Source organism: Lagenorhynchus albirostris, chromosome 19 (assembly GCF_949774975.1).
Source record: "Lagenorhynchus albirostris chromosome 19, mLagAlb1.1, whole genome shotgun sequence".
NCBI lineage: Eukaryota > Metazoa > Chordata > Mammalia > Artiodactyla > Delphinidae > Lagenorhynchus > Lagenorhynchus albirostris.
In genome coordinates, this window is record NC_083113.1 from 8,228,405 (window position 1) to 8,363,810 (window position 135,406).

General features: G+C 53.1%; 10 protein-coding genes and 1 long non-coding RNA gene across 36 annotated transcripts in view; 5 read left to right on the forward strand and 6 right to left on the reverse strand.

Moving 5' to 3' along the window:
* The first annotated feature begins 213 nt into the window (after window positions 1-213).
* On the forward strand, window positions 214-5,720 carry FUZ (fuzzy planar cell polarity protein). Of its 2 annotated transcripts, XR_009537247.1 has the most exons (12): window positions 214-513; window positions 773-894; window positions 1,173-1,257; window positions 1,479-1,547; window positions 1,770-1,874; window positions 1,988-2,093; window positions 2,698-2,895; window positions 3,042-3,137; window positions 3,483-3,589; window positions 3,683-3,747; window positions 3,829-3,903; window positions 5,014-5,150. XR_009537247.1 is itself a non-coding variant. In XM_060131923.1 (11 exons), the coding sequence occupies exons 1-11, from the start codon at window positions 403-405 to the stop codon at window positions 5,238-5,240; spliced, it is 1,260 nt and encodes a 419-aa protein (XP_059987906.1). In that variant the 5' UTR covers window positions 214-402; the 3' UTR covers window positions 5,241-5,720. The 2 variants fall into 2 exon arrangements, 1 of the variants encoding a protein (XP_059987906.1); XM_060131923.1 differs by lacking the exon at window positions 1,988-2,093 and having other exon boundaries at window positions 5,014-5,720.
* Window positions 5,282-59,359, reverse strand: AP2A1 (adaptor related protein complex 2 subunit alpha 1). Of its 4 annotated transcripts, XM_060131918.1 has the most exons (26): window positions 59,146-59,359; window positions 58,677-58,825; window positions 41,789-41,978; window positions 28,665-28,733; window positions 28,392-28,534; window positions 27,722-27,915; window positions 17,172-17,301; window positions 16,546-16,647; window positions 15,066-15,174; window positions 11,917-12,067; window positions 11,440-11,608; window positions 11,150-11,287; window positions 10,829-11,011; window positions 10,259-10,356; window positions 9,857-10,088; window positions 9,574-9,741; window positions 9,328-9,491; window positions 8,945-9,010; window positions 8,545-8,601; window positions 8,357-8,439; window positions 8,175-8,254; window positions 6,849-6,982; window positions 6,644-6,760; window positions 6,476-6,545; window positions 6,112-6,246; window positions 5,282-5,723 (listed from the first exon to the last, which is right to left on the reverse strand). In XM_060131918.1, the coding sequence occupies exons 2-26, from the start codon at window positions 58,794-58,796 to the stop codon at window positions 5,646-5,648; spliced, it is 3,180 nt and encodes a 1,059-aa protein (XP_059987901.1). In that variant the 5' UTR covers window positions 58,797-58,825; window positions 59,146-59,359; the 3' UTR covers window positions 5,282-5,645. The 4 variants fall into 4 exon arrangements, with proteins under 4 accessions (XP_059987901.1, XP_059987902.1, XP_059987903.1 ...); XM_060131919.1 differs by lacking the exon at window positions 8,945-9,010; XM_060131920.1 differs by lacking the exons at window positions 41,789-41,978; window positions 58,677-58,825; window positions 59,146-59,359 and adding an exon at window positions 41,211-41,429.
* On the forward strand, window positions 48,776-62,740 carry TSKS (testis specific serine kinase substrate). The gene is made up of 11 exons (XM_060131922.1): window positions 48,776-48,945; window positions 49,191-49,404; window positions 57,032-57,127; window positions 57,334-57,417; window positions 57,753-57,836; window positions 58,410-58,690; window positions 59,160-59,354; window positions 60,211-60,384; window positions 61,061-61,196; window positions 62,312-62,436; window positions 62,568-62,740. The coding sequence occupies exons 1-11, from the start codon at window positions 48,776-48,778 to the stop codon at window positions 62,722-62,724; spliced, it is 1,716 nt and encodes a 571-aa protein (XP_059987905.1). The 3' UTR covers window positions 62,725-62,740.
* Window positions 62,741-73,156: 10,416 nt separating this feature from the next.
* Window positions 73,157-73,962, forward strand: LOC132510134 (ferritin light chain-like). The gene is made up of 3 exons (XM_060131924.1): window positions 73,157-73,258; window positions 73,424-73,582; window positions 73,617-73,962. The coding sequence occupies exons 1-3, from the start codon at window positions 73,157-73,159 to the stop codon at window positions 73,848-73,850; spliced, it is 495 nt and encodes a 164-aa protein (XP_059987907.1). The 3' UTR covers window positions 73,851-73,962.
* A 2,721-nt stretch (window positions 73,963-76,683) lies between these two features.
* CPT1C (carnitine palmitoyltransferase 1C) lies at window positions 76,684-96,645 on the reverse strand. Of its 2 annotated transcripts, none has more exons than XM_060131713.1 (20): window positions 96,442-96,645; window positions 95,856-95,918; window positions 95,608-95,762; window positions 90,455-90,594; window positions 89,048-89,219; window positions 88,815-88,916; window positions 88,598-88,735; window positions 84,165-84,242; window positions 83,823-83,930; window positions 83,634-83,679; window positions 83,003-83,198; window positions 82,706-82,888; window positions 81,900-82,005; window positions 80,098-80,214; window positions 79,181-79,345; window positions 78,803-78,937; window positions 78,011-78,163; window positions 77,434-77,547; window positions 77,221-77,313; window positions 76,684-76,996 (listed from the first exon to the last, which is right to left on the reverse strand). In XM_060131713.1, the coding sequence occupies exons 3-20, from the start codon at window positions 95,746-95,748 to the stop codon at window positions 76,817-76,819; spliced, it is 2,367 nt and encodes a 788-aa protein (XP_059987696.1). In that variant the 5' UTR covers window positions 95,749-95,762; window positions 95,856-95,918; window positions 96,442-96,645; the 3' UTR covers window positions 76,684-76,816. The 2 variants fall into 2 exon arrangements, with proteins under 2 accessions (XP_059987696.1, XP_059987695.1); XM_060131712.1 differs by having other exon boundaries at window positions 83,634-83,718.
* Window positions 96,646-97,212: 567 nt separating this feature from the next.
* Window positions 97,213-99,229, reverse strand: ADM5 (adrenomedullin 5 (putative)). The gene is made up of 2 exons (XM_060131732.1): window positions 97,873-99,229; window positions 97,213-97,668 (listed from the first exon to the last, which is right to left on the reverse strand). Exons 1-2 carry the CDS (start codon window positions 97,941-97,943, stop codon window positions 97,413-97,415), a joined length of 327 nt encoding a protein of 108 aa, XP_059987715.1. The 5' UTR covers window positions 97,944-99,229; the 3' UTR covers window positions 97,213-97,412.
* A 641-nt stretch (window positions 99,230-99,870) lies between these two features.
* Window positions 99,871-110,492, reverse strand: PRMT1 (protein arginine methyltransferase 1). Of its 4 annotated transcripts, XM_060131721.1 has the most exons (11): window positions 110,364-110,449; window positions 108,080-108,133; window positions 107,417-107,518; window positions 106,497-106,652; window positions 106,292-106,355; window positions 104,104-104,246; window positions 103,114-103,201; window positions 102,913-103,028; window positions 101,874-102,024; window positions 101,445-101,566; window positions 99,871-100,096 (listed from the first exon to the last, which is right to left on the reverse strand). In XM_060131721.1, exons 1-11 carry the CDS (start codon window positions 110,397-110,399, stop codon window positions 100,013-100,015), a joined length of 1,116 nt encoding a protein of 371 aa, XP_059987704.1. In that variant the 5' UTR covers window positions 110,400-110,449; the 3' UTR covers window positions 99,871-100,012. The 4 variants fall into 4 exon arrangements, with proteins under 4 accessions (XP_059987704.1, XP_059987705.1, XP_059987707.1 ...); XM_060131722.1 differs by lacking the exon at window positions 108,080-108,133 and having other exon boundaries at window positions 110,364-110,492; XM_060131724.1 differs by lacking the exons at window positions 108,080-108,133; window positions 110,364-110,449 and adding an exon at window positions 107,767-107,785.
* A 6,104-nt stretch (window positions 110,493-116,596) lies between these two features.
* BCL2L12 (BCL2 like 12) lies at window positions 116,597-122,375 on the reverse strand. Of its 3 annotated transcripts, none has more exons than XM_060131728.1 (7): window positions 122,262-122,375; window positions 121,469-121,583; window positions 121,111-121,253; window positions 119,952-120,038; window positions 119,773-119,864; window positions 118,659-118,946; window positions 116,597-116,808 (listed from the first exon to the last, which is right to left on the reverse strand). In XM_060131728.1, the coding sequence occupies exons 2-7, from the start codon at window positions 121,573-121,575 to the stop codon at window positions 116,758-116,760; spliced, it is 768 nt and encodes a 255-aa protein (XP_059987711.1). In that variant the 5' UTR covers window positions 121,576-121,583; window positions 122,262-122,375; the 3' UTR covers window positions 116,597-116,757. The 3 variants fall into 3 exon arrangements, with proteins under 3 accessions (XP_059987711.1, XP_059987712.1, XP_059987713.1); XM_060131729.1 differs by having other exon boundaries at window positions 121,469-121,598; window positions 122,262-122,354; XM_060131730.1 differs by lacking the exon at window positions 118,659-118,946.
* A 62-nt stretch (window positions 122,376-122,437) lies between these two features.
* On the forward strand, window positions 122,438-128,156 carry IRF3 (interferon regulatory factor 3). Of its 6 annotated transcripts, none has more exons than XM_060131718.1 (8): window positions 122,438-123,349; window positions 123,436-123,628; window positions 124,444-124,615; window positions 124,702-124,772; window positions 125,409-125,595; window positions 125,706-126,086; window positions 126,973-127,088; window positions 127,716-128,156. In XM_060131718.1, exons 2-8 carry the CDS (start codon window positions 123,464-123,466, stop codon window positions 128,139-128,141), a joined length of 1,518 nt encoding a protein of 505 aa, XP_059987701.1. In that variant the 5' UTR covers window positions 122,438-123,349; window positions 123,436-123,463; the 3' UTR covers window positions 128,142-128,156. The 6 variants fall into 6 exon arrangements, with proteins under 6 accessions (XP_059987701.1, XP_059987697.1, XP_059987702.1 ...); XM_060131714.1 differs by having other exon boundaries at window positions 123,456-123,628; XM_060131719.1 differs by having other exon boundaries at window positions 122,438-122,692; window positions 123,456-123,628.
* Window positions 128,157-128,954: 798 nt separating this feature from the next.
* SCAF1 (SR-related CTD associated factor 1) overlaps window positions 128,955-135,406 on the reverse strand; it is a 23,273-nt gene continuing 16,821 nt past the window's right edge. For 10 of the 11 annotated variants that reach the window (XM_060131706.1, XM_060131701.1, XM_060131703.1 and 7 more), the window contains 5 exons: window positions 132,330-135,161; window positions 131,595-131,677; window positions 131,157-131,375; window positions 129,700-129,828; window positions 128,955-129,393 (listed from right to left, as the gene is read on the reverse strand). In XM_060131706.1, the coding sequence (XP_059987689.1) occupies window positions 129,202-129,393; window positions 129,700-129,828; window positions 131,157-131,375; window positions 131,595-131,677; window positions 132,330-135,161 (3,455 nt within the window). In that variant the 3' untranslated portion in view covers window positions 128,955-129,201. The remainder of the gene's footprint in view (window positions 129,394-129,699; window positions 129,829-131,156; window positions 131,376-131,594; window positions 131,678-132,329; window positions 135,162-135,406) is intronic. The other variant, XM_060131710.1, reaches the window with a different exon arrangement.
* The window catches only part of LOC132510038 (uncharacterized), a 7,052-nt gene continuing 1,058 nt past the window's right edge, over window positions 129,413-135,406 (forward strand). Inside the window, exon 1 of the long non-coding RNA XR_009537217.1 lies at window positions 129,413-131,865. This is a non-coding gene — a long non-coding RNA (uncharacterized LOC132510038). The remainder of the gene's footprint in view (window positions 131,866-135,406) is intronic.

A 135,406-nucleotide genomic window follows, 5' to 3' on the forward strand; every position in this document is an offset into this window, starting at 1 on the left:
TAGAATGTGAAACGTATTAGTTTACGTGATGGTTACTAGGCAACGCTTTGGCGCAGTCCCTACCTTCGAGTCGGGCTCTTCATTCTCTTAAATAGAGTCAAACCTCTCCAAGGAGCGACTAGGAAGCTTCGCAAATAAAGTTAGCCGCCATCTTTGTTAGGGGTATTGTGACTTCCGGCTGGGGCGGAAGAGAGCGTAACGGGGCTTGGGGGAGGTGCTGGAATAGGAGTTGATGAGGGTTTGAGTTGGATGAAGAAGGCGGGAATCCAGTCCTCTTCCAGTTAGCTCCCCATCTCGCCCTCTGTCGGCTTCGGACCGCAGCCTGACTTCGTGTGACTACCGGCATGCTCCAAGGCGGGCATTGACTGTCCCCACGGAGGGACTCGGAAGCGGGGGTTCCAAATGGGGGAGGAGGGGACCGAAGGCACCGTACATCTGCTGTGCCTCGCGGCATCCAGCGGGGTCCCTCTGTTTTGCAGGAGCAGCCGCGGCGGCGCCCCCGCCCGCCAACAGGTGGGGCCCCGGGCGCCTGGATCTCCGAAATGGAAGGGGTTTAGATGCTTGGACTCTGGGTCTTCAAGGGAGTAGGGGCTGGGGAAGTTTCAGAATTGAGTTTGGAGGGTCGAGGGTGCAATTGACCAGTGATCCTGGTTCCCCGAAGAGGAGGGGCCAGGAGATCTAGAGAGAGGAGGGGGTTGGGGACCTGAGTCATTGGTTCCAATAGAAGACGGGATTTGGGGGCTCCTGTCTAAAATCCCCAATCTTTCCCCAGCTCCCATTCTCTGTCATCGGCTCCCTCAATGGAGTCCATATGTTTGGGCAGAATCTCGAGGTGCAGCTGAGCTCTGCGAAGACGGAGGACACAACCGTGGTGTGGAAGAGCTTCCATGACAGGTCTCCAAGGGTAGCTTGGGGGCAGGGCCAGGGTGATAGCTCCTGTTGAAGACGACCCTGAGGCCATCCAGCTCTCTAACGCCAGCTGTTTACCTGGCTGTGGGATCTTTGACAAGTCAGTTACCCTTTCTGATCCCTGAGTTTCTCTGAATGAAAAGCAGGTTGTGCTCGGGCATGGATGTAGCTGGCATCCAGGATCAAGGGCAGACCTTACTCTCCTCCCTGCCTTGTTTCCTTGGCCTGGACTCATTCTTCCTTCTCACCTTCCTTTCTCACAGCATCACCCTCATTGTTCTGTCATCTGAGGAGGGCACCTCGGAGCTGAGGCTGGAGAGACTACTCCAGATGGTGTTTGGGGCCATGGTGAGACTCCCCAGCCCTCTTTTCCAATCCCAGGAATCTGAACTCTCAGCATCCCTCTCCCTCAGGACCCAGGAATCCTAGAACTCAGTCCCTCCTGCCTCGGACTAAGGAGTCCAGATCCCCAGTTTCCTCCTCCTGCAGACACAGGAGTCTGAGTCCCAGCCCCTCTTGTCTTATAATCAGTAATCCAGGTCCCCTGCTCTCCTATATGTTTCTTCTAGGTTCTTCTTGTGGGACTTGAAGAGCTGACCAATATCCGCAATGTAGAGAGACTGAAGAAGGAGCTGAGGGTGAGGCTGCAGGACGTGAGGATGGGAAGTTAGGATACCTGGTTACTGATATTTGGGAACTACAGTTCCCAGAAGCCCCCGGGGCAGCCTGACCCAGTGGGTTCAGGGGGCAGCTTGGTTGTCTGACACCCCTCAGCAAGGCCCAGTAGGGCCAGTTTTCTGAGGAGGAGGCAGCAGATCTGGGTACCACCTGGGTCCTAGGCTTCATTTTCCCTCTGCTAGGCCAGTTACCGCCTCATCGACAGCTTCCTTGGGGACTCAGAGCTCATCGGGGACCTGACCCAGTGTGTGGACTGTGTGGTTCCTCCAGAGGGGTCCCTGCTGCAGGTATTGGGAATGCCTTGTAAAGTCTTAAAACTGTCCCTCTGGCCCTGGCTCAGTCCCCATCCTCTTACCCTTGGACCATTGCCTCAACCTCTTCCTATCCTTTTGGCTTCTAGTCCAACCCCCGCCTTGACCCTGGAAGGATCTTTCTACACCGAGAGCTGCCCCTGCCCCTCCCCTGGTCACAGCCCGCCCGTGGCTTTCCATCACCCCCAGGACAAGGTCTCAGCCCCTCAGCCTGGTGTTGAGGACCTGAGGAATCTGACGCCCGCCAGCCTGCTCGCCCTAATCTCTACTAACTCCACAGTCCACCCTCTCCCAGCTGCCTCATGAGTCTCACAAATCCCCACAGCTTCCCAGCTTCCCTGCCCTGGCACATCCTGTTCCTTCTGCCTAGGAGATCTCTATCTCCCCTTCCTTAAATATTGCTCTGGATTCATCTGGCATGACTTGCCTTCCAGCATTGTGACTCTCGGCAGGTGACTTGACCTCTCTGAGCTTCAGTAGGTTGTAGATTGCGCCTACCTGGCCTATAATACAACGCGATAAACCGTAGCTGCTGCTGTTACAAGTATTAGCTTCTGTAGGACGTGTCAGGCTATGTAGCAATCACCCTACCTGTTTAATTTCGCACTGTGACTTGGGATGGTACCTGCATGTGAAGGTGAAGGAACTCAGGCCCAGGGAGGGTGGGACACATGAGCATGGCCACCAGGCAAGCTTTGAATTGTATGGCCGTCTCTTCCCACTCCTTACGCACCTGGGAAGTCACTGTCGGCCCTGCTCAGGTCTCCTGACCTGCAGCCGGCCTGCCTCCCTTACCCAGGAAGCCCTTTCTGGGTTCGCCGAGGCTGCGGGCACGGCCTTCGTCAGCCTGGTCGTGTCGGGCCGGGTGGTGGCAGCGACAGAGAGCTGGTGGCGGCTGGGGATGCCGGAAGCCGTGCTGCTCCCCTGGCTGGTGGGATCCCTGCCGCCGCAGGCCGCTCGCGACTATCCGGTGTACCTGCCTCACGGGAGTCCCACGGTGAGTGAGTGGATGGGGCGGGCAGGGGGAAGGTGGGGGCGGGGAGGAGCGCGCAAGGGGTGGTACCTGGAGGCTGTCTCGAGGAGGCGGGGCTTGCGATGAGAAGGGGAGGAGCTCCGGCCAGCCCACTCTGCGGGCTGCCTCAGGTGCCGCACCGGCTTCTGACCCTGACGCTCCTGCCGGGCTTGGAGCTGTGTCTGCTCTGCGGGCCGCGCCCTCCCCTCAGCCAGCTGGATGCACAGGTGAATCTGGGCTACGTCCCGCTCTTCCCCTATTTCACCCGCTACCCCCGGCCCTTCTCTGAGCACCCTGACCCGCGAGTGCGCTCTTTACGCTTGACTCGCCCTTGGTCCCGCCCCCGCCCCTCGTAGGCCCCGCCCCCTTCGGGCTGTGCTCCAATCACCGTCCCCGCAGCTCGGACCCTCTTTCCCTCTTACAGCGTCCTTCCAGGCCTCGCCCCTTCCCCGGTCCCCTCTGCCCTCTGCCCTTGTGTTCTCCTCCCCTGCCCTGGCCAACCCGCCTTCTCTTGGTATTCCCCCGACCTCACCCACCGGCCCCGCCTCTCTCGCTGGCCACGCCCCCTGCAGCTTCTGGAGCGCTGGTGGCAGCCACTGCTGGACCCGCTGCGGGCCTGCCTGCCGTTGGGATCCCGAGCGCTGCCCGCGGGCTTCCCCCTGCACACGGACATCCTTGGGTAGGGCTCAGACCGGGGAGTGGGTTGGAGGTGGGGAGTGGGTTGGGGGTCCTCATCCCCTCTTTTCTGGCCGTGACACCTCTTTTCCCACAGGCTGCTGCTCCTCCACCTGGAACTGAAACGTTGCCTCTTCACGGTGGAGCCCTCGGGGGATCAAGGTGACTGAGAGGAGGGCGGGGCCAGGAGGGGCGTGGGCTGGGGAGGGGCTCTCTATTACCCTGTCCCTCTTCCCCCTTCAGAACCCTCTTCTGAGCAGCGTCGGCGCCTCTTCCGCTCCTTCTACACCCTGGTCACCGCCACGCACTTTCCACCAGGTCAGCGGCGGGCACAGCTCCCCCTTTGCACAGGCTGGGACCCTTGAGTCCCAGCTCTCACAAGTTGATGGTGGGGAAACTGGTAGGAGAAGCCAGCTGCGAAGTGGGCGTGGCTATCTGTGAGGACTGGGCAGTGCACACTGACAGGAAGGCAAGAGAGGGGCAGGGAGGTCCCAATCGGTAGGTTTCAGGACCTCCTGGCTAATCCTAATAGCTAACACTGAGGCCTCATGTCCTGCCAAGTGCTTTTCTGCGTACTGACTCACTTCATCCTCATAGGTGAGGGCTATCTCCTGTTACGTCATCATTCCCATATTACGGATGAGGAAACAGGCTCAGCTAATAAGCAGCAGAGCCACGATTCAGCCAGGCAAGCCTGGCTCCCACATCCACACACTCCTGCTCTAGTGCTGCAAGTACATGCTTTGCCGATAGTCTTGGGTGGAGTAGGGGTGGTAGGTTCCACGGAGCCCAGGTCTGGAAGGAAAAGTTGTCACATTTGACCTGTGAGGCTCAGAGAGACAAAGGGGGCTGAGGAGCCAGGCACAGGATGGCGACTGGTGGCCCTGCAGTTGGGGCCACGGCGGTTGCTGCTGCTGCTGTCTGCTCAGAGCCCCACGCACGGGCTGCGGACCTAGAGTGACACTACCACCCCAGCGAAGACCCTGATGAGTATAACAACATGGTAAAAAGCTCCACCTGGAAGGGGCAGACGACTGTCCCTTCCGAGCTATGCGACTCCACCGCCCAACCTGCTTCCCACCTGTAAGTGGGGCAGGGTCCTCAGAAGGGTTACGGGAGGTCTTCCCTGGAGCCCAGCGCCCAGCACCTGGGAAACATCTCCTGCGTGTTTATGATCTGTATTGCTAAGCAGATTACCTAGGGCTGCACACGCAGTGTACCCATGAAAGTGGGGGGCTGAGGCTGGGTGGGAAGAGGGGGAGAAAGTCCGTGCGTGATCTTCTCAGGTCCTGACAGCTGGCTGGAGCTGTAAGGCTCTCCTCTGTCAGGAGTCAAACTTAGGCCCAGGATGGGGGTGGCCCCCGCAGGTTGGCATCCTAGTTGTCCAGGCCCCACTGGTCACCTTGGCCCTCCCTGTCCTTCCTTCAGAGGCGGGGCAGCCAGAAGAGAAGGCGGAGGAGGTGGTCCATCGGGCGCAGGTACCGAGAGCCTGCTACCTGGTGTCGGGGGCTGAGGGGCCGGGCACAGGATGGCGACTGGTGGCCCTGCAGCTAGGGCCACGGCGGTTGCTGCTGCTGCTGTCTGCTCAGAGCCCCACGCACGGGCTGCGGGGCCTAGCTACCCACACTCTGCATGCCCTCACCCCACTCCTCTGACCCCTGGGCGTGAGCGCCAGACACAGACAAGGACATGGGGCTGTTAGCGTCTCTCTGTTTATTCGCTCACAATAATACACAGCCCCTGGACAGGGAGGGGGCAGGAGGGGCTACGACAGGGTGGGGTGGGAGGGGAGGACATTCCCACTTCCCTGGCCCCTCTCCCCTCTGTGCTTCGGGGGGGAAAGGGAGGAAGGGGGCTCCCCCTTACCCCCCAGAATGTAAACAGCAGCAGATGAACAAAAATAAAAATACAAAAGGCTGGAGGAAGGTCCTAGGCACCCCCCGACCCCGGGGTCTTCCCTGTCACCAGCGGAGGTCCCCTCGCTGCCCCATCCACCACGGCTGCCTCAGTCCTGGTGGCTGCCCAGTGCCGGCCACATCCCCGGGGGCACAGTCCAGGGCTCAGAACTGCTGGGCCAGCAGCTCACAGAGGTGACGGGAGACGGGCTCCTTACTGGTGCGCAGGGTCAGCCGGTACATCTGGGGGGACGGGGGGACTCAGGGAGGAGGCAGAGAGGATGGAGAGCCCGGGGTGGGGGGTTGGGGGGAGGGGGATACAGGGCAGATAAATGATGAGAGGAGAGAAAAAGGATCAAGGGATCAGAAAGGTGATAGAAGGGCCAGGGAAGACAGAGGTAAAGGATGAAAGATAAAAAAGAGGCCACAAAGGGTGGAAGGGATATGGAGAGATGAAGTCAGGGAGGGAAAGGGAGAGGAAGACCAGAGGATGGAGACAGGAGGGAGGCAGGAGAGGGAGGAGACAGGGCCACAGAGCAGAGGCATGTGATTCAAAGAACACAGTGAGGCAGGAGGGGGCCGGGTGCAGAGAATGCACACGAAGCGGGGAGCCTCGCAGAGCACCACTCACCTGAGCCTGGGCATTGGGCTCCAGCCGGAGCAGACAGCCCACCTGCAGGGCTTTCGTCTGGATGATTCCAGCCCCCACGAAGTTCTCTGGGTTGGGGTCCACATTGTCCAGGAGAGCAGAGCCAAACCCCAGGAGCTGAGGAGGAAGGGGGGGAGCCGTCAGAGGGTGCCCGATCTCTGTTAGCTCCCAGACAGTGGCGCACCAGTTCCCCCAAACCCTTTGGAGTGGAAATTGGCCCCACTTTACAGATGGGAAAACAGAGGCTCAGAAGTGGAGCAGCCACTGCTCCCCAAATCCCAGAGTTGGAGAGAGAGGCAGGGCTGGGAAACTAGCCCCGGTGCTTCTCCTGTCTAGCCTGTCTCACCTTGGCCTTAGTGACCTCCGCGTCCATGGGGTGGTTGGCTTTGAAGATTTTCTGCGCCTCCTGTTGGGGCCTAGGGGCCGGGAAAGATTCAAGTCAGGGATCTGGAAGCCCCAGCCCCGCCCACCCTGAGGGCGGCTTTGGCTCCGTTCCCCCCGCCCCGCGGCTCACAGGCTCAGCTGCTTCCAACGCTGGAAGAAGTCCTGGGCCGCCATCTCCGTCGGCTGGAAGAACTTGTTGATGGTCACCGGGAGCTTCAGGGTGAGGGATTGGGGGGCGCCCCCGTACCTGGCGGGAGAGGAGGGAGGGCTCGGTCAGACCACACCCTCGCCCCGGAACCCCCGCCTACCCGGCAGCGCCCCGCCTCCTGACTCACCGGAAGCGCACGGACAGGAGGGGGGGCGTCAGGAAGTCCCGCAGACACTCGATGTTGAGCACCTGCTGTACCTGTGCCCCACCGTCCACCTGCGAGGCCACCCGCTTGGTCTGCACGGCCAGCTGTGCCCGCCCGTGGTCAAGGAAGCCAGAAACAGGAGCGGCCCGGGGGGCGGGGTGGTGGTGATGGGGAAGGGACTTGACCATCCACCTGATGGTTCAGAACTTTCCTGGAAGCCCCAGCCTGCCGGCCCTTCAGGGGCTCGGCGCTGCCGTCCAGGGCTCATCGTACAAGGCCTAGCTCCAAAGTCCTTCCTAAGCCAAACCTCTGACCTAGGTGCCTCCTCTGGCCTTCCATAGTGGGCTCAGCCACCTCCATTATGGTACAGGTCACACCATGGCTCTGAAGGCTGACCTGGGTTTGAATCCCAGCTCTTAGCACCTCGGTTACTATGCGCAAGTCACTTAACCTCTCTTAGCCTCATCTGCGAAATGGACGTAGTGTCCTCAGCAGTCAATGAAATCATCCAGCACAAGTACTTGTCAGTGCGTGTGGCACACGGTAGGTTCACCAAAATGGTGGCCTTTGTGTCAGCAACCCACTGGCAAGGACGGGGTCTTATGTCTCTCTCCCCCGGGCCCTGCCCAGCACAGAGCTGAGCCTACAGAAGGCCTCTGGAAATGCTGAATGAACCAAAGAACTGAAAAGGTCCTCAGTTTCAGGGTCTAACCACTCTAATTTCCAAGTTGTGCAAACTGAGGCCCAGAGAAGGGGGACAGGGGACTGACGACACTGCTCAAGCAGTTCCTTTATGCCAGCCACCCTTCCAGGGTCTTCGAACCACACTGATATTCAAAACAAAAGGAGGAGGAGGATCTACACTTCACAGAAGGGCTAGCAAGGCTCAGAGAGGCCAAGTGACTGGCCCAGGACACACAGGAGAAGGCCGTGGTTGGCAACAAGACCCCCAGGCCTGGCTTTCGAGGGCAGGAGGCACTGGAATCGGGTGTCTACCCCGATGGAAGATGAGGTCAGGACACGGGAGGGGCTTCACAGGGACCAACTGAGGCCCAGAGCAGCTGTGATTCCGGAAGTAACACCTCCTGCATCCCGATCACATCATGTCACTATCATCTCCTGTCCTGTTAAAGAGGCCCACCCCATCTTACAGATGACACTAAATCTCAGAGAAGTACCACGGGCTCAGGCTTTCAAGTAAGAGGGCCCAACAGGGGTCTGGACCTGGGTCCATCTCCTTCCCAGCTGCCAGGAAGGTGGACCTGGAGGGGCGGGGCTGGGCCAGGCCGACAGGATATGAGTCTGGAGGTCTCCAGGGTGGACCACGGTGGGAGAGAAGTTCTGGAACTGCACTGAAGTCTTGTTGCCATAGAAGAGATACATGCGCCCTGTGGGGGGTGAGGAGAGGTAGGGCTCCATCTGAGTTCCTTCCATGCCCTCCCGAAGCCAAGGTCTCCCTGAAACTTCACCCCATCGCCCCCTGGACTCACCCAAGTTCTGCCGGAACTCTGACTTGACTCCAATCTGCAGCAGCTGGTTCTCAAACAGGACCCCGTTGTTCCTGCACACGAACCTGGGTGGGGGCGGTGGGAGCTCAAGATGACGGGTGCTCGCCTGGCTCCTGCTCTGTGCTTCCCACTTGTCCCCACTGCCCTCCCCAACCTCACCCACGACTCACTTATTCAGCAGCTCATCGGCTTCCGGGATGGGCGGGCCAATGTCCTCAGGACCTGGGCTGCAGGTGGGAAAGGAGAGAGATGGGAAGGGGCTTGGGGGGCTAGAGGTAAAGGCCCAGAGCTAGTGGTGAGAGCTTGCAAGCCCTGAAGGAACAGAAGCCCAGAACCCATATACCCAGATTCCCCAAAGAGCCCCAGAATCAGACTGGCAATTGCCTCTAGTGGGAATAGGACCCCGGCAGGTACCGTCAGCACCCCCCTACCCTGTATCAGACGGCCTTGATTTCACTCCCTTCCAATTCCTTGCAGCTCATCAGGAGAGCTTGACGAGAGCTCCCAGTCCCCTAACCCTCCCTGGGGACACGGGAGTCTGCCCCCCAACCCCCTGAGGCCACCCCTTACTCAGCAGCTGGAGCTGGATCAGCCAGCAAAGCCATGGGGCTCTCAGGGGCAGGCGGCTCCAGCTCGCTGGGCCATCCAATCCCAGAGCAGACAAGAGAAGACAGGCGTGGCAGCAGCCAATCCCAGAGAGGCAGCAAGAGGGCAAAGAGAGAGGGAGTGGGGAGAAGGGAAGGAGAGAAGGAAGAGCAGGCTGAGACGTGATGACGGGAAAGGACAACACAGGGTGGCCAGGGTCAGCCGAGAGTCCAGAGTGGCCCAGAGGGAGGCAGGAGGCCGGGGGAGGTGGCAGCCAGGGCGACAGAGGCTCAGGGACAGGGAGGGAGGGGGGAGTTGGGAGGGGGCAGATGGAAAGGGGGCAGCCCTGGGCCCAAGGCGGGCGGTACCTGAGGAAGGCCTCCTCGGGGGTGGGCCCCAAGCTAGGCTGGGCGGCCGGGCCGTCGGAGAATACGTCCACCAGGAGGTTGCCCGCACCCGAGGGAGCTGGGGGTGCCGCTGGGGGAGGGGCTGCCCGCAGCCCCAGGAGGTCGGCGGAGGGTGAGGGCGTGGACTGCAGGGAATGCAGGCACAGGTGAAAAGAGAGGACGGCATGGCTGGGCCCAGCCCCGGCAGCCCAGCCCCACGGGACTCACCACGGTGCTGGGGGTGGGCTCCACACCCCCATTGATGTCGTGGCTGCTGGGCTCCCTCCGGCCATCATCCAGGGCACTGCCGGCCCCTGGCCCTTTCTTGCGTTTCAGCTTGGCCAGGATGGACGACTCTCGCTCGGGGAAGGGTGGCATCTCCTCCAGCACCGTGGCCTGCGGGGTCGGGGCAGGGGGGTTGGGGGGAAGGAGCAGGTCAGGGACGGGCGTCCCGGGGAGGAGGAGGGGACAGAGGTGCAGAGGAGGGGTGCGTGGGGACTGGGGCTCTGACCAGGACGTCCGTGCTGGCCACCGAGCTAAGGGTGAGGTACTCGACGGCGCGCTGCTGCAGCTCCACGTCGGCGTTGCGCAGCTGGGAGCCGGCCCGCAGGACACCCTGGATGGTGGCCTTGGTCTCCGGGAAGAGGTTGATGAACTTGATGTAGGTGGACAGCAGCAGGGCCCGGGTGGCCACGCTGCACAGGTGGAACTTGGAGTGCAGCAGGGAGAACTGCACTGGGGGGCTGCAGGGGGCGGGGCCGGGGGTGCGCGTCAGCAGGTGGCCAGCTCCACCACCCTCTCCCAGAAGCCCCCATGAGAGGTGCCGCCTCCCTCAGGGGGACCTTTCCGGGGACCGCAGGCGGACCCCAGGGCCCCAGACCCCTCAGGAGTTTGTGTGCGTTCACCCCCTCACCTGGAGCGAGGGTCCCCAGCAATCAGGTTCCCAAACTCCCCAAGGATGTAGCCGCCAACTTTCACCATGTTCTCATGGCAGGCGGGGGCCTGGAGCGCCTGGGGGGCGGGGACAGCGGTGAGTGGCACCATCCTGACTCAGGAGCGCTCAGCATGTGCCAGGTGCGGCGCTGAGCCCTCGACTCCTATTAACTGCAGAAGCCTCCTGACTCTGCTGTGGGTGGGTTTATAGATGGGGAAAGTGAGGCACAGAGCAGTTAAGTGACTGGCCGGAGCTCACAACAGGGAGTAAAACGAGGCAGAATGGGCCCTCTTTTCTGGGGCAGAGGGAGTGAGAAACTGCCGGGACCTGGGGACTGGTGGCTACACATTAGGCACCCCATGCCCTGCTGACCCTCATATATATGAGCCCGTGGAGGCCCGGGCCCTGTGTCCCTGGAAGGCCCCAGGAGGCCAAGGCCCCTCTGAGGAGGAGGAAGCAGGATGGAGGCCCAGGCCACCTGGCCCACCGCCCCAGCTGTCCTTGCTCTGCCTTGTGGCCCCTTTGTGGGGGTGAGACGGGGGTGCTGACCTCGAAGACGGTCTTGGCAGCGTAGCCCTGGACGTCGTCACGGTTGGTGACAATCTGTAGCACGCGGTACCACACCTCCTCGCTCACGTAGTCGCCCGCGATGCGGATGAGGTTGAGGATGGTGTCCACGTACCAGCTGTAGTCCACGGCGTACTTCTCAGCCAGGATGGCCACCTTTAGGACCTGCCAGCCAGGAGGGAGGTCGGGTGTGCGAGTGTGCCCACGGCGGGGAGGTGGGGTGTGCACTCACCCCATCTGGGCTCAGCGCATCCCGATCTGGAGACCCAGGAGCCTGGGCGTCCTGCCCCTGCCAGGACTCACGATCTCTTCGCGGATGGCGTAGTCGGCCGTCTCCAGGTACCGCAGCATCTCTGACACAATCTGCTTGGCATTGCTCCGGTCGCACATGGCATAGAGGAGGTCGGCCGCCCGCTGTCGCACGCTGACGTCCCGCTCCGTCTGAGGGAGGAGAGCAGGTAGGGTGTGTTCTAGGCTCCCTCCTGGCATGGGCCGGCCACCCCAGGGCCTCTGACCCCCAGAGCCTCTCTGAGGGAGCAGAGGAGACACAGGCCAGGTCAGTGTGGCCGGGGGCAGGCTCCCAAAGGTCACACCTTGAGGGCGTTGATGACGGTGTCAATGTGGGTCTTGACCGCCTCGTGGGAGAACTCGGAGCTGGCCAGTGTGCACATGCTCTCCAGGGCCAGGTAGCGCAGGTTGGTCTCCCGGTGCTGCAGGAACTGGCCTAGCTGGTTACAGGCCCGGACCAGGAGGTTGGGCTCACTGCCGGCAAAAGAGGAAGAGACCGGGGTGGGGGCAGGGAAGACACCCAAGATGACATGAGGAGATGGAGGACCGGGCCTCAGCTGATTCAGCTCTTAACTCCTGCCCTGGGTCCCCTGGGGACCCAGACACCTGGGCATCCAGCCCAAATACAGATATTCGGGAATTCCGCCCCTCAAGAGGGGCCCGGTGCCGATCTGGCAGGGCAGCGTTTCACACTCCCATCACCCTCCTAGCTAGCAGTCACATTCCCGGCCCTCAGCCCTCCCTTCCCAGGCCAGGCTCCCCGCCCCCCAGCAGGCAGGCACCTGTCGTAGTGGATGATGAGGCTGATGGTCTCAAAGAGGATGGCATTCTTGGCGTTGGAGTGCTGGACCTTCTTCGACTTGGGCGGCTCCTGGGCCTTGTTGAGCACGGTCTCCAGACACTCCACCAGCCGCCCCTTCACGGCCGCGTCCTCTGGGGAACCAGAGGGCACGCCCTGGGCTGAGCTCTCTGCCGGCCCGGCCCGCATGCCAGGGGCAGGGGCCACGCCATGGCTCCCATCCTCCAGAGGAAGAGTGCGAGCCCTGCAGCTTCAGGCTGGGGCCTCTACTCCCCCAAGTCCTTCCTGGGTTCCAGGTGACCAGGGGAGGCTGACAGAGGACATGACTCCAGACCTGAGCTCTCGTCCTGCTCCGTTCTAACTCTGCTGGGCCAGAGGCTCCACCCTTGGGAGCCCCTGTTTCCCCTCCCGCAGCACTCATGCACTTTAGGAGTCTCACAGAACAAAGAAAGCTGCGGGAACCTTCCCCAGAGACACGCCCAAACCCGGCTCTTCCCAAGGAGGGGTCTGAGTGCCTGAGACAGGTGCCATCTAGGAGCTCACACAAACCCCGGGAACTGCCATTCCCTCACCTGTGAGGCAACACCAAGTGGACAGAACAACTGTCAAGTGTTCTAGCAAAGAATGTTGTACCCAAATCTATCGGGAAATTCACAAGATGGAGAACCAGCTAAAGGACACAGGCAGCGATCAGCCCAATCCAAAACATGGGACACACCGCAACCCAAAACCTCCCCGTTTCTTCAAAAACTGGGAGTGGGGGTGGGGCTATTCCAGATGGAAAAAAAGAATGACAAAGACGTAATCAGTTAATTTGTGGTCCTAGGCTGTATTTTTTAAGCCATAAAAATAATGCTATGGACAATTAGGGCAGTTTGCTGCCTGGGTAGCTGATGACCCCAAGGTTATTCTAAATCTGCTTAGGCGTGATAAGAGCATTGCGGTTTTGTAGCGTTCTTGATTCTAAGAAACGTTTGCGGAAATATTTTGGGGTGAGGGGGAGTGTTATGATGTCTGCCACTTTTTTTTTTTAAATAAATTTATTTTTGGCTGTGTTGGGTCTTTGTTGGTGCACGCGGGCTTTCTCTAGTTGTGGTGAGCGGGGGCTACTCTTCATTGCAGTGACAGGCTTCTCATTGTGGTGGCTTCTCTTGTTGTGGAGCACGGGCTCTAGGCACACGGGCTTCAGTAGTTGTGGCACGTGGGCTCAGTAGTGTGGCTCGCTGGCTCTAGAGCACAGGCTCAGTAGTTGTGGCGCACCGGCCTAGTTGCTCCGCGGCCTGTGGGATCTTCCCAGACCAGGGTTCGAACCTGTGTCCCCTGCTTTGGCAGGAGGATTCTCAACCAATGAGCCACCAGGGAAGTCCCTGCCACTTACTTTCAAGTAATTCAGCAACTGGATGTCCGAGACAGTGAGGGAACAAGGGAGCAAATCCAGCAAAGTGGTAAAGCTCCGCTGAGTCTGGGTCAGGGGCATCTGGGTGTGGTCATTTTACTGTTCTCCCAAGTTATCCTTATGTCCAAAATTTTTCTTAACCAAAGGTTGCAGTGAAGGCCAATGTCATGGAATGAAGGGGGAATTCTTCGAGATTAAAAGAGACTTATGGGACTTCCCTGGTGGCACAGTGGATAGGACTCTGCGCTCCCAGTGCAGGCGGCCCGGGTTCGATCCCTGGTCAGGGATCCCACATGCATGCCACAACTAAGAGTTTGCATGCCACACCTAAGGAGCCCACTAGCTGCAACTAAGAAGCCCGCCTGCTGCAACTAGGGAGCCCACGTGCTGCCACTAAGGAGCCTGCCTGCTACAACTAAGACCTGGTGCAACTGAATAAAAAATAAATTACTTGGAAACAAATTGGAGCAGCCCCTCCCTGCCCAGCACTGGGTGGGGGTGGGGTGGGGGAATGGCTGCAATTCTCACAGGGCAGGGGATCAGAGTTGGTGAGGTACCTGCCCAGGGCACACCCCAAAATTATGAGGCGGGGCTTCTTGATGCAAGAGGGCTTAGGTTCTAGCTATGCCCTTCCTTACAGGATGAGAAAAGAGGCCCAGAGTGGGGACGAGGCTTCCCCAGGGCCTCATGACAAAATTCATCCCTGGCTTTCACCGGCTGGGAGGGACCTTGGGTGTCACCTACATCATACACTCCATTACAGTGTGTGCGTGTGTGCACGCACGCGCACGCTCGCACCCAGCTGGCTGTGAAGATTTGGGGCTACACACCAGCTCCCTGGCCCCCAGCAGGTGCTTAGCACCCTGGTTGAATCGAAGGGCACTGGTTTATCAAGCGCCTACTGTGTGCTAAGCACCTCAGCACAGGGTCCCTCAAAACTGCTCTGTGAGGTCAGACAGCCGAGGATACAGAAGCCCAGGGGGAGCCACGGCCCACGTGGTAGAGGGAAAGGGTTTAGAGCAGAGATTCAGGAGTCAGGCTCTGCTCTTCCTTCGCTGCCCTGGAAAGGCAATGTCTTCTCTCCAAGCCTCAGTTGCCCGGTGTGTCTATTTCAGGGACAGCTGCCCCTCGCCAGCTCTGCTGGGGGCACCTGGACACCCCGGTGCAGTACCAGCTCACTGCAGTACCCTCCGTCCACACCAGCGGTCATGACCATGAGCAACGAGGGCATGAAAACCCCTAGCAGAGCTATGCTAACTCCCACTGCATGGCCTGGAATTGCCCCTTGACCTGCTGGGTGACCTTGGGCAAGGCCCTCCCCTCTCCAAGCCCTGGTTTCCTCATCTGTAACAGATGCGATGACAGCCCCGACATTCCAGGGCTGGAGCATTCAGGGCTGGAGCGTGAGTCTGGTTTTGCAGGGACCCAGGCCCACAGCAGGGGAGTCAACAAACAAGCGATTTGTCCCATTGTCTGTGCTGAGCCGGGAGGATGCCCTGCTCTCTGCTGCCCACCCCCCCCAACCCGTCTCCAACAGCCTCATACAACATTCTCATCCGGGGCCTCCCAGCGTGGGCCCTGGGCTCAGCGCTGCCCCCACTGCAGCCTCGGAACAGGGGCTAGAGGCACCAGCGCAGCCTCAGAGGACTCCTGACACAGACCCCCAGCACCCGGCCCCGCTGCCCAGCCATGGGGTTGGAGGCCCCAGACCCCAGCCCGGGTGCGCTCGGCAGTACCTGGCGGGGGGTAGCACTGCAGCAGCCGCAGGAGCTTCACCGAGAGCCAGGGCGCCGGGACGAAGTAGTAGGTGTAGTCCTGGAGGTCGGTAGAGGCCGAGGAGACGATCTGGGGGCAGAGGAGGGGGGCGAGGCATGGGTGGGGGCACGGGGAGGGGTGGCTGTGACCTGACAGTTTTATGGTGCAGAAGCCTGAGGCTCAGGGAGGGTGGTGAGGAAGCCTCGGGCACACAGCGAGTGACTGGCTGGATCTGGGACTGGTCGGTTTTTCCAAGTAAAGCTGGCGTTGGGTGGGCAGGAAATCTCGGCCAACCCAATCCCCTTCTGTGAAGGGGACTCCAACTCTGCGCCTCACAATGCCCTGGGCTGCCTTCACTAGAACCTGGACCCCACGGCTCCCTGGAGAGTGCTTCCTTGTGGCCCTCCCCCAACACCCGAAGATACACAGGGGCAGGAACTGGGTCTGACCCATTCCTGGGTCCCCGGGCCTACTACAAGGTCAGACACGAGAAGGGATCAGGGAAGAGGTGGGGGAATTAGCAACTTTTTTTCCTCACGACAAACTCCTACGCCACCTTGAAAACCCCTCTCCAGGAAGCAAGCTCCATCCTGCTCTGAGCCGCCTCCATGACAGCAGGTGCCCCGCCCCCGCTGTTACTGTCTGTGTCTCCCCCACCAAGCCTGGCGCACGAGAGAATTCGGATGTGTGGTGAATGAATGAAAATACGAATGAGTAAGCTGGTGTGTTGTTCTCTTTGGTTGAGAACACAGGCCTCTCTTGACCTCCTCAGGAAACATTTATATTTATTCCAAGTCTCAACTCAGGCAAGGATCACCTCCACCAGGAAGCCTTCCCAGACTTCTAGGCTGGGTGAAGTGCCTCCTTTGGGGGGCCTGCAACGTCCTTGCTACCTCCACGACTGCACACACCGCCCCTTTTATGATAATCTGTGCCTGAGTTGGCCCTGCCGTACATCCCTCCCCTCAACAGGACAGGGAGGTCCTTGAGGGCAGGCTTGGGTCTGACTCATCCGTGTCCCCAAGTGTCAGCCTGCACAGAGATGGGCCCACAGGAGGCCTCAGGGCATGTTCCCAGGACAGGGGCGAAGGTGGTGAGAGGAGCAGAAGAGGGAAGGAAAAGCAGGAGAAGCAGGAAGAAGAAAGAGAGGGGGACGAGAGGGAGACAGACAGGAGAGCAACCTCACTTCCTGGGTGCTCATCGTGTGCCCGGCCCTGTGCTCTTTATACAGATTAATTCACAGCAGCTATGCTGTGAGGCAGGCACTGGAATAATCCCCTTTGAACACATGAGGCAAACGAGGCCCAGAGGGGTGAAGCCACTTGCCTAGGGCCACACAGCCAGGAAGTGACGGAGCTGGGATGAACCCAGCTCTGACCCTGAGTCCTTAACCACTGAGCTAGATGGTCTCTCTGGGAAAGTGAGGACCAGAGAGGTGCCCAGGGGACAGGCCACACCCACCCGGCTCAGGCGAGACACAGCCAGGGAGATGCATGTCTTGAAGTCATCCGGGTTCTTCTTGCAGAGACAAGTGATGAGGCTGACAGCGGCTGTGACCACGCCCTGTGGGGGCAGACGAGTGGCAGGTCAGGGCCCTCGGGGGAGGGTCAGACTGGGGACAAGTGTCCAGGCTGTGGTTCTGAGAGGAGAGGCGCAGGAGTACTTGGGGCTGGGGTGGCCTGAGGGGTGCGCTTGGGTTTGTACAGGTGTCCTGGTGGCTGTTTCACGGCTTGGGGACCATGAGGGACTGGAGCACTGTGGGTGGCGACAGAGGTCAGTGTCTCTGTGCTGGTTGGGCAGGCGATGGGGGAATCTCTGGGTGTCGGAAACAGAGGCTGGGATTTTTCTGAGGGGCTGGGTGAGTGACGGGTGTTGGGGACACTGGACAGGAACCCCGGGCATCCAGGTGGGTGTCAGTGACAGAAGTGGGGGGCCCTGGGCATTCAGGTAAGAATCAGGGCAGAGGAGGGGTCCCCAGGCATCCAGGTGGGAATCAGGGCAGAGGTGGGGGGCCCCAGGCATCAGGTGGCTGCCAAGGACGATGGGTCTTGGGTCCAGGGTCCCTGGGCACCAGGCAGGGGTCTCACCATGTGCTGGTCGTTGAGCAGGTGCACCACGCGGGCCGTCCACTCGCCCATGGGCACCAGGTCGGGTGAGGCCTTGTAGAGCCGCAGCAGGCACAGGGCTGCACTCTGCTTCACACTGTCCATGCTGTCCCTGCCGGGACACAACGTGGGGTGGGAGTGGGGGGTCAGCGTGACCACGGCCCTGCACACCTCCCCCTCCTCTCTCGCTCCTCCCAGGAAGGGTGTCCAACAAGAGGCGGAAAAAGCCCGGCAGACCCAGGAACCCATCTGGTGCTGCCCTCACTGCCCATCGGGCCTCAGTTTCTTCATCTGCAAAATGGGTTGCACCCCAGTAACCTCATAGGGTCATGGGCAGGGCCGAGCAAAATGCCAAGCGTGGCTCTGCACCTTCATTCAGTTACCGTCCACTTATTGAGCACCTACTGGGAACCAGGCACTGCTGTCGGCTCTGTGGACAGAATGGTGGACAAACTTGTCCAAAGTGTGTCCTCACAGGGACTTCCCTGGTTGTCCAGTGGTTAAGAATCCGCCTTCCAATGCAGGGTACACGGGTTCGATCCCTGCTCGGGGAACTAAGATCCCACAGGCTGCAGGGCAACTAAGCCCGCACGCTGCAACTACTGAGCCCACGTGCTCTGGAACCCACGTGCCACAACTAGAGAGAAGCCCTCGCGCCGCAACGAAGAGTCCGCGCACTGCGACGGAAGATCCCGCATACTGCAACTAAGCCTTGATGCAGCCAAAATAAATAAATAATCCACAGAGTATCAGATAAAGTTGTTCTTTCTTAAAAAAAACACCAAAAACAGTGTGTCCTCACAGAGCGTACATTCTCACCAGGGCAGCCGGCATCCTACAACAGATACTGTCCAGGTTCAGTGCTACAGAGCAAACTAGGGCAGGCACTCCGGGGATGCTATTTTGGGGTTTTGTTTTTGTTTTTTTAATTTTTTATTTTAATTAATTAATTTTTTGGCTGCGTTGGGTCTTCGTTGCTGCACGCGGGCTTTCTCTAGTTGTGGCGCGGGGGCTACTCTTCGTCGCGGTGCACGGGCTTCTCATTGCGGTGGCTTCTTTTCTTGCAGAGCACTGGCTCTAGGTGCGCGGGCTTCGGTAGTTGCAGCACATGGGCTCAGTAGTTGTGGCTCGAGGGCTCCAGAGCACAGGCTCAGTAGTTGTGGCGCACGGGCTTAGTTGCTCCGTGGCATGTGGGATCTTCCCAGACCAGGGCTCGAACCCGTGTCCCCTGCATTGGCAGGCGGATTCTTAACCACTGCACCACCAGGGAAGTCCCTGGGGACGCTATTTTGGATGAAGGTCTCACTAACAAGGCACCAGGTAAACAGAAAACTGAGAGAAATGACTAAAACTCTGCACAGAATGTTCCCAGCAGACAGAAGAGCCTGTGGAGGCCTCGAGGCAGGCAGGCCTGTGTGTGGAAGGAGCTTGGAGGAGTCTTGTGTGGCTGGAGGCAGGACAGAGCAGGGGCTGAGGGCCACACCGTGCGGGGCCTTGCAGGCCATGGTGAGGACTATGCTTTTACCCAGCGGGAGATGGAGCCGCTGCAGGTGACAAGCAGGGAAGCTATGATACTAAGGCGACAGCAGTAAAAGCTACCACCCAGGGCCCTTCCGACCTGCTCGGCCCTGGTACAGGCACTGGCTCATTCATTTTATCTCCACAACAAACCGAGAAAATAGGTACTACTATGGACCACTGTCCCCAGATCTGACTTGCTTTTTTTTTTTTTTTTTGCGGTACGCGGGCCTCTCCCAACCACTGCGCCACCAGGGAAGCCCTGACTTATGTTTTTAAAAGGTTCCTCTGCTGCTGTGTGGAGAAGAGACTGTGGGAGGCTGGGGCGGGGTCGGGGGGGGGAGGTGACAGCAATAGTCCAGGCAGGAGATGACAGGAGACGACAGTGCCTCAGACCCCGCTGCAGCCATGCAGGTGAGAAGTGGCTCTGTTCTGATACATTTTTACTATGAGGTGGTGGAGACAGAAGAGGGGACAAGGTGACCCTCAAGTTTCTGACGTGAGGGACCTGGCGAGTGGTGAGACCATTTGTTGTGTGGGGACCTGGGGCAAGATGGCTGGTGGGGCGCTGAATGAGACCCAAGTTTGATACTGAACAGATACGAAATTGACATGCTAATGAGACACCCAGTGTGGCCCTGGACCCACAGGGCTGTGTGGCCTCTGGCAAGCGCCCTTCCCTCTCTGAGCCTCCATAATGTCCTTCATAAAATGGGAACCCTACTCCCCTCTTCAGAGGAGAGGAAGCCTGTCAAACACTGTGGTGGGCTGAAGAAGGCCCCCCCCGACAGGTCCACATCCTAATGTCCAGACCCTGTGAATGTGTTCCCTTACATTCAAAGGGGACTTTGCAGATATGGGCTTCCCTGGTGGCGCAGTGGTTGAGAGTCCGCCTGCCGATGCAGGGAACACGGGTTCGTGCCCCGGTCTGGGAAGATCCCACATGCTGCGGAGCGGCTGGGCCCGTGAGCCATGGCCGCTGGGCCTGCGCGTCCGGAGCCTGTGCTCCGCAACGGGAAGAGGCCACAACGGTGAGAGGCCCGCGTACCGCAAAAAAACAAAAACAAATAAAAAAACAAAAACAAAGGGGACTTTGCAGATATGATGAAATCAGGGATCTTGAGATGATCCTGGATTACCCAGGTGAGCCCTAAATGTAATCACAAGGTCCTTAGAAGAGAGGAGGAGGAGGATCAGAGTTAGAGAGATGCAAGGCCAGATACAGAGATCAGAGAGAAGATGCTACCCTGCTGATTAAAGATGGAAGGGGCCATGAGCCATGGGATGCAGGCAGCCTCTAGAAGCTGGAAAAGACCTAGAAACACCTTGATTTTAGCCCAGTGAGCCGCACTGTGGACTTCTGACCTCCAGAACTGTGAGAGAATCAATGTGTGTTTTAAGCCCCTAACTTGTGGTCATGGGTTACAGTGGCCACAGGAAACTGAACAGACACTGGGTTAGCACAGAGCCTGGCAGCCAGCAGTGTCCCATCCAGAGGGCTGAGTTCATGGCCCGGTCAGTACCCAGGTCCCAGCATCACAAACAGTGTGAAGCATAACAGTTCTAGAAAGCACTCCCCGGTCTCTGGGGTCAGACACGCCTGCTTGGGGCGTGATCTGGGGATAAGGCATTGACCCTCTCTGACTGGCAATTTCCTCCTGGGGAAAATGAGGACCCCCACAGATTGGGGGATGAAGAAGTGAACCTGGGTATCGCGGCCTCAAGCACAGAATGGGTCCTAGGAGCTGTCTCGACCACCCAGACTGGGCCTTACAGTGACATTTCCCCAGAAAGGACTCAACAGAAGCACTGGGGAGGGTCCCAGGAAGGGTGGGTGAAACTGCAGGAGTCAAAGGCCAGGTGAAAAGATGTTTTCCTGGATGTGTAGGAGAAACATGAATTGCATGGACATGGTGGCTCCGTGTTCTCCCATCAGCTAGGCAGACTCGTGTGTGTCGGCCAGGCTGGGGAGACGGGAGCCTTCGGGTGCCGTGGCCACGGGTGGACACAGACACAGGCCATCAGAAAAGGAGCTGGGCTACCCCTGGTCAGGTAGCTGCTGTAAGGCATGCGGACCTAGACTAGCAATTCTGCTCCCAGACACCTGCCCTGGGGAAAGGCACACACACGTGCTCAAGGTCATGGCATAGGAAAGATCATATTAAAACCAGAAACCAGCAGAACGTCTGCCCACAGCGGAGCTCCATGAATGGTGGTCTTTCCACCATCATGATCATAGCTCACACCCCATGAGGCCTGCCTCTGGCCCAGGCTCTAAGAGCTTCTACATATTAACACGTTTAATCCTCAGCACAGCCCTCTGAGGAGGTGGACTCTATTATAATCTCCGCGACAGGTAAGGAAACGTCCAGGAGAATCCTAAATAAAAGAATAAGAGCGGGGACTTTCCTGGTGGTCCAGTGGTTGAGAATCCGTCTTCCAATACAGGGGACGCGGGTTCGATCCCTGGCCAGGGAACTAGGATCCTACATGCCGTGGGGCAACTGGGCCCGTGCAGCAACTACTGAGCCCACGCACCACAACTAGAGAGAAACCCGCGTGCTGCAACTAAGAAAGACCCTGCATGCCGCAACGAAGATCCCGCATGCTGCAACTAAGACCCAATGCAGCCAAATAAATTAAATAAATAAATATTTAAATATTTTTTAAAAAAGGAATAAGAGCGATTGATCAACTTGGTTAAGTTACACAGAGACTGTGATACTATGTAGGTAAAGCTGAAAGCTACATAATATAGGGGGGTGTGCCTGGGTGTAAAAGGACAGAACGTACATGGGAATAAGCACCATCAGACTCAGGGCACCGGGAGGAACGCCAGATGGAGAGATGATATGAGGGACCCGAAGGGAAATTCAACCGCAGCTGTTTTCTTTCTTTCTTTGTTTCTTTTTTTTTTTTGAAACAAGGCGTAATACCTTATGACCCAGCAATTTCATGCCCAGGCAGCTCCGCAACAGAACCGAAAACAGAGTTCACACAAATGCATGCATTATTCATCACAGCCGAAAGGTGGAAACTTGGTGACGAACAGAGAAATAAATTGTGGTCCATCCATACAGTGGAATGTTATTATTGGCTCATAAAAAAGGAATGAAGCCCTGACACATACTACAACAGGGATGAACCTCAAAAACATTATGCCAAGAGAAAAGAAGCCGGACCCAAGGGCCGCATACTGTGTGATTCCATTTATCTGAAATGTCCAGAACAGGCAAATCTTTAGAGACACAGAGCATATTAGAGATGGCCTGGGGCTGGGAAGAGAGGGTCTGGGGAATGACTGCTGATGGGCACAGGGCTTCTTTTTTGGGTGATGGAAATGTTCTGCAATTAGATAGTGGGGATGCTTGAACAACGCTGTGAATGGACTGAAGACCACCGAACTGTATACTTTAAAGTGCTTAAAATGGTGACCTTTATGTTATGTGAATTTTACCTCAAATTAAAAAAAAAAAAAACTACCTAAGAAAACAGTAACCCAGAGTTCCCTGGTGGTCTGGTGGTTAGGATTCTGGGCTTTCACTGCCATGGCCCAGGTTCAGTACCCGGCCAGGGAATATCCACAAGCCACGCGGTGCAGCCCAAACCAGAACAAAACAAAAAATCAAAAACATAAAAACAGTTCCTCTGTGCCCCAGTCACTGTCAAGGTCAAGTTTCCAGTGCTGAGAGCCCAGCCTATATAGTCAGACAAGCCCAGCATGGCCTGTGACTTTGGCAGGGCCCTGCTCTTGTGTGAAACGGGGACATCACCTGTGCTCATATATGTTTGTCACACTGGCTTCTTTCTCAGCCCTCAGAGGTGCCAAGTTCTCCCCAATCAGGGTAACTGGCCACCTGACTCACCCAAGCCAATGCCAGCTGCCTGTCCTGATCTTAAAGAAACTGTCAGCGGCATTCACCATGGCGGACCACTCCCTCCTCCGCGAAAGTTTCTTCTCCAAGCTCCAAGCCACAGCCCATTCTGCATTTTCCTCCCTCTCCCTGGCCAGACTTCCACACGCTGGATCACCCCAGCCTTTGGTCTCTTCTCTTCTCTGGTCACATCCTGCCTGAGGGACCTCATCCGGCCGTGGCTTTCATTACCATCCACCCTGCGCTGTCCCATCTGGTGGCCCCCAGCGACACGAAGCTACCGAGCACTTGAATGGAGTGAGTCCAGACTGAGATGCCATGTGTGTAAATTACACAGTGGTTTCAAAGACAACGCAAAAAATATTGGATAATGTGTGTGTTGATCCAATGTCAAAATGATTCTGGATGGATCAGGTGAGATTAAAATATTAAAATTAGATGGGGAATTCCCCTGGCGGTCCAGCGGTTAGGACCCTGAGCTTCCACTGCAGGGGGCACAGGTTCGATGCCTGGTGGGGAAACTAAGATCCCGCGTGCCGCACGGTGCAACCAAAAATTAAAAAAAAAAAAAAATGAAATTAGTTTTACTTTTTTTTTTTAAATTAATTAACTTATTTATTTTTGGCTGCACTGGGTCTTCCTCGCTGCACGCGGGCTTTTCTCTGGTTGCATTGAGCAGGGGCTACTCTTTGTTGCGGTTGGCGGGCTTCTCATTGCAGTGGCTTCTCTCGTTGTGGAGCACGGGCTCTAGGCGTGCAGGCTTCAGTATTTGTGGCGCACAGGCTCAGTAGTTGTGGCTCACGGGCTCTAGAGCACGGGCTCAGTAGTTGTGGTGCACGGGGTTAGTTGCTCTGCAGCATGTGGGATCTTCCCGGACCAGGGCTCGAACCCGTGTCCCCTGCATTGGCAGGCAGATTCTTAACCACTGCACCACCAGGGAAGTCCCTACTTAATTGTTTTGACTTTGTCTACTAGGCATCTCAGATTTAACATGGACAAACCCAGCTCTGGATCCTCCCCCTCCTTCACTTGGTTCTCCCCCACTCCCTCCTTCATCATTCATCCACCTGTTCAACTTCACTCCTCTCTCTCTCTTACACCATATACAATCAGTACTGTCGTCTTTCCTTCCAAAACATACAGCTCTAGTAACTATTTTCTGCAACAACCCTGGTCCCAGCCACCGTCAGCTCTGCCCAGGACGGCAACAGACATCTCAATGGTCTCCCTGCTACCACGCTTGGCGCCCCCGACAGTCTCTAGGCTACTTGAATCTAAGGATCATGTTCTTTCATTGGTTCTGGTATATTCTTAGCCATAATCTGTTCAAACACTGTGTCATGTTATGAGTCTCTCCCTTCTCTCTTTCTAGAACTCTAAAGAGTGCTGTTAGATTTTATCTCCCTTGACTCTTAACCTCTCTTTTGAATTTTTCCATCTCTTTGTTTCTCTGGGCTGCATTCTGATTAATTTCTCCAGTTCTTCTGCCTATTTACAATCCTTGCTTTGGTTCTGTCTACTCTGCTGCTAAACTAGACCACTTAATTTTTTTTTAAAATCTAAATGTTGTCCATTTCTTTTTAAAAAATGCTTACACTTCGTTCCATTTTTAAATGGTTCTCTTTTTTCTTGAAACATATTAAGCATACTCATCTTACATTCTGTATGAAAACTCCAATCCAACTGTTATTTTCCATTTTCTTTCTGCTGGTTCTCCCTCATGGTGCCTTGCATCTTGTGCTTAGTGATTTTCGACTGTGAGCTACTCATGTAACTTGGAGCTTCATCTGTGGAAATCATTGAGGCCTATGGTGAAAGTGGGTTGCTCCCAAAAAGATCTGTTTGCTTCTGTCAGGCACTGGGGTACTAGCAGGTTGTGTCACTTAAGCTGAAGTTTGGTTTAAGTTTCTATGGATGACCCAGGAAGGGGAAAATAGGACTGAACACCAGTGTGTGGGCTGTTCCATGCCAAAGTTCAAAAAGGATACTTTTGCTTATAGACCTTAAGGGGATTTATTTCTAGGTCACCCTCACTTTGAAGTGTAGTCTCTGGAGCCCTTGCTTGAACCAGCTTGTCTTCTGCTCCCAGAGGCTATAGGGCCCCAAAACCAATACCTAAGTTCATCCAGGTCAGCAAATGCTCCAAGCAAAATCCAGCTTAGGCACTCTGCTCATCTCCCTGGGTGTCAGGCCCCTCTTGGCTTGTGGCCTGTGTGTCTCCTTATTTTCTTGCTAGCTCATGAATACACTGAAGAATATTTCCTTTCCTCTTTTAACCCACATTGATAACTGCGTTTTGGGGAGACCCTCAGGCAGGAATCTAGCCCACAAGCTGCCAGAAATACAAGTCCTACCTTCTCCCACACCAGGTTCGTGACCTTTTAAAAATACAGAGGCTTCATAAATAAATAAATGAATAAATAATAAAGTAGCCAGAAAAAAACAGGGGCAGGCTTCCCTGGTGGTGCAGTGGTTGAGAATCTGCCTGCCAATGCAGGGGACACGGGTTCGAGCCCTGGTCTGGGAAGACCCCACATGCCGCAGAGCAACTAGGCCCGTGAGCCACAACTACTGAGTCTGTGCGTCGAGCTTGTGCTCCGCAACAAGAGAGGCCACGACGGTGAGAGGCCCGCGCACTGCGATGAAGAGTGGCCCCCACTCGCCGCAACTAGAGAAAGCCCATGCACAGAAACAAAGACCCAACACAGCCATAAATAAATAAATAAATAAATAAAATTTTAAAACATTAAAAAAAAACAAAAACAGGGGCTTCCCTGGTGGCGCAGTGGTTAAGAATCCGCCTGCCAATGCAGGGGGCACGGGTTCGAGCCGTGGTCCGGGAAGATCTCACATGCCGCGGAGTAACTAAGCCCGTGCGCCACAACTACTGAGCCTGCACTCTAGAGCCCATGAGCCACAACTACTGAAGCCCACGTGCCTAGAGCCCATGCTCTGCAACGAGAGAAGCCACCACAATGAGAAGCCCAAGCCCTGCAATGAAGAGTAGTCCTCACTCACCGCAACTAGAGAAAGCCCATGTGCAGCAACAAAAACCCAATGCAGCCAAAAATTAAAAATAAATAAATAAAAATTAAAAAGATAAAATAAAAAAACAAAGCCAAGCATGTCATTTATCTGCTCAAAACACACCTACTGCCTCCCAATTTCAATTAGAATAAATCCATACTCCCCTTATTCTCTCACTTGTTCACCACAGTCAAGCCAGAGACACTATCTCTTGGTTCCTTGAATGTACAAAGCTCATGCCTACCTCAGGACCTTTGTACGTGCTGCTCCTTTTGCTTGGAGCACTACTCCAACCTTTTTTTTTTTTTTAACATCTTTATTGGAGTATAATTGCTCTACATTGTTGTGTTAGTTGCTGCTGTGTAACAAAGTGAATCAGCTATGCGTATACATATATCCCCATATCCCCTCCCTCTTGCGTCTCCCTCCCACCCTCCCCATCCCACCTTTCTAGATGGTCACAAAGCACCGAGCTGATCTCCCTATGCTATGCAGCTATTTCCCACTAGCTATCTATTTTACATTTGGTAGTCTATATATGTCAGTGCCACTCTCTCACTTCGTCCCAGCTTACCCTTCCCCCTCCCCGTGTCCTCAAAGTCCATTCTCTGCACCTGCATCTTTGTTCCTGTCCCGTCCCTAGGTTCTTCAGAACCATTTTTTTTTGATTCCATACATATGTGTTTTCATACGGTATTTGTTTTTCTCTTTCTGACTTACTTCACTCTGTATGACAGACTCTAGGTCCATCCACCTCACTAAAAATAACTCAATTTCGTTTCTTTTTATGGCTGAGTAATATTCCATTGTATATATGTGCCACATCTTCTTTATCCATTCATCTGTTGATGGACACTTAGGTTGCTTCCATATCCTGGCTATTGTAAATAGTGCTGCAATGAACATTATGGTACATGACTCTTATTGAATTATGTTTTTTTCAGGGTATATGCCCAGGAGTGGGATTGCTGGGTCGTATAGTAGTTTTATTTTTAGTTTTTTAAGGAACTGCCATACTGTTGTCCACAGTGGCTGTACCAATTTACATTCCCACCAACAGCGCAAGAGGGTTGGTTCCCTTTTCTCCACACCCTCTTCGGCACTTATTGTTTGTAGATTTTTTGGTGACTGGCCATTCTGACTGGTGTGAGGAGATACCTTCCAACATTTCTGAATGACTGTCTTCTCATCATTCCAGTCTCAAATTACATGTCACCTTTTGCAGAGACCCTCCCTGATGAGTCTGACTTAAGCAACCTTCCCCACCATCTCTGCTGCCCCCCACTACCCTGTTTTGTTTTCTTCAGAGGAACTGTCACTATCCGAACTCAACTCACTTCTTTGCCTATGTGTTTGCTCTTTGGATTCCCCCCGAGATGTAAGCTCCCCGTGGATGGGCATGACCGTCTCCGCTGCTCCCTCCTGCCTTCCCATGCCCGGAACAGTGCCCGGCACATTGCAGGTGCTCAAGAAGTGTTTGCTGAGCAACCTCCTGCTTCAGAAAGGTCACACAGGCTGATCCACCACCCTTCACGCCTTTCCCTGTTCCACAGCCAACTCCTCCTACTCACCCAGGTCTCAGCCTTATCCCACTTCCTCTGAGAAGCCCTCCCTGATCCCCCAGGCTAGGTCAGGCATGCCTACTACATGCCCTATGGGCTTCTGCACCCCACAGCATGGTTCTGAGAGAAAATATATGTTTCATCCTGGGAGGAGGATGACCATGTCCGTTTCTGGTCATGGCTACATCCCCAGCAATCAGCATGGTGCCCCGCACATATACGCTCAACAGATGTTTGTTGAATGAATGAATGGAGAAGAGGCAGAAGCTCTGGAGGGCTGTCACCGACATAACTTAAGGTTATTACCTCTTCTTTACTAGATGTTAAAGGTCGATCAGATAGACATCCCACTGGCTTTGCTGGGAAGCTGCCTTACACTGTCGAGTCACTTTGGTGAGATGACAAGAGACAACCATGGGGCTGCCACCGGAATCACGGTGGTGCCAAGCCTGGCTGGGAGACCTTGGGCAGGTGACAGAGCCTCTCTGACCCTCAAACTGGGTTGGGTCTTGTCTACCCCATCCCCCCACCTGGGTCCCCAACGCCTCACCCAGCCACCAAGATGCGAGGGATGTCAGCGGCAAAGGCCTCGCCCATCTCACGGCTGCCCACGTTGGCGATGCAGTGCAGGGCCAGGCACATGAAGGTGGGGTTGCGGCTGGCCAGGTCGTTCTTGATGGCGTTGTTGATGAGCCGGATCAGCTCCGAGTTGGAGTTCACCAGCACCGAGATGAACAGGTAACCCTAGGTTGCAGAGGGAGGTGGTGGGCTTGGAGCATAATGGTTAACTGGCCCTAGATCCCAACCCTCAACCCTGGAGTCTGCACTTCCGGCCCCTCCTCCCTCAGCCCCAGGAGTCCAGGTCCTAGGCCTCTCCCCTCTCAGACCCAGGAGTCCCCGCCCCCAACCCCTCCTCCCTCAGACCCAGGAGTCCAGGCCCCCGGCCCCTCCTCCTTCAGACACAGGATCCAGGCCCCCGGCCCCTCCCACCTCAGACCCAGGAGTCCAGGCCCCCGGCCCCTCCTCCCTCAGACCCAGGATCCAGGCCCCCGGCCCCTCCCACCTCAGACCCAGGATCCAGGCCCCCGGCCCCTCCCACCTCAGACCCAGGATCCAGGCCCCCGGCCCCTCCTCCTTCAGACCCAGGATCCAGGCCCCCGGCCCCTCCCACCTCAGACCCAGGAGTCCAGGCCCCCAGCCCTCTCCCCACTCAGACTCACTATCTGCTTCTCCGTGTACTTGTTGGAGCTCAGCAGGTTCACGGCCTCCATGTGCCCAAAGTCGATGTCGTGGCCGAGCAGGAAAATGAAGAGCAGTTTACACACATACTTTTTCTTGCTGTAGCCGTCCAAGGCTTTGTCCCCTGGGGCCAGAGGAAGGAAGAAAGGGGAGGTAAAAATGAGGAAGGATCAAACCTACAAGTCCCAGGTATCCCAGCCCCAGCGCACAGCCCGCTCCTCCCACAGACCCAGGAGCCTGGGCCCCCAGCATACCCTTGAACTTGGAGCGGATGTTGGCCAGTTCCTTGTTGATTCTCTTAATCTCCGCCTCCTTGCTCTTACCTGGAAGGGAGAAGGCAGGACAGGTCAGGAGAGTCCCAGAGAGTTGAGCCGCCTGCCCTCACTTTGCTGGGCAAGGTCCTTCCGGCTGGAAGGGCAGACTCTCCCCACCCTGGGGCTCCAGGCCCAGGGGGCTGAGGCAAGGCCTGGGCCCTGTCTCTAGCTGGGAGCTTCCGGGAGGTGGGAACCTTGGCTCTTTGGTCCCTACCACCCAGAGGAGGAGCCCAGCACACACTTTGGGGCACTCCCTGCCTCCCTCCCTCCTCCAGCTCCTGTCCCACCCATGGCTCCAGTTACCACTGCACCAGCCCCCAGCTGAAATATGCCCCTGGCAGGAAATATGTAATGAATTAATAAATGCAGAGATAGGCTGCCTTCGAGCTGGCCCCCTGGACCCTCACTCTGACCACACCCCCAGAGCTCAGTGTCTCCTGAAAACTGCTGGGCCTGCACCTTCCCAATTCCAGCCAGTTGCCAGGCATTGGGTCCTGAGCTCCCGGCTCCCCACCTCCGCCTGCCCAGCCAGATCACTGTGGCAGCCTCCTTTCTGGCATCCTTGCTTCCCACTGGGGGGATTCTACCCCGTGGCTACCAAGCCCTCTGGCCCTGCCCTGGCCACCCCACCAGTGTCACCCCTCACCATCTTGCTGTGTGTCCCCACCTCGCAGGCCTCTGTCAGTTCCAGGGACAATTCACACTCCTTCCCACCTCCAGGGCCTTTGCACGTGCTGTGCCCTCCACCTGCCCATCTATCCAGTTTTCTTCTCATCACTTGGGTCTCAGGTCTTGTCACCTCCTCCACGAGGCCTTTCTTGGTCAATTCTCTATTTATTTATTATTGTTATTTTTTGGCCATGCCGCACGGCTTGTGGGATCTTAGTTCCCCAACCAGATATCGAACCGGGGGCCGTGGCAGTGCAAGTGCAGAGTCCTAACCACTGGACTGCCAGGAAATTCCCTCTTGGCCAGTTCTTTAAAGTCAGTGCCTTCTTCTTCTGTTTCCATCATTTAAAAAAAATGTCCTGGGACTTCCCTGGTGGTCCAGCGGTTAAGACTCTGGGCTCCCGGGCTTCCCTGGTGGCACAGTGGTTAAGAATCCACCTGACAATGCAGGGGACATGGGTTCGATCCCTGGTCCGGGAAGATCCCACATGCCGCGGAGCAACTAAGCCTGTGTGCCACAACTACTGAGCCTGCGCCCTAGAGCCTGCAAGCCACAACTACTGAGCCTGAGTGCCTACAGCCCGTTCTCCACAACAAGAGAGGCCACTGCCATGAGAAGCCCCTGCTCACCGCAACTAGAGAAAGCCCACGCACAGAAATGAAGACCCCAATGCAGCCAAAAATAAAATAAATTTCTAAAAAATAAATTTAAAAAAGAAAAGAAAAAAAAGACTCCGTGCTCCCAATGCAGGGCGCCCGGGTTTCATCCCTGGTAAGGGAACTAGACCCCGCATGCCCCAACTAAAGACCCAGTGCAGCCAAATAAATAAATATTAAAAAAAAAAAAAAGTCTTCCCTGGCTCATTTCACACCATGTAACTATTTTATTTACCTTTACTGTCAAACCTCGGCTCCCCCTTCAGATTATAAGCATCACAGGGGAGCTTCTAGAACAGTGCCCAGCATATAGCAGGTGCTTAATAAATGTCTGGTCATCTGAATGGTGGAGCCTGTTCTGACCCATGGCTGTGTCATCAGGCAACTGGGAGGTTCAAATGAATGAGTGAATGAAGGAGAAAGCGAGGGTATGTGCTCTCTTTCTCTTTAGAAATCCTGCCTCACCACCTACTCCCAACTTCCGGGGAAGCTCCCATAAGCCTCACTTCAGCTATCACCTCCTCTAGGAAGCCCCTTCTGATTAGCACCTCCTGATCAGTTCCAAATAGACGCTAGAGCTGCCGTGTCCAATACGGCAGCCATCAGCCAGGTGGCTCTCAAGCACCTAAAACGTTGCTGCTCCCAACTGAGATGGGCAGTAAGTGGCAAAGACACACGGGATTTAGAAGATTGAGTGTGGAAAAAAAAAAAAAGAAATGTAGGGACTTCCCTGGTGGCACAGTGGTTAAGACTTTGTGCTCCCAATGCAGGGGGCCTGGGTTCAATCCCTGGTCAGGGAACTAGATCCCACATGCATGCCACAACTATGGAGCCTGCCTGCCGCAAGTAAGACCCAGCACAACCTAATTAATTAATTAAAAAAAAGAAATGTAAACTATCTCATTACAAAGTTAAAAATATAATTAATTAGTTGTTTAAAATTTTTTTAATCAAAAAAATTTTTAAATACTGAATACATGTTGAAATGAGAATATTTAGTTGCCCGCATGCCACAACTAAAAAGATCCCACGTGCCACAACTAAGACTTGGGGCAGCCAAAATAAAATAAATAAATAAATATTTAAAAAAGAATATTGGGGGTATATCAGATTATACAAACATATTATTAAAATTAATTTGGCCCATTCCGTTCTACTTTCTACTAACAAAAAAGTGGTTCCTGAAGAAGTTAAAAACCACACATGCGGCTTGCACTCTGGGTAACGCTGCTCTTGGGCCTTTCCTGGGCTCCCACACTGCCCGGGTCACCTCCCTCAACGCTGCTGTGCGTGTCTGGGTCTGCTGCTGTCCCCAGACCACACCAGAGCCCCGAGGGTAGGGCCAGCATCTGCCACTTTTCTGGGTAGTGACCCCACGTTCCACAGGCTTACTGAGTGCCTGAGCTCAGGAAAGGCATGAAGATGTGAAAGAAAAAGGGGCTGAAGAGGTACAGAGTGACCCACTCCCAGGCCTCAGGGAGGGTGGGAGGTCTCTGGGAGCCAGGCGATGAAGGGCCAGTACCTCAGTGATGAGGCTGAATTGGCCTGTGTGGCCCAGAGGCTATCTGATGCTTCATTTATTAATTACACGTTTCCTAAGCCCTGTGGGCCAGGCCTGAGTGGGGCGACGCTGGGCACCCAGGGCCCACGCAGATCTGGCACTTTTGATCCTCCCCCAGGGACTCCTGGCTTGGTGGGGCGCAGGCAGCGGGGCCCTGTCCCCACACCTGAGCGAGATGGGCACGATTGGAGGTCACCCAGACACCCCCGGGGGCCTTGCTGGTGGCTGCCAAGAATAGGGGACATTTGAGGAGGGCCGTGAAAGATGAGGAGGGTTCAGGCGCAGTTCACCAGCGAGAACTAAGCCAGAACCACGTCACACTGTTGAGGTGTGCCCACCGGAGGGTGGCCAGGGGGTCAGGACAGCACCTCCCTCTGGGGGCAGGGCAGGGGCGGTGACCAGCACGGCAGCTCCTCAGAACTGGTGCGCAGGTTCCGTTCTCCTCCTAACCTGAGGATAACCACACAATTGCTCTAATCAGTTGCCTTAAAGCTATTCTGTAGGGACGAGAAAAAACAACCAAACAGCTTTTATAAATGGACCATATAGCACACGGTGGCTGCCTAACTTTTACCACAGATAGACGGGTATCTGAACGGCAATTAAATTACTGAGCCTAGAGCTCTCTCTGGCCTTCGTTTACCTCTATTAAAAGCTTCAAGAAGCAGGCAAAACTAACCTATGGTGTTGGATGACTGAGCAGTGGGGAGGGGGGTGCCAGGGAGCTAGGGATGTTGTTTCTGACCCTGGGGGCCAGTTACGCAGCTGTGTTCAGTTGGGGAAAATTCATCAGATTTTGATGATGAATTCATCAAAATTCATCACTTCTGATCTGTGAGCTTTTTTTAATAGATACACTATATATGTATATGTGAATATACAAGTTAATATATTTGTATACAAATATATATTAATATATGTGTATAGTGAAGTATATCAATGATGTAGAAGAGAATACAAAACAGATATGGCCAATTTAAAGAATATGCAGGAATTCCCTGGCGGTTCAGTGGTTAGGACGCGGCACTTTGGCTCTGGTTCGATCCCTGGTGACAGAACTAAGATCCTGCAAGCCGCGGGGTGTGGCCAAAAAAAAACAAAAATTCAAAGATAACATAAGCACATGACAGAGAATATGGAAAAGAAAAATAATGGCCATAGTTCATAAATTTTGGCTAATTTGAAGTGTTCTTCAATACACCTCTTTATAGCTAAATGATAACACTATGTAATTTGTTTTTAGAATAAAGTCCTGGAAATAAAGTTCTTAGAGCAACGAGTATGCCCATTTGCAAATTTTTCTGATATATGAAGGCAAATGGCTCTCCCATAATGAACCAGTTTATATTCCACCATCATGGTATGAGAATCTGTTTCCTAATTAAAGAATTTATGATAGCTGAGTGAATTATCCCGTAATTTATTTAATTATTATGGTATAGTTGGACATTTCGCTCATTTAATAAAAAAATATTATTAGTGCCTGCTATGTGTAAAAATTAAAAATAAATTCTTAGGGCTTCCCTGGTGGTGCAGTGGTTAAGAATCCGCCTGCCAGTGCAGGGGACACAGGGTTCGAGTCCTGGTCTGGGAAGAGCCCACATGCTGTGAAGCAATGAATCCGGCGTACCACAACTACTGAGCCTGCGCTCTAGAGCCCGCGAGCCACAACTACTTAAGCCCGCGCACCTAAAGCCCCTGCTCCACAACAAGAGAAGCCACCGGAAGGAGAAGCCCGTGCACCGCAAAGGAGAGTAGGCCTCTGCTCGCCGCAACTAGAGAAAGCCCGTGCGCAGCACCAAAGACCCAACGCAGCCATAAATAAATAAAATTTAAAGTAAGGAATATTCAAAGAATATATGTTTGTGTGTGTATATGTTTTTTCCTTAGTCTTTAAACTGTCCACGTCTATTTGATATTGTCTTCTGCACCACCAATATACTTCGCTACAAAAAAGAATTCACAGAAAGAACAAAGCATCAGGTCTCCAAAAGAGAATGCTCTGTGGCCCTAGAGGAAATGCATCCCAGCAGAGCACATAACCTCTGCAAATATCTAGAGCCTGGGTGCCCAGAGACAGCACCTGGGCGCTGCTGAGGGTAACGCATGGGAGAAAGGGGCTGAAGGCAGCTGTGACAGAACTGGGCTCATGGAAGAAACTTTCCATCACTCGGCCAGCCTGCGACAGGAGGATGAGCTCCCCGTCACAAGAGGCATGCAAGCATTTCAGGGTGTTTTAAAGAGATTCCTTTATCTTCAAACATTCCCTGGGCCAAGCTCAAGGATGAGTCACACCTGCTCTGCCCTGGGGATGCTCCTTGATTGGAGAGGCTGACAGGGACAATGGGGAAAACTTTCACAGAGACAAACACAGTGGGGGCTGGGATGCTGGAATCAGATGGGGGGAGGAAGGCTTCCTGGTACCCAGTTCCTGAGACTTTTTTTTTTTTTGGCCAGCTCCTGGGATTTTTTTTTGTTTTTTTTTTCCTTTTTGGCCACGCTGCAGCATGTGGGATCTTAGTTCCCTAACAGCGACAGAACCCATGCCCCCTGCAGTGGAAGCATGCATGAAGCCCTAACCACTGGACCGCCAGGGAATTCCCCGCTCCTGGGATTTCAGGCTCAAAAGACGAGGCTGAAATGAACCAAGCAGAAATAAGGGGAGGTGTGCTCTGGGCACGAGGACCAGCTTGTGCAAAGGCCTGGGGGCCAGCACAGCAGGCGGGGACAGACTGTGCAACCTCTTGGCTTTTCTGAGGGTGCTGGGGAGCCATGGGAGGGCAGGGGGTCCCATTCTGCCTGCAGCTGTTGCTGTGAGGGCCGTGCAGGTGGAAAAGAGGCCACCCCCTTGCTACAGGCCAGGGCAGGTTACTGCTGACGGCTCCAGAAGGACCTTGGGGCTTCTGGGTAGGGGAAATAAGCCTCCCTAAGCATTTAACCTGGGGCATCGGGGTGGGGCTGTCACTGCCACAAAAGGCCTCCTAACGAACCTGGACTACCATGCGCTTATGGCGGTAACCCAGGCACTGGCTGGCACCTCACTGCAAGACCCTTCATTGCCTTCCAGACAACTGTTTACAATACAAAGCAACAAAAGTTTCTCTCTACTAGGATGTGCTCCGATGTCTCCCACACAAGTCCCAACAGCCCTGAGTCCTCAAAGAGGGCTCTGGGAGATGATGCTTGTTGACTCTGGACCCCTATAAAGTTCAGAACATGTTGGCCCACGCGGTCCACCACCGGAGCCACTGGCTACATGTGGCCACTGGACATTTGAAAATTGGCTGGTGCTACGAAGGGACTGAATTCCTAATTTTATTTAATTGCAATAAGTTAAAAATTAAAAACCAATCCTCCACTCAGTCACTGGAAAAGTATGTCTGGAACGACTTGGACCCTTTGTGAATCTTCTTTTTTAACCGTAAGTTTTATGAACTCTTAAGACAGAGAAAATATTTCCAAAGAAACTGTAGCCTCCGAGTTGAGAAAGGAACATAAACTGACTTGTTAATCATTGAAAAAATATCGATTACACATTCAGATAATATTTGGGGCATACTGGGGTAAAGGAAATAAATCATATTAAAGTTAATTTCCCTGGTTTTACTTTTTTAATGTGACTACGGAAAATTTAAATGTACATATGTGGATGGACCTAGAGATTATCATATTAAGTGAAGTAACAAATATCATATGAGAAAGACAAATATCATATGATATCACTTATCTGTGGAATATAAAAAAAGGATACAAATAAACTGACTTACAAAACAGAAATAGACTCACGGACACAGAAAATAAACTTATGTTTACCAAAGGGGAAACTGCAGGGGTGGGGGGGAGGGGGGGAGATAAATTTGGAGTTTGAGATTAACATACACACACTACTATACATAAGAGATAAACAAGGATCTACTGTATAGCACAGGGAAATATACTCAATATCTTGTAATAACCTCAAATGGAAAAGAACCTGAAAAAGGATATATATACATACGTATATGTATTTAATATATATACGTATAACTGAATCACTTTGCTGTATACTTGAAACTAACATAACATGGTAAATTAACTACACCTCAATTTTTAAAAGATGTACGTATGTGGATCGCCGCATGACAACCCTGGGTTAGACGTTATCAAAATTGTCAACATCTCTTGAGAGAAAATATTCTCCTTGAGCAACCAAGTCACACCCTGTCATTCCCTTACTTGAAAGTAGCTGCAAAGACCTCCCTGAGCTGCCGCCTAACATATTAAGGGGGCACATGTTGCTCTGTAAGCCCTCGGCTTCTGGCTGGGAATGCCAGCTCCCCAAGGGCAGGGGTGGGTGGCTGCGTCCCGTGTAGCATCCTGACACAGGGTCCAGAGCAGTCCTGACGCGGGGGAGGTGCTGAATGTGACTGTGGACCGAGGTCACTAGATGACACACAGGTAGAGAGGGACGGAGCTCAGGCCTGGATCTGTCTGTTGCCAGCATCTGGATGCCACTCACAACCTAAAGCCAGTTCCTTTAAGTGCCCTGAGCAGGGGTGTGGGGGGAGGGGTGCTGTCCCCAACGGCACACTGATGTTGGAGCACCACCAAAGTGGGACTCATTCCTTCTGCTCTCTCCACAGCGGCCAGAGGGATTCTGTGAAAAGCTGAGTCAAACCCTGTCCCTTCTCTGCACTGAATCTCTCCCTGGCTTCCATCTGGCTCAGTGTAAAAACAAGTCGTCACTGGATCCACTAGTTCCCTCTCTGACCACAACTCCCACCCTCTCCCCGCATTCCTCCTATACCTCAAGCACAGTCCTGCCTCAGGGCCTTTGCATAGGCTGTCTGTGCTGCCAAAAATGTCTTCTCCCAGATTCTGCAGGCCAATTCACCCACCAAATTTTTCTTTGCTCCAATGTCACCTGCTCAGTGAGAGATGCTCCGAGCAGCCTATATGAGAGCGCCATCCCTACACCCCGACACCCCTTCCCTGCTTTATTTCCTCCCAACACTCACTGCTACCTGTCTGAACACCTGAACACTACCTATTTACCTGTATATTGGTCCATTTCCCCGCTAGAATGTGAGCACCATTGGAAGGGGACTTTTGCTCACCGTTTTCGTCTCATCACCTAGAAAGTGTCTAGCACTCAATCAGTGCTCAGTAAAGATTGATTTGTCCACTCATTCATTCAATCAGCAAACACCTCCCAAGGACTCTTGCGGGCCAGGCCCTGCAGAAGGTGGAAGTGGGGACCCGGGGAGGGATCAGACCAGGGCTTGCACTCCAGGGGCTGAGGGAGATGCCACAAACAGAATGGGTCACAGTTTGCAGTGGGATGTGCCCTCATGGAGAGCTCGGGGCACTGTGGCAGCCCAGCAACCCCCTTTCCATTCATTCACTCACACTGTCCTTGGGCTTGGGGGGAGCTGGGCCCTAGAGAGGAGGCAACCCCAGCTCCTGCCTTAGGGAGCTCCCAGTCAGATAAGCGTCTGGGAGGCTGACTCCCCTCCAGACAGGACAGGACTACGCCCTCAGGCTGGGCCCAGCCTCACCTCTCCCTTTCTTATCTGCAGAATTTACCCTTCCTGGCTCTCCTTCTCAAAGCCTGCCTTTCATCTCCTTCTAGTTCCTTCCCCCTGAATTCCACTATGCCCTTCAGATCCTCCAGCAGGATGGCTCCACACTCCTCGCTGTCCTCCACCTGCTCAGCTCTGAGCACGGCCTCATCCATGTCCCTCATTCCTTCTTTTGCCCTCACTCCAGCTTGAAGCCCTCTCCGGCGCTCTCGGGACAAACACCAGCCTGGCCTCTGCCCACCTCCCCAGTGTCAGATCCCATCCCTCTCTGTACCAGCCACATAGGCCTTAGCACAGAGTCTCGACGGGGCCTCAGGACCTTTGCACTTGCTGTTCCTCTGCCTTCACAGCTCTTTTCCCCTTCCCTTGGCCTGGCTAACCCCTCCCCATTGTCTGGGCAACGCAAGCAGACAGAGGCCGCGTTCTCTCATCATTGTGGCCCTCTACCTCACTGGACTTAGGACAGCTACAGTTTTTTTCCGCTTTAAAAAAAACTTGATGCAAACAAGAAAGGAGCCAGGATAGGGCTTTTAAACAAGCAGATCTAATTTTGAAAGTATATTTCAGGTAATTTTCTGAGGGGCAACAAAACATACCTCCCTGAATGCCTTGTAATATATTTAGATTTGATTTTAGGTTTCTTCCTCAATTTAGGTAAAGAAAATAAAATTAATATATCATCTAACAGTGGCATATATGAAACAGATAAACCACCAGGATTTGCACAGGAAACTATATTCAACATCCTGTAATAAACCATGATGGAAAAGAATATGAGAAAAAAATATATATATATATATGTATAACAGAATCACTTTGCTGTACACCTGAAACTAACACAATATTGTAAATCAACTATACTTCAATTTAAAAAAAAAACTGAGACACAATTCACATACCACAGAGCTCACCATTTGACAGTGCGATTCTGTAGTCTTTAGCAGATCCAGTGTTGTTCAGCTATCACCACCATCTAATTCCAGAACATTCTCATTACCCCCCAAAGAAACCCTGTTCTCATTAGCAGTCATTCCACATTCCACCACCCCCTAGCCCTAGGCAACCACTCAACTACTTTCTGTTTCTCTGGATTTGCCTACGCTGGACACCTCACAGAAATGGAATCCTACAATATGTAGCCTTTTGTGTCTGTCTTCTTTCACCTAAAATGATGTTTTCGAGCTTCATCCGTGCTGTAGCCTCTACGGTACTTCATTCCTTTTTAATGGCTGAATACTATTCCATCGTGTGGGTGTCCACATTGTGTTTTGCCATCCATCCGCTGGCAGACATTTGGGTTTGTTTCCGCTCTTTGGTTATCTATCATGAACGATGCTGTATGAACACCCATATACAAGTGCTTGGGAGATGGACAGCTGCGATTTTTATGCAGCACCTGTCTCCCTCAGGGGCTGGGAGTTTCATGGGGGTACAGAAAAGTCTGTCCTATTTACCACTGTTTCTCCAGTGCCCATGATAAGGCTTGAAACATACCAGCCATTCAACCTACACTTGATGAGAAAACCAAGGACAAGGGGAAGCCCTGATTCTCCAGCCCTGGTTCATTTGGCTAAACTACTTCCACTGCCCCCAAGTCAGAGTCTCCCCTCCGTCCTCTGGCTTCCCTCTGGCGTCCTGCAGTGACACCCACTCGTTTTCTCTTTCCTGTCCTGCCCCCATCATCCAATCCCTTTGCAGATCCTGATCCTTCAAAATCTATCTCCAACCAAACACTTCTCATCATTTCCTTCTCACCCCAGTCGAACCAACACCGTCTCTCACTGGGATGCCTGCAACGGCCCTCTAATTCCTTCCCTGTTTCTGTTCGGACCTCCTTGGGTCTGTTCTCTTCCCAGCAGCCAGAGGAACTATTTTAATACATCAATCAGCTCCTGTCCCTCCTATGCTCAAAACCTTCCCGCTGCTCTAGCTTCGCTCAGAGAAAGGCCAAAGTGCTCCTAGTGGCCCACGAAGCCCTGTCCCCTCTCTGTCCTTATCTCCCACCGCTCTCCCTCCCTCCCTCTCGGCCCCAGCCACACAAGCCCCTCGCATTTATCTGAACCCACACCAAGCATGCTACAACCTCAGGACCTTTGAATGCACCATTCTCCTGCCTGGACCCCTCATTCCTCCAAAGTCTGCAGGGCTCGATCCCTCTCAATCCTGGTCCCTCCCCTCCCCCGCTTGCCTGCCTTATTTTTCTTCACAGCACTAGACACCGTCTGACCCTGCGGTTCTCTGTGTTTACTTGTTAACCTCCCTCCTGGCATGGGTGCTCCCAGGGGCAGGAATTTTTGTTCACTGTTATAGCCCCAGTCCCCGGGACAGTGTCTGGCACACTGGAGTGATCAAAAAGCTTTTTGTCAAATGAATAAACGAATGAACGAACCTTCAGAGACAGGATGTTCTGATCAATGGGAGTCGGCCGACAAGAAAAGGGGGCCTCCAAGAGGTTGAATGACTTGCCAAGGGTCGCAAGGTAGGTGTCAGAGGCAATGCACACTTGCTGCTAACAGCTGGCCCCCGCAACCCACAGATCCTCAAAGCTCCACCCCTTTCATAACAGACTTAACCTCTCTCCGCCACTTGAGACCCAACAGTTTCCACCCCTCTTGCTCGCTGAGCACCTACTACATGCCAGATCCTCCCATCCCTACTAAATTCTAAAACCATCACTGGGCACCCAGCAGAGGCCGCTCCTCAGACCCAGCCAAATAACAAGAACAGTAGCCAAGCTACCTAGTGCCTGGAGTGTGTGAAAGGCCTCACCCACATTCGGTATCATAACAACCCCATCAGGAAGGTGTGATCAGCAGTCCCTCCTGACAGATGAGGAAACTGAGAGGCGAAGTCTCTCATTCAAGGTCACACGGCTGGGGAGTGAGAGCGCTCACACTCAAACCCCAGTCTGGCTGACCCCAAAGCCCATGCGGACACAGCCTGTGAAGCTTTTGGCAGCTCAAAACACCAACACCCGCTCGCAGGAGCCGGGAGCTGACTTGGCGCCAGGCCTCCCACAGTCACGACCATTCTTCCTGCTGGTGATGGCTGTCCCCATGTTGATGTGGTCAGATGGGAGAGCGCTCCAGATTCAGGGCTGTCCTGCTCCCTGACCTATGACCCCTCCCTGGGGCCAGGCTTCCCCCACCCCCCAGCTTTCCAGATCTCTTCCCCACAAATCCCTAAGGCCCCCTGGCCCCTTCTTTGAGATCTGGGCTCTCCCCATTCTGGCACATACCCCAAGACCCCGCGTTATAATGTCCTCTCCTTTGCAGGCCCCCCAGCTCGCTATTCCAGGTTCTCCCAAGACTCTCCACCTGCAGCGCCTCTCCTCTGTGCTCCTCCCAGTACCCCCTCTAGCCCCTTCTCCACTGCCCTCCATGTCTCCTAAGCAATCCTCCATCCTGGAGCCCCTCTATCCCTCACCAGGGGCCCACTACAGGCCCCCACCTTTCCGTCTCTCCTCCCCAAACCCCTGGGACTTTCTGTCATTCTCAAGTCCTCTCTATGAACTAGCTGGGAGCCTCGGTGACCTACCTAGTCCCTTCCCCTCTATGACACCCCCTCACCCAGGCCCTCAAGCCCAGTCCCTTTAGGCTTCCTGTGTTTCACGTCCTCCCAGTCCTCTCTGGCCTCCTCCCACTTTATCTCTCCACAGGATACCCCCACCCACCCACCCATGCACCCTTTTCCCTTTCTAGCTACATCAGGGATTTCTCTAACCCCATCTCTAATACGATCCCCCAGCCTTTCTTCCATTCCCAGGGACAACTCTATGCCCCATCCCAGGGACTTTACTAGCCTCCTCTATATTAAGACCCTCCCGGACGCCTCTAGCCACTCCGTGTCGTCACCTCAAGAGGCACACTATGACACCCTAAGCCCCCCCAACCCCCCCACCCTAAAGTACCCCCGGGGCCTCTCTATCCTCTCACTCTAAGACCGCAATGGATTTCTATCCCCTGGGCCCCTCGGTAACCCCCGAATCCCTCAATCCCACGCTCCCCCTCGCCCGGTGTCCCCCAGCCGCTCTCTCACAGTTCCGGATGTCGGAGATGAACACGGCGAGCCCCCGCATCCCATCGCCCTTGGACACGGCCGGCATGATGGCGGTGGTGTCGGCTCCAGGCCTGGCCGGGCAGGGCGCAGCACAGCGGGGGCTGGCAGGCGGGGACCGGGAGGGAAGGACCCCAGGCAGCGCAGAGGAGCCGAGCCGGCCAAGGGGGGAGGGCGGGCTGGCAGGCGGGCTGGCAGGCAGGCGGGCTGGCAGGCCGCGGCTCCGCCCCCGGCCCCACCCCTCCCCTCCGCCATCCTGAGCTCTCAGCCGTCTATTGGCTTGTATTACTGCCGCTCAGACTCGGGCTCATCCCCACTCCCTCTTTCATTGGTCTCTGGACAAAGGCACGCCGCTACGATTGGCCCAGAGCCCCGCTATTTCCGATCCGTAGGGGGGGTGGGGGCGTTGCCCGAGAGACGGGCGGAGTTCGGTTACGTACAGTGGGACCGCCCCCTCCGCTCGGCCGGCTCCGATACTGATTGGATCCGGTCGCTCTCTTAGAAAGGAGGGATTGACGTGAAGGAAGGCGGGGGAGCGGGCTCGAGCAGGCGGGACTTACGTTGATTGAGGCCCATGGGCGGGTAGACCGCCCCCGCAGGCGTCGAGGATTCGCCGGGCCAGTCCGACTCCCACCCCCGATTGGGCTGTTGTGGGGGCGGGAGGAGGGCGACGATCCGTAGAGAAGGAAGGAGCAGGAGGTTGTCCCTCGGCTGGGCTAGGATAGGTGGAGTGGCGCCTGCAATTCCCTGCTGCAGAGAAGGGGTTGGGAGGGGCAGGAGAGCGTGAGGTATTTGCTGCGCAAGCGTCTTTCTGTTCTCCTTTCTCCCTTTCCTTCACCCCCGACTCCTTAATCTCCTTCCAGGAAGACATCCCTTCCCCCTTCCCCTACCTTCTCTAGAGGCCAAGATGTTGCGACCTAAACTTGTCCGGAGACCAAGTATCCCAGAGCGGAGGACCCAGTAATTCAAGTCTACTCCCATTAAGCAGAGGTTAAAACTGAGGTCCGAAGAGGACCTGAATGACATGCCCAAGGTCACACAGCTCAGAAGTGGTAGAGCCTGGATGTAAACTATATTTTGGCCTTTAACCACTTTTCAATATACAATGGCTTTTTTCTTTTCAACCATAACACCATTAAACAGATATCGAATAAAAAATTGGGCTTGGAGCTCCTCCTGAACAAGAAGGGGACCTGGTACTGAATGAAGAACGTTGGTTAAAGGGAAGGAATCAGTGAATGCGCTTTGTTTCGCCCAACCACTACCCCTTGGCGCCCCAGAGACCTTTGGGTGACTGGTTTTGGGGAAGGCAAAGCCTCCAGAACTCCAACGCCCAGGGCTAAAGAGAAATTTGGGGCAAAAGGAACGGGAAGAGTCCATTCTGTCACCTCGAGGAACTAAGCCCCACCCGCCAGCCTTTTCCAATCTCAGAAACCTAGTATTCTTGGAATGAGCCTTGGGGGAGTGGCACGGGTGCTGGGAACATCCACTCTGAATTCTGGGGGTATGGATAACGCCATTAAAAAATATATATATATATATCAGTAGTGAGGTTGGTACTAGTCTGCTTTTCGAGGGATGCGAAGAGAGACATCCAGAGTCTGAAGAACAGGAAAATTCTGTCCCTAAGGAAGAGGGAAAAGCGACCCACTTCCCAGCTTTAACTATCCACCTCCCTCTCACCCACCACCTTCAACCAACCCTTCACCCAGAGCCCACCAGGAGCCAGATAGAGTAAACTCTGGGGTTTTGTTGTGGGGTGAAAGATGTCCTGTTTCTAAGTTCTGTCATGGTAGGTGGGGGAACTCAGTCCTCTCCCAACCCCCTCTAGAGCTCATAAATTAGCCAAAAGTTAATTTTTAAGATTGGCTGTAAAGCAGAGGCGTTCTGGGCACACATGAGGAGTGAGATTGGGAAGAGCCACCCTAACCTGAAAATCCCTGGGACTGTCCCATCCTGCGTGGGGGGGTGGATGTGGCGCCACCCACAGGAGCTCATGGACTCATCCCTGCCCATTTAGAGCAGCACTTCCCAGAAGATATACAGTGGGAACCACAAGTACAGTTTTCAGTATACTCCTGCCACGTTAAAAAAAAAAAAAGTAAAAAGAAAAGGTGAAATGAATTTTAATAATATATTTCGTTTAACCCCATATACCCAAATATTATCATTTCAACATAGTTGACATTCTTATCTTCCTAAGTCTTTGAAATCTGGTGTTTATACATATAGCACAGCTCAGCTGAGACATGCCACGCCACGTCGCAAGCGCTCAGCAGCCACAAGGCCATTATTGGAAAGCAAAAAATTACAGGACGGGATTTGAGTAAGACCATTCTGGGGTTCAGGGGCTGAGGAGGTGACCCATTACTAAGTTTTAAGACCATGTCATGAACAAGTTCATGTATGGGGTTCTAGATGAGGCTTAGACAAGTCCTTTTTGGTTTCAAGATGGAGCATTGGGACTTACCTCGTGGCTCAGTGGTTAAGAATCCGCCTGCCAATGCAGGGGACACGGGTTCGAGCCCTGGTCCGGGAAGATCCCACATGCCGCGGAGCAACTAAGCCCATGCGCCACAACTACTGAGCCTGCGCTCTAGAACCCACGTGCCACAACTCCTGAGCCCACGTGCCACAGCTACTGAAGCCCACGTGCCTAGAGCCCATGCTCCACAACACGAGAAGCCACTGCAACGAGAAGCCCGCGCACCGCAACGAAGAGTAGCCCCCACTAGAGAAAGCCCGCACACAGCAACGAAGACCCAACACAGACAAAAAACTAAAAATCAAATCAAATCTTTAAAAAAAAAAAAAAAAGATGGAGCATTAAGAGGGAACCCCAGGAGCTCCTCGAATTGCTCAGGGGTTGAACCACAATAGCTTTTAAGATTTTGACCTGAACAAATTAACTCCTGATTTTCTCCAGAAAAACTACACTCATCCCCAGTCTTCCCATTTTGGCAGCTGGGCCCACCATCAATCACCCAGGCACTCTTGCCAGGACGGACCCCCTCCCGTCCTTCACCCCAAACCAAAGCCAGGACACACCCCAAAGCCGGCCACCTCCTCCCATCCCCACTGCCTCACCTGGTGCAGGCCACCATCACCATCATCTTTTGCCTGGAACCTTGTAGAGACATCCCTGGCCATTCTCCCTGCTTCCATCCTGGCCACTCAGGGTGCTTTTTGCAACATCAGTCAGCTGTGTCCTTCCGCAGCTTAAATGCACCAGACACACCGGCCTCCTCTTGGCCATTAAGACCCTCCAGACTCATTCCTGCCCCCTGCCCACCTCAGCTTTCCCCATGGCTGGCTCATCCTTCAGGTCTCAATGCAATGTCCCCTCTTAGGAGAGAACTTCTGGATTTAGGGATTTAAAGTGACCTCTCGGGACTTCCCTGGCGGTCCAGTGATTAAGATTCTGTGCTTCCACCACAAGGGGCATGGGTTCAATCCCTGGTCAGGGAACTAAAATCCCACATGCCGAGCATCGTGGCCAATAAATAAAGAAATAAAAAAATAAAGTGACCTCTCCGTGTCGTACTTGAACACGTTATCCAGTATTAAAAAAAAAAATGTGTTACAGCAATCCTACTCCTGGGCATATATCCGGGAAAGACGAAACTCTAATTCAAAGATACATGCACTCCAACGTTCATAGCAGCACTATTTACAATAGCCAAGACATGGAAGCAACCTAAATGTCCATCAACAGATGAATGGCTAAGGAAGATGAGGTACATATATACAATGGAATACTGCTCAGCCATGAAAAAGAATGAAATAATGCCATTTGCAGCAACACGGATGGACCGAGAGATAATTACACTAAGTGAAGTAAGTCAGAGAAAGACAAATATCATGTGATATCACTTATATGGGGAATCTAAAAAAATGATACAAAGAACTTACGAAATAGAAATAGACTCACAGACATAGAAAACAAACTTATGGTTACCAAAGGGGAAGGGGGGAGGGATAAATTGGGAATTTGAAATTAACAGGTACACACTACTTTATATAAAATAGATAAACAACAAGGACCTACTATATAGCACAGGGAACTATATTCACTATCTTGTAATAACCTAGAATGGAAAAGAATCTGAAAAAGAATATATATACATATATATATATAAAACTGAATTACTTTGCTGTATACCTGAAACACTGTAAATCAACTATACTTCAATTTAAAACATTTTAAGGGACTTCCCTGGTGGTCCAGTGGTTTAGACTCTGCACTCCCAATGCAGGGGGCTTGGATTCAAACCCTGGTTGTGGAACTAAGATCCCACATGCCACGCGGCGCAGCCAAAAAATAAACACACAAAAAAAATTTTTTTAATGTGTTATAGAAATTTTCAAATATACCCCTGCAAAGCAGAAGGGTATAATGCACCCCCATATACCCAGCTCCAACAGTTATCAACATATGACCTTTATTCTTTCATTTATAATCCCCTGCATTTGACTTCCCTACCCCCCACCGGATTATTTTAAAGCAAGCCCCCCCCATGATATCATTTCATCCCCATCACCCAGTTTCTTCTCCAACATTTCACAATGAAAATTTCTAAATATTCAGAAAGTTGAAACAACTGTACAGCAAACACCCATATACCCCATCGCCCCAATGCTGGCATTAACATTTTACTCCACTCGCTTTATCACAAGTCCATCTGGCCTTCCCTTCCTCCATCCATCAATCCATCATGTGTTTTATTTATTTATTTTTATTTATTTATTTATTTTTTTGCGGTACGCGGGCCTCTCACTGTTGTGGCCTCTCCTGTTGCGGAGCACAGGCTCCGGATGCGCAGGCTTAGCGGCCATGGCTTACGGGCCTAGCCGCTCCGCGGCATGTGGGATCTTCCCGGACCGGGGCACGAACCCGTGTCCCCCGCATCAGCAGGCGGACTCTCAACCACTGCGCCACCAGGGAAGCCCCTTTTTTTTTAATTTTTAAAAAATTTATTTATTTTATTTGCTTGCGCCGGGTCTCAGTTGCAGCAGGCGGGCTCCTTAGTTGCAGCTTGCCGGCTCCTTAGTTGCGGCACGTGAACTCTTAGTTGCAGCATGCATGCAGGATCTATTTCCCTGACCAGGGATCGAACCCAAGCCCCCTGCACTGGGAGCGCAGGAGTCTTTTTTTTTTTCCCCAAGTTATCCTAATTTATTTCTTTATTTTAATTTTATTTATTTATTTATCTATGGCTGCGCTGGGTCTTCGTTGCTGCGCGCGGGCTTTCTCTAGTTGCGGCAAGTGGGGGCTACTCTTCGTTGCCGTGCACGGGCTTCTCGTTGCGGTGGCTTCTCTTGTTGTGGAGCACGGGTTCTAGGCGAGCAGACTCAGTAGTTGTGGCGCACGGGCTTAGTTGTCCGCAGTATGTGGGATCTTCCCAACCAGGGCTTGAACCCATGTCCCCTGCGTTGGCAGGCAGATTCTTAACCACTGTGCCACGAGGGAAGTCCAAATCCATCATGTATTTTTTTTTTTTTTTTTTTTTTTTTTTTTTTTTTTTTTTGCAGTACGCAGGCCTCTCACTGTTGTGGCCTCTCCTGTTGCGGAGCACAGGCTCCGGACGCGCAGGCCCAGCGGCCATGGCTCACGGGCCCAGCCGCTCCGCGGCATGTGGGATCCTCCCGGACCGGGGCACGAACCCACGTCCCCTGCATCGGCAGGCGGACTCTCAACCACGGCGCCACCAGGGAAGCCCCCATCATGTATTTTTTTTTTCCCATCATGTATTTTTAATGCATTCAAAGTAAGTTGCAAATAGCACTATTCACAATAGCCAAGATATGGAAACAACCAGGTGGTATATACACACAATGGAATATTATCTGGCCGTGAGAAAAGAGGATACTCTGCTGTTTTCAGCCACGCGGACAGACCCTGAGCACATTATGCTAAGCTAGATAAACCAGACAGAAAAGACAAGTACTGTATGATTTCACTTATACGTGGAATCTTAAAAAGTCTAACCTGTAAAAAAAGATTAAAATGGTGGTTACCAGCAGATAGGGTGTGGGAGATACGATTGATGTTGTTTAAGGGTACAAACTTGCAACAAATAATAAATAAGCCATAGAGATCTAATACACAGTATAGTGAATATAGATAACAATATTGTGCTATAATGATGTGATAATATAGCTACAATGGCAATCATATTATAATATATAAATGTATCAAAGTAAGACACACTTTAAATTTATAAACACTATATGTCTGGGAATTCCCTGGCAGTCCAGTGATTAGGACTTGGCCCAGGTTTGATCCCTGGTCAGGGAACTAAGATCCCACAAGCCGTGCAGCGTGGCAAAAAACAAAACAAAACAACAAAGTCAAATTTATTCAATAAAAAAACAATTAAAAAACAGAATAAAACAAAGTTGCAGATATCAGTACTCATCAACCCTGTTACGGGTTGCATTACGTCCTGCAAAAGACGCTCAAGTCCTAACCCGCAGTAGCTGTGAATTTGGCCTTATTTGGAAATAGGGTCTTTGCAGATGATCAAGTTAAGACATGGTCATTTGGGTGGGCCCTCATCCAATATGTCCAGTTTCTTAAAAGGGGGGAAATTTGGACACAGAGATAAACAGTTCCACAGAGAAGATAGTGTGAAGACACAGGGAGAAGATGGCCATCTACAAACCAAGGAACACCTAAGGATACCAGATACTAGGAGAGAGGCACAGATTCTCCCTCACAGCCTCAGAAGGAACCAACCCTGCTGACACCTTGACCTTGGACTTCTGGCCTGCAGAACTTTCAGACAATAACTATCTATGGTTTAAGACGCTCAGTCTGCAGGACTTTGTTACAGCAGTCCCGGGGTCTAACACAACTCCAAATATTCAACATGCACATAATGAACTACAGTTCAGTGCTTGCTTAGACCCTTTAACAGGCAGAATTCACACACAATAAGAGGCTCAGATCCCAGGTGCGCAAATCGACAAGCTTTGACAAATGTCCACATGGCCATCACCCACTTTTGATTCCCTTTTTATCACGTTCGGACATTTGGTATTTTTGGTTTGTTTCTATTGCCTGCCTGTCCCCTTCCAACCCCCCGTAGAATGTAAGATCCTCCAGCGCTGGTATTCAATCCTCATCGTCCCGCAGATCCTGGGAAAGTGACAAATCCAATGTATTACATGATGAAGTAAGTCTGAATGGGGGGGCTGGGTGACCCCACAGTGAGTTTCAGGGAAAGGTAATTTGGACCCCTCCCAAGAACCAGTGGGTCCGTCCACTCTAAGTTCTGGACTAGAAGGAATTTCACTGTGTTTCTGAAGGGGAGGGACAGATCGGGGTAGAACTAGAATCCTGAACAAGAGTTCACTGAGCCCCCCCGGGGGAACGTGCCAAGTCACGTTTCCCCACCCTTGTGCCCCCCCCCGTTACTGGGGCCCTTTGGTTGGGTCCTTTATGAGGCAGGCTTGTGGGGACAGGGGACCTTGAAGGTCAGTGGTCAGTGTAGGTGGAGAGCCTCAGAGGAAGGAGCCCCTGGGAGCCGGGCCCTCCACAGGCCATGGCGAGCGTGGTGGTGAAGACGATCTGGCAGTCCAAAGAGATCCATGAGGCTGGGGACCCCCCCGCGGGGGTCGAGAGTCGCTCCCAGCTGGTCCCCGAGGCTCCTGGGGGTGTGACCAGCCCAGTCAAAGGGATCTCAAAGAAAAAGAAGGCTGTGTCCTTCCACGGGTGGGTTTGTCACACCCTGTCGGGGGCGGTCCCAGCACCCAGCCCTTGCCTCTGACAGAGCACAAGTCCCACTGTGGGTGCTGGTGGAAAGGGAGGAAAACAGGCAGCAGGGATGGAGGAGAAAGAAGAAAGCAGGCGGCGAGGTTGAAATCAGAGAGAGTAGGGACTGTGCAGACAGGGAGGTGGGAGGGGCCATACCCTGCTGGGGTGGCATCTTGACCCTCCTGCCTGTTTCTCCTCCCTAGGGTGGAGCCTCGGATGTCCTATGAGCCAATGCACTGCTGCCTGAACCTCAAACGGTCCTCAGCCTGCACCAATGTGTCCCTGCTCAACCTGGCCACCATGGAGCTCACCGACTCCTCGGGGACAGACTCAACCGTGGAAGACAGCAGCCTGATGGCATTGCCCGTGCCCATCCCACCCTGGGCTCCAGATGACCCAGACATCACGGAAATACTGGTGAGTGGGCCCTCGGCCGGGCTGGGGAATACGAGGGTTCTCCCCTGGTGGTAGGCAAATACTGAGGATGGGTTTGGGGGGGTGTCTTCTTGATTTGGAATGAGAAGGTTCGTGTCACCCTTTGAGGCCCTACAGTCAGCCATAAATCTGCTCCATCCAGGGTGAATGCTGCCGGCTGCCTGCGAGTTGGTCTTTTGTTCATTCAGCCACTTCCAAATGTCCTGGGTGAAGCTGGAGTCACAGATAGGAATCGGGCCAGGTCCCTGCCCCAGGGAAGTCCCCTGTCTGGTGGGAGTGACAGATACAGACTGGGGTGACAAATTCCATAATGGAGGTAACACTGGGGATCCCAGAAAAGGGCCCCTCAAACCAGGCTAGGGGTATCAGGGAAAACTTCTGGAGGAGGCAGTGTTGGAACTGGGCTTTGACGGATAAGCAGGAGTTCTCTGAGTGGACCACCTCAGACTGTGGGGCAAAACTGGGAGGTGAGCAAGACCTAGGAGAATTTAGAGACTTCCTGACTAGAGCATAGAATGCTACAGCTTGGTCCTTTAACTCTCCCACCAACCTTCACCCCCTGCCAGGCTTCTCCTAGGTCAGACCCTGAACTTGGCTTGACATGGACACTGAGAATTACACTAACAATAATCACGGCCAGAATGATACTAATAAGATTCCCTAGCGGGAATTCCCTGGAGGTCCAGTGGTTAGGATTCCAACCTGCAGTGGGCATGGCTTCAATCCCAGCTCAGGGAACTAAGATCCCGCATGCCACACAGCATGGTCAAAAAAAAAAAAAAAAAAAAAAAAGATTCACTAGCACATACTGAGCACTTTCTGTGCTCGAGGAGCCTCAGTGCCCTCATCTGTAAAATGGAGATGCATGTGTTTGTTCTTTCAAGAAATATTTCTTAAACACCTACAATGTGCCAGGCACTGCTCTAGGAAGAGGAAATATAGCAGCACCCAAAACAGAGTTCTGGAGAGAATTGCACCCATCTCATGAGGTTGTCATGACAATGAAATGAAATTCGTTCATGTAAAATGTTTAGCACAATAGTCAGTTGTATGCACGGAATAGTTAGTCATTATTTTTATCCTCATTTCACAGATGAAGATATTGAGCCCCTTGAAGGTTAATTAGCATACCCAAAGTCATACGGCTTCTAAGTAGTGGAGGCTTCTAAGTAGTGGAGCCGGGCTTAGGAGTCAGCACCTGCATTGCTGGGGGCAGTAGAGGTCACCGTGGGAGCCCTGAAGAAGGCCTTGACCCAGCCGACCATGGTCAAGGAAGGCTTTCTAGAAAAGGCAGCACACAAGCTGGATCTTGAAGATAAAGGAAGGCAGAATACAGGGAAGGGTGTTCCACCTAGCTGGAACAGCATACGCAAAAGGGCAGGAGTTGAAAAGAGCCTGGGGAACATGTCCTTGTGGCTAGATTGTGGTGTGTGGGAGAGGTAAGGCTGGCAGGGGGTGGGCACAGGACACAGAGGCTGAGAAATGTGGGCATTCTCCATTCTCTTGAGGACAATGGGGAGCCACTGAGGGTTCCTGGGCAGGGGACAGGAGCAACACGGCATTTGGGCTCCATACCCATTTACTGAGCATCTGCTATGTTCCAGGCACTGTGCTACATCCCTATGGCGGGGGGGGGGGGCTCTCGTTTTCCTCTCTTAGAGGTTCTGCAAGGAAGATGAAAACAAAAATAAGTGAGGTAGAGAGAGGTGGAGTGATCCCCTGCAAGGTTAGAGAGCTTGTAAGAAGCAGGGTCAGGACCAGAAGCTTAGCGAGTGTGATGCTTTCTTTCCCTAGAAGATGCCTCTGGCCCCAGGTGGGAGACGTTTGGAGGGGAGAGATTGGAGGCAGGCAGGCTGGGCGAGGGTCCAGGGTAAGAGGACCAGGTGGAGAGAAGCCAGCAGGCAGAGAGAGAGAGTCCAGGTGGGATGGATGGCCTGGGAGGCGTCCCCTCCCGCCAGAACACTTTCCTCCCCTTCTCTTCCAGCATCGCTCAGGCAGCACTTGCAGAGGTCCGCCTCCCACCGGAGCTATTTCTGAGTCACATCCTCCAGAGGATTGTGATGGCTGAGAAAGAGCCCTGGGCGGCCAAGATCAAGGTCTGATGCAGCTGCGGCTCACTGTGGGGCTGCAGGGGAGCATCAGCCTCTATGGGGCTTCTCCATAAAATGGAAAAAGTACTGTCAGTCAGCACCTTAGGGTATGGGCAGGAACCGTGAGGAGGTGGGCAGGAAGAACACAGGCTGGTACACAGCATCTGAGCTACATCGGGAGAGAAATCTGGAGATGGGCAGAGAGGGGGGTGGGGCGGAAACCCAGAGAGAAAGGAGGACAGAGACCCAGAGAGAGGAGGATGGGGACCTGGGGAGGGGGACAGAGACAGAAAACCAGAGCTAGAGGGGGCCAGAGACCCAGAGAAGGAAGGAACGGACACCAGAGAGAGAGGTGGGACAGAGAACTAGAGAGGAAAGGAAGAGAACCTGGGAGCGACGGAGACCCTGGGTGAGAGAGTGATAATTCCCAGACTGGATGGAGGGTCAGCAGAAGAATGGCGAAGCAAACAGCTTTGGCTCCTGGCTTTTTTTTTTTTTTTGGCCGTGCTGTGCAGTTTGTGGGATTTTAGTTCCCCGACCAGGAATTGAACCCAGGCCCCTGGCAGTGAGAGCATGGAGTCCTAACCACGGGACCACCAGGGAATTCCCTGGCTCCTGTCTTAAGCTCTGACATCTTTATGAGGCCAAAGGATGCAACTGAGGAGGTAGTATTGCTTTGGAGGAAGGTCAGTGCCTCCATGCGGAAATGGCCAGAGCAGGTCTTTTGAGTCCTGCTTGGAACTTGTCCTGCTGTCTACAGATTTCCCTGAGGCTGCTGTAGGGTCTTGGTGCTAAGCCCTTTCCTGGTAGGTCCTGTCGTGTTGTCTTTATGTTTAACGATGCTGACACTAATCACTGCACTTGGCTTATGGATCCTATCATCTTCTTGACCTTTCCTCACCACCATCTGAGCAAGGTATCCTCATTCCCATTTGACAAGAAGGGAAACCGAGGCAGGCTCGGAGTGGGGAATTGGATTGTCCAGTTGCATGGCATGTGGATGGCCAAGGAGAGGTTTATCCCCAGGTTTGGCTCCCCACCACCACCATGCCATTCGCTTTTTTAGCCAAGGCTAGCAGTGAAGCTAAAACTCACCTCCAGGGACCCTAGCTGCATTTTCTCTTTTCCCAAGTATTGACCAAGGGCCTTTCTGGGTTAGCCTGTGTTCCTCCCAACAGCAGCCCTGTGAAGGTAGTTGTTAGTCCCTCCCCATTTTACAGGTAGGGAAACAGAGGCTTAGAGAGGTGAAGTCCCCTCCCTGAGGTCACACAGCTAGTAAGTGGAAGAACTGAGTTGACTCCAGAACCTGCTCCCCTAGTTTCCCAGAGCAGCTACCTATGGGAAATCCAAGACCGTTGGGTCTTCAGTTTAAAAATATCACAGCTATTGCTGTGAAACAAATGATTCCCGACCTTAAAACAACAGACCTGGAGTGGCTTAATTGGGTGGTTCTGGCTTAGGGTCTCTCATGAGGTTGTAGTCAAGATTTTGGCAGGGGCTGCAGTCATCTGAAGGCTTGATTGGAGCTGGAGGTTGGGCTTCCAAGATGGCGCACTCACATGGCTCTTGGTTGGAGGCCTCAGTTCCTTGCCACACGGGCCTCTCCATAGGTAGTTGCTTAGAACATGGCAACTATCATTCTCCAGAGTAAGAGTGAGCAAGAAGGAAGACATGGTTCCTCTTACGAACTCATTTCTTAAGTCACATACCGTCACTTCTGCCTTATTCTATTTACTAGGTATGAGTCACTAAGTCCAGCTGACACTCAAGTGACAGGAATAAGGCTGCACATTTTAAAAGAGCCTCAAAAACTTTGTGGGCATATTTTAAACCACCATGGTTTTGTGTGGGTTTTATTGGTTTTAAATTTTTTTTCTTTTTTGTAGGTGCCCTTCACCAGGATGAGCAAGTTCCCTTGTGCTTCTAGTTTGTTGAGTGTTTTTATCATGAAAGGGCATTGGATTTTGTCAAATGCTATTTCTCTATTCATTGACATGATTGTATTTTTTCCCCCTATATTTCACTAATACAGAATGTTACATGGGTTAATGTTCACGTTGAACCAATTTTGCATTCCTGGGATAAATCCTACTTGGCATGGTGTAAAATCCTTTTTATATGCTGCTGGACTTGGTTTGCTAGTATTTTTGTTGAAAATTTTGTGGCTGCTTTCAGAAGGAATATGGATCTGTAGTTTTATTATCTGGTGATGTCTTTGGTTTTGGTATCAGGGTAACATTGGCCTCATAGAATGAGTTAGTTCCCTCCTCTTCTGTTTTGTTTGTTTTCTGGTGTTTTTTTTTGTTTGTTTGTTTTGTTTGTTTTTTGGTGAAGGGTTTGAGATGAATTGGCAGCAACTCTTTTTCAAATGATTGGTAGAATTCAGCAGTGAAGCCATCTGGGCTTTTTTTATTGGAAGTTTTAAAATTACTAACTCACCTCTTTACTTATTACAGGTCTATCCAGATGTCCGAGCTCTTCTTGAGTTAGTGTTTTGCTAGGAATTTGTCCATTTCATCTAGATTATCAAGTTTGATGACATACAATTGTTCATAGTGTTCCCTTTTCATCTTTTGATGAAACATACAATTTTTGATGACATACAATTGTTCATAGTGTTCCCTTTTCATCTTTTCTCTTTCCGTAAGATTGGTAGTAATGTCCTCTTTCCTTCCTGATTTTAGTAATTTGAGCCTTCTTCCTCTTTTTCATGGTCAGTGTAGCTTAAAACTTGTCAATTTTGTTGACCTTTTCAAAAAACCAACTTCTGGTTTTGTTGATTTTTCTCTACTGTTTTTCTATTCTCTATTTCGTTTTTTTCCACTCTAATCTTTATTATTTCCTTCATTCTGCTAGCTTTGGGTTAAGTTGTCCCTTCTTTTTCTAGTTTCTTAAGGTGGAAGATTAGGTTACTGATCTTAAGTTCTTTTATTTTTTTTATTTTTGCGGTACATGGGCCTCTCACTGCTGTGGCCTCTCCCGTTGCGGAGCACAGGCTCCGGACGCATAGGCTCAGCAGCCATGGCTCACGGGCCCAGCCGCTCCGCGGCATGTGGGATCCTCCTGGACCAGGGCACGAACCCGTGTCCCCTGCATCGGCAGGCGGACTCTCAACCACTGCACCACCAGGGAAGCCCTTAAGTTCTTTTTTGATGTAGGTGTTTACAGCTCTAAATTTCCCTCAAAGTATTGCCTCTGCTGCATCCCACAAGTTTTGGTATGTTATGTTTTCATTTTCCCTCATTCCTAAGTATAATTTCTCTTGTGATTTCTTCTTCTACCCATTGGCTGTTTATGAGTGTGTTGTTTAATTTCCATATATTTGTGAGTTTCTCAAATTTCTTTCTGCTATTGATTCCTGATTTCATTCTACTGAGGTCATTGAGGTCAGAAAACACACTTTGTTTTCAAATCCTTTTAAATTTATTGAGACTTGTTTTGTCACTTAATATATGGTCTGTCCTCGACCATATGAACAACGTTTAATTTCACTTGAGAAGAATGTGTATTCTTTTGTTGGGTGGAATGTTCTGTAGGTGCCTGTTAGGTCTGGTTGGTTTATAGTGTTGTCCAAGTCTTCTATCTCCTTGTTGATCTAGTTGTTCAATCCATTCTTGAAAGTGAGGTATTGTAGTCTCCAATCATTACTGTTAAATTGTCAATTTCTCCCTTCAATTCTGTCAGTGTCTTTTTTTTCTTTTTGGCCACACTGTGGGGCTTGCAGATCTTAGTTCCCTGAGCAGGGATTGAAACTGGGCCCTCAGCAGTGAAAGCACAGAGTCCTAACCACTGGACTGCCAGGGAATTCCCAATTTAACAGTTTTTGATTCATGTGTTTTGAAGCTCTATTAGGTGCATATATATTTATGATTGTTATAATCCCCTCAATGACTTGACTCATAGTTTTGGCCAGTTTGGAGGGGTGGAATTTGGGGGTTCCTGACTCCACCATTTTGCTGATGTCACCTTAATACAATATTTCTTATCACACTTGTTCTCCAGAGCAGTTATGCAAGAAATGTGAAGTTGTTCCCATTTTACAATGGAGAAAGCTTGCTCTCTCTTTTCTCTTTGTGTATTAGTTCAACAGCTGTGAAAGAAACCAAAATAGCTGGTGGAAGCAGGATAGTTTGTTGCTCACATAAATGTCTCAAGTATAGCAGGTCTCTTCAAATGCAGTAGGTTAGAGGCTCCAGTGTTCTGGGGGCTCAGCTATTAAGCCACAAGTTTGGCTGCTGTAACAAAAAGGTACAAAGTAGCATAGTTTCAACAAGATGGAAAATGTTCTCTTGGTTACATGTATAAAAGTATTCATAAGTGGTTGGAATTAAGTATGGCGGCTTCACAGCGTTGAGGATTCAGTTTGTTTTTTTTTGCAGTATGCGGGCCTCTCACTGCTGTGGCCTTTCCCGTTGCGGAGCACAGGCTCCGGACGCGCAGGCTCAGCGGCCATGGCTCACGAGCCCAGCCGCTCCGCGGCATGTGGGATCCTCCCGGACCGGGGCACGAACCCGCGTCCCCTACATCAGCAGGTGGACTCTCAACCACTGAGCCACCAGGGAAGCCCCAGTCTTCTTTTATATTGTGTCCTCCATCTCATGGTCCAAGATGGCTGCTCTGGCTTTAGCTATCAACATGGTAGGGAGAGAGAAAGGAGGTGTGCTACTTTTCTTTATTAAAGGCATGACTTGGAAATTGCCTGCATTATCTCCACTCATATTCCACATGGCCACACCTGGCTGTAAAGGCAGCTGGGAATTGTCGTCTTTGGCTGAGCAGTGAGGTACCAGGCTAACTCTTCTATAAATGTGGGAATGGGAGAGTGGAGATCCATGATAGATATTCATCCCTCCTGAGCCAGTTTGTTTGACAGGAGTCACAAAGCATTTTATGGTGACATAAGGTAGCAATGAACAGAGGCCATATGGCGTCATGGTTTGAAACAAAGGCTCTGAGCATAAATTCTGACAAGGTCACCTCCTGTCTCATGTACCCGGGAGTACAAGGGACATCCCCTCTCTGGGCCTCATTTGCCTCGCTTGCAAAATGGGGCAAATAACCTCAAAAGGTGTGGTTGTGAGGAATAAAAAGGAAAATGTGGGTAAGAGCTTGGCCTGGTGCATCGTGAGTGCTTATATCTGGAAAGTGGGTTATCTTTGGAATTCTCCACTGCCTGGAGGGAAAGACAGGCATGTGTTTTAACAGTTTATCTTATTTATGTATGTGGACCCCAAAGGCATTTATCTCAGGTTAAGACCAACCTCCTTCTCCCCCATGTCTGAGCTTCCCACCCCCGACTCCCTCCTGGATCCTACTTATTTTTCTTGCCATCCGCTAAGCAGAAAACGAGGCTGCCCCCCCGGTTTTATACCAAGAATCAAAGAGGCACAGCCCTGGCCCCAAATTCCACAGCTATTCCAGGGCAGAATCCAGGTGTAAAGCTAGTTCTAGACTTTCTCTTGTGGTTGGGGTTTGCTCCCACGCACCCACTGACCCACCTGTCTCCCATTCTTCCCCAGAGCTGGGTTAACAGTGGACTGGTCCACGCCAAAGATTCCATCACCAGCTTGAAGGAAAAGACCACCCGGGTTAACCAGCACGTGCACACGCTGCAGGTCGTGAGGACCACCCGCCCCCTCCCGCAACATCTCCTCTTCCTCCAGGGTCACGTTGCCCTCTTAGAGCTATCCTCCAACTCAATGCACCCATAGCCCAGTTGGGGAGAATGAGGCTCAGAAGGGAAAGGAAGCTTCCCACCTCTCCTCCCCACGGGGTGTCTCCTTGAGGCCCTGGCTAACCTCTCCTCCCTTCCATGCTCCAGAGTGAGTGTTCTGTGCTGAGTGAGAATCTAGAGAGGAGGCGGCAAGAGGCGGAAGAACTAGAAGGGTACTGTAGTCAACTCAAGGTGAGCCGCTGTGGGGCAGGAACGGGGCAGGAGTAGGAGGAAGTGGAAGTAGGAAGAGGGTGAGAGGAAGAGGGGAGGAATGGAGTGGTGGACAGGAGAGAGGTGGGGTGAAGTGGAAAAGGAGTATGGCAGAGGTCCGAGGAAGAACCATTTCTTTAGCCAAGGGAACCAAGCCGGGAAAGGGCAGACCAATAAGCAGAAGGCAGACCTTGCGGAAGGAGGGGGCGTGCCTTAAACGCGGGGGGTGGAGGCTATATGGAAAATAGCGAGGGTAAGGGTTGGGAGGCGGAACTGGAATGCGAAGGCAGGGGCCCTGCCCTGGTGTCCTGACCCAGGAGAACTGCCGGAAGGTGACCCGGTCGGTGGAAGATGCTGAAATAAAAACCAACGTCCTGAAGCAGAACTCTGCCCTGCTGGAGGTAAGGGGGAGGTGTCTAAGGGTTTGAGGAAAGTACTCAAGTAACCGAGGTACTTGAGGTAGACTTCAGGTGGGACTTCTCGCCCTGCCACCACCACCACCACACTGCCCCTTCATGTTCATGGTCATACTTTTCCATGCACAGTCATATTCAAGTCCCGGAGAGAGGGATTCGTATCGGACTTGGAGTGGGAATGCCTGTCCTGCCCACATACCCACTCATTTCCCACCAAAATGTTGGAAAAGCTTCAGCTGTTCTTCCTAAACAGGAGGGACTGGAATTGGATGCCTTCGAGGATTAGAGTGAGGGTGGAGGGATAGATGGAGACAAAGAGGCAGGCATTCAGTCCAAGGTGAGTTGGACTCCAGCTGGGCTTCGAATGGGGCATCCCTCCCTAGTAACAGCAAGCGGGAGTCCATCAAGACTTCAGGTGGGACTTCCCGATATCCCGTGTCCACATCCATTCACTTTCCAGCCTCAGGAATTCACTGGGCGGATTTGGTGGTGGAGGCGGTGGTAGTGGTGGGAGGCAAGGGGCCGGACGCAGTAACCCTGCCCTCTTTCCCCGCCCAGGAGAAGCTGCGCTACCTCCAGATGCAGGATGAGACGCCCAGGAGGCAGGAGGCTGAGCTGCAGGGGCTGGAGCAGAAGCTGGAGGCTGGCTTCTCCCGCCACGGCCTGGGCCTCGCCACCCAGCCCCCAGGCTGCTCCAGCCCGCCAGGGAGCCCCGACGGATCCCCACGACGGCGAGGCCTGGCCCCAGGCGGCTGGGGAATGGGGCCCCGGGCAGGGGAGGGCCCCATCGTGAGTGAGCAGGAGTTGCAGAAGGTCTCTGCCTACCTTGAGGAGCTGAGGTGAGTGGGATCCTGGGATGGGCCCAGGGGGTGGAGCCTCGAAGAGGAGCGTTCTGGGGGCGGTGACCCGGAAGGGCAGGACTTCGAAGAACCGAGTTTTGAACATAGGGCCCACGGTGGCAGGGGGGCCCGCGTCTGGTGAAAATGAGGTGGGCGGGTTTTGGGACGTGGCAGGTCTTTGGAGGCTCCAACTCCGGGGGACAGGGTTGGCGCGAGCGGTATCTTGAGGAGACAGTGTCTGGAGGAGCTGATGTGGGGCTGGGAGGCAGGCCGAGAGAAGGCCAGGATACCTGATAAGGGGATAGAGGCAGGGTTCTGGAGGACATGAGAGGATCCCAATAAATGAACAGGACAGGAGAATTCGGGGACAGGGTGGGTCCGGAGCCACGGGCGTGGTCTTGGCGGGGCGCGGCGGACGGGGGCGTATTCAAACCTAGCCCTGACGCGTTCCTTACCTCTACCCTTACAGGAGGGAGGTGTCCTCACTGACCGCCCGGTGGCATCAGGAGGAGGGGGCCGTGCAGGAGGCCCTACGGCTGCTCGGGGGCCTAGGCGGCAGGATCGACAGCTTCCTGGGCCAGTGGGAGCGAGCGCAGCGCGAGCAGGCTCAGGCCGCGCGGGGCCTGCAAGAGCTGCGGGGCCGCACGGAAGAGCTGTGCACCATGTAAGGACCCAGACTAGCGCACGGGGCGGGGAGGTGGGAGGGCGGAGCCTTGAGGGAAAGGGGTGGGCCAATCAGCTGGAGCCAATCGGGTGGAGCGCATATACTGACAGGTGGAAACCCCAGTTACAGAGTAGGGAGGGGCGTGTTATACCTAAGAAGCATTGAGGGGCGGAGCCACTTAGAGAAGAGGTGAGTTCCACACCTTACAAGGACAAGGGGCGGAGCCAAGCAGGAACAGGGGAAACCAATTAGAGAACAGGGAGGTACATTCCCGACAATAAAATGCAAAAGGAGGTACCAATCAGAGCAGAGGGGGCAAGGCAGAGCGGGGTATTGAAAACTGGGTGGAGACAGAGGTGCTGGGCTAATTTTGGGTGGAGCCTTGCTGGGACTACAGGTTTCCCTGCCATCCAAAAGTAGAGCAGTTCCTGTGAAACCTTCGGTAAGCCAAAATAGCATAAAGCGAAGAAGCAATTACCTTAGAATACATCTTGCTAACAGATGCACAAAATAAATTGAGATAAAGCACAGGTGGCCATAGACAACACAGTTCAAAGCTATGGTGGCTTGGTGCTGAGATACTGAGTGTAGTTCTCGGAGAAGGGGCTTGGTGGCGCCACTCTCGCTGCTTGGAGCGTGTCCTGCTTCTGTAACAGCTTGCTACAAAACAAATGCTTTGCGCTTTTTTGCATAAAAGGGCAAATCCTCTTCGGACTTCTTTTGGTTAGTGAAAACAGGTACTAATGTAGGCCTTTTGTAAAAATGAAGTGGGGTAAAGCGAACTTTCAAAAATCGGAGGATGCCTGTATACTGTTGGAGAGGCGACCTCACTGTACTGTTTACTCTCACACCGCAGGGTGGAGCGGTCAGCAGTGTCTGTGGCTTCACTGAGGAGCGAACTGGAGGCGCTGAGCCCAGTGAAACCGATTCTGGAGGAGCTTGGGCGGCACTTTCAGAGCTCTCGTAGAGGGTCTGACCTCTCTATGAACCTGGATCGGGCCCCCCAAGGCTCCTGTGCCCGCTGTGCCAGGTAAGGGGGCAGCGCCTGGCTCCAGGTGCATTCTGCATCGTATTGAGGACCAAGCATTGAAGGAGATGAGACTTTAGCAAGAGTGGAGAGGGAAATTCATTGTGGGAGACAGGGCATCCCCATGTATTGCAGGATGGGCCAGTCTCGCGGCATTATGGGAGTCACATTTCTTCCCTCCCCACAAGGTGAAGTCAGTGTCTTGTGGAACGCAAGAAAGACTTGATGTTTTTCGAGCATCTTGGATTTCCAGTGCATTGTGGGAAGGCTGGGCAGTGGTACTGGGTGGGAGGCAGGTTTTCTCAGTGCATCGTAGGGAAATGAGACCTTGGGGTGTTGGAAGTCGACAGATACCATGCTTGATCTGTGTTAGGAAGGGTGCAGAGCATTTCCAATACAACATGGGATCGGTTTTAACTAGTGCATTGTGGGAAATGTGAGTTTTTGATGAACCGAGGACCGTGTGGTGGAAATCCCCAGGCACTGTGAGATCTCCCCACGCTGTGGAAACCAGAGCATACCAGATGAACTGTAGTTTGGGCCCAGTGCATGGTGGGAAGGTTGCCTGGGTGCATAGTGGAAACGGGACCTGGGTGGAGGCTGGGGAGATGGGCATGGTGTATCCTGGGAATGGAGTTGGTCTGAGGCCTCTTTCACCTGGTGACTACCCCTCCCCCAGCCAGGGACAGCAGTTGTCCACGGAGTTCTTGCAGCAGCTGCTGGAGCGAGCGCTGACCCCGCTAGTGGACGAGGTGAAGCAGAAGGGCCTGGTTCCTGCCTGCCCCAGCTGCCAGAGGCTACACAAGAAGATTCTGGTACCAAGGACCATGGGCCACTATGCCCCACTTTTTGGTCAGGGCAGGGCGGGGGAGCCCCAGGCACAAGGACACTTCTGGTGTGTGGCAGGATGGGAAGGATGAGCTGTGGGCAGGAGGTGTTGGGGGAACACTTGGCTCTAATACTTCGGGATGGGGTGAGAGGGGAGCTGTTTGGTGTCTAGTGAGTCATAGGTCAATCATTATGGAAGCTTGGGTGATGGATATGGGCCCAAAGCATGATGGGACATGGATCTGGTGCACTGTGGGACAGAGGAGACAAACACCAGTCTATAGCTTCATGGAATATAAGCCTGATTTTCTATGAGACTTAAGAGAGGCAATGCATTATATGGGATCACTGAGATCAGAGAGGGGACCCAGCGAATAGCAGGTCACAGTAAGCTAATGCATTATGGGAAATGGAACCACAGCTCTTCGTGAGGCATTGCACACAGACTCAGGCCCAATAACTGATGGAACTTGAGGCTGGTGTACATTCTGAAACATAGAGATCTAGTATATTATGGGATATTGGCCTAATGTATGATGGGATATGAGTTGTAGTGGGTGAAACAGACAAAAGAGACAGTAACAGACAGTCATGTGGCAGATCTAGACGACTAAGACATGATAGGACATGGGGGCTGGTACATTGTGGGATATAGGGAACCAGAGCACTGAGGACTATTACTGTGACTGAGAGGCTGGCCTAATTGATAAGATGTGGGGGTCACATCCCATAATGTGAATTATGGGATGTAGATGATCCCCATGTGATGGGATACCGGGGCCCAGACATCAAATGCATGATGGCTCATGGGCATTAGGGGACAATGTGATAGATGCTGATTTACTACTTACAGGGACAAAGAAGGCCAGTGCAGTAGGGGACAGATAGTGGGACAGACACAAGTCTAGTGCACAATGGGACTTGGGAGGCCCAGTGCACTGTGGGATGCTGGGGTCAGCCTCAGGCTCAAGGCATGATGGGATACTCTGGGGGAGGAATGCGGACCCTAGGGGACCCTGCCCTTTGCCCTGCACGATCCAGATCCCCCCCCACTCCCAGCCCAGTCCAGCAAGCCTAACAGCACCTACACTCCTCTCCCCAGGAGCTGGAGCGCCAGGCCTTGGCCAAACATGTCAGGGCAGAGGCCCTGAGCTCCACCCTTCGGCTGGCCCAAGACGAAGCCTTGCGGGCCAAGAACCTGCTGCTGACGGACAAGATGAAGCCAGAGTGAGGAAGAAGGCTGAGGGCATGGGAGGAGGGTGAGGTCTTGCGGAAAGGGCTTGAGTCACCCCCGGCTTCCACACCCGCCCCGAGGCATCGGGCCTCCCGAGTACTAACTGCCCACTCTCTCGTTACAGGGAGAAGGTGGCTGCTCTGGACTATCTACACTTGAAGATGTGCTCTCTCCACGATCAACTCAGCAACCTGCCACTCGAGGGGTCCATGGGGACAATGGGGGGAGGAAATGATGGGGGAACTCCCCCAAAACGTGGGGGCCCAACCCCTGAGCAATAAATGGCCCCTCATGCTGGCATGAATTCCATCTCCTTTTCGGCACCAAAAGAGGGCCAGTAAAATTGCACACGCACCATGCACCAGCCTCCGTGCTCACTATGACTTGGTCCTCAGCCAACAGGGTGTCGATGGTGGTACAGTTCTTTAGTTTCTTGGGTTTTTGTTGTCTTTTAATATTTATTTATTTATTTGCTTTTTTTATTTGGCTGCACCGGGTCTTAGTTGCTGCTTACAGGATCTTTTAGTTGCGGCATGTGGGATCTTCGTTGCGGCATGCGGGATCTGGTTCCCTGACCAGGGATCGAACCCAGGCCCCCTGCATTGGGAGCTCAGAGTCTTAACCACTGGACCACCAGGGAAGTCCAGTACGGTTCTTTGAAAAGGAGGCAGGGGGTAGAAATAAGGTTCTGTGGTGCAGTTTGAGCCTGTCAAGCCAACATTTTTTAGGATGACTTTTACTAGATAATGATATTGTCTACCACTGTGTAAAAAAACTACCCTCCCCTCCAAAAAACTTAGCTGCTTATAACATATTATCTTACATTTCTGAGGGTCAGGAATCTGGGAGTGGCATAGCTGGATGGTACAGGCTCAGGGTCCTCAAGAGTTTTCGGTCAGGATATCAGCTGGGGCTGCTGTCACCTGGAGGCTTGCCTGGGGCTGGATGTTATACTTCCAAGATGGCGTATTCACATGGCTTTTGGTTGGAGGCCTCAGTTTCTCTTGGCACCTAACTTCCCCCAGGGCAAGCAGTCTAAGAACAAGCAGGAAGCTAAGATGCCTTTAATGACTAGTCTTCGAAGTTGCATACCATCATTTTCTCTTTTTATATTCACTAGAACTGAGTCACTAAGTCCAGATCATACTCACAGGGTGTGTCAAAGAATTTGCAGACATATTTTTAAGAGAATGTCAATTTGTGTATATATTTTAAACCACCACACTAATACTATTTTTAAATGTACAGTTGAAATATAAACAGAAAAGTTCACAAGTTAAAAGTGAACAGCTTAGGGCTTCCCTGGTGGCGCAGTGGTTGAGAGTCTGCCTGACAATGCAGAGGACACAGGTTCGTGCCCCGGTCCAGGAAGATCACACATGCCGCGGAGCAGCTAGGCCTGTGAGCCATGGCCGTTGAGCCTGCGCGTCCGGAGCCTGTGCTCCGCAACGGGAGAGGCCACAACAGTGAGAGGCCCGCGTACCGCAAAAAAAAAAAAGAAAAAAGAATCTGCCTGCCAATGGAGGGGACACGGGCTCTAGCCCTAGTCTGGGAAGATTCCACATGCCGCGGAGCAACTAAGCCCGTGCGCCACAACTACTGAGCCTGTGCTCTAGAGCCCCCAAGCCACAACTACTGAGCCTGTGTGCCACAACTACTGAAGCCCGCGGGCCTAGAGCCTGCGCTCTGCAACAAGAGAAGCCACCGCAATGAGAAGCCTGTGCGCAGCAACAAAGACCCAATGCAGCCAAAAATAAATAAATTTTTTTAAAAAGCCAGTCATTTAAAAAAAAGTGAACAGGGCTTCCCTGGTGGCGCAGTGGTTGAGAGTTCACCTGCCGATGCAGGGGACACGGGTTCGTGCCCTGGTCCGGGAAGATCCCACATGCCACGGAGCGGCTAGGCCTGTGAGCCATGGTCACTGAGCCTGCACGTCTGGAGCCTGTGCTCCGCAACGGGAGAGGCCACAACAGTGAGAGGCCCGCATACCACCAAAAAAAAAAAAAAAAAAAAAGTGAACAGCTCAATGAATTCATGAAGTGGACATGTTTGTGTAACCACCACCGAGATTTAGAAACTACACCTGACCAGCATTCCCTGAACCTCAATCATTACCCTTTCCTTCTACCCCAAAGGTAACCCCTATTCTTCTAATACCATTGCAATAAGGTAAGAAAAGAGAGACTATAGGATAGGAAAGGAAGAAAACTATCATTATTCTGAGATGGCATAACGGTACATATAATCAAAGAGAATCCAACGGAATCTATAAATTACTAAAAATCAGTGAGTTTAGCAAGGAAGCTGAATAAAAGGTGACATAAAAAAATTATCTCTGTATGCCAGTGATGAAAGTTTAGAAAATGAAAAACTTTCAATGGTGCTATTTCTAAGTAGCATAAAACTAAAAAATGTCTAGGAATCCAACAAAAGATAAGTTATGATCTCTACATCAAACTTTAAAATATTATTGCGAGAAGTTAAAGACCTTAACAAATGGGGAATTATACCATATTCATGGTTTATAAGATGTCATTATAAAGATGTTACTTCTCTCTGATTGATTTATAGATTTGAAGATAGCAGGTATGAGATTTATTAATGTGGTTCTGTTTGTACCAACAAGACAGTGGGAACTGGGGGATCTAAAATCTCTCAGAGGATGAATAATTATTCTCATTTTATATAGTGCTATGGACTCTGTGTCCCTCAAAATTCATATGTTCAAGCCCTAATCCCCAATGTGGTGGTATTTAGAGATGGGGCCGTTGGGAGGTAATCAGATGAGGTCATGAGGGTGGAGCCTCAGGATGGGATTAGTGCCTTTTTAAGAAGACAGTCTCTCTCCCTACCACGTGAGAATACAGCAAGAAGGCAGCCATCTGCAAACAAGGAAGCAAGCTTTTCACCAGGCACTAAATCTGCCAGCACTTTGCCCTGGGATTTCCCAGCCTCCCGAACTGTGAGAAATAAATTGTTTAAACTACCCAGTCTCTGGAATTTTGTTATAGCAGCCTGAACTGAGGAAGCTACAGAGGAGGAACTAGGTCCAGAGAGGATAAATTATTTACACAAGGATACATAGTTAATGGGTAAAAGAACCAGAATTACAACATTTTATATTCCTCCTAGAGACAATGTATTCTAGGGATAACTGTAATCCCATTTTCCCCCTACACGGATATCATTTCATTGAAGTTCAAGCAGATGAACACCTAATCCCAGAATCCCATTTTGGGGATCTGTTTCCTGAGGTCACTCTTTGCACCAAGAACCACAGCAGTCAAGACTCAACTGAGGGACTTCCCTGGCAGTCCAGTGGTTAAGACTCCATGCTTCCACTGCAGGGGGCACAGGTTAGATCCCTGGTCATGGAACTAAGGTTCTGCAAGCCACACAGCGCAGCCAAAACATAGAAAATTTTAAAAATTAAAATTAAAAAAAGGTAAACATGGTAAAAGACTCAACTGAATATCACTATCCCTGTGGCCATTTTTAGCGCCCTAAAGGTTAATTGCAGTAGCTATTGGATCCCCCAAGTCACTTATTTCAGTTGGAACCTCATCACAGTCAACGTGGATGCTAATATATGATTTACCATGATGCCACTGCAGAGTACGGATTACTAGCATCCCATTTTTTGGCAAAGAGCTCATCACTACGTTCAAATCCTAAAAAACAACTAAAGCACCTCCAAACCCCATCTTTTGGCAATCTGCTTCTTGCCAATATTGATGTCAGCCAAGATATATTCAGGAGGGCTTCCCTGGTGGCGCAGTGGTTAAGAATCCGCCTGCCAATGCAGAAGACACGGGTTCGATTCCTGGTCCGGGAAGATCCCACATGCTGCGGAGCAACTAAGCCCATGTGCCATAACTACTGAGCCTGTGTGCCTAGAGCCCTTGCTCTGCAACAAGAGAAGCCACAGCAATGAGAAGCCCGTGCACCACAACGAAGACCCAACGCAGCCATAAATAAATAAATAAAATAAAATAAAATTAAAAAAGATATATTCAGGAGACAGAAATCACACCAGTTATTTTCACAGAGATGATTTCGTATAAAGAAATGTTACTTAGGTATGAAGTGTTGGTAACCAGGTAACTGAAAAGGCAGAAAGAGAGCCCTATGCTGTCATGGTCGTAGTAACTACGGGAAGCAGCTAACACCCCTGGTGCAGGAAAAACAAAGGATATAGGTTAGAATTATGAAAACTAAACACTTGGATGAGAGGCTCAGTGAAGATGAAACTCAGACCATAAGGAGGAGGGGATTGTTCAGATGGTGCAGGTGTATCTGACCTCAGAGGACCACCAGGGACTAGGACCTTCCTTGGAAGCACCCTGAAATGGTGCTGGCATCTGTGAGGGTGTGCAAGATTTGGAAAAACTGCAAACTAGATTTAGCAGCTGCTACAGGAAGGAACTGCCTCATCTGAGGTAAAGAAGCTGTGCTGGGTGATGCTGATGAGAACAAGAAACTGACAGGAAATAAGCAGAGAGCAAACCGGAAGAGCCCAGTCCCACTGCTTCCTCCAGGCTTCTACAGTCCCTTTGGTGCCCCCTATTGGCAGAGTCGAACACAGCCAGTTGGCAAAGAAGAAGTGCGGTTTGCAGTGTCCCAGAGTCCCAGATTCACAAGGGAGTGAATTTGAAACCAAGAGGTAATAGCTTAATAACTGTGCCCACATAACTGTAGTGTGTGCCAAGGACTAGCGGCTATGAGTAATCCAATTCCGTACCCCTAAGGCCCAAATGTATCTTTTAAAGCATGCTTGAATACCTGAGAGTAATTATTTTCCTGGATAGCTAGTCTGAATGTTGTGTTAATGTTAATTCTATAAAAGTTCTATTGTGGTTTTAATGCAAATTCAATCAAAATCCCAATGAGATTATTTTTTAAAGAATTTTATCCAATTATTCTATTTTTTTTTTTAAAAAGAGAAAGAAAGGAAAAAAAAGAGCTAGTTGAAAAGCGTAGGAGCGTTAAGAAGATGAGAAAGTAGAAGCAACAAGGCAGGAAACGAGCGAGGAGACTATCCAATTATTCTAAAGGTCTTCTGAAGAAATAAGATGAGAGAAGCAAAGTTTTTTTTCTACAGAAGTGTAATAAGATGGGTCTAAAGCCAATATATTAAAATATAAGGTAACACTAATCATGTGGTTCTGAAGGAAGATTAAAAAGATGATAAAATGGACTTCCCTGGTGGCGCAGTGGTTAAGGCTCCGTCTGCCAAGGCAGGGGACATGGGTTCAAGCCCTGGTCAGGAAGATCCCTCATGCTGCAGAGCAACTAAGTCCGTGCGCCGCAACTACTGAGGCTGCGCTCTAGAGCCCGTGAGCCACAACTGCTGAAGCCTGTGCATCCAAAGCCTGTGTTCCGCAACAAGAGAAGCCCCTGCAATGAGAAGCCTGTGCACCACAGCAAAGAGTAGCCTCCGCCCACCGCAACTAGAGAAAGCCCACGCGCAGCAATGAAGACCCAGTGCGGCCAAAAATAAAAAATATAAGTAAAGAAATTTATTTAAAAAATAGATTAAAAAAAGATAAATATTAAAATTTCATATAAAATAATATCTGACAAATATGTTGTTATAAAGCAACCAAGAATAGTGAAATTATTCAAAATATTATGGGGGGGTGAAAGTTTTTTCCTCCCCTGACATCGAATAGTTTTTCCACACTAACTAATTCTCTGATTCTCCAACACCAGCTAGGTGTCTAGCAACTCAATTCAATTCTGACACTAACCCTCCAGAGTTAGCCCGGACCCCGCAGGTTAAGACCTCAGGTGCTGGCTGCAAATGGGGTGCCCAGTCTTCCCCCAGTGCTGCCCAGCCAACTACAAATTCAGGAGTTCCCATGATCCATGCCTCTCAGGTTCAATAATTTGCTAGAAGAACTCACAAAATTCAGGAAAGCACTTCAGTTACTATTACTGGCTTATTCTAAAGAATACAACCCAGGAAGGGCCAAAGGGGAAAGAGGCATAGATAGGGCGAAGCATGGGGGAAGAGATGCAGAGCTTCCATGCCCTCTCTGGGCATGCCACCCTCCCAGCACCTCTATATGCTCACCAACCCAGAAGGTCAACAATTCAGGGGTTTGATGAAGGTTCCATTACCTAGACATGATTGAGTCAATCACTGACCATTGGTGATTGAACTCAATCTCCAGTCCCTCTCCTACCCCCAAGAGGCCAGAAGGTGGGGCTGACAGTCCCAACACTCTAATCACTGCTTGGTCTTTTTGGAGACCAGGCCCTCTCCTGAAGCTACCTAGAGGCCCCTCAGCCCAGAGCCATCTCACCAGCATACCAAAAACACTTTTTATCACTGAGACATTCCAAGGAATATTGTCTTTTAGGAATTTTTAGGACCTCTGTGGCAATGAAGGGGCAAAATACACCACTTTGGCATAAGGATTATTTTGAACTGGAGGCAAATGAGAATCAACAGATGCAGAAAGAAGCCTTCTCAGAGCTACTCTTATCTGACTAAAAGCAGAAATTTCTGAGAAATGAAGACTTTCATAAATCCCCTCTCCCAGGGCAGTTTTTAAAAGTTAATTAATTAATTTCTTGGCTGCGTTGGGTCTTCGTTGCTGTGCGCGGGCTTTCTCTAGTTGCGGCAAGCAGGGGCTACTCTTCATTGCGGTTTGCGGGCTTCTCCTTGTGGTGGTTTCTCTTGTTGGGGAGCACGGGCTCTAGGCACGCAGGCTTCAGTAGTTGTGGCTCGTGGGCTCTAGAGCACAGGCCCAGTAGTTGTGGCGCTCGGGCTTAGTCGCTCCACGGCATGTGGGATCTTCCCGGACCAGGGCTCGAACCCTTGTCCCCTGCATTGGCACATGGATTTTTAACCACTGCACCACCAGGGAAGTCCCCCCAGGGCAGTTTTATGACCGTGAAGAAGATGGAAAGTTGACAACAAGATGGGTCTTATCTTCCATTAGTTTTGCCCATATATATATCCTAGTCACTTTCCCACAACTTATCACCCCTAGCCTAAAACTTTTTTTTTTGTCACATTGCATCTCCACAATTTATTGTTCTTTGTTAAAAAGGTATATAAGCTCTCAGGCCTATCCACTCCTTTGGGTCTTCACTTTTCTATGAAGGCCTCCACATGCATACTTAATAATAAAACTTTTTCCCTGTTACTCTGTCTTTATCAGTCTAATTTGCCCCATACACTGAACATAAGAGGGTAGAGGAAAAAAAGTTGTGTTTTTTTCCCTCTCCTACACCAGGCATTAATGACAAAGACCAAATACTTTTTATTAAACCACAGAGTTATTGCTTAAAATATATAAAATTTAGATCCTTTTCTGATATATTACTGTAAAATAAATTCCAAATAGATCTTAGGAAAAATAGAAGAAAATTGAAAAAAACTTTATTTGCATAAGCCCTCTGGGGTAAATCTGTGAAACTCATCAAACTTCTCCCCTGAAAAGTGTTACTCCATGTTATAAATTGACTTGTGTCCCCCCAAAAATATATTTTGGTGTCCTAGCCCCTACCCCCGTATCTCAGAATGTGACTGACTGGGAAGACAGTCTTTACCAAGGTAATCAAGTTAAAATCAGGTAGGGACTTCCCTGGTGGTGCAGTGGTTAAGAATCTGCCTGCCAATGCAGGGGACACGGGTTCGATCCCTGGTCTGGGAAGATCCCACATGCCGTGGAGCAGCTAAGCCGGTGCACCACAACTACTGAGCCTGTGCTCTAGAGTCGCGAGCCACAACTCCTGAGCCTGCGTGCCACAACTCCTGAAGCCCGCGCGCCTAGAGCCTGTGCTCCACAGCAAGAGAAGCCATTGCAAGGAGAAGCCCGCAAACTGCAACGAAGGGTAGCCCCTGCTTGCCGCAACTAGAGAAAGCTCGCGTGCAGCAATGAAGGCCCAACACAGCCAAAAATAAATAAATAAAATTTTTTTAAAAAGTGAGGTAACGAGAATGGGCCTTAATCCAATATGACTGGTGTCCTTATAATAAAAAGGCAAGTTTGGACACAGACACACAGGGAGAACGTCACGTGGACATAAAGGCAGAGATTGGGGTGATGTTTCTACAAATCAAGGAACACCAGAAGTTGCTAGACAGCCACCAGAAGCTAGGAGAGAAGCCTGGAAAAGAGTCACCCTCGCAGGCCCTGGAAGGAACCAACCTTGCCTCTACCGTGACCTTGGACTTCTGGCCTCCAGAACTGTGAGACGATCAAGGCCTACTCTTTAAGCCACCCAGTGTGTAGTATTTTGCTACAAAAGTCCCAGGAAACTAATATACTCCCCTGCCCCTGGCAGTAAGCCCTCGGTGGCAATGTTTACAAGTTAGTCAAAATTCAAGGGAAGGTTAACAGAAGCTACCTTAGTTCTTTTAAGCAGAATGGGTTGAATACAAGGAAATAAAGACAGAAACTGTCAGGAAGGGTTGGAGGAGAGGACCCTGGGCTACATCTCTGGGAAAGTCTCTCAGAACAGCGCTGCCAAAGCACCCTTACAGGGTAGCTATTATCTCCTGCAATCATGAAAGCAGAAACTAGGGAGCTCCCGCACCCCAGCCCACAGCAGTGGCTGCAGGAGCACACAGACTTAACTGCTGGGGGAGTCAGTTTCATTAGAGGCTCAATGAGCCATAAAGCCTAGTGTTCATACCCTCTGCAGGTCCCTCCCTTTCAGTCTGGCTTAGTGACGTGCTTTAACCAGAAGAATACAGTGGAAATGATGCTAGGATGGTTCCAGACCTAAGCTTAAGAAATCCTGGCTTCTCCATTTTTGTGCCCTGGGGACCCTTGGGCTGCCATAGAACAAGTCAGGCTGCCCTGTTGGAGAGAAACTCGTGAAACAGACCCCATGGAGAGGGAGAGTCCTGCCATCCCATTTCCCAGCTGACACTTCAGCCTGATGCAGTGACCAATGCCCAACGACCACAGCAAGGCCAGTGAGTCCAACTCGACCCAGGCATGAGCAAATGCAATGGCTGGCTTTTAAGACTGTGGCAAAAGACATGGAAACAACCTAAATGTCCATCGACAGATGAATGGATAAAGAAGATGTGGCATAGATATACACAATGGAATACTACTCAGCCATAAAAAAGAATGAAATAATGCCATTTGCAGCAACATGGATGGACCTAGAGTCCATCCTTACTTCATACTAAGTGAAGTAAGCCAGAAAGAGAAAGACCAATACCGTATGATATCACTTATATGTGGAATCTAAAATACAACACAAATCAACACGACTGTGAAACAAAAACAGACTCACAGATACAGAGAACAGACTTGTGGTTGCCAAGCGGGGCGGGTAGCGGAGGGAAGATTTGGGAGCTTGGGATTAGCGGATGAAAACTATTATATATAGGATGGATAAAAAACAAGGTCCTGCTGTATAGCACAGGGACCTATATTCAATATCCTGTGACAAACCAAAATGGAAAAGAATATGAAAAAGAATGCAGGGGCTTCCCTGGTGGCGCAGTGGGTGAGAGTCCGCCTGCCTATGCAGGGGACACGGGTTCGTGCCCCGTTCCAAGAAGATCCCACATACCGCGGATCGGCTGGGCCCGTGAGCCATGGCCGCCAAGCCTGCGCGTCCGGAGCCTGTGCTCCACAACGGGAGAGGCCACAACAGTGAGAGACCCGCGTACAGCAAAAAAAAAAAAAAAAAAAAGAATGTATATGTGGGGACTTCCCTAGTGGTGTAGTGGTTAAGAATCCACCTTCCAATGCAGGGGACACGGGTTTGATCCCTGGTCTGGGAAGGTCTCACATGTCGTGGAGCAACTAAGCCCGTGCACCACAACTACTGAGCCTGCTTTCTAGAGCCCGCGTGCCTCAACTACTGAAGCCCAAGCTCTCTAGGGCCTGTGCTCCTCAACAAGGAAAGCCACGGCAATGGGAAGCCTGTGCACTGCAATGAAGAGTAGCTTCCGCTCGCTGCAACTAGAGAAAGCTCGCACAGCAACAAAGACCCAACACAGACAAAAATAAATACAATTTTAAAAAATATTAGTAAATTGACATGCTGATATTCAGCCAGTAGACCATAATACGGAAAAAAAAAGTATATAGGTATAACTGAGTCACTTTGATATAGAGCAGAAATTAACATATTATAAATCAATGATACTTCAAATAAATAAATTGTGACAAAATACGCATAATATAAAGTTTACAATTTTAACCTTTTTTTTTGTTTGTTTTAATTTGGCTGCGTTGGGTCTTCGTTGCTGTGCGCGGACTTTCTCTAGTTGTGGAGAGCGGGGCTTACTCTTCGTTGCGGTGCGCGGGCTTCTCCTTGCGATGGCTTCTCTTTGTTGCAGAGCACAGGCTCTAGGCGCGCGGGCTTCAGTAGTTGTGGCGCACGGACTTAGTTGCTCGACAGCATGTGGGATATTCCCGGACCAGGCATCGAACCCCTGTACCTTGCACTGGCAGATGGATTCTTAACCACTGCGCCACCAGGCAAGTCCCTGCCTCGCGTTTTCTTTCAAGAGTTTAATAGAGTGCGCTCTGCGGCCCCTCTCCCCCCGTCCCGATCTGTCTCTTGCTTCAACAGTGTTTAAATTCAACAGACCCAGGGACGCCCCTTTGCTCCAGCCTCCCACCAGCCTCCAACCTTTTTTCCAGTCGCAACCTTCGAATCAGCCACTCAGCCATCCTCGCTCAATGGGACCAGCCAACACCATTTTTTGGGCTTAACTCCTCAAACATGAGCTCCCAGATTCGTCAGAATTATTCCACCGAGGTGGAGGCCGCCGTCAACCGCCTGGTCAACATGCATCTGCGGGCCTCCTACACCTACCTCTCTCTGGTGAGGGTCCCCAGGACGCCCCCAGCCCAAGTTCCCCTCAGCTGCGCACCTCCGGCCCTCTGCGCACGTGCTGGCCTTCTTTGTCCAGTCGGATAGTCAGAGGCGGAGTCCGCATGCCTGGCCCCGCCTCCTGCTAACCGTTATTCCCGCCATCTCTTCCTGCAGGGCTTCTCTTTCCACCCGGAGGATTTGACTCTGGAGGGCGTGGGCCACTTTTTCTGCGAATTGGCCGAGGAGAAGCTCGAGGGCGCCGAGCGTCTCTTGAAAATGCAAAACCAGCATGGCGGCTGCGCCCTCTTCCAGGATATGCAGAAGCTGTCCCAAGCTGAGTAGGGTCAAACACAGGACCTGGTGGTAGGGTAAAACCCAGGACGCTGTGGAAGCCGCTGTGTTCACGGAGGAGAACCTGAACCAGGCCCTTGTGGATCTGCATGTCCTGGGTTCTACCCATGCAGACCCCCACCTCTGCGACTTCCTGGAGAGCCACTTCCTAGATGAGCAGGTGAAATTCATCCAGAAGATGGGCGATCACCTGATCCGACCTCCGCAAGCTGGCTGGTCCCCAGGCTGGGCTGGGCGAGCATTTCTTTGAAAGGCTCACCCTCAAGCATGACTAGGAGCCTGCAGATCCCAGCAGCCTTTGAGGAGCCCCTCTGGTGTCAGGGCTTCTGCCTGAAGCCCCTCTCTGAAGCCAGTAGGCAGCTTGTTAACCACACTGGAGCCCTCTCCCCAGCCATGGACCAAATGGAAACAATAAAGAGCTTTATGCAGAAAAAAAAAAGTTTTATAGTTTTAGCTCTTACATTTAGGTCTTTAATTTTGAGTCCATTTTGGTATACGGTATCACATAAGGCTCCAACTTTGTTCTTTTGCACATGGATATCCAGTTTTCCTGATACCATTTGTTGAAAAGACTGTCCTTTCCCCCACTGAATGGTCCTGGCAACCTTTCATACCAGGGTTTATTTCTGGGCTCTCTACTCTATTCCATTGTTCCGTATGTCTGCCTTTATGCCAGTACCACACTGTTTTGATTACTGTAGATTTATAATAATTTTTGAAATCTGGAAGTGTGAGATCTCAAACTTTGTTCCTCTTTTTCAAGATTGTTTTCACTATTCAGTGTCCCTTGAGATTCCATATGAATTTTAGGTTGGATTTTTCTATTTTGATTAAAAAAGTCACTGGATTTTGATAGGAATTGCATCAAATCTGTAGATCGCTTTGGATAGTATGGACATCTTAACGTTATTGTCCTCCAAGCCAAGTTTACGAGATGTTAACAAATTTTAATTACATGTGTGGCGCACAGTACTGGCTTAAACGTTCCTCAAGACACCGCATTAGTTCATCCTATCAATAATATCACGTTAATCAGACTGGATAAACAAGAAGCAGGAAGTGCATTAGAGGTATTGATAAGACACATGCTGTCCAGGGGATGGGAAATAAACTTTACAAAGTTTCAGGGACCTATCACATCAGTGAAGGTTTTAGGAGCCCAGGCATCTGAGGAGTGGGCAGTACCTACTGGAAAGGGAAGGACAAATACTGCATCTTACCACTAAGAAAGAAGTCCACGCTCTTCATCCTACGGGCTCAGGCATCTTCAGGTTCTGGAGGAAGCATATTCTACACTGGGAAATACTGCTCTGATCCATTTTTTGGGGGACACGGAAGACTTCTAGCTTTGAGTGACTCCCAGGCCAGGAAAAGACCTGCAGTAGGTACAAGCTGCAATGCAAGCAGCCCTGCCGATTGGGTCATGGGACCCAGAAATATCTGTAGATTGGCAAAGATGTCACACACGGTTTCTGCCAAGGATTCTCCCGACAGAGAAAGCACAGTGTCGACCCCAGGGTGGCGAAGCAAGGCCATGCACCATGTTCCAGAGGAACTCCTGGTGTGCCACTGAGCCGACAGAGATGTAGGATCAGAACACAGGCTATCACACGACATGCAGCCAGCATGGCCCATCGTGAGTTTATTCTGTTGGAACCCCCAAGTATTTCAGGGTGGGCGGATACAACAGCGGTTCATCGGGAGGTGGATCCTAAATCAGGCATTAGCAGGACCGGAAGACACAAATAAGCTGCATAAGCAGGTGGGTCAGACCCCCGTGACATTCACCCCCCGCCCCGCCCGCTTATGACTGCCCCCGCTTATGACTATATTGGACAGGCTGGAGTGGGGAGGTGTTCTTTATAATCAGCAAAGGAGGGAAAAGGCTGAGCAGTATTTTCACTCATTTAATTCTTTTTTTTTTTAAGCTCAATAACCTTGAATTTAACTTTTTTTTTTGCCCGCCCCCCCCCCCCACCGCCCAGCACAGCATGTGGCATCTTAGTTCCCCAACCAGGGATTGAACCCGTGCTCCCTGAAGTGGAAGTGCGGCGTCTTAACCACTGGACCACCAGGAAGCCCCCTCATTTAACTCTTTGTCATGGAATTTTTAGGCATCTACAAAAGTAGGACAATCTCTAACGAACATTGTAAATCAACTATATGTCAGTTTTCTAAAATGACAAAAGAAAAGTAAGATAATATGATGAACCATCCCCATCCCAATGACCTTTCCCCTAGTTTCACTACTTATCAACTCGTGGCCAGTCTGGTTTCATCAATGCCCCTGTGGTATGCAGAACAATGGTTCCCCCAAAGATGCCCACCTCCTAGTCCCTGGACCCTGTGCATGTGTTACGCTACATGGCAAAGGGGAATTAGGTCGCAGATGGAATTAAGGTTGCTAATCAGTTGGTTTTAAGATTAGGAGCTAATCCTGGATTATCTGGGTGGGCTCAGTCTAACTACGAGGGTCCTAAGGACCACAAGGGTCCTTAGAAGATGATGGCAGGAGTCAGTCACAGGAGGTATGACTAGAGGAGAAAGCCACAGAGGGATGCAGCAATGCTAGCTGTGAAGATGGAAGATGGGATCATAACCTAGGAATGTCGGCAGCCTCTAGAAGTAATAAGAATCCTGGGGGATTCATTTAGGAGATGTCAACCTTTAAGTTTAGGGTGGGCAGGGACTTCCCTGGTGGTCTAGTGGTTAAGACTCTGCACTTCCAATGCAAGGGGCGCAGGTTCGATCCCTCGTCGGGGAAGTAAGCACATGTCCTACAGCCTGGCCAAGAAAATATTAAAAAAAAAAAAAGTTTAGGGTGGGCAGTTGGTATTCCAACTGAGCTCATGAGAGCTCGTGGGGCTGTTTGACTGGGATGGGCTTCGAATGGTTGGGTTTGGTGCGACTAGAGCTGGAAATGCAGTAACTTGGGCAGGTGTTGGGGGTTATATCTGATATGGTGATTGTAACCGGGAATTCATGGTGGGGCCTGGAGATGGATGGGAACTTTTCTCCTCCTCTACCCTGACCCTCACCTCTCCCATCCCTGCCCAGCTCGAGAGCACGGCAGACACCACATCCCCAGCGCACACATCTTTATTAGACCGGATGTGGGATTCCCAAACCCAAACAGGCTGCTTCTGTCCTGCACCAGCGCAGCCATAGAGACCTTCCCCCTAGTTCCTGGGGAGACCAGCTCCCCTCTGGAAGGTGTCAAAAGTTAGTGGCTGTCGTGGGTGCCCTGGAGCCCCTGGTATGGCAGGGGAGAGAGTCACGGCTGTGCCCCGAGTCGTCCTCCCCTAACCCTCTGCGCTTAAGACGCTGCCCCTCCTGGAAAAGGGCGGCCACATCCAACAATGCATCCTCGATGTGCTGCCCCAGCCGGTGGGAGTCCTGGAAGGAGAGATGTGTCACGTCCAGGAGAAGCTGGGAGAGGAGCTCCCAGGGGCTGAGAAACAAGAGGTCTGGGGTCCCCGTTCCTGGGTCTGAGGGGTGAGGGGTTTGGGTATTAGGACTCCTGGATCATGGGATGGTCGGGAGATGGGAGTCTGCGCTCCTAGGAGAGCAGGGAAGTGGAAGTCCTGAGGGAGGAAGGGGCGGGGGTGGGTTAGTCTCACCGTTCTTGTGCTTGATTTTTTGCTGGAGATGTGGAAGGTGATCACATCATCCCCCATGAAGATGTAGGAAACACCATAACCATGGTCATCAGCCTTGACAGGGACAGAGTGAGGGCAACAACATAGCCCCCGGTCCCCCTCCCCACCCCCCACTAGGTAGGAGTGCGGATGCCCAGCCCCCTCCTCCCTCCCTCAGGGCCCAGGTCCACTCACAGGCCCGAATCCACCACCAGAGGAAACATAGTCGGGGTAACTGTGGACGTCGAACAGGTGGATTTGCTGAACAGGAATCTGGCTGGTGGCCAGCTGCCACTGCTCCGAGTGAACCTGAGGGACAGAAGTCGGTCACGTGTGCAATAAAGACAAACTGACCGGTAAGTCCGCGCCGCCTTGGCTGAACTGCCTATTTCCCTTAAATCTGTGCCGTTCTGCCCCTCCGCTTCCTGACGTCACCCCTCTGCTCTTCTCCCTTTTGACCACACCCCCTTTCCTTCTCCCAGAACCCGCCCTCTCTCCTTGTCCCCCCTCCCCCAACTACGCCCCTCTCCCTTTCAACCCCTGACCCCGCCCCTCTCCTCTCTGACCACGCCCCTCGCGTTTCTTTCCATAACCACGCCCCTCTTTCCTGGCCCCTTTTCCCTCTCCGCTCTCTCCCTTTCTTTCCCGGGTCTCCCTAACTCTCTCCTCTGTTGATACCTCCATTTTCCAACATCACCCTCCTTTCCCGGAAGTGCCCCCCTTCTCCAGTGGTTTGCCACTTCCCTCTTTAACCCTTTCCCTGCACCCCAACCTGGTCCAGGAAGGGAGACTGCAGGTGGAGGAATTGGGAGACGATGTAGAGAGCAAAGAGGTGGCGGTCGACCCCCTGTCCACTCATCGCTGCCTTCAGCAGAGCTTGGTGCTTGTCTACCGCCAAGCGGAACAGGGCGAGGCACTGTGGGTCCTGGGGTCCCCGGGGAGGTCACAGGTCATGGAAAGACAGGAAGTGGGCTTACTGCTGAGGCCTGTCACACCCCCCCGGCCTCAACCTAGCTTGCAACATCCCTGCAAGGCAGAGATATCAACTCTATTTTGCAGAAGGGAAACAGGCACAGAGAGGGGAAGTCATTTGCCCAGGGTCACACAGCAAGGCAGAATCAGGTGGATTCCCAGGGCTGTCTGACTCTAGGGCCCAAACTCCTTCCATTGAACCACAATACTTCGTAAGTTGGGGGGAGAGGGAACAGAGGTGCCTGGGGGGTTCTGAGCAGAGAGGTTATATAGGGAACATGAAGAATGGTACAAATGAAAGGCACAAGGTCACACAGAGGTTAAATAAAGAGACCTACATTGTGGAACCAGGGCTCGCTCTTGGGTGCTCCCCCAGTGCCCTCTGTGTGACCTCCATTAAAGCATGTATCACACTGTGCTGAACTACCTCTGTCTCCCCCCATCAGTGAGCTCCTTGAGGTCAGAGACCAGGCTTGGTTCCTCCCCTGTCCCATCACGGAGCTTGGACCTGAGAAGGTGCTCCTTAAAAGTTTGTAAATGTATGAACGAGTATGTGGAAATGACTGAAGCCTCAAACGAGGCCCACACCCACTGTCTTCTCTTTGTCCTCCATGGCTCTCACAAAGTTGCAGGCCTCCCTCGTGCAAGAACGCACCGTCTCTGTCCGCCCTTCCAGGAACAAGCGAGTCATGGTCGACTCATAAGTCAGGCAGAATTGACCCCTGTCCTGGGGACAAGGAGGAGAGGAGCCTGTCAGCTAGGCCCAGGAAGTCTTCACGGACTTGACCCCCCTCTGTCTGGACCTCCAGCTCCTCCTACCCATGGACATGTGATGGGGAGAGAGAAATCAAGATGGCGGACTCACCATGGCAATAACCAAGAAGTCATTAAAGGGGTCAATGCGGCGGGTCTTGGGGGCCCAGGTGAACTGAGGTCCTGAGAGGGGGTGGGGGTCGGGAACCCAACTGACCCGAAAGTAGGCCAGCTGCAAGGCCATCTGGATGAAGCTGTCTGAAGACAGGTGCCAGCGTTTGATGAAGCTCTTGCCGAAGTGGGAGAAGGGGAAGACGTGGCAGTCGATGTTTCCAGACAAGGTCTTGGCTCCCCTCAGGGCTAGAGAGATGGATAGATGGATCTGCCAGAGAAGGAGGAGGGAGGAATGGCCAGGGGTTACAGATAGGGGTAGGTCAGAGCTGGGAATGGGGCTGGAAGTGAGGGGAATGGAGTGAGGTTGGGGTGGAATATGGAAAAGGGGACAAAGAAGGGAGTGGAGCTGAAGGGCTAAAGATGGGGCTGGCAGTGAAGGTCAGGATAGGATTGGGGCTGGGGATAGGGATAGGATGGGGAATGGGGTTGAAAATGAGGACTGAATTGGAGCTGGGGATGGGGTTGGGACTGGGTATAGGATGGGATATGAGTTAGGGTTGGGTATGGGATGGGGTTAGGGTTGAGGATGGGGTTAGTGTTGGGTATGGGATGGGGCTAGGGTTGAGGATGGGGTTAGGGTTGGAGATGGAATTGAATTGAAGAATAGCGATGGAGTTGGGGATGGAGATGAGTTTGGTGTGGAGATGAAGTTGGGTTTGAGTGGGGATAGAACTAAGTTGACATCGGGGATGGAGACGGGATTGGGGTTGAGCGTGGGGCTGGGTGGTGGGAAGAGGGTTAGTATGGGGTGGGTTTGCATTTGGGGTTGTGGTTGGGATGGGGTTAGACTGAAGATAGGGTTGGGGTTTGAAGTTGGGGCTTTTGGGGGGATGGGGTGTGGGTTTGGTGTTGGGTTAGGGATGGGGTTGATTTTTCAGTTGAGATTGCAGTGGGGATGAGGTTAGAGTCAAAGCCAGAAATTTGGGGACTTGGAAGAGAGGCCTAGAAACCAGGCCTAACCTTGTCTGGAAGGTCCCAGTGCAGCCGCTGGGGCTGAGGCAGTGAGAGGTCAGGGTGCCCCTTGCAGTGACCATCTGCCGCGTAGCCCAGCTGAAAGCATTCTGTGGCCAGAGTGAACTGTGTACAAACGGAAGCTGTCAGAGTCCCTTCCTCCCTCTGGACCAAGGGACATCTAACCAGGGACCTCTTTTCTTAAGTCCCTTCTTAAGGGGGTCAGGGACAATCCTTGAGAAACAGAAACGTCTGATGGTCACAGGTGGGTTCTTGGGGTCATACTCATTGAGAGCAAGGCTAATACTAATACTCGGTGCTTACTGCCCTCGTACTTCTGACAGGCGGATAAGGAGCCACCAATGGCTGCCCCAGCCCTCCCAAGACAACCCCCGCCATGATCCTAGGACAGGAGAGAGAAAGCTGGGCATAGCATGGGCTTCTAGGGCTCAGCATTCCTTCTGATTGAGTGGTACCCATGCCCTACTGGTGGGTAAATGTTTTAAATCAGTCCTGATGGGGCACCTACTATGGGCCAGCCTCCCACTTAATTTCTCCCTAGAAAGAAGGGATTAAGATCCCCATTTTGACATTAGAATTAAAGGAGGAGAAGAACCTCTCACTTTATGCCTTAGAGTTTCCATTTCTCTTTATCTTACTCTATGTGACATCTCTTTGTTCAAAGTCAATATGCAGAGATGACAGATGACAGGCAGTGTCTTGAGGGTCTGAGGTTAAATTGAATTGAGAGTGTCATTTACCAATATAATCAAAGGCAAATTCCCATTTTATAAACAATAAACAGGCACAGAAGACTCAGTGCTTACCTGGGGCTGCTCTCAAGATCTGGAAGCAACCTCCCTTCCCCTCATACATGCCTAATCCGCACCCTGGATCCCAGCTAACCCCTCATGCAGCACCACGGAAGACTGGGAAACTGGTGGGGTGCAGACACCACCCCTTATGATTTAGGTACTAAGTGAAACAGAGAAAAGAGAGATGCTAAGGTTCTCAGGACTGGAGTGGAGCTTAAAGATAAAAGAAAATCCAACCTTTTCACCTGATGAAGCAGAAACTGAGGCTCAGAGGAGGGGAGTAACTTGCTGAAGGTCACACAGCAAACCAGAGCTGGGAGATAGGTCTGACCCAGTGCGAGTATGATACGGTTGGTCACACTCTGGTCTCAGAGCATTCTGGATTCTTATTCTCGCTCTGTGACTCTGGGCAAATCACTTCCCTTCTCTGAGCCCCACATGCCCATTCATCAAAGAAAGGTCATAGGGACTTCCCTGGTGGTCCAGTGGTTAGGACTCGGCGCTTTCACTGCTGGGGCCCGGGTTCGATCCCTGATTGCGGAACTCAGATCCCACAAGCCTTGTGGCACGGCCCCCCAAAAAAAAAGGAGAGAGAGGGCTTCCCTGGTGGCGCAGTGGTTGAGAATCCGCCTGCCGATGCAGGGGACACGGGTTCGTGCCCTGGTCCGGGAAGATCCCACATGCCGTGGAGCGGCTGGGCCCGTGACCTGTGGCCGCTGAGCCTGCGCGTCCGGAGCCTGTGCTCCGCAACGGGAGAGGCCACAACAGTGAGAGGCCCGCGTATCACAAAAAAAAAAAAAAAGAGAGAGAGAGAGAGAAAGAAAGGTCATAATCCCAGACACCCTTTTTTGCTGCGGGGCGACCCTGGTCTGGTCTCTGCCTCTCTCTGAGCCTCCGTTTTTCCTCTGACCTTAAGGCGCTGGAGAAGAAGGTCTTTGGAGATGGGCAGGGGGTGGGGGGGGCAGCCCGCAGGGTGGGGCCGGCCAGCTGCCATACCTCCCACATGTGTCCTGAGATGGGGCAGTCAGCCCACGAGTGCTCCACGCTGAGGCCCAACTTCCCGTTGGAGAAGACGATTAAGGAGAAGGATTTGTCAAACCAGCTGCGGGGGGAGAGTTCAGAGTATTCACCAAAGAGGCCAGGAGGGACGTCGGGGGGCTCTCTGTGAGAACTCAGGGGGTTTCCGTGGGGAGATCTAGGAATCAGGGCTGGGGTCCTGGTATGGGGAGCTCTAAGAAGGTGGAGGTACTGATGGTCTCTGAGATGTGTCTCAGGTTTGGAGAGTTCAGGGCTTTTGAAAGAATGTGATTAAAAAAGTTCAGGGTTTACGGATGCTGAGAGCTTAGGCGGACTCTCCCAGGAGCCTCAGAACTCAGAGTGGTGCCTGGTGGGCATCAAGGAAGTTGTCTGAGGATCTCTACGTAGGCGGGGTCCCAGGTGTGAGGTCCTGGGTTTGGGGTGCCTGCATTAAGGTCTGAGGATTCCATAGTTTGCAGTTCTGAGTCTGAGGTCCCCAGGCTTGGGGTCTAGCTGCAGGTCTCTGGGTCTAGGGATCCCAGGTTTGGCATTTGTTAATCCTCATATCTGGGGTCACTGGGTCTGAGAGTCTGAGTCTGGAGTCCCAGGTCTAGAGTTTCTCAAGGTCTGAGGGTCCAGGTCAGGGGTTTGGTGGTCCTTAGATCTGTGGTTCTGGATCTGGGGTCCCAGGTCTAGCGGTTATCTGCTTCAGAGGTCCCCAGGTCTCAATGCATTGGGTCTGGGGTCACAAGTGGGGTGGGGTTCAAATCCCCAGGCTGACTCACCGGTCGTGGCCCCTACCGGCCAGCAGGGCGTGGGCATAGGCGTCTAAGGAAGCTGCGGGGTCCTCCCTGGTGAGCCCCGCGGGCTCAGAGTCGAGTGATACAAAGAAAGCAGCCCCTTCGACGGCCTCCAGGGCCTCCTGGGCCTGGGTCTTCAGGGACCTCCGCACCTGGGCCCACATGTCCCTGTCGGGGGAGTGCCTGAGTTCCGGCTGACTCTCTACCCTGCCCAGCCTCCACCCAGCCTGCAACCTCAAGATGCTGGCTGGGCCTCCGGGCCCCCAGATCTGTGACCCTCACCTTGGAGCAGCGGTCAAGGCCGCCAGATGCTCCTCGTGGGGGCAGGCAGGAGAGGGGTCGTCCAGGATTCGCTGGAACTGCTGCTCCAGGGCCCGCGGGGAAAGCAGGCCGCTTTGGGTGTGGGTCCCCACGCGGAAGAATCGGCCCCGGTGGAAGACAGCCACGTGTCTGCTGTCACGGAGGTGGCGGATGTGGTCTAGGGGTGATACATTATAAGAATAACGTGCTCTGTGATGACCTAGATGGGTGGGATGGGGGCGGGGGTCCAAGAGGAAGGGGATATATGTATACATATAGCTGATTCACTTTATTGTACAGTAGAAACTAACACAACATTGTAAAGCAGTTATACCCCCCCCAAAAAAAGAATAACGACCTTTATTAGGCACTTTACCAAGTGGCTTGCACTGTCTGACACACTCCTTTAATCCTCACCACCCTAGGTACCCTTATTACCCCATTTTAGAGAAGAGGAAACTGAAACTCAGAGAAGGTAATAGTTTGCCCAAGGTCACACAGCTTGGGAGTTACAGAGTTGGTATTTGAACCCAGGCAGGCTAGCTCCAGAGAGCGTGCTCTTAGCCACTACACTGTTCTGCCTCTATCAGTGAGGAGGGGAGAGGGGGCTCACCTTTGTGGACCCCGGGAATTCGCGTGGTGTTGAATATCTTCTCATACTGGGCAGAGCACAAGGGCCGCATTCCCATCAGCAAAGTCTGCAGGAGGTCATGGGCCCATGAACTGCTTCCCAGGACCCATGTGGCCTCATGGTCTCAGGACCACAGCCTCTGTCCCCAGCCCGCGGGGGCAGCCCTCTTACCGGCAGGATCTCCTGTCGGTTCAGGCGGTGGCGGTACAGGAGGAGGGCGTGGACAGCGTTCCCAGCACGGGCAGCCTGCACGGGAGTGGGCGTGACATACAGGAAGTCCTGCGGGCCGGTCCAGGGGATAGCAAAACGCCTGGGGTCAGGTTTGCCTCTGATGGGGGCACTGACCCCAAACACAGGTCTTGATCCCAACAGAGGCAGGATGGTGAAATCCAGATTGTGATTGAGGTCACTGACCCTAAACCCCACATTCTACCCAGACACCCCAACCCTAGACCCCAGGAACTATGAACCCCATCCCCGGCCCGGTGCCTAACCTCCTTCTCCCCTTCTCACCATCATATAATAGTTGCTATTCACCATCAGTGAGTTCCGGGAGCGCAGGTACACAAATTCTTCCCACCAGTCACTGACCTAGGAGTGGGGCAGAGAGACACAAAGCTGCGGTGGCTAGGGTCAAGGTACGGGGGGTGAGTGGGGGAGGGGAGCCCCCCAAGACTTTGCTATGTCAAATAGGGAGGGTGGAACTCAATGAAGGAGGCATCAAGATCAATAACTAGCAATAACCTAGAAGTCCATCGATGGGGGATCAGTTAGCTAAACCATGTAACCCTCGTGTTATGGAACACTTCACAGCTGTTAAAAATAAGTTACATCTGGGCTTCCCTGGTGGCGCAGTGGTTAAGAATCCGCCTGCCAATGCAGGGGACACAAGTTCGAGCCCTGGTCCGGGAAGATCCCACATGCCACAGAGCAACTAAGCCCATGTGCCACAACTACTGAGCCTGCACTCTAGAGCCTGTGAGCCACAACTACTGAGCCCGCGTGCCACAACTACTGAAGCACACGCGCCTAGAGCCCATGCTCTGCAACAAGAGAAGCCACCGCAATGAGAAGCCCGCGCACCGCAACAAAGAGTAGCCCCCGCTCACAGCAACTAGAGAAAGCCCGTGTGCAGCAACGAAGACCCAACGCAGCCAAAAATAAATAAATTAATTTTTTAAAAAGTTACATCTACACTACTGACAGAGAATGAGCACCAAGACAGGCTGCAGAGTGAAAAAGGCTAGGCACACAACAAGATATATGAAACTATCCCATTTTATTTAAAAAAATACTACTAAGGCCCAACCTGTTCACCAAGTGGATGAATAGACAACCAAAATGTGGTCTATCCATATGATGGAATGTTAATATAGAAAGGAATGAAGTTCTAAGTCTTTGGGGCCACAATGAAAACATTATGCTAAGTGAAATGACTCAGGCACAAAAGGACAAATAGTGTATGATTCCATTTCTATGAAAAATCTAAAATAAGCCAATTCAGAGAGACAAAGTAGAACAGAGGTTACCTGGGGCTTTGGGGAAGTGAGAATAGGAAGATTTTGCTTAGTGGACACAGAGTTTCTGTTTGGGATGATGAAAAAGTTCTAGAGAGAGATAGTAGTGATGGTTACACAACACTGTGACTGTACTTAGTACCACTGAATTGTACACTGAAAAATGGTTACAGTGACAAATTTTATATTATGTATATTTTATTTTATTTTTTTTGCGGTACACGGGCCACTCACTGTTGTGGCCTCTCCCGTTGCGGAGCACAGGCTCCGGATGCGCAGGCTCAGCGGCCATGACTCACGGGCCTAGTTGCTCCGCGGCATGTGGGATCTTCCCGGACCGGGGCACGAACCCATGTCCCCTGCCTCGGCAGGTGGACTCTCAACCACTGCGCCACCAGGGAAGCCCAATATATTATGTATATTTTAATCACAATTAAAATTATATATGATATTTGTTTTATATATAATATTAAATATTAATGTGTTATGATATATAACATATTACTAAATACTTTAAAATTATATGTTATAAATAAAAATTATATACTTAAATATATGTATATATCTCCCTGGGTATAAATATATGTATATATACACTCAGAAAAGACTCTGACCAAAGTGTTTCTCACAGGCGATGGTGGGAGAAACAAGAATTAAAGGGAGGTAGTCAGAGAGGACTTGAATGTTTTCTAGATGTTTTTCTTTCTTCTATGTCATAGAATTGCGTAGAATCTATGAAGACATACATGTTTGCTTGCGTCTTAAAGTTCATGGCATCCTACATTTCCTTACACTTAGACTAGGCAGGATGTAGTTGTCATTCCCTGGAAATGTGCAACATCTTCTGGAAAAATCCATAAGTTTCCAGCAAACGGTAGAAAAGTTCGATATATTGACCTAGCCAGGGGTTATCTGGTTATATGCATACATAAAACTTCATTAAGCTGTACATGTAAGATTTGTGTATTTTACAATACTATATGTATAATATTGTGGAATTCCCCGGCTGCCCAGTGGTTAGGACTCTGCACTTCCACTGCAGGGGGCATGGGTTCAATCCCTGGTCGGGAACTAAGATCCTGCATGCCCCTGTGGCCTGGCCAAAAATAAATAAATAAATAATTTGTAACATTATATGCATATCATGTACCATTTTTTTCAAAGAAAAGCCTCACCAGCATCAAAGCTTGCTAAAGTCTATGACTCAGAAGAAAATCCTAGAGATCATTGTGGAGCAAGATTTTAACTTCCAGGAACCCAACTGTTGGGGTGGGAGGTCGGGGAGGGGTGGGGCGGTAGGGGCGTTGGGGAGGTGGCAATGAATCAGAAAATCTCCAAAGCAAAAAAAAAAAAAAAAAAAGAAAAAAGAAAATCTCCAAAGCAAAGCAAAAATTAAAGGCCACTTTAGTGCACTGCACCAATGGCTTTAGGTACATCATAGGATCTTTCAGGAAATGCTGCATTGTCAAGGTTCTTACTGTGTTCCTGACAACACAGAGGATGAAGCTGTGCAGAAAGTAGGAAGATACGGACAAGTCTGAGTCAAAAAGCAATTGAGAAGAGATGGATTCTGAGCGTGAAAGTCTTAGGGATGCTTAAGCCAATTTATTACAATTTACATTTCCGTTTTTCTGAGCTTGCTTGGGAGTGATAGTTGATACAAATCTATGTCTAAGTAAGTCTGAGCTGTTTTAACGTATACAGTTGATTCTTATTACTCGCGGTTGTTATGTCCTGTAAAGTGGCAGTGAACGCTGATTAGCGAACACTGAGCCATTGTTCCAAGGGGAAATCAGGGTCAGGTTCCTTCCAGCCCTGTTCCATCTCAGCTGGGAACGTGCACATCAGGCAAGCCAAAATTTTTGCCATCCTGCGCATGTCCGTGAATGACTATGAAAGTGCCATGAATACTGATTTGGGGTTACAAATACATTTTAGCAAGTCAGCAAATCTGCAAATACAGAATGCATGAATAATGAGGATCGACCTATATAATAAGTGATAAGAAAGCACTGTGTTAGACTTTAGTTATTTTCCCTTAGTTGTCCATAAGATAATGGTGTATGTTATAACTGGCAGTGCCTTAGAGGTACAATGAAATATATATAATATGGTGTGTATATACATTATTTATATATAATAAACAACACATATTTATATAATTTTTATATTATATAATTGCTATATTATTTATATGTGTATATATATATATATTTTTAAGAGCAGAATCTGGTCCAAGAGCATGAAGGGAAAAAAAAAAACCCTTAAAACTAAGGCTTGTTGGGCTTCCCTGGTGGCACAGTTGTTAAGAATCCTCCTGCCAATGGAGGGGACACGGGTTCGAGCCCTGGTCTGGAAAGATCCCACATACCGCTGAGCAACTGGGCCCGTGTGCCACAACTACTGAGCCTGCGTTCTACAGCCTGCGAGCCACAACTACTGAGCCTGCATGACACAACTACTGAAGCCTGCGCGCCTAGAGCCCGTGCTCCACAACAGGAGAAACCACCGCAGTGAGAAGCCCGCGCACCTCAACGAAGAGTAGCCCCTGCTGGCCGCAACTAGAGAAAGCCGTGCACAGCAACAAAGAACCAAAGCAGCCAAAAATAAATAAATTTATGAAAAAAAACCCACTAAGGCTTGCATAAAAAGAATGAAATATTGCCATTTGCACAACATGGATGGACTTAGAGATTATCATACTAAGTGAAGTAAGTCAAAGAAAGACAAATATTATATGGTATCACTTATATGTGAAATCTAAAAAAGTGATACATCTGTCTCTTCTTCCTACCTCCACCTCATCACATGCTGCCTGACAGATACTTGTGGCTTCCTACGGAATGGGAGGCCTGGAAGCCGCTTACAGGGTGACTCGCTTACTGGTTCTATGCCTCGGTTTCCCAAGGATCTCAACTCAGAGTGCGTTCTAGGGCTCTAGCTCCTGAAATCATAGTAGAAGCCCGTTTGGCGTCTTTGCCCAGACAGGCGAGAGGAAACAAGAACTGAGGGCGGGGCTTAGAGACTCGGCAGGCCAGAGGAGGGGCTGAAATGTTGGAAGGGGCCCGGAATTCTGGTTTAAATATTGGAGGGTTGGGGGCGGAGCTCTGGATGTGGGCGGACCCTGGAGGCGGAGCTTAGATTATTGAAGAGCCGGGCTCAGAATGCGGGATGGGGGGACGGGGCTCAAAAACGTTGGCACAGGATGGACGGGTTCCAGAATATGGGAGAGGAGGGAGGAGCTCAGAATATTGGATCCATCTGGGGCTGGGTTTAAAATATTGGAGCGTGGGGGCGGGGCTCAGAATGTTCTCACGTCTGGAGTGAAGCTCCAATCTCCGCTGGGCCTGGGGGTTGTGGGCGGGGCGAAAAACTGGCAGGGTTAGGAGGGCCGGCTCAGAACCTTTGCCTACAGGATGCTGTACTCACGTAATTGGACGCCCACCAGGACTTGAGCTGAAGGTACCACTGCAGCAGTGACGCCTGCAGCCTCAGGAATTCCCGTGCTAGGGCCGCGGTCCAGTCGAAGTCCTCGTCGGAGAGGACGGGTCGGACAGACTCCAGATACTGAGGGGCGAGGGGAAGACGGCAGGTCACACCCCACTGCTCAGCAGCCTCCCGCCCCATCCCCGGGTACCTGGCCCACCTTGCGCACGGTGTCCTGCACGGAGGGCACAGGCTGACGCGGCAGGGAGCGTTGGTAACTGAAGAGCCTTGGGTGGCGGCCGGAGAAGATGCGAACCAGGGCCTGGCGGAAAATTAGTGGTTCATTAAACTCCTCACTGCAGCCCAGCAGCCAGGTGTTGGGGGTAGCGGGGTGGCAACCCACAGAGAGAACGGGGCAGAGAGAGTTTGAGCAGGGCTCTGCCCCTCGCATACCAGCCAGGTCTTGGTGCGTGAGGACGTGGCTCCGTGGGGTTGGAGGAGCCAGCCGTGGTAGGACAGAAGCAGCCTCAGGGCCACATGAAGCGTGAAGATCAGAGCTCCCCACAGACACGAAGCAAACAGCGCGGCCGCCAGGACCCCCCGAAGCCTGTGATGCTGTCCACCCCTGGGGTGGGGGGGGTAGAGAAAAAGAGTATAGGCCTGGGTCTCCTGGCCTCAGAACACCCCTCGCCTCCAGCCCCACCCAGCGCCTGCCGTTCCTAACACTCTGACTCTGATCTTTTAGCTGTTGGAGGAATATCCTGTAGCATTAGAGTTGGTCAGAAAAAGTCCAGTTTCCTCATTTGTGAAGTGCTAGGTGTGATTTTTTTCTCGGTACACCCACCATCTCCTCCCAGGACTGCGGAGACACCAAGCTTCTAAAATCACTTCCCTGGAAACTGGCAGGTGCTTAATAAGTAAGAGCTGGTATTTCTAGTGAAATATACCAGATCAAATTACACTGTAAGGCAGTGGTTCTCAATGTGTGGCCGGTGGACCAGCAGCATCAGGACCACCTGGGAGCTTGTTAGAAATGCAAATTTCTGGGCCCCAGGATCTCCATCTCTTGGCGTTCAGGCTAGCAATCAGTGTTGTAACAAGCCTTCCAGGTGACTTCAATACAAACTCAAGTTCAGGAAATGCTGGTCTAAAGATACAGTAAATCAACATGTTTGCAAAGTTGCAATCAGACAGGCTGTGAGCAAATCCCACCTGGAGGACTCGGGGCAAGCCACTTCCCCTCTGTGGGTAAATCTAGCCTTCCTAGAAATTTCTATGTCTGATCCTGGATCTGCCCTTTGAGGCCGTCTGCACAAAGTTTGAACCTTCTTCCCCAGGAGGACTAATCCAAGAGTTAGAACCTGCCACTTCACCCACATCTGGTTTCCAAACCTTCCCCAACAACTATAGTAATTCAACCACTCCTATTTAATAACCTCCTAGTAATGTACTGAATATTCCACATGCATGATTTTGTTTAATTACTCCAACCACCCTAAGAAGCAATTATTATTATTCCCACATTACAGGTGAAGACCCTGACACCAAGAATGGTGAGGTCTCTTGCCCAAGACTACACAACTGTAGATTAGCAGAGTTCATACTTCCATTAGTATATGTAACCATAACTGGATATTGTCTACTTTGCCACCATCCCCCTTAGCAAGAAGCAGCCAGGATGGAAAATGTACAGAGACAAGAGAGGAAATCACCTCCTTTTACTTGAGTCTGTACCTTTATCTGACCCCAAGTAAGTCTCAAGGGTTACTTTTCTTTAAGGGGCATACATGCTGATAGAGAAACTTACTGGGTGGAGGGAAAGGGATTAGGAGGTTACTGGGCTGAAGTGGGAGACCTCACCAGTCTGGCAGCAACTCTTTGATTTTCTCCATCAGTCCTAAGGAAGGATCCAGCTGGAGGAACCAGGCAAGCTGGATTGCACTGAAGAGGAACAGCCAGCTGAGGGGGCTAGCAGGGAACACACCTGTGAGAAAATCGTTCTGCGGAGAGGAAAGGGCACCTATTCAATCAATTATCCCATCTGCTCAGCACCATTCTTAGATGTTGATTCAGCACTGAGCTGGGTGTACCAGACGCCGTGGGGAACAGACACATCTGGGTCTTGCCCCCAGGGAGGTCAGACCAGAATGAAGTGAGTACTAATGGCGATAGGATAGGGCAGGTTGCTCAGCCTGAAGGAGTCAGGGAGGGCTTCCTGGAGGAGAGGTTACTCCCAGGCAGGACCCCGAAGGTGAAACTGTCAAAAAAGCAAACTGGTATCTCCTATACAGCAGGGTCCAGAGCTCAGGGGCTGGCCATGGGATGACTGAGGAATGAATCAAAGTGTTGGGTAACTAATCAGACTCCCAGGGAAGCATGCTAGAGTTGACTAACATTTCCTTTTAAATTTTTATTTATTTATTTATTTATTTATTTTGGGCTGCGTTGGGTCTTTGTTGCTGCCTGCGGGCTTTCTCTAGTTGCGGCGAGCGGGGGCTACTCTTCGTTGTGGTGCGCGGGCTTCTCATTGTGGTGGCTTCTCTTGCTGAGGAGTACGGGCTCTAGGCGCGCGGGCTTCAGTAGCTGTGGCACGTGGGCTCTAGAGCGCAGACTCAGTAGTTGTGGCTCACGGGCTTAGTTGCTCCACGGCACGTGGGATCTTCCTGGGCCAGGGCTCGAACCCGTGTCCCCTGCATTGGCAGGCGGATCCTTAACCACTGCGCCACCAGGGAAGCCCCAAGAGTTGACTAACATTTAATGAGCACTTACTACATGCCAGGTGCCATTTGCGAGGCTTAACTCTTTAATTAACTCCCAACAACCCCGTGAAGTAGGTACTAAGATGTTCTCTTTTTACAAAAGAAAACACGTAGGTTCAAAGTCACACAGAGAGCATGGTTAAGCCGGGATAAGAGCTGCTGTTGGTTTTGGTATCACCACCAGGGCTCAAGAAACCACTCCCTCTCCTCTTCCCACATTTTAATAACCAAGAAGGCCTCAGAGATCATGGTTTAGACCTTGGGCTCTGGAGTCCCCACCCTCTGCGTTCAGATCTCTGCTCTGTCACTATCTAGTAGAGTGACCGCAAGCAAGTGACTTTACCTCTCTGTCTCAGTTTCCTCATCTGTAGAATGGGAACAATCCCCGTACTTGGCTCATAGGGCTGTCACAAGGGCTGGATGAGGAAATATTCCACAAATGCTTACTGCAGTCCAACAACAGTGACAAGACAGCAAGATTCCTGCTCTCATGGGGGATAGAGACAATACCTACATAAGTAAAGGCTTTAGTGAAGTGGGTCGGATGACGAGAGGTGCTACGGAGAAAAACAAAGCAGAGGGCTCGGGGTGGGGGGAGCAGAATGGTAAATTGCATAGCTCATAGCCAGGCACACTGTAGGTGCTCAGTAATTATTATGATGATCCCCTCTGTTGCTAAGCTACTTCTCACTGGAGATGTAGTTACTTGGCAGTCTCCCTTTGGCTTGGCAGGAAAAGGTTACTGGCAAATGTGGTTATTTTTGTTGTTTAATTTTCTTTTTAAAAGAAATTTTCAGTTCTTCTATCTAGGGCTCTGTATTGCCATAGAACAGGGGCATCCTAATAACAGGAAATGTCTCCATAGCACTTCCCAAGTACAAGGAGCGTCATTAAATTATCTCGTTCCCCTGCCACTCAGTAAGATAGAAATTATTATTATCTTCATCATACGGGTGAGGAAACTGAGGAGATAGGAAGTTTGAAGTACTCCTCGAAGGCCACATGGCCAGGAAGTGGTGGAGGTAGGATTTGAACCCAGGTTCCCTGGCTCCAGGGTCCACTGTCAATCACTTAAACCATCCGGGATGCCTTGTGACCCTAATGCACCAGGATGAACCACAAGGTACCGAACTCTGAAGTCTGCCGTATCTCAGAATTTCATATTCATTTGGAAATGATTTCAGATGACACTCAAATCTCCTGCCAATGAACCACCCACTAAGTGCCGGATGCCGTGCCATATGCTTGGCCCAAGTGACCCACTGCACATAATTCACAACAGCTCTTTTGGCATAGATATTGAGATCCATTCTAGAAAAGCACCCCAGGATGGTGGGGCCTCAGCATGGACTCCAGAGCCAGACTGCTAATTCTAGCTCTGCCTCTACTTCTGCATCTTAGCAGCTGTGTGACCTGGGAAAAGTGAAAGCACCTCTCTGGGCTTCCGTAAAATGGGACTAATGATAGGCTTACCTTAGAAGGCCCTAATGGGACTTCCCTGGCAGTCCAGAGGTTAAGACTCCATGCTTCCACTGCAGGGAGCGCGGGTTCGATCCCTGGTTGGGGAACTAAGACCCCACGAGCCGCGCGGCACAGCCAAAAACAAAAAGCCCTGATGAGGACCAGATGAGCAACAGAGTCAGAGGGCTTGGTTGGTACTGAGCCTGAGACACATTACTACCTAGTTTGATTTTAGAAATGAGAAAGCAGAAGCTCAGAGAAGTTACTAACATGCTGGAGGCTACACAGCACTTATGTGGCATGTAAGACAAGAATCGCGATGCTGGAGTGGTCACTTCTGTGAGCCAGGCCTTCTGCTAAGACAACTAATGCTTACAACAATCCCTTGAGGCAGGGACTGTCAAGGTTCCCATTTTTTAAGTGAAGAAAGTAAGGTTCAGGGCTTCCCTGGTGGGGCAGTGGTTAAGAATCCGCCTGCCAATGCAGGGGGCACGGGTTTGAGCCCTGGTCCAGGAAGATCCCACATGCCGCAGAGCAACTAAGACCGTGCGCCACAACTACTGAGCCTGCGTGCCACAACTACTGAAGCCCGCATGCCTAGAGCCCGTGCTCCGCAACAAGAAAAGCCACCAAAATAAGCCCATGCACTGCAATGAAGAGTAGCCCCTGCTCACCGCAACTAGAGAAAGCCCGCACGCAACAACAAAGACCCAACGCAACCAAAAATAAATAAATAAAATAAATAAATTTTTAAAAAAGAAAAGAAAGGTTTAGCAATGAGTCTATGGAATTACAGCTCTGGCATTGCTGATGGCACAGCCCCCATCTTGGGACCAAGTTCCAGGAGCTACGGCTTCAGGGTGGTTCCTGGGGTCCCAGACTGGAGAGGAAGGATGTGAGAGCTCCACGTGACCATCAGGGAGAGAGGCAGCTATGTGACAGAAAGGCAAGAGTTGTCATTATTACAATTATCAATTAATACTAATAGGAGGATCTGGTGGGGGCCATTTGCAACAGGTGACATGAGTCAGAAAAGAGCTTCAGAGGTGACTCAGATACAGGGGTGACAGTCAAAATATTCGACACAGCAACACCAGTCCAAATCCGTCTATAAGCATAGAAATCAGAACAGTGGTTGCCCCGCAGTGAGGGTGAGGTAGGGAGTGCTGGCTGGAAAGGAGCTCGAAGGAACATCCTAGAATGATGGCAGTGCTGTCTTGATGGGGAGTTGGTTACACAGGTATTATACAGGTTACAAAGATATTACAAAATTCAAGGACTGTACACTTAAAAACAATCTGTGCATTTTTCTGTATATAATTAGATCTTAGTTTAAATGTCTATTTATGTGTATATATATAAATGTGTGTATTTAACCACAGGTTAACATTTTAGCTGCTGGGTTGGCCTGAGGTGCAGGGGGTCCCAGGGGCTGGGTCTCTCTGGGAGTTTGGGTTAGTGGCTATTTATTCACTGGAGCAGATACATCTCTATTTTAATAACCATTTTAACAGCCAATATGGCCACAGAAGTGTGATCCACCCTGCTCAAATGTCTCGGCTTCCAGAGATCCTCCTGGGCTGCCCCCTGGTTTTATTATAACACCTCCATGCTCCCTCTTCCCTGCCTGCTTTATCTTCCTCCATAGCACGTCACCACCTAAAATACTCTATGGTTTGCTTGTTTATCTTCTTTATTGCCTTCTCCTCCAGCTTGATCAAGAGCTCCAGGAGGGCAGATCTGTCCGTCTTGCTCCCTGCCGTGTCCCCAGTGCTCCAAACAGTGCCAGGCCCTTAACAGATGCTCCACAGATTTTCGGTAAATGACGAACAATATTATAATCTAAAGCTAACACTTACTCAGCACTTGCCACGGGCCAAGCACCTGGCTCAGTGCTTACATGAACTCAAAACTGTCCTGTGAGGGAGGTGCTACCATCACTCCTGTTTCACACGTGGGGAACCTGAGTCTCAGAGCAACGCGCTTGCCCAAGGCCACACAGCTAGTCAGTGGCAGAGCCAGGATTCAAACTCAGTCCTGGCAGACCCCATAGGTGTTCAAGACCTGTGTTCACAGAAAGAGGGTGTGACCAGCAGGGAGACTCCATACGTAGATGGTGCCAGAGTTCTAGAACCAGGGAGTCTCGGGCTGACCTGGGTGGGCCCTGGGTAGATGTGGGCATTCTAGGGCAAGGAGTTTGTCTTTTCCAGAGCTGGGGCAGCAGGGTTTGTGGTGATGGGTAACTAGACGATACAGACAGTGGAGGTTCACATCTCAGAACGGTAGGGAGGGTGTGCCACATATTGGAGAGGGTACTGGAGGTTCACAGCAGGGGCAAGGAGGGGCCTCTCAGACCCAGTGGGTAAGGACTATGGCAAAGGGAGGCCTTCAGGATTGGGGTGTGGGCTACCCAAGATGTTGATCAAGCCATGGGGTTCTGGAATCGGAAGCACCTCGTTTAGAGGTAGAGATGAAAGGGAACGGTAAGGGGACTGAGTTCTAGAAAGTGGAGTGAAAGTTGTGTTTGTGGGTGTGGGGAGAGTGGGAAGGGCTTCCAGGAAGTGGGTACAAGAGGTAAAGGGCAGTTCCCAGTAGGTGAGGTTGAGGATCCCGGAAGTGAGCCATAGAGAACCCGGAAATGGCTTTAAGGGGTCCTGAAGAGACACCAAAATTCCCAGAAGGGGTGACAGGATCCCAGAAGTGGGACCACCAGGATGCCGGAAGGGAGCCTCAGGCATCCCGGAAGCAGGTAACTGGATTCCCGGAAGGAAACCAAGCCGCAGCCCTCCTCACCCAGAAACGGGACAGATGCCTTTTCCAAGAGCGCAGTCCGGAGAGGTAGATCTCCTGCAACATCGGGGCACTGAGCTCCACTTCTCCCGCGTCCGAAGTCAGCGAGGGTCGGAAGCCCACGGCCTGGTGCGCTTCAGCCATGTCACGCTACAGCCCTGGGAGGAGGACAGAGGGTCATTCTCCAGACCCCCAGCCCCTTCTCCGCAGACCCAGGGACATAGGACGCCAGCTCACCCTTCCCTAACCACCTGAGGGGTCTTGAGGGTCCTGGCCGAAGACTCCGGTATCGGGAGGACTTCAGTTGGGGACCTCTGCGAACACACAGAAAGGCAGGAGGGATAATTTGCGGGATAATAGCCCTTTTGCGGCTATTCTGAGAACATGGTGCGGGGACAGTGCCCCCCCCCGCAAGGGCCTTTCAAGATTCGGGGTTCGGGGCGGGAAACCGGTCCAGGGTGAGTTGCGGGATCTCGGGAAAAACATTAGTCCTAAACCCATTTGAAACGAACACCTGCCGGACGTTGGCATTGTCCACTCCATTTCCGCTTCCCATTCCAAGGCTGGGGCTGGGGGGTGGGAGTGAGGAGGGATTTGGGTGGGGGTTCTCTATAAATTCATACGCTCTGGGGTAGCCCAGCGTGCCCTCCCCCCGCCCCCGGGCTGAAGGGGATGCGGGGGGAAGCACCCTACTGCGCATGCCTCGCGGGCAGGGATGCTGAGGCTGAGAGCAGAGGCGAGCGTCGAGGACAAGTGATGGAGAGGCCCGCACTCCCAACCCAAGACACAATCCTCCAGCCCCCGCAGAAGCTCGGGCCCCTCCAGTCCGGCACTTACCACGCTGAGTCAGGGGTCCGCCGATCGGATCCTGGAGACCAAGCCCGAGTACACCCCCCCGACCCCCGATTTAGAGCGCCGGACTCAAGCCTCCCACTTGCATATACCCAATCCCAGTGACTGTGAGTCCAAGACTTGGTCGATGGGCCTCCGGAGCACCTGTCCGCCTCCAACTATCCAACATCCAGGAACCCGGATTTCTGTCTAACGGGTGCCTCGCCGGGTATTCAAGTCCCAGGTTTTAACCCCGCCCCCTTCCAATCTTCTATCCCCGCCCCCTTCCAATCCCCGCGCTCAGTTCCCGCCCCCTTCGAATCCCAGCGTCCAATCCCCTCCTTCCGTTCGATTCCCAGCCCACAGACTCCTACCCGCCTGATTCTCCACCATTGGGCCTCCCCCGTTCTACGCAGCACTTCTCCTCCGAACCCGTTTCTTCGGCTCTCCAGTCCACTCTTTGTCTCTCTTCTTTCTCTTTGAGGAAGGAAGCTCAGCTTGGAACTCACAGCCCACGCGCGTGGGAGCCAGAGTGAATCTCAGCCCTACCACCCAGGAGAGGGGGGAGGACTGCTTTGGGGTCAGGTCGGCCCACCAAAACCACCCACGGAAGATGCAGCTGCAGGGATTAAGTTGGCGTGGAGGTGCTACAGCAGATTGGATTCAAGTTAGTCAGAGGGACTTCCGTGAAGGGAAAAGTGCGTGGGTAAAGGTGAGGGGCTCAGGGACCGAGCTCAGATTGGGAGGCCAGAATGGGCACAGACAAGCAGAGACTGAAACATGGAACTCTCGTTTTATTCAGCTCTGGACGTTAATATTCTTTGTCCATGCTGGGTCCGGTGTGCACGTGGTCCAGCCCAGTCGCTGCCTGGGGAGAGCCCAGGAGGTGGAGTTAGGGGAAAAGAAACTTGGGGTCACGGTCCCGATACACAGATGGGTAGACTGAAGCCAGCGGACTAGCAGAGATGTGCCCAACATCACCCAGAGAGCCGGGCACTGCGCTGGCCTCCTTGCCTCAGGCTGGGGTCCTGGAGACGCAGCAGGAGTCTGGCCGCGCGCCGCCGGCGGCGCCCATAGCTGTGGGGATCCTGAGGCTCGCGGCCCGCCTTCCCTGAGAGCTCCTTGGTGGAGGCAGAGCGGAGCCAGTATATGATCTCTGGCAGGCGGTGCGTCTGGCACGTGCCCAGTGAACAGAGGTGCCTGTGCTGCTGGGAGACCTGGCGCTGGGGCCGCCTGGGGATGGAGCGTGAGAGAAAAGCGGGTTCAAACAATCCACTCGAGAAATGGAGACCTGTGGGCGACCCAGAACTCCGAGATTGGCGGGCGCGTTTCCTGATCAACTTCCGATTCCACCGAAGCGGAAAACCGCCTAGAGAGGTCGCACGCCCCTCGCGGTCTCCCTCCGGCTGTGTCCCCGCTGACACCGGCGTTTCTCACCTGCCCGCGGAGTCCGGGTCCCCCAGGGTGGAGGAGGCGAGGAGCAACAGCAGGAGGATGTGGGCGGTCATCGTGGGGGTGGGGCGGGCGGGGTCCGAGAAACCGGTGGGTGAAGCGGCTCCTCTGGGCTGCTGCCCCACCCCCTTCCCGGGCCTGGAAAATGCCCCCTGAGCGCCTGCTTCAGTGCGAGGAATCCGGGCGTCCCCACTTCTCAGGCCGAGAAAACGGAGGCCAAGAGCCACACCACGCCAGAAGGGCAGGATTAGGATCCGGACACCCACCTCCCGCACCGCGGCCACGGAGCCCTCACGGGTCCCGCCGAGGTGCTATCTACGCCCCTGGGAAGCCTCGGGAGACGCGACCCCTTTAAGGCGGAGAGAGGAGGGGCGGGGCAGCCGACACCTGCAAGTGACGTCGCAGCTTCTGGATTCCAGGAAAGGGGTGGGGGCGGAGAAGCGCTAGGCTATTTAGATGCGAACTCACCCACATCTCTGTCAGGGACCAGACTAGCGTTAAGTCTCAGGGGACAGGCGACTTCCAGAGAGGGGGCTGGGCAATGTGGGACATTGGCAATTGGGACAGGTGGCAAAGACAGCCAACTGAAGTTGTAGAGTCTGAGCCCTAACACCCTCCTGGTAGAAGAGGAATAGGTGTAGACGGGTGTGGGGTGCAGGCAGGCCTAGAGCTCCAGCTGTACTGAAGCAGGTGTAGGAGGGCCATGGAAAGAAAAGCCTGGGATTCCGTCTCCGGTGATCCAGGTCGTGTGGACAGAGACCTGGGGGACCAGCTACTCGAGAAAGGAAGGGCAGGCACATGTAGACACCATGTCAGCAGCAGGGGCTGAAAAGACAGCCCCTGGGGAGTTGTGAAGCAGGGTAGTGGAGCCTCAATGTGCATCTCTGTAAAGTGTGGCAGAGGGTGGGAACCCCCCGGAGCTCCGAGCCAGGATGGGGGAGGTAGCAGGCACCCACCCCCACAAAGAACTCTATCCCCGGACTTCCCTGGTGGTGCAGTGGTTAAGAGTCCGCCTGCCAATGCAGGGGACACAGGTTCGAGCCCTGGTCCCCTGGTCTGGAAAGATCCCACATGCAGCGGAGCAACTAAGCCCATGAGCCAGAACTATTAAGCCTGCGCTCTAGAGCCCGTGAGCCACAACTACTGAGCCCGTGTGCCACAACTACTGAAGCCCGCGTGCCTAGAGCCCATGCTCCGCAACAAGGGAAGCCACCACAAAGCCCGCGCACCACAACGAAGAGTAACCCCCACTCAGCACAACTAGAGAAAGCCTGCGCTCAGCAACAAAGACCCAATGCACACAAAAATAAATAAATAAAAGAACTCTATCCCCCTCCATCACCCCCCCCGACTCAAGTTTCCCCAGATGGAGAGGGCAGGGCAGTAGTCACTGCCAGTCAGCCCTGGTTTGGCCTTGGAGGGTCCTGGACAGGAAAGAACAGCCAAAGAGGAACAATGTGTGTGATGGGGGAAGGCGGGAGAGAGAGCTTTCTGGGGAACTTAAGGGCCCAGCTGTGCCGGGAACCCACACCCCAGCCCTCGCCCAGCCCAGCAGGGCAGCTGGGAGCAGAAGTCTGGCCCAGTGGGGACAAGAGGGACCAGGGCCTCAGGAGGCCCGAGAGGGAGGTGGGGGGAACAGACCCCGAGAGCCAGTGGAGAAGGCCCTGCGAGTGACCTGAGGGCAGAGGTGGGCCAAAGACTTGAGAGCAGGGCTGTGGAACCCCAGAGACGGCCGGGGGTGGGGTGGAGGTGTAGTAAGACCAAGAGACACAGAAGTGGTGACAGAGACCGGCAGCCACCAGCAGGCGCTGTCCCCACGCTCCGGGTGCCTGGCATCTCAGCACCTAAGGACGGAACCCCAACCCCACTTCGCCCCCAGGAAGCTGAGCCATCCCAGCTGAGGATTTATTGGCGTAAATGCAACCATATAAAAACATAAGTTATGAAAAACACAGTCACGATGTGCCCACAACCCCCCCCGCCCCGCCCCGGCCCAGGCCCCAGAAACCCCCTTCTGTGGGAGGGAGGGAGAGGAAGGGGGAGCCCTGAAACTGCCTAAGAACGCTGCAGCCCCTGGGCCCCTGCAGGGCCGGCCTGGCCGGGGTGGGAGAACCCGGATGCTGCCTCAGCGCATCCGGTAGTCGGTGGAACAGGACAGCTCGCACAGCTGGCCTTTGAAGTCCAGATCAATGGTGAAGTCCAGGTCGCGCTGTGGGGAGAGTGCGGGCGTGAGGGGGAACCTGGGACAGGGCAGGCCAAGACAGAGGGCAGCGGGGGTGCGGTAGGGAGGGGTGGCCACCCCAGCCCACCTGAGGTGCCGTGGGCCCCCCGGCTGTCTACACACCCTCCCCAGAGACCCCACACTGCCGGTCCCACTCCCAGCATCTGTCTTGAACCCCACCTGACTCCCCGTGAGAAGCTCCATGTGACATCCTCAAACCACCTAGAACCCAGCCACGCCCCCCGCCTTGGGTGGGGTGGCAGAGCTCAGCTGCTGACTCTTGCATTATGATTTCCCCCATCAAAACCAGCCCCATCAGCAGGTTATTTTCTCCTTCTTTTACAAGAAGCAAACTTCCTCCTCTCAAAAAGCTCTGTGGTCCCACCCCACCGTCCCCACTTCCTCTCCTCCAAGGCTTCCTGGACGCCAACCCTCTTGTGCCCGTCACCCCCAGCACGCTGGAAAAACTGGGGCAAAGTCACCAATGACCTCAATGACTTCTGCCCTCAGTCCTCACTGCACTTCACCCCTGGCTCCCAGCTTCCTCCTCCCTCTCTGGGTCTCTCAGTTTCTAGTTTGGGTTTTCTCCACCTCTGCACTACTGACATCTAGGGCTGGACCACTCCTCGCTGTGGGGGGATTCTTATCTTGTGCGCTGCAGATAGAGCAGCTCCCCCGCCTCTACCCACTAGATGCCAGCAGTACCCCTTCTTCAGTTGACACCCAAAATGCCTCCAGACAATGACATGGGTGGGTGAGGCAAAATCATCCCTGGCTGAGAATAGCTGCTTAAACCGGTTCTCATATCCCTGACTTAGAAAGCGGGCACACCCACACTGGCCCCACAGAAGCTCCTGACTTTGCCCTAGACCTGCTTCCCCACCGTGTCTCAGGCTGATGGCAGCTCCGTCCTGCCAGGTACTCAGGAGAAAAAAGCAGGGCAAGAGACGGCCCTCCTTTCCTTCCCTCACCCCCATACTTGGGCGAGGATATCCTGTCAGCTCTCCCGCTGGCCCCGCCCCCACCTGCTCAAATACCTGCCGGCCCCTTTCCCAGCTGGACACAGAATTCACTTCCCGCTGGCATTTACCACGTGACTGTCCTGTGTCTAGAACATGAGTGCCAGGAGGGCAGGGGTTCAGCCTGATCACCGCTGGGGCCCCAGGGCCCCCTGGTTTCTAGTAGGTACTCAATAAAACTGTGGTCCATAGACAGACCTGGGGGGCCCCCAGACCGATGAGGTCAGAGCACAGTGTAGCCAGGTTGGCTGGCAGGCTTGGGGCTGAGGGGTGCTGGGGCCCCAAAACGCCTGAGTCTACCCCCCCCAGAGCCTCACGTTGTTCTTGGCATTGGGCCGCATGCCAATGGTGCCAAAGATCTCCTCGCCCGTCTTCACCGTCAGGTAGTCCTCCATGTAGAACACCGTCTGCTTCCAGTGCGTGTATGGGGACTCAGGGCCTGGCGGGGGAGGCGGGTCAGCCGGGCTCACCCGCCTCCTAACCTTCCCAGCCCACACCTTCCCCTCTGCCCAGACACCCCAGCGGCCAGTGACTACCAACTAAGCGGTGACTGTGGCCCCTTCACCCTTGTCAAGCCTGGGAGGGGCTGTTTCACGGGTGGGGAAGCGGAGGCACCGCACGCTCAGGTTGGCTGGCAGAGCCGGCGTCAGAACCCGGGTCCTCGGTGTCCCCGTGGCTCCCTCTGGCCACGCCTGTCACATGCCCCACGGCCCCTGGGCCCCCGCTGCCCCAGGGCCCCGCCTCACTGGTGGAGAAACCGGTCCTCTTGTGGCAGCGGGTGAACTCGATGTTGAAGTAGGCCACCAGCGCATGCACGTAGTCGTTCCGCTTCACTTGCAGGCAGAAGGGGGAGGTGAAGGTCAGGTCTTCCACCTTGACAGTGTAGATGTCCACCTCCTGCGGGATAAGCCTCGTGAGCCCCACTCCCCGACCTCCGGCCCAGCGGGGAAAGCTGGGGGTGCCCCGCTGGATGCCCTGTTCCCTGCTCTCCCAACTCCAGCCCGAATCCAACAGTTCGACCTCCTACAACAACTACTGGTCCTTAGAGAACCGCCCGTTTTCCCCTCTCCACTGCCTGTACCCTGCCCCTGGCCACCATCCCCGCCTCCGATGCGGCAGCATCTTAACAAGGTTCCGTGGCTCCCGCCCTCTCCCCCCACATCCCTTACTCCACGTTATCAGCCAGTGTGACAGTTTAAAAACAGATCATGTCACATCCCTGCTTAAAATCCTTTGACTGCTCCCCGGTGCACTCAAAGCAAAACCGTGACTCCTGACTCAGGCCATGGAGGCTCACCCAGTCAGGGCGTCTGCCCTGCCATCTCCCTCTACAAACTCCCTCCTCCACCCAGGTTTGCCCGCCATGAGCATCCCAGCAAGATTTGATACTGTGGGTCGGGAGGGAGACCTCAAAAAATGATGGCTGCTGGTAGTCTTTATCAGGGACCCATGTGTGTATAAACTCACTCGTGGTGCTGGGCTTTCTGCATTTGGTGGCCCTGCCTGGGGTCTTAGCTGCCTGCCTTGGGCGGACGTGCCCTCCGGGAGGTGTGCCTTGGGGTCAGGGCCAGCCTATGTCACTGCCTTGTTCTGGAACCCAAGGGTCATGCCTGGCTCACAAAGCTCTTTAACTGAAGTGGCTTCTCCAGGCGTCTAGCGCCACCTCCAGCAGATCCATCAGGCTCCCAAGACCTCGGGCAAGCAAGCACTCTGTGCACTGAGGTCCCACGCACCGGCCCTTCTTGGGCTGACCCTGTGGGACACCCAGCCACCCCACCCCCTCACCTTTATCAGGCAAGCGTTGGTGACCAGCTGCTTGGGGTCCACCACATCCACCAGGGGCTCCTTGATGGCCACATCTTTGATGCAAGACATGTCAAAGCCGTACACGTTCTCCCACCCTGGGGAGGAGGGGAGGGGTGAGCCCGTGGGGGCACCTGGCCCCAAGCTGCCCCACCCCTTGGGCTCCTCAGGCCCCGAGCTCACAGTGGATCTTATAGTCTTTGTACTGCCGGTCCTCGATGGCCGTCACATACAGCGTGGCTCGGTCCGGGAAGATGAGGCCGTCGGGTGCCTGCACAGCGCAAAGGAGCAGGGCAAGGGCGTGAAGGATGCGGGGCCTCGGCAACGCTGCCCCGTTTTGTCTCTTTATCCACCACCTCCGCCCCCGCCCTGGTCTGGGCTACCAGCATTTCCCACGTGGACTCCTGAAGCGGCCCCCTCACCGGTCCCCAGCCTCAGCCCTCGGCTTGCTCCCCGGATGGCTGCCTGATGGCTCCCAGGAGCATCTAAGTCAGACCCTGTCCTTCAGAGGTCCTGAGGAATCCTCAGAAGCACGCCCCCGCCCCCACTCCCCGGAGGAGTAAAGCAAAGTCTCTCAGGGGTCACGCAAGATCTGCACAGGCCCCTCCACCCCTCGCCTCACCCCCTGGCCCCCCCGGCCCCCGCCCTGGCTTCCCACCCCTCGCCCCCCAGTGCTCCTCCAGATCCTCATTCCACTACAACTTCGCCGCTGCTCAACACACAGCAGGTGCACTCCTGCCCGAGAACCTATGCACTGGCTGAAATCCTCTGCCCAGTGTGCCTTTCCACTCAGATCCCACACAGCTCCTTCCCATCCTCTGTTCAGGTCTCAGTCACCTCCCGTGGGAGGCCTGCTCTGACTTGAGCACCTGGGACCACAGCCCCCCAGTCCCTCCCTATCCCTATGCCCTGCTATTGTTCTCTTCCCGGCACTAACTCTCCTGACACTGTACCATCTCCCTGTCCCTGTCTAGCTTCCAGTACTGGCTCCCCTGTCTTGGCTGTGGGCCTCCTAACATCTGTGTAGATGTATTCAATCCCCTGTATTCACTGCTACTGTGGGAAATACCTAGCATGGCTTTCCTTTTCTGCCTAGACCCTGACATATGCTCAACAAAACAGCTGAAGGACCCTGGCCTGCATCAGCTGCTCCCACCCCACTGGGGGCCTCACCAGCCACTTGTCTCGGGCGTAGAGCACGGTGTTGAGCATCGACTCGTAGAAGAGGCAGTAGCCCATCCACTCGCTGATGATGATGTCCACCTTCTCCACCGGAAGCTCCACCTCCTCCACCTTCCCCTTGATGATGGTCACCACTGTGGGGCAGACAAGGGCACATGCCACCAGCCCAGAGGAAGCCCATCTGCTCGCCTCCCTTGGGGGGGATGGGGGATGGTCCAGGGCCTGGGGACCCCACTGGGACAGCCCTTGTCTTCTCAAGGAAGGGCTGGGGGTTGTATTGGGGCATCTACAAAGAACTCCGCGAGCTGAAGCCACACCCTGTTAACTTAGTTTTAAAATTCATTCATCATGGGGTATTTTTGAGGTAGGAGCAAAAACTTTACATGGATTAGGTATTAGGTGACATTAAGATTTTGCCACCAACAGTCAGGTCTAGGGCCCGGTGCGGAGAGCCCTTCGTCCTGGGACACGAGGCGCAGTCAGAAAGGTGGCTGACCCCTCGCCCGTCACGCACTGCACATTCGTGGGGAAGCTGCTAAACCATTCGTAGACGACCTGCTTCTGGGTCAGGGTTTCATACTCAGCAGAGCAGCTCCCTTGCTGCAATCTATTAAAAGTCAGGCCTTGATGCGAGGGTTTTGTTTTGTTTTGTTTTTCAAAAAAAGAAAAATTAAAAAAAAAAAAAGATTTTCCCGCTAACAGTCATGGTCTTTTTTTTTTTTTTTTTTGGCTGCACTCTGCAGCTTGTGAGATCTTAGTTCCCCGACCAGGGATCGAACCCCGGCCCCGGCAGTGAAAGCGCCAAGTCCTAACCACTGGACCGCCAGGTCATGTTTTGTGTGTGTGTGTGTGTGTGTGTGTGTGTGTGTGTGTGTTTGTTTTAATTTATTTATGTTATTTATTTTTGGCTATGTTGGGTCTTCATTGCTGCGCATGGGCTTTCTCTAGTTGAGGTGAGGGGGCTACTCTTCGTTGCGGTGTGTGGGCTTCTCGTTGTGGTGGCTTCCCCTGTTGCGGAGAACAGGCTCCAGGCTCAAGGGCTCTAGAGTGCAGGCTCAGTAGTTGTGGCACACGGGCTTAGTTGCTCCGCGGCATGTGGGATCTTCCTGGACCAGGGCTCGAACCCATGTCCCCTGCATTGGCAGGCGGATTCTCAACCACTGTACCACCAGGGAAGCCCAGGTCATACTTTTAAAATGGCCTTATCTATTAGAGACACACGCAGCAGTACTTATACAGTCGGAATTTGCTTCAAAAGGAGATATTTAAAGCTGAGTAATGGGTACTTGGGGATGCATTATATTAGTCTCTTTTAATAAAATCCCTTCAGCTTCTAGAATGCCAAGAGCCCTCACATCTGAAAAACCCACCATCTTCCCATGTTCTCTGCCCCTCAAACCTTGCAGGTGGGAAGGACAATTTGGCAGTGTCTGCCCAACTTCCATTTTTGACCCACACGATCCTACTTTTATGAACTGACCTCACAGATACACTAGTTTGTATATGAGATGACAATGACGTTACACGTAGGGGGATGGAAACCTAGGAAGCTTAAATGCTCATCACCAGGGGCTTGGTTAAGAAAGCTGGTGTATGTGTAGACAGATGATGTCAGCCATCAAAAAGCAAGATCCTCTCAACATCGTGAGAAGTGTTAAGCAGGTGATGATAAGCAGGTGAAAAAAACAAAAGGCAGAAGACTTGTATTAATATGTATGAAATGCTATCTGTGTCAAAAACCAGCACATGAACGTAGAAACACACACACATGTATATTTGCTCATAGGTACAGACTTCTCCGGAAGGGACCACTGGCTGCACTCAGAGAAGGGCGGCTGAGAGGCAGGTAGGAGACTTCTTACTACAGGCCCTCAGATGCCAACCACGTGACTCTAACACTCACTGAAAAAACGAAAGACTGCTTCTTGCCCCGCTCCCCCTCCCCCCTTTTCTAAAGACTGAGGCACTGAGCTTGCGACTTCTGCACTCAGATTCTAAGATGACTTGTCAGGTGGTGGGTTCTGAGAAGGCTGGATTCTTGGGCTGTCGGCAGCCCAGAGTCCACAGAGGAGGAACGCCTGAATTTGAGTTCAGTGGCCCCCATCCCCTTGCCGAGGGCCCCGGGGAAGCTGGGATCACCCGCTCCCTCCCCACCAACCCGTTCTCTTCCTGGGCTCACCGTGGTCTAACTTGTTGGCTTTGACGATCTTCACCGCATAATCAGAGATACTGGAACACTCGATCTGGGGGCCCAGGAAGAAGGGAGGGTGAGAGCCCCCCCAGTCCCACCCTCAGTCCCCATCCCCCTCCACCCAATCCCTGAGCCCCAAGGGGCCCCCTGTCCGTCCCCAGGCCCAGGCCCGCCTGCTGCCTAGGACACTCACCCCGATGACCTTGCGGGCCCCGGCCTTGGCAGCGAACATGCAGAGGATCCCTGTGCCCGAGCCCACATCCAGCACCACCTTGTCTTTGAAAAGGTGCCGGTTGTGAAACATGGAGTTTCGGTACGTGAGGGTGCGGACCTCATCTTTCAGCATTTCCTGAAGGGGGTGGGTACAAAGATATCATGAGGGGGCCTGCATCCCCAACTGTAAAACAGGGTGCCCTGGTCTCCAACACACTGACATTTCGAGAGCTAGAGCTCAGACCTCTAACTTGCTTTAGTCCCATTGGAACAAGTCATTTCCCTTCCATACGCCTCAGTTTCCCTATTTGTAAAATCGGACTGGGTGGACTAAACTCCCATATCAGCCACCTTAGGTTCTACCATTGCCACCTAAGCCCCTGTGAGCCTTGGCTTTAAAAAGTCCTCAGTAAGTTAATGCCACTGAACCGCATACTTGCAAATGGTTAATTTTGTTATGTATATTTTATAACAATTAAAAAAAGAAAAATCTTCACAATTCCATCCCAGCTGCTTTCTGGGACCTCGGCCTCCATCGCGTGCAAAAGGATCGAGAAGCCTTCAGCACACTGGGCACGAGCAGCTGGGGGACAATCCCGCCGCCGGTCACAAGAGGGCGGCAGAGACCGGCAGGCCCTGAACTCTGGCTAAAGTCTCAGGCACACATGCGCGCTCCCACCCCAGCCTCCCAAGAGGGGCCCAGCAGAGAGCCAGGCTAACCTCTGTCTCCAAGGCAACGGCTGGGAGAGGCGACCCTGGAGCGTGAGCCTCGCATGCGCAGAGGGGAGGCCCACTGCCAGGGAAGGCAGTGCGCATGCGTTGGAAATTAAGTTCCAGCCCTCCCAAACATTAACCCCCCTGAAGATGCAGCAGCCTTATGAGCTGTCTGTCCATACTCACCTCGTGGATGCCAAAGTGAGCATAGGAGTCAAAGTAGTAATCTTTGGACGTCATGTCCTCAGCGTTGGGCTTCTCGCTGCTTTCTGCCTGGGCACAGGAGACCTGGGAGGGGGCGGATGGGAACAGGGGTCAAACCTGGGGGCTCCCCACAGACTCTTAAGCCTCCAGGTCCCTACTTCTCCCTGGAGTATAGAGCCACCCTCCCAAACCGTACCATGGCAACCCTAAAGGCCCCGCCTGCCATCTTGCCTCTCCCAGGAACCCCCAAACCTAACACCCCATTTTCCTCTTCCAGGACCCCCCCAGAGCACCATCCAGGAGAGCACCCCTGATACCTCAGCCACGCCTACCATCTCTCCAGTCTCTCTGCCCCCGTCTCTAGCTCAGCCCACAGCTGGGGAGGGGAGGAGAGGGGAAGGCAGAACGGGGACAGACATAGGGAAGGACAAAGGGGGGGCTGGAAATGGAGTTAAGGAAGTAGCCACAGTGTTGGGGGAGGCCAGATAGGGGCCACAAACCTGGAGGGAGTTTGTACTAAGTGTTTCCGGGGCACAGGGTAAACTGATTTGAAGCAGGAGGGATCATAGTTAAGACCACTAGAAAGGGCCTGATGTGTGACAAGATATGTATATGTGGGGAAGGGTCTCACAAAAGGATATTTACTTCTTCAAGAGGCGGCTGGAGGCTCATCCCATTAGCCAAGGTGGCTACAAAATTCTAGGAGAGAGTAACAGGGAGAAAGGATTAGCTACTGGGAGTGACTAGGGGAGGGCCAGGCCAAGGGACCCCGGCTCTTGGGGGACAAGGAGGTATGTCCTACAATTTTGCTTTTTTTTGAGGAGAGTGGACAAATAAAGAGGCAAGGCTGTTTTTAAAAGGGTGTGGGGCAGGTGGGGGGGGAGTAGAAGGGGAAGGGGGGTTCTATCCCAGCTGTGGCTGGAGAGATGGTGGCCTGCACCCACACTGCCCCTCTTTGGCCAGGCACCTGATGACACACCTCCCCCATCCAGGCCAGAGGAACTGGCCCCCACTGGGCACACAGGCACTGCCAGCTGTCACTCCCCCTCATCACCTAATCCCCCCAGATTAGGTGACACTTCCTGACACAAACCCCCATCCTGGGGTGCCATGAGTAGCTGGGGGAGGGTGGTTGGCAGGGTGTACCCACTGGGCACCTGCCACCTCCGCAAACCAGTCTCTCGTCTGAGAGGATTCCAGAAAGGAGGTGTGGCACACAGACGCCCCACCAGAGCTGGCACCCCGGCCGCTAGCTCCTGCCTTGGACTCAGGGAGTCCCAAACAAAACCAGTGAGAGCCAACCTCCTCGATTATCACCCGCTGCCCAGGAGGGTAGAATACCAGGGAGGAGGCCAGACTCTGGACCCTCAAGCCCACCTACCCTCCATTCAAACAACCATCCCAGGCCCTGAAACCCCCCAGGTGTGGGGCAAAGTCCTGGGGCAACCTCTGGGGAAGATATTTCCTCCACCCACACAGGCCCTGGTCCAGGAGACAGCCGAGGGGGATAGGAGTCATTGGAGTGACCCCTAGGGGCTGCCCCCCAAGGTATGCATCTTGGGAGCCGACCTCCCATTCCAGAGACTGCTTACAAGGTAAGGGGTGAGAGTAGGGAGACTCCATCAGATTACAGCTTTTCCTGATGTAACCACCCTCTAGGCTCCAAGAAGCGTGAAATCACAGACATGACCCCCTGGACTCCAAGCCCCACCTCTATCCTCCCAAGCCAGTGAATGACGCGGATTAAGAAGGGCTGCTGGTGAGAGGATTTTCCCACCGGGGCGCATTTCTCAACACCGCCGATACCTCCGCCAAACAAGCCCCCAGAGCGCTTGAAACACAGCACCGGAACCAGCCCCATAGGGCTGCACGAGAATCAAACCTCACGGGACACCATTTCAGGCAACCAGGCTCAGGACCCTCAAACAGGGCCTCAGGAAAGGGGAGGTCAACTCCCACCCTCACAAATGCCCCAGGGAGAGAACGGGCTCCAGAAGGGGGTAAAGTTCGCTGCGTCCATTCCCTCACATCCCCTTCCCAGTACAGATTCTCCCTCCCCTAGCCCGGGAGGGCTTCGACGGGAGGTGGGCTTTGGGACACGCCCCATGAAAAAGATGTCCCTCCCACACACCCAGAAATGGCCACAAGGGGGTGCACAGGGCCTAAGCCGGAAGGATCTCCTTCAGCTAGATGCCCCCCCCACCAACCAAAGGGAGGTCACAGGGGCATGCCCCATCCCCCTAGCTCCCAAAGAGGGGAGAATCCAGGGACAGGAAACAGGGGGTGGGAGGGGGGCCCGGAGGGAACCAATCCTTCGTCTTCCTACAATCTCAACGCAAGAGTGCAGGAAACCTGGACGGATGCCTGAACAGATGCCCTGGTCCGGGAAGGGATTTGTTGAGAGTCGAGATACACTGCCCCTCCCAAGAGACTCTTTACTTCGCGGAGGTCCCCAAGTAAGTCCCATCCCGAGGTGCCTGTCACGATCCCCGGGGAGGGGGTCGGGGGGCCTCAGAAGGAGGGTCAGAGCCTCCTCTCCGCCCCCCCGGGGCGCCCCTCCCCCGGCCGGGGGCGGGGCCTTTGTCCCGCACGTGGAACCCGCCGGGCCAGCGGGCACTGCACACCACCTCCCCACCCACCGCGCCGCGGCCACGTGGGGGCCAGGCCGGAAGCGCCCCCAGCCCTCCTCCACGTGGAAGGGGGCAGGAGACCCTCGGAGCGGCGTGCTGCCTCAGGCCCCCGAAAGCTAGGGAACCCGCACTTCAAACGGTATCTCCATATCCGGAGAATGCGACGCCCCCTCGGTACGGCTGGGGGCTTTCAGCCCCAATCCGGCGACTTAGAGCCCCTTCCCCAAGACGGAGGCATAAAATACCGACCTCCAAACCGCCCCCTGCCCCCTGCCCCTGACGGCGCTCCAGGCGCTCACCTCCATGATGCAGTTCGCGGCCTCGGCTGCCGCCATCTTCACCCGCGCCTATTCCTCCTCCGGCCGCCGAGACCCCCCCCTTCTCCGCACTCCCCCGGGACCGCCTTATACCGGAGGGTCCAAGGCCCGCCCACCGCGACCCCGCCTGGAGATCTCATTGGCAATGGAGGCGACCCGTCTGGGGATACCGTTTAGCAATTGGGTGAAGAAGACGCCCATCAAAGTCGAGGGGCCCGCCCAGTCTGGCGTGCCGAACCCCGCCCCCATAAGTCGACCGGGATGGGAAAGACTGCCTGTCTGTCGCAAGAAGTACGACTGATGATTGGGCAAAATCTACCGGGAGTTCCCGCCCCTACTCCCCCAGCACCGCCTCAAAGCTTCCCGGCGGACCCCGCGCTAAGCGGACATCTTGAAATAGAGCTGTCTATCACCAAAATGACCCGCCTCTTCATAGCTGCTATTGGTTTATCAAATCTGTGACGTCACGAGGCCTTTGGCCAGCCTCCGCCAAGCGGCCGGCCTCAAGGAGAACATGGCGATTGGCCCACGAGAAAAGAAGGCAGGGCTTTAGGCTCCAGCGATTGGCTCAAACGAACTGTCACTCATCATCCGTTCGGCGGCTTCTCATAGTCTGTGGGAAATCCAGGAGGAATAAGGGAGCTCGTGCCCATTTTCCTGAGGGAAAAATGAAGCAATGAGAGGCCCAAAGAGAGGGAGGTCATGTCCGGGATCCCGAAGCAAGTCAGGAATAGGACTCAGGCGTCGAGGCATTGAACTCCTAACCCTCTACTTAATTGTTCCAAATTTTTTAAACCCAGTGACTCCATTCAAGCCACTTGGCCTTTGCCAAATCCCACCCCTGCCGGGAACACCCACCCGCTTCGTCTGGCCAACTCCTATACGTCAGTTAGGGCACAGCTTAGTCGCCACCTCCTCCAGGAAGCTTTCCTGGACCTGCAGAAAAAGTTACTAGTTGAATGAAGATAAATGCAACTTGTGGAATGTATCCGTCACCCAGAAAGTTCCTTCACGACTCTTTCTAGTGAACACCTCCCCCACCCAACCCCAGAAGCAATCACTTTCTGTTTTGTGTCACTATAGTGCAGCTTTTCCGTTTCTAAAATTTCTTGTAAATGGAATTATACAGTATGTGCTCTTTTGTGTCTGTCCCTCACCATAATGTTTTTGAGATTCGTTCATGTCGAATATAATGGTTGTCCAATCCTTTTTACTGCTGAGGAGTATTCCATTGTATGGATGGATCACATTTTCCTGTTGATGGACATCTGGGTGGTTTTCATAGGTCTGGTATGAATAAAGTGGCTATGAACGATCATGTCCGGGTCCTTCTGTGGACGTACACTTTCACTTCCCTTGGGTAAACCTAGGAGCACATGGCTGGGTCATAGGCTAGGTGTATGGGTTTTTTGTTTTGTTTTGTTTTTGTTTGTTTGGTTTTTTGGCTGCGCCATGCGGCATGCAGGATCTTACTTCCCCGACTAGGGATCAAACCCATGGCCCCCGCAGTGGAGGCACCGAGTCTAAACCACTGGACCGCCAGGGAAGTCCCCTAGGTGTATGTTTGTAAGAAACTGCTCGAAGGTTTCCCATGGTGTTCTACCATTTTGCATTCCTATCAGTGATGCAAGAGAGTTCTAGTGCTCCACATCCCCTCCAGCACGTCATAAAATCAGTCTAGGGGCTTCCCTGGTGGCGCAGTGGTTGAGAGTCCGCCTGCCCATGCAGGGGACACGGGTTCGTGCCCCGGTCCAGGAAGATCCCACATGCCGCGGAGTGGCTGGGCCCGTGAGCCATGGCCGCTGGGCCTGCGCGTCCGGAGCCTGTGCTCCGCAACGGGAGAGGCCGCATCAGTGAGAGGCCCGCGTACCGAAAAAAAAAAAAATCAGTCTATAATTTTAATGACTCTTGTAGGTATTAAGAGATTATCTCCTGGTTGTGACTTGCATTGCCCTGATGGCCAGTGTTGTTCAGCATCGTTTCATGTGCTTATTGGCCATTTCTATATTTTGTTTTGTCAAGTGTCTGCTCAAGTCTTTTGTGTATTTTTACAAACAGTGTTGTTTTCTTATTCACAAATCATAAACGTTCTTTATAGATTCTGGATACAGGTCTCTGTCAGGTATATCTACTTTTTTTTCCCCCCTTAATTTATGTATCTTATTTTTGGCTGCTTTGGGTCGTTGCTACAGCACGAGGGCTTTCTTTTTAGTTGTGGCGAGCGGGGGCCACTCTTCACTGTGGTGCGCGGGCCTCTCACTGCGGTGGACTCTTCTTGCGGAGCACTGCCTCCAGGCACGTGGGCTCAGCAGTTGTGGCGCAGGGGCTTAGTTGCTCCACGGAACTTGGGATCTTCCTGGACCAGGGCTCGAACCTGTGTGCCCTGCCTTGGCAGACGGATTCCCAACCACTGTGCCACCAGGGAAGCCTGGTATATCTACTTTAAATTTTTCTCCCAATCGGTGACCTGTCTTTTCATTTTCTTAACGTTGCCTTTGAAAAGCAGAGAGTTTTTCGTTTTGATGAATTCCAATTAATTGGTTATCTGAGCCCAGGTCTTGACCCTACATTGTATGTTGCATGGATCTTTTTTTTTTTTCCTTTTCTATTTCTCCAAATGTTTCAGCAGGGTGTTTGTTTCCTTTTACCTTTTTTTTCTTTTTCTGATTTCCAAGCATTTTAACCCAATTACTTTTGCTCTGTGTTGCTATGAAGAACAAAAAATTGTAACAAACTCTCTACAACACTAGGAAATAACCTAATGTCATTGGGTACAGAGTACAGGGGAGAAGTCTGAGCTGGAGGCAAAACTGGGGGAGTCGTCAGAGTCAAATTCTGCATTTTCCAAGATGGCAGCCACATGGGACAACTGAGCAATGGACCATGGCAAGTCTCAACTGAGATTTGCTACGGCTGTAAAACACACACCAGATTTTGAAGACTTCACGTAAAAAAAAGAATCTATAATATCATTAATATTTTTTATATTGATTACATGTTGAAATGATTCTATTTTGGATAAATGGGGTAAATAAAAATTATTGTTAAAATTAATTTACCTGTTACTTTTTACTTTGCTTTAATGGGGCTACTAGTGTATTCTAAATAACACATGTGGTTCATATTATATTTCTATTGGCCAGTGCTGCACTAGGTCACGGAATGGACAAGATTACCGGGGAGTTGGTGTGATTAGAAGTGTGGTTAGAGGGACTCCCCTGGCAGTCCAGTGGTAAAGAATCTGCCTTCCAATGCAGGGGATGCAGGTTCGATCCCTGGTTGGGGAACTAAAATCCCACATGCTGCGGGGCAACTAAGCCCGCGCGCCTCAACTAGAGAGCCCACATGCCACAAAACTACAGAGCCCACGCTCTCTGGAGCCTGCGTGCCACACCTACAGAGAGAAAACGCACACGCTGCAACTAGAGAGAAGCCCGCGCACCGCAATGAAGATCCCGCATGCTACAACTAAGACCCAATGCAGCCAAAAATTTAAAAAAATAAAATTAAAAAAAAGAAGTGTGGCTAGAAGACCTGAGTCAAACTGGAGAGTCAAGTGTCCACGAGCTGTGATGGTAGAAACTTACATCTCTCGCTAAACTGGAACTCGGTCCTTCCTTCAACTGAGAATTTGGGCAACACATCAAAATAGGATTAGTTCCTGTGCCTGGTTCCGCAATATAAATCACAGAAATTTGCATGTCACATGACAGTTGCTGTATATACTCCTGTGGTCAGCAGGATTCTAAGATGGCCCTCATGATCTCTGCCTCCTGGTGTTACATACCAAGGAGTAGGTTGGGTTATATGACAAAGGAGATGGATGTCACTCCCTTGATTAGGTGACCTTATATGGCAAGGGTGAAGGGAGTTTTCGGATGACATTAAGGCTTCAAATTGGCTGGTTCTTTTAATTAATTAATTTATTTATTTATTTAGCTGTGCCGGGTCTTGGTTGCAGCATTCGGGATCTAGTTCCCTGACCAGGGATCGAACCTGAGCCCCCTGCACTGGGAGAGCAGAGTCTTAACCGCTGGACCACGCGAGAAGTCCCTCAAATTGGTTAATTTTAAATTCATCAAAAGGGAGATTTTCCTGGGTGGGCCTGACTTAATCAGGTGAGGCCACAGATTGTCCTGCTAAAACCACATGCACTGGGAAGAGGCCCCCGAGCCTCAGATGAGATTGAAGCTGAAACCTTGATAGCAGCATGTGACCATCCTGAGCCAAGCACCCCGCTAAGCTGCACCCATGCCCCTGACCCAGAGAAACTGAGATTAGTGTGTTATTATAAGCCACGAAATGTATATGACTTGTTACGGTAATAACTAATCTGCCTCCAAATGTCATTCCTGTTCTATTTAGAAATCATGGTTATGAGACCCACCCTAGGTGTTTTTAATGAATGTGTTAATGAGGAGGCATGCCTATTATTTATTTTTTTATTTTTAATTTATTTAATTTATTTTTGGCTGCATTGGGTCTTCATTGCGGTGTGTGGGCTTATTATTGCAGTAGCTTCTCTTGTTGCGGAGCACGGGCTCTAGGCACACAGGCTTCAGTAGTTGTGGCACACAGGCTCAGTAGTTGTGGCTCGCAGGCTCTAGTGCGCAGGCTCAATAGTTGTGGCGCACGGGCTTAGTTGCTCCGCGGCATGTGGGATCTTCCCAGACAAGGGCCCAAACCCGTGTCCCCTGCATTGGCAGACGGACTCTTAACCACTGCGCCACCAAGCCCGGCATGCGTATTATTAGGCCACTAATTTTTATATTAATCTTGAACGCTTTGGGACTTCCCTGGTGGCGCAGTGGTTAAGAGGCCGCACTCCCAATGCAGGGGCCTGGCTTTGATCCCTGGTCAGGGAAAGAGATCTCAGATGCATGCCGCAACTAAGAGTTCGCATGCCACAACTAAGGGGCCTGTGTGCCGCAACTAAGGAGCCCGCCTGCCACAACTACAGACCCGGCGCAAACAAATAAAATAAATATTTTTTAAAAAATCTTGAAAGCTTTATTTCCACATACACTCGAATCTTATTATTTGTGCTAGTTACATCCTTTAAAGCTTTATTTCCACATACACTCGAATCTTATTATTTGTGCTAGTTACATCCTTACATCGCTGTGAACACTGAACTGGCAAACACCAAGCCATTGATCCTGGGGGAGATACAGGGTCAAGCTCCCACGAGCATCTTGTCACAACACTTTTGCCAACCCATCAACATATAATCAGGTTTTCTGTGTGTTTTCTGTTTAAAGACACGTTATTTAATATAGAGTTGGTCCATTCACAGTGATCTCACAGCCAACAGCAGTGCAACAAAAATTATCTACAACGAAGCTTGTCTAATTGAGGCACATCGCAGCCTTCGTGCACTTATAGGAACGCTAGCCAGCACTCCAGCACTATGCTTGGGGCTCTTTCAAACAGAGAAATCACCACAAAAAAGCACAGAAATGTGAAAAATGTGGCACTTAATAGATTGCAGAAAGGACGCTTGTATACAGCGTGAGAGCTGAGACAAGAAGGCGCAGTTGCCTCGCCTGATCTGAGCTGAAAGGTGCCCATCGAGCGAGTCAGATCCTTTGCTGCTCTGAACACAAGCACGCCTGCCAACAACTGCGAAAGCACGTGAGTATTAGTTTGTGGACTACAAATAAATGTTCGCGAGTAGGCGAATTCGAAAAATACAGGATCCGCGAATACTGAGGCTCGACTGTAATTGGCTTCCTTTGTGATCCTGTGCGTTTCATTTTAGGCATTTACAAACATAATTCGGTGAAGGAGGTGATAGCCCTAAAAAGGTGACAAATTTCTGGCGAACAGGCAGATGAGGAGAAACCAGCAAAAAAGGCTCAGAAGGAGCTGTGTGAAGAGAAAAATGAGAAGAAGGTGGTGTTCTGGATGTCTTGTGAAGAAAGGTCATAGCTTTCTTCTGGAAATCGCTAGAAAGACTCCAGGACTATCAACACAGGATTAGCTGGAATAAATACATCATGCAATAGGGGAAAAATATAATTAGCTGGAATCATATTTACAGGTATCCTCAAATATGCTGTATATTTAGGTGACAGGTGCTTTAGGTGCCCCAAATAAATATTTCTAGAATGAATGAATTGGTTCTTTCCTCAATTTATAAACCAGAGAGGTCTCCAAACCAAATCTCCTCTACGTAGAACTTTAGTTCTTGAGTGAAAGGACAAATCATTAAATACTTTAAAAAGTTTTTAATGTCAAAACATTTTAAACTTTTTTTTTTTGGCAAAAACAGAGAGGGTGGGCACCACCCCACAGCCCTGAGTGGAATAGGAAGGCTTGGAAAAAGAGTGCAGGGACATGAGGTCCAATCTTGTAGCAGCTTCTGAGGAAAGGCTCAGTCCAGGGGTAAGTTCAAGTCCACAGGTGAAACTGCCAGGATGCCCCCCTGGAAGGGAAAAGTGGCAGAGCCCCATGAGCAGAGAGGCATCCTCCACTCACAGCAGCATCCACACCAGCCCAGTGAGAGCAGAGACAGGGAAGGCAAGGAACCAGAGAGGGGGAGGGGAAAGAGACCCAGAGAGAGGTGGACAGGGATGAGGGATGGAGACCCCAAGAAAGGCTCAGAGACTTGGGGTGGATGGGAACAGAGTCCTAGAAGGGGCGGGGGGAGACAGAGCCCCAGAGGGGGTGGACAGAGACTCAAAGAAGAGGAACAAACAGGGTCCTGGAGCTTTAATGATAAAGAGCCCTGGCTTTGTGTTAAAGCCCTAACTCCAATCCCCCACCCTGCATAAGGGACTTTCCCTCAGTCTCCATAAAACCAGGATAATAATCGAATCCTGTAAGGTTGTTGTGGGGTTTCAATGGGATCATTCCACTAAAGTTCTTGGCTGAGTACCTGGCCAAGCTTACCTGTTATCATTCCTTAACAAATAAAATGATTTTACAAATAAACCAGCTTCTGCTCTGAGCTACAGACACTAATATCGACTGTCCCGCATATGTTGCTTTGAGGTCTCAGGGGTCTCTCTCCCTTAACTGGACCACCTCCAATCACCTCTGCCTCTTCCCCAAACCTGCTCCCCACCTTCGCCTCCACTCTGCTCTTTCTGGTTCCAGAGGACATCAGATGTAGCCCTGCAGCTGCTCAGGCCAGCATCTTTGGCATCATCCTTGACTCCCGTCTCCCATCTACTCCATGAGCAAAATCTGTCAGGTCTACCTCCAAATTAAATCCAGAATTCTCTACTACCCCGACCCTGGTCTGATCCACCCTAACCTTCTCCCTGGACCAGCCCAGTCACCCCCTTGGGTCTTTGCCCCCTACAGTATTCTCCATACGGCCGCCAGAGGGCACCTGTGACCACCCAAGACAGCTCGCATCTGTCTACTTTGAGCCCTCCTAGGACTCCTGGCTCACTGAGTCAAAGTGCAAGTTCTTACCTTGACCACAAGGCCTAAAGCCTTGCATGATCTGGCCGCCCCTCCTGCTTTCATCTCCCATCCTCTCCCCCTCACTCACACTGCTCCAGCCCTACTGGCTGTCTCTCTGCTCCTCAAACGCACCTAGCCAGCTCCTGCCAGTCTATGAAGCAATGCTTACATTCTGAGAGCCTGGCAGTGATGAGGCAGGTAAGTGAGATGGTGCCCATTGAGCGGCGTGAGATTGGTATTCAGGGAGACGGGGACAGTTGCCTAGGTCACACAGCCAGTACAAAGGAGCTTAATCCAGCTCTGAGCCCAGCACTGGATTTAAAGCGGTGAGCAAGCAAGGTAAGGGGATGGTGTGGAGGTGGCTGCGATTTTAAATGGGGATCAGGGAGGGGCCCGCTGAGAGTGATACCTGAGCAGAGCGGCAGAGGAAGCAAGGCACGGGGATACCAGGCAAAGGGCATTCCCGCAGGCAGTGCTGCACAGGCAGACAGTCACCAGATACTCACATAAATGTCAAGTACTTACAAGGATGATCCCATTTTAATCCTCACAATAACCCTTTGAGGTAGGTGTACAATTCTCCTCCCTTTACGGATGAAGAAGCTTGTTTCTAGCTCATAAGTGTTAGTGTATACCAGAGTGGTTTAAGCTGGGCATAGCATCTGCACTGATCACTACAGTGCCTCGTGTACATTAGGTGCTCAATAAACACAGAACGGATGAATGGTGGAGCTGGGAGAACACCCGTGATGTCTGAAAGGAAGCCTATGAGCCTCCCCGCCCACTCCCCCCCAATACACACACATACAATTACAATTACAGTTAGGTAAAGGGAAGCCCAGAGAGGCTTTAGCGGCTCACCCAGCCCCCGTGGGCCTGGATCCAGGGCGCAAAGCTGTGCACGTGCTCTACGCTGAGACCGGCCAGGGTGCCCCCCAGCCTGGCCACGCGCCGGCTCAGCTCCATGGCCAGGGCCAGGCGGGCCAGAGGCTCCGGGGAAGGCGGTGGGGGCCCGGGGCACGGCAGCGAGGGGCGTGCTTGGCTTGGGCGAGGGTTGCCCTCCCGGCTAGAGAAGAGCTCCACTAGGCGGCTGAAGGAACCAGCGGAGAGGCGGGCCAGCTTGCGCCGCAGGGCGGGGTCTGAGGCCAGCTGTAGGGCGGGGAGGAAGAGGCAGGGTCTGCCTCAGTCACACCCTCGTAGCCAGCCAATGGGAGGCTGGGAGGCGTGGCTTCAAGCGCTCTAAATATAACTGACGCCCTAAGCCACGCCCCTATCCAGCACATCTGCCAATCACAAACGAGACTATAAGATCTCGGCCAAACTACTCACAGCAAGATGGCCTAGAACCGGAGAAGCCAAGCCACGCCCCTGACAAGGCCTCGACAGCCAATCAGGACCAAGCCCTGTATTAGCTGTGTTCTAGCATGCTAACATTCTAGCCACGCCCCTGTGGGCTTCCCCGAAGGCCAAGCCTGTGACGGCAACCTTGCCTTCTACCAGACAATGAATATTATAAGGCCATACACTTTGCCCAAGCTCCTGACCCAACCTGATTCCAGGACAGAGTCACAAGCCACACTCCCTCCGGCAGTCCATTTCCCCCATGTTCTAAGCAACGTCCCTATATAGTCAATCAGGGCTTCAGATTTTAGACAGCTGTCTTCAAGCTACCCCCTCCTCCCTTTCCCATCACCATACATTCCCTTACCGACTCACCTCCTCCAATCTCCTTCCTAGAACAGTTTCTGGTGGCCACACCCCTCTGCCTTCATGCCACGCCCCTTTGACGATCAAAGAAGTCACTAATTTAAAGTATTGCCCTGGCTTACCTGTCACTCACCCCTTCACTGAAGCCTTGTCCCACCTTCTCCCCACCTGACCATCCAATGAGAATGCAGATCCAGCTTCAGGTCCCAGTGCGGAACCATGCCGCAACTCCTATCCTAGCTAAGGGATGGAACAGACCACCCATCACCTTCTGGTTGATGACTTCTGCCTCTTCCTCCAGCAAGGCCACCAGCTTTCGCAGCAGGGCTTCCTTCTCTGTGGGTACGTGACCCTGTAATTCTGGGGGGCAGAAGAGAATTTGGCTGGGGGCAGAACCCTGGCGACCCTTCTACCCTCATCCTTCTCCAGGGCCCTTCTGCACCTCACCTGGGCTAGGTGGGGATTTCAGTTGCTCTTGGACCAGCTGTTCCAGCCGCTGGGCCACCAGGGCATAGAAATCTGGAGTAGCTGGGCCTGGGATGAAAAGAGCCAATGATGGGACTTCAGGACATGAGGAACTTAGGGATTCTCTCCTCCCAACCATCTTGCCAGGTAGCAATGATTTCCATTTCAGAATGGGATAAATTGAGGCCCAGTGAGCAAACTTGGTAAAAGACCCTTTTACTTTTCCCCAAATTGGACTTCGAAGGTTTGAGCCGAACTGGACCTTGAAGATTATCCCATCTAAGGAAGGCAAACACATGGCACTCCAGCTATTACCACTCTATCTCTTGCCCATTTCAGGCAACAACTCATCACAGAACTCTTCTCCCCAGCTGTGAAATCCTCTCCAAGTGAGCACTCCCAGTAGCCCATTGCTTGTCTACCCAGTATCACATATGAGAAGAAACCTACTGGTCACTCTTGAGCAAGTCCAGTATCCACACCCCCCCCCATTCCTACTTTGCTACTGGAGAAAAGGACTTATGTAACCAAAACAGCCAGGGAATTGTGACTGGAAATCAGGTTTCCTGCCTCCCTATTGGGGGTACTGGTGGCTACAAAAGTCTTAGGGGCAAGGAAGCATGTGTAGAAAGAGAGATAACAAATAGAAAGGCACTAAAACGAAGTGAGAGAGTGGCATGGACATATATACACTACCAAATGTAAAATCGATAGCTATTGGGAAGCAGCCGCATAGCACAGGGAGATCAGCTCGGTGCTTTGTGTCCACCTAGAGGGGTGGGATAGGGAGGGTGGGAGGGAGACGCAAGAGGGAGGGGATATGGGGATATATGTATATGTATAGCTGATTCACTTTGTTATACAGCAGAAACTAACACACCATTGTAAAGCAATCGTACTCCAATAAAGATGTTAAAAAAAAAAAAAGGAAAGAAAGAAAGAAAGGCACCCAAAGCCCTCCTGAAGCCTGCTCACAGAACTGACAGATAGTAAACCAACTGGGGGTCGGGGGTGAGGGTAGGTGCTGGAGATCCCCCACAGCTACCCCCTTAGCTGAGTGGTCCTGAACTAGTTTCTTATCCTCTCTATGCTTTAAGAATCAAAGCTGCCAGTTCTTGGGTGATCGAGGGAAATCTCTTACCAGGCTCTGAACCATAGCATGGCCGGAGGGGCAGGGAGCAAGGCCGAGGGGACTCAGGGGGAACTGCTCCTCGCCCCAGGGAGCAGGGAAGACATCTTCGAAGGCGGCTCAGGAAGTCTGTTGGCTCCTCTTGGGCAGGGCTCCTGGGGAAGGGGACCTCAGAGAGTGACCCCAAAGGCCCTTTGCAAGCAGTCCCTTTGTCCTCCCACTGAGGGCCTTTCCCTGCAACCCCCAGGACAAGGAGGGGAGCCAGATATAAAGAGGGGCGGAAAGGAGACAGACTGAGTCCAGGAGCAAGAGTTGGAGAGGGGCCCAGCTCAAATGCCGTTCCCTGAGGGAGGAGGGCAACTCCTCTTACCTGGGTGGGGTCGGAATGGGAGACCCCGCAGCCTCACCCCTACTTAGGAAGGCAGCTAGGACCCTCAGCGTGTCCTCTCGGAGCCCCAGTTCTTCCGAGCCTGCCATGGGGGCACCTGTGAGAGAGGGAGCTGGAGGATGGGCTCCAGGGTTCAGCGGGAAGTAGAGGCTGGGGACCCAAATTCCTAGTCCCCGAATGAGGAGGGGGCCAGGACTTGTGAGTCCCCAAAGAGGGAAGGGGCTGAGGGTCTACATTCCCAGGTCCTTCACGGGAGTTGGGGGTCTGGGGGCCCAGACGCTTAAGTCTCCAGATGGAGAAGAGGGATGAGAAGGAAGACACCTTGATCCTGGGAGAGGAGAAGGCTAGGGATCCGGATTCTTGGGTCTAAGGGAGGAGGGGCTGGGGGCCTGGACTCTTGAGTTTTCGGAGAAGGGGGCTGGGGGTGTGAACTCTTGAGGCTAAGAGAGAAGGGGGCGGGGCCCTCAGACTTCTGAGTCCCCGAGGGAGAAGGGGGCTTGGGGACTTCTTGATTCTGAAGGTATATGCCAAGCTGCTCACGTCCGTAGAGGGTCGAGAACTACCAATCCCAGCAGGTTTCATAGCAAACATTCCCCTCCCTCCGTTACTGGTTCGCCTCGCAGCCTGCTGGGAGGTGTAGTTCCATTCTCTGAGGCTAGCGTTTGGGAGACCTAGGACACTCGGATGGCGGAGAAGCGGGACTGAGTTGCCCCCTCCTGGATCCCGGCTCCCTCTTCTTTCCTCCTCACCTAGCCCTCGCTAACGTCCCGCTCACCTGGTCCCGGGCCCCGCCGCCGCCACCTCCTCCACTGAACTTGTATAAACTTTCTTTTCTTAGTTCAACTTTCCCGCGCCTGCGCACTGGGCCGGGTTGGTGACGACCCAAACATAGAGGGGAGGAGCGTTGGGTCCCGCCTAATTTGCATGTGACGTTCCCAGCATGCCCGCGGTCGGAAGGCCTAAAAAGGGCATGGGATTGGGGGGCGACGCCCGCGCTTACCGAGCAGCCTCTTTGGTTTTGGAGTCACCAATACGACTGTGAAGTCGTTTTTATTTCAGGAAATCGATAGAAAAGGAAGCCCCACCTCTAAAGCTCAGCCGACCGGAAGTGGGGTGTGCAGCTGAGAGTTCGAGAGGTACGAAACCCCCAAAACAGACGTGGTTGGAGCACTCTGCGCGCCCCGACCCACCACATAGGAAACGTAGGTAACTGGGGAGTAGGTGGCGTCCAGAGGTGAGGAATCGGAGAAAGGATGGGTCTACACTGACAGTGGAGAAGGGCGGTTGTGTAGTCTGGGGGAAAGTGAAGCAAGAAAGAAAAAAGTGAAGCAAGGACTGGCGCCGAGATCGGCTGTAAAAAAAAGCAAACGTAGAAGTAGCGGAGAGGAGGCGTCTACACTGGGGGATCTAGGGGAGAGATGGACGGACTGTAAGAATAGGAGGCAGTCCACTCTAGAAAGTGGGGACGTTCCCTGGAGGAGGGAGGCTGTCTGTCTGGGAGGGATTGTGGTTGGTCCTCGGTGGGAATGGGTGAGGGGATCATCGGGACGGGGTGGAACTGTGAAAGGGGGTCTACCGTGGGGTAACTGCGGGAGGTAGCGGTCTACAGGTCACTAGCTTCTGTATTGCAATAACTAGAGGGAGGGCTCTACCCTGGAAGTGGGAGTACCTGCCTTGGGTGATGGGGGAAGAACGGGCTTTCAATGGAAGAGGGAAGGTGTACACCGGCGCAATTGAGGGAGGTAGAGGTATCTACCTACACAGAAGAAGCTGGGGAAAGGAGAGGAGGGAGTTCTCGCTGAATTAGAAAGCCTCGCTGGAGGATGGGAGAAGGTCTCCTGTTTGTACCCCAGTAAACTATAGGTGAGAGACCTGCGCCGTGGCACGTGAGGGAGGTCTGGGTGCGGAACCCCTGCACGGGGTGGGCCTGGGAGGCCGTCTGTACCTAGGACCTGTTCTCTGCGCGCAGGCCGGACCATGGGAACACAAAAGCCTCGCATCCTGCCCTGGCTGGTATCTCAGCTGGACCAGGGGCAGTTGGAGGGCGTGGCCTGGCTGGATGAGAGCCGCACGCGCTTCCGCATCCCTTGGAAGCACGGCTTGCGGCAGGATGCCCAGCTGGAGGACTTCGGCATTTTCCAGGTGCGGGCGCGCCGGGCGGGGTGGACTCCGAGGGGGCGGAGGTGCACTCCCAGGGGGCGGAGGTGCACTCCCAGGGGGCGGGGCCGAGAAGGCGGGATTAGCAAGCACGGAGAGGCCTGCTCTCATTCTGACAGACTGAGGTGGGTGGAGTTAGAACTGGAAGGGGTTTAGTTAGTAGGATCCCCGAACTGGTGTCGGAGAGCAGTCAGGATTAGAGCTGCCAGGTTCCGGTAACGGAATCGGGAAAGTGAAGGAAATGCATCCTGGGGAGTTCGGGGCCTCCGGGGTGAGGCTCTTGGTTGTAGAATTTCTGGGGGCCGGTCTTGGAATATTAGAGGCGAGACTTGGCCCTGAAGCTGAGGTTTCTTACCACCAAATTAGGATACACCGGTGGTGGTAAGCCGAGTTAGAGTGCGAGGGGGTGGGGTTATTATTATAATAATAATATAATAATATATAATATTATATAATATTATATATTATATAATATATATAATATTATATATTATATAATATAATATATATAATAATATAATTATTATTATTATTATTACAGAGGGTGTCCTGGGGCAGGTTGGTGGCAGAGTTAGACACTCATTAGGACCTGGAAGGCTGGCTTAGAAAGCAAAGGTTTTTGAAGGGTGGTGGTAGGGGGATTCGGGGCGCAGAGAATCTGAGAGTTTGGGGATGGAACCTTGCCAAGTTAGAACGTGTCGGGGGGAGGACGGTGTTAGGACAAGAGGAGACAGGGTTGGGACCCCTGGGGCAAGGTCTAAGTCATCCTCTCCACTATCTTGGTACCACTGGTCCCCTAGGCCTGGGCTGAGGCCAGTGGTGCCTACACTCCTGGGAAGGATAAGCCGGACCTGCCCACCTGGAAGAGGAATTTCCGGTCCGCCCTGAACCGGAAGGAAGCGTTGCGTTTAGCAGAGGACCACAGCAAGGACCCCCACAACCCGCACAAGATCTATGAGTTTGTGACCTCAGGTGTGCTGCAAGTGAGGCTTCACTTAGAGGGATGGGATTTCGACTGTCCCTAGCGCCCCCACTCCACTTCCCACCTTTCTCCACAGGAGTTGGGAACTTAGCTGAGCCAGACACCTCTCTAGACACCAATGGCAGATGCAGTACCTCTGATATCCAGGTAAGAATGCGCCCCGACCATCCTGCTCTCTGCCCCATCCCCTCTCTGCGTCCTCATGGGCCTATTCAGGCCTCATCTTCTTCCCCTGCACCATCACCCCAGGCTCCATTCTGTCCCATGCAGTCTGTCCCCAGCCTGACTCAGTGCTGACCCTGTCCCCCCACCCCCTGCCCACAGCCCTCCATGGCTTCCCAGCATCCTCAGGAGAAAATTCAGAGCTTTCAACAGGCATTCAAGGCCCTAATCCACCTTTCTAGAATTTAATAGCTTTCCTCCCTGTGCAGGGTTCTCTCAGCGTTTTGGGAACTCAGAACCTCTCCTTGATCTTGCTGATGTCTGTGCCAGGGGAAGTCCCCTCTGAAATTCTTCCCAGCCCTCTCTGCCCGCGTCTTGCTTGCAGAGAGCCAGATCCTTGGGTGGAATTAGCTGCTCCCCTCAGGCCACTGTAGTGCCCGGCATACATCAAAGCTGTACATACTTTACTGTCTGTGCCCCAGGTTAGAAGCCCCTTGAGGGCAAAGCTCAGGTCTGTCTCCTCTCTGGGTCCCCACATCGCTGAGCACAAAGCTTGGTCCATGGGAAGTCTCCAGAAAAGGCTGTGGAAATACCTGGATCCTTTTTTTTTTTCCTCTCCAGGAAGACATTCTGGAGAAGTTACTGAGTGACATGGACTTGGCCCCAGATGGAGGGCCCTCAGGTCTGACCATGGCCCCTGAGAACCCCCCTCAGCTCTTGCTGGGCCCCAACTTAGATGTCCCTGCTCCTTGCCCAATGCCGGGACCCCCTGAAAACCCACTGAAGCAGCTGTTGGTGAGCGGGGAAGGTGAGCGCCAGCTGTGGGTGGGAGGGGTGGGAGGGGTTAGGGCTGGGCCGCAAGCCCCCTGACGTTCCCTCATTCTCTCTCCCCTTCACATTACTGCTGCTGCTGCTCAGAGTGGGAGTTCGAGGTGACCGTCTTCTACCGGGGCTGCCAAGTCTTCCAGCAGACTGTCTTCTGCCCGGGGGGCCTGCGGCTGGTGGGATCAGAAGCAGGGGACAGGACACTGCCTGGGCAGCCAATAAGACTGCCAGACCCCGCGGCGTCCCTGACAGACAGGGGCGTGACAGACTACGTGCAGCGGGTGCTGAGCTGCCTGGGCGGGGGACTAGCTCTGTGGAGGGCTGGGCAGTGGCTCTGGGCCCAGAGGCTGGGGCACTGCCATGTGTACTGGGCCGTGGGCGAGGAACTCCTCCCCAACAGTGGTCACAGGCCTGATGGTGAGGTGCCCAAGGACAGGGAAGGAGGCGTGTTCAACATGGGGCCCTTCATAGCAGGTGAGTGAGGTGGGGCCTTAGCTCTGCTGTGGAAACGGCAGGCAATGGTGGTTAAAAACTCTGGGGTCAGGAGGTTTGGGATCGAATTCAGACCCTGCTGCTCTGCTTGTGGTTGAACCTGTGGGGAGAAGGACTGGACTGCTCTGAACCTGTGGAGTCTAAGGACTGTCTCCTCTCTCTCACCTGCCCAGAGCTGGCAGGAGGCACAGGGCCCAGCGTACAGAAGGTGCTTCGGGGAATTAGCTGCCATAGTCGTTATCATTTATTACAATTATGGTGGAAAGACAGATGCAGGAGAAAGAAATCCTTTAGGGCTTTGCTCTCCAAACAGACCTTTCTGCAATGATGCAAATGCTCTGTATTTCCACTGCCCAATATGGTATCCACTAGCTACAAATGGCTACTGAGTACTTAGATGAGGTGAGTGCAAATGAGGAAGTGAGTTTTTTAAGTTTTATTTGATTTTAATTAGATACAATTAAAACTTGAATAGCCGTGGTGGCTAATGGCTACATATTGGACAGCATGGCCTTGAAGGGTTGAAGAGCAGTAACCACCACCCACCTTATACTCCAGAGTCACTGAGCATCCTTGGGGAAGTGGACTCCCCTCCTGGGCCTGTTTCCCCATCCAAATGCCGAGGCCCCAGGAGGTGTGTGTGGAGGCCTGCCTTCCAGCCCAGCCCCGATGAAGGGAGGAGGAACCTTTCAGCTTGTGCCAGAACTGGAGGGACCTTCCCCAAATCAACAGCCCCCGGTCATGGTGGCAGACACGTTGAGCTTTAGATCAGGGAGGAAGATGAGGATGTTACTGAGGTTTTGGGGGAGCAGGGAGGGGCAGGTAGAGGGTCTTCTTCCCATCCCTGACTAGGTTCCTGGGCCCCCAGATCTGATTGCCTTCATCGAAGGAAGCAGACGCTCACCACGCTACACCCTCTGGTTCTGCGTGGGGCAGTCATGGCCCCAGGACCAACCATGGATCAAGAGGCTCGTGATGGTCAAGGTACTGCAGCCCCAGGCTCCTGGAGCTGAGGGGTAGATCCTAAAAGGGAGGAGGTTGCTCCTGGGAACTACAACTCCCACAGTCCCCTCGGAGAAACTACAACTCCTAAGAGTCTCTGCAAGTACCAGTTCCTCCTCAGGAGCTTCTGGTGTCCCTCCCACGGCCTCACCCCCAAAGCCTATATTTGCGTTCTCCCAACCATGTGGAAGTTGGTGGACTACAAGTCCTAGCAGCCTGTGTGAGGTACTACAGCTCCCAGGAGTCCTTCTGATCACAAGCTGCTCAGCTCTAGCTTCCAGGAACCCCTCAGCAGCCTCAGCCCTAAGAACCATTTATGGTCTCCCTTGGTGGTGAATATGGGGAAAACTGTAACGCCCAGCAGCCCTGGGCCTAACGGTTCATCCTGGGTTACAGGGGGGGCTGTCGGGAATTGTAGTCTACTCAACCCATCCCCGACAGTAGACGGTGCTGGGTGTTTCCCCTGACTGTTTCTCCCCCACCTCCCTCAGGTTGTCCCCATGTGCCTCAGAGCCCTGCTAGACATGGCACGGGTAGGGGGTGCCTCCTCCCTGGAGAACACTGTGGACCTTCACATTTCTAACAGCCACCCACTCTCCCTCACCTCAGACCAGTACAAGGCCTACCTCCAGGACCTGGTCGAGGACATGGACTTCTAGGTCACTGGGGAGGCCTGAGCCCTCAACTTCCACCTCGACCAATAAACTGGCTCTGGCCATGGTCATCACTTGTCTGTCTGGTGTTCACTTTCCCTGGGCCAGCCCTGACCCAAGTTGGGGGTTATTCCTTCTTAAGGCCCGTTTATCCATCTGTGCAAGCCACTCATATCCTAGGTGCTCACTGCATAAAGGCCAGGCACTGTGCAGGGGGCAGCTGACACTCCTTACCTCTTCCCTGTGGCCTGGTGAGTTGGTGACAGTCACCCCCATTTTACAGACCAAGACACTGAGGCTTAGAGAGGAGGAAAGTCCACCAAGTAGGAAAATACAAGGCAGGTCAGAATCCAGGTCTGACTGTAAGGGTGCCACTCTTTGAGGGTGACCCTGGGGCTCACTCTGGAACGCCCGTCTTGCCTATGAACAGTTCAGGCCGACGTCCAGTAAGCACAGAGCCTTTCGCCTGCCTGTCCTGCCTGTCAGGGGCCTTGGGTCCCCTCCCAACTCCTGCTAGGTGACCTCAGGCAAGTCCTTCTCCTTTCCGGGCCCTGGGCTCCCCTCCATGTGGGCCTGCGAGGGCCAGTTGTAAAGGAATTCTGAGCCTACCCCCAATCGGAACCCACCCTCCCCCCGCAGCCTGGCTGCACCCACCTCTCCTCACCGCGCCTGGGTTCTGGGTAACAGGGACTGATGGAGGCCAGCACAGCCCTGATTCACTGTGTGGCCCTTGCTGCTCCATGCCTCAGTTTCCCTCTCCGTCTCGGGGGAGTCAATTAGATCACCCCAGCCTCATAGGACTGGTAAAAAAAAAAAAAAAAAACTGAATGGAGGACAAAGATCCTGTTTCTGGGGCAATTCCAAGGTTAGACAAATAGCACCTAGACGCCCTGAGCTGGGCAGACACTGGTCAGGTGGGGCGGGGACCTCTCCCTCCCATCACCACCACTCTGTATCAGTAGCAACGGCTTCCTATGTGCCAGGTCCGGTTCGAAGTGCTTCACCCGCCTGCGTCTCTCTTAATCCTCACAACACCCACTTTATAGACGAAGAAACAGGCCCAGTGAGAGGAATGCACTTTTCCCAAGTCACACTGTCTACTTCCCCGCTAACCACCCTCACACTTGGGCCAAGGCTCCTCCCCAACCCTTTCCCAAACTGGACTCTGAAAAGAAAGGGCTAAAAGTCCTGGGGCTCAGGGGTAACATTTCATGAAATCTTTAATGAAACTGGGGTAGGGGCACGAACAGAGGGGAGGGGCAATGGGCACAGGCTTGGGGCGAGGGAGATGGCAGTGGGGCTGGGCAGGGGGCTCTCCTCTTTCCCGCAGCAACCCTCCCCCAATCATCCCACTGACAGGGGAGGGATGTAGGGAGGCAGAGCCATAAATATGTCCAGAATTCCAGAGAGACAGCGAAGGAGGAAAGGGGCGGCTGGGGATCTCAGAGAGGGGGCAGGGGCAGGCCCGGGCCGCCCTTGTCAGGGGGTCCCGGCTCCTTGGGCGGCCGTGGGGGCCCCGGAGGGTCCCCTGGCTTGCGGCCGTGCTTGCGGAAGTAGCGGTAGCGTTGGACGTAGGCGCGCACCAGGTTGCTCACCTTCACTGGGTTGATCTCCCCACTTTTGCTGTGGCAGATCTGGGGGGCAAGGGGCAGCTGCAGTCACTGCCAGTCCCCATGGTCCCCTGCACCTGGACTGCTGAGCACAGCTGGGGACTGGGATGGGAACCCCTCCGCCAAAATCCAGGCCAACATCCCTACTTGTCCCCCTGATGCCAGCAGAACAGGCCCAGGTGGGCTTGAGGCATCCTGTCACCCTCTCGCCTTCCAGAGTGACCCACTGCCCCTCTGTCTCCCCATCTCTGTACGCCTGTCTGCTCGCGTCCATCACTCCGTCTCATCCTCTCCCCACCTCTGCGCATCTTGTCCCCCTCTGGGCCCCACCTTGTGGACGGCCTTCCTCAGGATGTCCTTGTACTCCTCCTTGGTGATGTCCTTCTTCTGATAATACGGCTTGATGGCCAGCTTCACCTCCTCTACTGCCCGCTCCTGCGTGTGCAGCTTCTTCAGATACTGGCGGGGGTGGCGACAGTGGGAAGAAGGGACAGCAAAGGCCAGGTGAGTTACTGCAGAACCCCTACCTCCACTCACCTGCCCACCAGCTCAGACTTCTTGACCATCCAGCTACTCCCAGAGGTGGAAATCCTGCTTAGGGTCTGCCCTGTTCTCCCCTTGCTACAGTCGCCCCAGACCCCAGGCCAGGCCTGGGCCTCTCAATGTCACTAGCATCTCCTCCAGGCTGGACCCTGGGCTGTCCCAGGAGTCCATGACCAGGACCCATGTGTCCCCTGCCCTTACAGTCTGGTAGGGAGACAGACCTGAGCCAGGCGGCTGTTCCCTACCATCCCAGAGAAGATGGGGGCAGGTAAACTGAGGCCTGGGAAGGGCAGGACACCCCAGCCTTCAGGGCCAACATCTCCCATGAAACACGAATGCCAACTGTTGGGTGAGCTGCTGGGGGAGCCACGGCCACCCCAGGGGGACTCTTCAGGCCTCCCTAGCCCCACAGGAGTGGGTTTCTAAATATGCGGCCAAGAGAAAGGGATTGTGTCCTGCACCCGTCTCATATGTGGAGAGAGAGGACGTTGGCAGAGAACAGACAGGGCAGCCTCACTGGCGGAACAGGGACCTGCTGCTCGTCTCAGGGCCTGTACTGTCCCTGTCCCGCAGCCCATGGCACAGGCCATGGACAAGTACACATCAAAGCTGTGGCCCCACCTCCGTTTATACGGGGCTTATAACACGGGGGTTTGTTCTGCTTTCCTTCTGGCTCTGTATGTGGGGTGCGAAAAGGGTGAGCAGCGCCATCATCTGGTGACAGGGCCATAGCGACCAGCAACCAGACCCACCCAATAGGTACACAGCCCCAAGGCCCAGGAGGAGGAGCCAGATGTAGTGGGGGGAGGGGGGGCCTGTTTGCCCTGCACCCATTCTTCCTCCCTCCGTCCAGGAACAGATGCTTGATTTTTTGTTTGTAAACCATCCCGAGCCCCCCTTACACAAAAAGATCGGGGTGAGAGAGGTATAGATGACCAAAGAGTAGACTGTAGTAGATATATGTATAAACATGCGTGTGTTTATATCCATATCTCTTTCTTTCTCTCCCTACCTCCATCCCATCTCTATACGAAATTCTTTAAAAACCTGTCTAGCACCGCTTTCCCAATCATCTAATCAAGTGAAAGTTTAGTTCCTTACAATTTAGTGATTTCAGTTTTATCTAAGTCCTCATCTGCTGGCATCAGTCTCTGGCATTCTCCTCGGGCCCCTGCATCTCAGTATCTGCCTGCGTTCTCTGCAAAACTGTCACCACTAACCCACCTCTCCCAAGCCCAGTTCACCTTGTCTGTGTCACCACGTCCCTCGGAGCTGCTGCTGCCCTCTCTCTTGTCAGACGCTGCAGCCAGCCCAGTGGGGGTGGGAGGGGTAGAGCCACAGCCCCCCAGGGGGAGGCTGCCAGGGAGCAGGTAGCTGGAGGGGCCAGGGGGCAGACCCAGAGAGGTGGGCACAGGAGCTGGCGTCACCCCCAGACTTGAGGGGGGCTTCCTGTGGCTGAGGATCTGTGGGAAAAGGTTGGAGGATAAGCAAAGGGAGGTGGAGGGGAGGACGGAACATGTACCCCTATTCCCACCCTGATTTCCCAACAGTCCCAGAGGCAACAGGCTCCTCTTCTGGCAGATACCTTGCCCCAAAGCCTGCTGGGAGCTGAAGTTCCTCTCCTAACCCGAAACAGGGGACAAGAGAAGGGGCTGCGGGGACTCTTCCCCAAGGAAGCCCACCTGGTTGGTGGCCTGGATCAGCTCCTGGGCCTTTGCTCGGCTTGCCAGATTGGCTTCTTCCATCTTGAAGAGAAGTGCAGTCACTGCAGTAGGTGGAGAGTGGACGACAAGGATCGGGAGTTGACGCAAGAGGGTGACCCTCACCCAGCCACGTGCCACCTCCCGCCCCGGGCCCCCAGACAGGCTATAAGGTCTCAGGCTCATAACTGGGAAAAGGGGCCTCAGCCACCAAGAGAACCAGCCCCCACCCTGTATGTTCTTAGGACTCGAGGTGTGTGGGGGGCAGGGGTGGGGGTGGCGTGTGGCCAGGGTCACACAGTGACGAGTTGGTCCCGAGCCCCCGTAGCCTCTCTCCCCACCTCTGCAGTCTAGCAAAGGCTCCTGCCATCCCGTAAGGGATACTGCTCCCTGCTCCCCGATTCCAGTCCCTCTACCAAGCCTACCCCAGTCTACCTCTAGGTGGACCCCAGGACACACCCCACTCCTCCAGTCTCTGCTCAACTGGCTGCCCGCTGCTCCCATCTGCCCAGTGCTCTCCCAGTGCACCCAAACATCGTGGAGCCTTCTGGACAGACCCTGACTGGCCCTTACCCACCCAAGGCCCTCCCAGTCCTGGTCACTATACCCACCCCTTCCAAGGTATCTCCACTGCCTCCAAGTTTGTCCCCACATGACCTCCTCCCTGATCCTGTCTGTCCACCCTAATGTGCCCCGGCCCCCCCAGGGGACACTCACAGGCCAGGACACCGCTGGTAGTGCAGTCTACACCAGCGGGCAGGTTCCAGGGCATGGGTGGGGGCAGCGTGGGCAGCTGGGAGACACGGGGGGCTGGTCCATCCTCCGCCCCCGAGTCGCCAGCCGTGGACCCCGCACTAGGGGCGGTGCTGGGAGCGGCCGCAGCCGTGCTGGTGGCCGTGCTGGTGGCCGGCTGCTGCTCCTCCTCCTCCTCCTCCTCCTCCTCCTCTTCCTCCTCCTCCTCCTCCTCCGCCCCACCTCGGACTCCAGCCTCCTCAGCGGCCTCTTCTGGCAGGAAGGAGACCTCAGGTGTCTTGCAGCTGCTATCCACAGTCTGCGAGTCGGGCGTGAGAGCAGGGGGTGGAGGGGCCGCCTTGGGGGGCGGGGTGCTAGGGGCCTTGGCTGCCCGCTCTTCCCCGGACCAGGAAGTCTCCTCAGCCCCTTTGGCTCCCGCCGCCTGGCTGCAGCTGTCCGCCTTGGACTTCTTCAGCGTCGCAGGGCCACTGCCGCCACCGCCACTGCCCCCACCGCTGCGGATCTTTTTCCTGGTCTTGGATGGCTTGGTCTTTCCCTTGGTCCCCTTGGCTTTCTTGGCCCCAGCCTTGGCCTTGACCTTGGTCTTTTTGGGCTTGGTGCTGCCCTGAGCTGCTTTGGCCACCTCAGTAGGGGCCCGCTCATCCGGCTTGAGGAAGGGGGAGCGGCTCTCTCGGTCTCGGCTGAACTTGACTCCGATGGAGCCCAGGCCAGCAGACGTGGCCTCCTTGGCTGATGTGGTGCTGCTGACACCCTCTCGGATCAGAACGGCCACCTTGGACTGTAGCTTCACCTTCCGGGAGGATGAGGAGGACGACGAGGACGAGGAGCCTGAGCCGCTGCTGACAGGTGGCTTTGGCGGGGGCCCTGAAGAGGGCGCCAACTCCTTGGGGGGCCGGGCCTTCTTGGATGACCTGTCCCTGTCCCTATCTCTGTCCCTGTCCCGGTCCCGATCCCCCCCATCCAGTGCCTTCCGTCGTGATCCCTTCTCCCGGGAGGAAGAGGAGGAGGAGGCCGCCCCAGAGCGGCGCCGGTCCTTCTCACTGCTCTTGCCTCCCCGCTCCTCGGCGCTCAGTCCCTCGGAGTCGTATAGGACCTCGCGCTTGGGCGATGAGGCCGGAGCCGGTGAGGGGCCTCGGGGGTCAGGCTTGTCCGGCCGGCCCACGGTGATGGTCCGCTTGATGGCAAAGAGATCGTGGTCCGTGAGGTCCTGGATGGAGGGCGGCACGGCCCCCCGGCGGCGGCTGTCTCGCTCTCCGCCCAAGGAGGTGGAGCCGGAGGGCGGCTGGGCCGGGGCAAGGCCCTTCTCACTGTCCCCAGACCGCTTCTCGCCCCGGGACCGCGACCGTTTCTTCTTCTTCTTGCTGCCGCCGCCTTCCCGGTGCTTGCCGCGGTGCCGCTCGCGCCTGGAAGACGACGACGAGGAGGTGGCCGGGGGCGGGGAGTTCGAGCGCCGCCGCCGCCGCCTTTTCTCCCGAGACCGGGACCTGCGGCTGCCTCCGCGGCGCCGGTCGGTGCTCCGCGAGCGGCGGCGGGCGGAGCGGGACCGCGAGCGGCGGCGGGCGGACGACGAGGCGTGGGAGCCCGGCTTGCGGTCCCGGGAGCGGTGCTTCTTGGGGTCCCAGGGGGAGGCCGGGGCCGGCGGGGCGGGCTGAGCGCCGGAGGAGGACGAGGCGGCCTCCTTGGCCTCACCGCCGCTCCTCTTGCGCTCCCGCCTCGACTTCTTGCGGGTGGGCGGGCCAGTGGGGGCAGCGGAGGCGGGGGCGGCGGCCGGGGAGGGCGAGCGCTGCCGGTAGCGCTCGCGCCGCTGGGTCAGGATCTTGCGGCGCAGGTCCAGACCGCCCCAGCGCGCGTCCACGGTGGGCGGGGCGGGGGCCGGCTCCCCAAGGTCCACCTGCAGGGCGCCCTCGCCGTCGGACTCCGCGTGCAGAGACAAGAAGTCGTCCCCCTCGGGGGCCCGGGGGGCGGGCGGCGGGGGCGGGGGCTGGGCCGCAGCGGGGGCCGGGGCCGCCGGAGGGGGTCGTGCGGCCCGGCCGCCGGCCCGGAAGAGGGAGAGCGCCATCCTGGGCTCCTCCTCAGGCTGGACAATCTCGCCCTCCTCAATCTCTGAGTCGCCCGGTGGCAGCAGAGGGGGCGGGAGGGCGGCGCCACCGGCCGTCACCACCTCCACGGAGACCTTGCCTTCCCGACAGGCCTCCGCCTCAGTCCCCACCACAAAGACGCGCCGGCGGGTGGCTCCGTCGGCCCGGGTGGAGTCGGCCTGGGGCGGTGTGCCAGGGGCTGGAGTCGGCTGCAGGGGCTGGGGGTCCGGGCCCGGGCTCTCGTCACCTGGGAAGTCCTGGCTCAGGCTGTTGTCGTCGTAGATGCCCGCCAGGGTCTCTGAGATGCGGCTGATGCTCTGGGACAGGGCTTCCTCCTCCTCTTCTTCCTCTTCTTCCTCTTCCTCCTCTTCCTCCTCCTCCTCCTCCTCCTCAGGTGAGGGGGTCCCCGCCGATGAGCTGGGGTTGGAGCCAGTGGGCTCGAAGGGGTCGTACTTCTGCTCTGGAGCAGGCGGTGGGGAATAGGCCTCGTCGGTGGGGTGGAAGGGGTCATAGATATCAAACCGGGGTGCAGGAGGGGCCGGGGGGGCCGGGGGTGGTGGAGGGGGAGGCGGGGAAGGGGAGGATGATGAGGGGGAAGGGGAAGGTGAAGAGGAGGCAGAGGAGGGGGCAGGGGGCGGAGCAGGGCCCCCGTCTCCAGTGCCCAAGGTGAGGAGGTGGCGGGCACAGGTGGGTCGAGAAGAGTGAGACTGCGGAGAAACTGCAAAGGAAGAGCGGAGACAGGGTGGCGGTCAGGTGCCTGTCCCAGTGCAGCGGAGGGGCCCGCAGGCAGGTCAGCACCCCATCTGCTGGTCCCCCTCACTCAGCACTCGCCACACCAGCAGGCACTGCTTCCAGTGCTTCACGTGTGTCAACACATAAGATGCTCCTAACAACAGTACCTACGCTCCACGCTGTAGGTACTGCGACCCGGGGTCCCAGGAGGAAACTGCAGCACAGAGAGCT

Coding starts and splice junctions, on each gene's coding strand:
- FUZ (XM_060131923.1), top strand. CDS start 403: ATGGGGGAGGAGGGGACCGAAGGCACCGTACATCTGCTGTGCCTCGCG. Junction 3,138..3,482: donor TCAGCCAGCTGGATGCACAG/GTGAATCTGGGC, acceptor CGCCCCCTGCAG/CTTCTGGAGCGCTGGTGGCA. Junction 3,590..3,682: donor CTGCACACGGACATCCTTGG/GTAGGGCTCAGA, acceptor CTTTTCCCACAG/GCTGCTGCTCCTCCACCTGG.
- TSKS (XM_060131922.1), top strand. CDS start 48,776: ATGGCGAGCGTGGTGGTGAAGACGATCTGGCAGTCCAAAGAGATCCAT. Junction 49,405..57,031: donor CAGACATCACGGAAATACTG/GTGAGTGGGCCC, acceptor ATTCTTCCCCAG/AGCTGGGTTAACAGTGGACT. Junction 57,837..58,409: donor AGAACTCTGCCCTGCTGGAG/GTAAGGGGGAGG, acceptor TTCCCCGCCCAG/GAGAAGCTGCGCTACCTCCA.
- AP2A1 (XM_060131918.1), bottom strand. CDS start 58,796: ATGTTCAAAACTCGGTTCTTCGAAGTCCTGCCCTTCCGGGTCACCGCC. Junction 15,175..16,545: donor CTGTGTCTCGCCTGAGCCGG/GTGGGTGTGGCC, acceptor CTCTGCCCCCAG/ATCGTCTCCTCGGCCTCTAC. Junction 11,288..11,439: donor CCGTCATCAACGCCCTCAAG/GTGTGACCTTTG, acceptor CTCCTCCCTCAG/ACGGAGCGGGACGTCAGCGT.
- LOC132510134 (XM_060131924.1), top strand. CDS start 73,157: ATGAGCTCCCAGATTCGTCAGAATTATTCCACCGAGGTGGAGGCCGCC. Junction 73,259..73,423: donor CCTACACCTACCTCTCTCTG/GTGAGGGTCCCC, acceptor CTCTTCCTGCAG/GGCTTCTCTTTCCACCCGGA. Junction 73,583..73,616: donor ATATGCAGAAGCTGTCCCAA/GCTGAGTAGGGT, acceptor ACCTGGTGGTAG/GGTAAAACCCAGGACGCTGT.
- CPT1C (XM_060131712.1), bottom strand. CDS start 95,748: ATGGCTGAAGCGCACCAGGCCGTGGGCTTCCGACCCTCGCTGACTTCG. Junction 88,917..89,047: donor CACGCACCAAGACCTGGCTG/GTATGCGAGGGG, acceptor ATTTTCCGCCAG/GCCCTGGTTCGCATCTTCTC. Junction 83,931..84,164: donor ATAGCAACTATTATATGATG/GTGAGAAGGGGA, acceptor ACCGGCCCGCAG/GACTTCCTGTATGTCACGCC.
- ADM5 (XM_060131732.1), bottom strand. CDS start 97,943: ATGACCGCCCACATCCTCCTGCTGTTGCTCCTCGCCTCCTCCACCCTG. Junction 97,669..97,872: donor GACCCGGACTCCGCGGGCAG/GTGAGAAACGCC, acceptor CTCCATCCCCAG/GCGGCCCCAGCGCCAGGTCT.
- PRMT1 (XM_060131721.1), bottom strand. CDS start 110,399: ATGGCGGCAGCCGAGGCCGCGAACTGCATCATGGAG. Junction 107,519..108,079: donor TCCAGCCGCCTCTTGAAGAA/GTAAATATCCTT, acceptor GCCCCCTCCCAG/GTCTCCTGTGCCCAGGCAGA. Junction 100,097..101,444: donor GGCCCAATGCCAAGAACAAC/GTGAGGCTCTGG, acceptor CTCTCCCCACAG/CGCGACCTGGACTTCACCAT.
- BCL2L12 (XM_060131728.1), bottom strand. CDS start 121,575: ATGGCAGGCTCGGAAGAACTGGGGCTCCGAGAGGACACGCTGAGGGTC. Junction 121,254..121,468: donor CCCATTCCGACCCCACCCAG/GTAAGAGGAGTT, acceptor CCCCTTCCCCAG/GAGCCCTGCCCAAGAGGAGC. Junction 120,039..121,110: donor ATGCTATGGTTCAGAGCCTG/GTAAGAGATTTC, acceptor TTTTCATCCCAG/GCCCAGCTACTCCAGATTTC.
- IRF3 (XM_060131718.1), top strand. CDS start 123,464: ATGGGAACACAAAAGCCTCGCATCCTGCCCTGGCTGGTATCTCAGCTG. Junction 124,773..125,408: donor GCAGTACCTCTGATATCCAG/GTAAGAATGCGC, acceptor TTTCCTCTCCAG/GAAGACATTCTGGAGAAGTT. Junction 126,087..126,972: donor CATGGGGCCCTTCATAGCAG/GTGAGTGAGGTG, acceptor CTGGGCCCCCAG/ATCTGATTGCCTTCATCGAA.